General features: G+C 34.1%; 14 protein-coding genes, 1 non-coding gene and 2 pseudogenes across 28 annotated transcripts; 10 read left to right on the forward strand and 7 right to left on the reverse strand.

Annotated features, from left to right (window-relative positions):
• The first annotated feature begins 1668 nt into the window (after nucleotides 1-1668).
• LOC113863277 (phospholipase A1 PLIP1, chloroplastic) lies at nucleotides 1669-4491 on the forward strand. The gene is made up of 5 exons (XM_027496804.1): nucleotides 1669-2359; nucleotides 2477-2995; nucleotides 3251-3310; nucleotides 3423-3839; nucleotides 4069-4491. The coding sequence occupies exons 1-5, from the start codon at nucleotides 1679-1681 to the stop codon at nucleotides 4489-4491; spliced, it is 2100 nt and encodes a 699-aa protein (XP_027352605.1). The 5' UTR covers nucleotides 1669-1678.
• Nucleotides 4492-6224: 1733 nt separating this feature from the next.
• LOC113861357 lies at nucleotides 6225-15047 on the forward strand. 2 transcript variants are annotated; one of them, XM_027494126.1, is made up of 9 exons: nucleotides 6225-7241; nucleotides 7415-7603; nucleotides 8243-8335; nucleotides 8454-8636; nucleotides 8716-8818; nucleotides 8916-9101; nucleotides 10258-12674; nucleotides 12815-13410; nucleotides 13894-15047. In XM_027494126.1, the coding sequence occupies exons 1-9, from the start codon at nucleotides 7008-7010 to the stop codon at nucleotides 13901-13903; spliced, it is 4011 nt and encodes a 1336-aa protein (XP_027349927.1). In that variant the 5' UTR covers nucleotides 6225-7007; the 3' UTR covers nucleotides 13904-15047. The 2 variants fall into 2 exon arrangements, with proteins under 2 accessions (XP_027349927.1, XP_027349926.1); XM_027494125.1 differs by having other exon boundaries at nucleotides 12812-13410; nucleotides 13894-15045.
• A 6623-nt stretch (nucleotides 15048-21670) lies between these two features.
• LOC113861892 lies at nucleotides 21671-27059 on the forward strand. 4 transcript variants are annotated; one of them, XM_027494987.1, is made up of 9 exons: nucleotides 21671-22064; nucleotides 22170-22308; nucleotides 22649-22804; nucleotides 22931-23036; nucleotides 23321-23503; nucleotides 24076-24241; nucleotides 24918-25231; nucleotides 25649-25738; nucleotides 26646-27059. In XM_027494987.1, the coding sequence occupies exons 2-9, from the start codon at nucleotides 22294-22296 to the stop codon at nucleotides 26705-26707; spliced, it is 1092 nt and encodes a 363-aa protein (XP_027350788.1). In that variant the 5' UTR covers nucleotides 21671-22064; nucleotides 22170-22293; the 3' UTR covers nucleotides 26708-27059. The 4 variants fall into 4 exon arrangements, with proteins under 4 accessions (XP_027350788.1, XP_027350790.1, XP_027350787.1 ...); XM_027494989.1 differs by having other exon boundaries at nucleotides 21671-21958; nucleotides 23321-23507; nucleotides 24071-24241; XM_027494986.1 differs by having other exon boundaries at nucleotides 21672-21958.
• Nucleotides 27060-29044: 1985 nt separating this feature from the next.
• On the forward strand, nucleotides 29045-33683 carry LOC113861752 (cyclic nucleotide-gated ion channel 1-like). Its single transcript, XM_027494768.1, has 9 exons — nucleotides 29045-29187; nucleotides 29801-29891; nucleotides 30022-30592; nucleotides 30933-31145; nucleotides 31252-31550; nucleotides 31693-31804; nucleotides 32068-32304; nucleotides 32417-32811; nucleotides 33308-33683. The coding sequence occupies exons 2-9, from the start codon at nucleotides 29863-29865 to the stop codon at nucleotides 33606-33608; spliced, it is 2157 nt and encodes a 718-aa protein (XP_027350569.1). The 5' UTR covers nucleotides 29045-29187; nucleotides 29801-29862; the 3' UTR covers nucleotides 33609-33683.
• A 627-nt stretch (nucleotides 33684-34310) lies between these two features.
• Nucleotides 34311-37417, forward strand: LOC113861918 (replication stress response regulator SDE2). The gene is made up of 3 exons (XM_027495026.1): nucleotides 34311-35112; nucleotides 35357-35927; nucleotides 36300-37417. The coding sequence occupies exons 1-3, from the start codon at nucleotides 34466-34468 to the stop codon at nucleotides 36444-36446; spliced, it is 1365 nt and encodes a 454-aa protein (XP_027350827.1). The 5' UTR covers nucleotides 34311-34465; the 3' UTR covers nucleotides 36447-37417.
• LOC113862082 (putative RING-H2 finger protein ATL21A) lies at nucleotides 36902-38865 on the reverse strand. Its single transcript, XM_027495230.1, has 2 exons — nucleotides 38184-38865; nucleotides 36902-37356 (listed from the first exon to the last, which is right to left on the reverse strand). Exons 1-2 carry the CDS (start codon nucleotides 38863-38865, stop codon nucleotides 36902-36904), a joined length of 1137 nt encoding a protein of 378 aa, XP_027351031.1.
• Nucleotides 38866-40024: 1159 nt separating this feature from the next.
• LOC113862083 lies at nucleotides 40025-47864 on the reverse strand (annotated as a pseudogene).
• Nucleotides 47865-56616: 8752 nt separating this feature from the next.
• On the forward strand, nucleotides 56617-56689 carry TRNAK-CUU. The gene has a single exon. It is a non-coding gene; the product is annotated as a tRNA-Lys (tRNA).
• Nucleotides 56690-58560: 1871 nt separating this feature from the next.
• Nucleotides 58561-72407, forward strand: LOC113863747 (protein TSS-like). Of its 2 annotated transcripts, XR_003504557.1 has the most exons (25): nucleotides 58561-58691; nucleotides 58971-59081; nucleotides 59325-59386; nucleotides 60057-60149; nucleotides 61314-61386; nucleotides 61473-61694; nucleotides 61767-61834; nucleotides 61917-62048; nucleotides 62145-62186; nucleotides 62337-62861; nucleotides 62962-63122; nucleotides 63535-64063; nucleotides 64175-64237; nucleotides 64335-64436; nucleotides 64849-65163; nucleotides 65642-65734; nucleotides 65846-65947; nucleotides 66063-66167; nucleotides 66413-66546; nucleotides 66911-67094; nucleotides 67374-67505; nucleotides 67777-67889; nucleotides 68985-69072; nucleotides 69373-71906; nucleotides 72080-72232. XR_003504557.1 is itself a non-coding variant. In XM_027497433.1 (24 exons), the coding sequence occupies exons 2-24, from the start codon at nucleotides 59021-59023 to the stop codon at nucleotides 71476-71478; spliced, it is 5505 nt and encodes a 1834-aa protein (XP_027353234.1). In that variant the 5' UTR covers nucleotides 58561-58691; nucleotides 58971-59020; the 3' UTR covers nucleotides 71479-72407. The 2 variants fall into 2 exon arrangements, 1 of the variants encoding a protein (XP_027353234.1); XM_027497433.1 differs by having other exon boundaries at nucleotides 69373-72407.
• A 463-nt stretch (nucleotides 72408-72870) lies between these two features.
• Nucleotides 72871-75369, reverse strand: LOC113863051 (cytochrome b561 and DOMON domain-containing protein At3g61750). Of its 2 annotated transcripts, none has more exons than XM_027496437.1 (5): nucleotides 75092-75369; nucleotides 74539-74737; nucleotides 73760-74046; nucleotides 73310-73616; nucleotides 72871-73210 (listed from the first exon to the last, which is right to left on the reverse strand). In XM_027496437.1, exons 1-5 carry the CDS (start codon nucleotides 75326-75328, stop codon nucleotides 73206-73208), a joined length of 1035 nt encoding a protein of 344 aa, XP_027352238.1. In that variant the 5' UTR covers nucleotides 75329-75369; the 3' UTR covers nucleotides 72871-73205. The 2 variants fall into 2 exon arrangements, with proteins under 2 accessions (XP_027352238.1, XP_027352237.1); XM_027496436.1 differs by having other exon boundaries at nucleotides 74344-74737.
• Nucleotides 75370-77053: 1684 nt separating this feature from the next.
• Nucleotides 77054-78457, reverse strand: LOC113862085. Its single transcript, XM_027495231.1, has 2 exons — nucleotides 78404-78457; nucleotides 77054-77713 (listed from the first exon to the last, which is right to left on the reverse strand). Exons 1-2 carry the CDS (start codon nucleotides 78455-78457, stop codon nucleotides 77054-77056), a joined length of 714 nt encoding a protein of 237 aa, XP_027351032.1.
• Nucleotides 78458-80504: 2047 nt separating this feature from the next.
• Nucleotides 80505-82709, forward strand: LOC113863067 (uncharacterized membrane protein YuiD). Its single transcript, XM_027496467.1, has 2 exons — nucleotides 80505-81302; nucleotides 82338-82709. The coding sequence occupies exons 1-2, from the start codon at nucleotides 80706-80708 to the stop codon at nucleotides 82497-82499; spliced, it is 759 nt and encodes a 252-aa protein (XP_027352268.1). The 5' UTR covers nucleotides 80505-80705; the 3' UTR covers nucleotides 82500-82709.
• Nucleotides 82710-85461: 2752 nt separating this feature from the next.
• Nucleotides 85462-88788, forward strand: LOC113861712 (phosphatidylinositol 4-kinase gamma 4-like). Of its 4 annotated transcripts, none has more exons than XM_027494706.1 (3): nucleotides 85653-86838; nucleotides 86920-87588; nucleotides 87912-88637. In XM_027494706.1, exons 1-3 carry the CDS (start codon nucleotides 86176-86178, stop codon nucleotides 88296-88298), a joined length of 1719 nt encoding a protein of 572 aa, XP_027350507.1. In that variant the 5' UTR covers nucleotides 85653-86175; the 3' UTR covers nucleotides 88299-88637. The 4 variants fall into 4 exon arrangements, with proteins under 4 accessions (XP_027350505.1, XP_027350507.1, XP_027350506.1 ...); XM_027494705.1 differs by having other exon boundaries at nucleotides 85653-86783; nucleotides 86850-87588; XM_027494707.1 differs by having other exon boundaries at nucleotides 85653-86780; nucleotides 86916-87588.
• A 377-nt stretch (nucleotides 88789-89165) lies between these two features.
• LOC113861168 (E3 ubiquitin-protein ligase SINAT3) lies at nucleotides 89166-96692 on the reverse strand. Of its 4 annotated transcripts, XM_027493804.1 has the most exons (5): nucleotides 96141-96678; nucleotides 90352-90738; nucleotides 89986-90136; nucleotides 89806-89874; nucleotides 89166-89500 (listed from the first exon to the last, which is right to left on the reverse strand). In XM_027493804.1, exons 1-5 carry the CDS (start codon nucleotides 96327-96329, stop codon nucleotides 89445-89447), a joined length of 852 nt encoding a protein of 283 aa, XP_027349605.1. In that variant the 5' UTR covers nucleotides 96330-96678; the 3' UTR covers nucleotides 89166-89444. The 4 variants fall into 4 exon arrangements, with proteins under 4 accessions (XP_027349605.1, XP_027349603.1, XP_027349604.1 ...); XM_027493802.1 differs by having other exon boundaries at nucleotides 89806-90136; XM_027493803.1 differs by having other exon boundaries at nucleotides 89166-90136; nucleotides 96141-96692.
• A 3187-nt stretch (nucleotides 96693-99879) lies between these two features.
• Nucleotides 99880-102689, reverse strand: LOC113862901 (UV-stimulated scaffold protein A homolog). 2 transcript variants are annotated; one of them, XM_027496187.1, is made up of 3 exons: nucleotides 102391-102689; nucleotides 100273-102032; nucleotides 99996-100090 (listed from the first exon to the last, which is right to left on the reverse strand). In XM_027496187.1, exons 1-3 carry the CDS (start codon nucleotides 102583-102585, stop codon nucleotides 100072-100074), a joined length of 1974 nt encoding a protein of 657 aa, XP_027351988.1. In that variant the 5' UTR covers nucleotides 102586-102689; the 3' UTR covers nucleotides 99996-100071. The 2 variants fall into 2 exon arrangements, with proteins under 2 accessions (XP_027351989.1, XP_027351988.1); XM_027496188.1 differs by having other exon boundaries at nucleotides 99880-102045.
• Nucleotides 102690-106784: 4095 nt separating this feature from the next.
• On the reverse strand, nucleotides 106785-108525 carry LOC113861994 (aspartyl protease family protein 2). Its single transcript, XM_027495139.1, has one exon. It carries the CDS (start codon nucleotides 108453-108455, stop codon nucleotides 107043-107045), a length of 1413 nt encoding a protein of 470 aa, XP_027350940.1. The 5' UTR covers nucleotides 108456-108525; the 3' UTR covers nucleotides 106785-107042.
• A 6023-nt stretch (nucleotides 108526-114548) lies between these two features.
• Nucleotides 114549-116773, forward strand: LOC113862086 (annotated as a pseudogene).
• The last annotated feature ends 933 nt before the right edge of the window (nucleotides 116774-117706 follow it).

Genomic DNA, 117706 nt, shown 5'->3' on the forward strand with positions numbered 1-117706 from the left:
TTTTCATTTTGCAATTTCGCTTTCCTCGTCTGAAAAATAACGTTTTGTAAAATATTTGCTTAAAATTATTTATGATTATTATTTTTTCATATACTATAAATTCTTTATCCATGAATTGATTTTTGAAGTCTTCACAAATAAATAGGTATGAACAAAGACGGGCTCACACGCGCATGCATTTAGATTGGCATACTTAGGCACTTACAATAGTACACAAAATTTCGTTATTTGAACTTGTAAAATTTAGTGTTATATATATATATATATATATATATTTTATATATATACACGTCCTAACAATATATTTTAAATATAAAAAACACCTGAAAATATTTCCTCTCTGGTATAAATTTGTTTTCCTAAACTGACACGCATGTGCCAAGATCGTGAAAAATGGCTATGACAAATATTAATTTATTCTGAAAATAATTTTAAATTTAATTAGCAACATATTCTAGTAATATTACCTTGGCAATTCCGAGGCACTTTACCATGCAAAGGGTGCTCAACCTAGTTATAACTAGCAAAATATGAGAGGAATATTACGTTGGAAATTACGAGGCACTTTACCTTGCATGGTGCATTATTTTATTTTATTTTTTCGGGAGAGGGAATGGTGTTTGGTATATTATACTAACTAATTAATAGTGTCTTTAAAGTTGGAAGGAAGTCTTTTTCTTTTTAACTCTCCTTCCTACCATGTCGGTTGAAAGCTTGATCTCATAAATACGTGACAATTCAAAATTCCTAGAAAATTAATGTCCGATTTTAGATGTGACCTTTCTTTACTAACTAAATTAAGGAATTTAGTTGGGTATTTCGAGTATTTAAAAAAAAAAAAAACAGTATCGTATTGTTTTTTGAAATTACAGAGTAGTTAATAAGATTTGCAGGCTGAGTAACATAGGTATATAATTTGTATTACTCAAATTTATAGCTTTTAACATATAGTCCGAAATTTCAGCAAGAGTAATATAGTAATCAATTTTTTCAAAATAAGTACACTGGTGAACTCCATAAATTAAAAAAGGATCTTTTTGTTTTTATTTTCAAATGATAAATTAAAATTGATTTTGCTTTTCTTTTTATCCTTGTTGCTTATAACGTTTATCTTTCCTGAATCCTGATACTTGATAAACGTATTTTGTCTCCATGTACACATATGACGTTAACTAGCTTGCTTGTAAATGTCTTTGGAAAATGTTTCATGAGATCAAAGTGGGAATATATATAATGTCATAATCATTGTCAATTTTTTAATGTTCAAACAATGAAACTCAAACGTTTTTATTAAGAATTATATAATGTCTTTTCCTAATATTCATCTGGGGCATGTGAATGTCTGATGCGATGGTTTAAATCGTCAATATTTTGCAATAAACAGTGTCGTTCTTAACAATGTCTGGACTTAGGTCTTGACACGCATGAATTGATGATGTTTTCGTCTATACCTTTGATGTAGGAGTTGCGTTCATTGATAGGTAAACTAATTTAACTATGAGAAGTTTTTAAGTTTCAGCATCTTTCGAAAGCTCCTCGTTTATAACAAGAAACATAGTTCTTGTCAGTTTTCTTATAAAACCCATATTCATATGTTGCAGTTGTTTCAATAACCAAAACTTATTGCACAGATCAAGTACAGTGAAGGATCTAGCTGATTAACATAAAAATTATAAGCATGGCTTACACTGCAGTTGCCATGCCTACCTCTCCAGCAGCAACTTCTGCCACCATGGACATTATAAAAGAACATAATAGTCTTCGCCGCTCACACTCTAGCAAAGACCTGTGCACACGTTCGATTATCCGAAGGTCTTATTCAGACAACCACTTATGTTGTTCCATCAATCGTCTACAAGCCACTTCAGTGCCACCAAAAGTTAAGAGCAACCAATCAATTGGAATTCCCCCGTTTCAATTTTCAGGTTCCATTCTTCCAAGTTCCCTGCGTTCCTTATTGTTTGACCCAGAAACAAGCAAGGACATTAATATGGAGGAGAAGAACATAAATATTGAGGAAAGCATGGTGGAAAGTAGTAAAGAAGAGAGAGTAAATAGAGCCAACTGGGTAGAGAGGCTTATGGAAATTAAGAAACATTGGAGAAGTAGACTACCAAAAGAAAGCATGGATCCTGATGTGATATACAATAACAACATGTATGATGATGAATGTGATTGTAATGGAGATGACAATGTTTGTGTTGCGTGTGAACAAGAAGAAAAAGAAGAAGGGCAAGAAGTGACATATGATCGTGACTCATTCTCAAACTTTTTGGTTCAAGTGCCATGGTCAGATACTAAACTATACTCTCAGCTAGCTTTCTTGTGCAACATGGCTTATGTAATACCCCAAATTAAGGTAAACATCAATGATATGATAATTCATCTAGAGTTCACATATGTTTCTCATTTTCTTTTTTCCATGTATGGATTAAAAAAAAATATTAACAAATAACTCTTGCTAATCAACTTGCAGGCTAAGGACTTGAGGAGATACTACAACCTTCAATTTGTGACATCTTCATTAGAGAAGAAAGCTGAAGTGACTAAGTTAAAACTGAAACTTGATCAGGACTCGATCCGCATTCCTATAGATGACTCAGTAAACTCTCAAGATGTCCCAAAGAAAGGCAAAGAAATTGAACAAAAGCATCAAATTCGACTAGCTTATGATATTGCTGCCTCAGCTGCCTCTTATGTCCAATTACGAGCTAAGGATCTATTGTCCCTTGCTGCTGCTAAGTCACAACAAAGTGATAATGATGATTGGAATGAAAGGGGAGAATCACCAGGAGAAGAAGCAGAAGGCACTTCACGGGTTTATAAATCAGAGGTTGCAGCTTATGTGGCAGCATCAACAATGACTGCAGTGGTTGCAGCTGGGGAGAAGGAAAAGCAGGAAGCAGCAAAGGACCTCCAATCACTTCATTCCTCACCTTGTGAATGGTTTGTTTGTGATGATCCCCGCAATTACACACGCTGCTTTGTAATTCAGGTAATTCCTTAATTGAAAAATGATAGGAACACGCTCTTTTGAACACATTCTTAGGTGCACTTCATATAATTAGTTTATCTTTTAAAAACTTTTTAAAAATTGTTCTGGCCCCTTAAAAAACTGACCAATTATATGAAGTGTATTCAAGAGAGTGTGCCTCTTCCTTTATTATTCTTCAGTTTCATCATACTTAGCTGTACAATCAGGCTATACATTGTTGAAGTTTGACACATTCAATTTTGTTCCATGTTGCAGGGATCAGACTCCCTGGCATCTTGGCAAGCAAACCTCTTCTTTGAGCCCACCAAATTTGAGGTAAGAATAATCCTCAATTTTTGGAGAAACATTCATTCCTTGTGTAGTTACTGCTGCTAAATGTTGATTTTGTGAAAAAAACTCCAAAGAACTTATAACCTATCTATTCCAGGACACAGATGTATTAGTTCACAGAGGAATTTATGAAGCTGCAAAAGGAGTATATAAGCAATTCATGCCAGAAATAATGGATCATTTGAAAAGACATGGGGATAAAGCAAAGCTTCAATTCACTGGGCACTCCCTTGGGGGCAGTCTCTCTCTTTTGGTTCATTTAATGTTGTTGACTAACAAGGTTGTTAGCCCCTCCACTCTTAGACCAGTAGTGAGTTTTGGCTCACCATTTGTGTTCTGTGGAGGCCAAAAAATAATCGATGAGCTTGGCCTGGATGAGAGCCACATCCACTGTGTTATGATGCATAGAGATATTGTTCCCAGGGCCTTCTCCTGCAATTACCCCAATCATGTAGCTCTAGTTCTTAAGCGCTTAAATAGCTCCTTTCGCTCACATCCTTGCCTCATAAAAAATGTAAGCATCATTGTTCTCTACTTGTTCTTGTATAATATTCGTACAAATTTTAAATCTATACACATCATTTAAGTAATATTGCACACATGAAAAAATTTGTTCATATTTATTTTGCTTTTGCATGGCCTTTGGATAGTACTTAATTGAAACTTAGGCTTGTGGAATAAAAATCATAAACTCATAGCAAATGTCAAATTTCATGACCATTCTTTTTCTTTGGATTTTTCAGAAGCTGTTGTACTCACCACTGGGTAAAATATTCATTCTCCAACCGGATGAGAAGACATCTCCTCCACACCCTTTACTCCCCGCAGGAAGTGCCTTCTATGCCTTGAACAATACAAAATGTGGATACTCTCCAAGTGTTCTTAAAACCTTCTTGAATCAACCTCACCCTATTGAAACACTAAGTGATCCAACAGCATATGGTTCAGAGGGCACAATCCTAAGAGATCATGATTCCAGCAACTACCTTAAAGCTATCAATGGAGTCTTGAGGCAACATTCAAAGATTCTTGTTCGCAGAGTGAGGAAGCAAAGGATTAATCAATTGTGGCCACTATTGACTTCACCATCTCCACACTCGTGGACCCATGAACAGAACTTGGAGAGATGCACCTTGATCACTAAGGAGATAATCACAGGGGTCTAGCACACTACATCATTATATTTTATGTACATTTCTAAATATCTAACTAGCGCAGTATGGTTCCTTCACTTCATAATTTGACAAACATTGTGCATAAAATGTCAATAAATCCAATTGAAAATAGAATAAAATTTCTCTACTAATTTTTATGCGTGGCACCGACAAGCATTAGAACATTCGATGACATGAAAACCGTTGTACATAACGTGCTCTGTACAGTGAATGCAAACTTTCTACAAAGAGAACGTATTTATATAATATTTGATGCACTAATTTTTCTTTTATCTCCTTTCGTTATATTATTTATTTTTTAATTCATATTTCTCTTTTGTTTATATTAACTAGTACTTTTTGTACGCTGCATAAATATTAGTAAATTGAAATGTTTTTTGAATGAAAATTAAAGATATATTATATAATGATATTTAAATTTATAAATAAAAATATTTGATTATTATAAATTATATTAAATAGAACAAAATTAAAGAGATAACATTTCAAAAAATATTTCTAAAATGAAAACATTATAAAAATTACTGAAAACATTTTTAAAATGATATATTAAAAAAAATATAAGCATTTTTAGAAAATATTATTATTATAAAAAATACAAATAATCTATTTTTTTTCATTTTTTTATCCATCCAAATAAACAAAGTAAAATCTTTCACATTTTTCTTCCTAATTCTATTTATTAAAACAATAAATCTTTTTCATCTTATTTGACATTTATTTCTTTTGCATTGTTTTCTTTTTTACATAGTTACCATTTCATCATAACAAAGCATGAAGGCAAATTACCCTCCTTAAAAGAAAAAGATAATCATTTTTTTATGAAAACGGAAAAATCTATTTAAATTGTGAATGCCTGTCTGTATAGACTTTCCTGTAACGTTGATTCCATGAATCAATCTAGTAATTTCCTGTTACTGCTTTTGAGAATCATAAAATATTTGAATGGAGGAATATATCAGATAATTTATAATAATAACAACAACAATTACTTTTGTCCTCAGCGTATGTCATGAGCAACTTTAAAAACACCAGCCATGCATTAGATTGTTGATTCATTGCGTGATGCTGTAAAATAATGAATAAAAAGGGAAAAAACATAAAGTTAGACCTAATTAAATAGAGAGAAAATAATTAATATTCTTTGTGGTAGAACATCTCTGAACTCATAAAGTAAGTAAATTGAGGACCTGAACATCAAAAGGATGCCAAAACACACACCCACACACAAATAATTAGGGTTCTTATGTTGTGGTAGGAAGGATACAGAGGAATAAACAACAACAAAAAATGTATTGTCATACAAGTTTTGTGCATAAAACTAGCTAAAAACTTAAAATTTAAGGCTTATAAGAAGTATGTATTTAATGTATTTATATATTTTAGATGTAAAAATTTTAAATAAATTTCTAATTTTAATTTTATCCCAAAATAAATTATAAACTTCTAAATAACTTATATTACCAAATATACTCGTAATTTGCCAAGTTAGAGCTCACCATGGATTGGCACCTCTAGTGGGCTGGACTTTCGAGTTTCAAATGTTCGCCCATCTCTTTCAACAAGAAAAGCACTCTACGGACCTATTACTAAAATAGGCCCATTTAAAATGAAATATTATTATTATTTTATTTCTTTTTTTAATATTTTTCAATTTTCCTCTTCCTGTTCCTTGTATCTCTCTCTCTCTCTCTCTCTCTCTCTCTCTCTCTCTCTGCCTGTTTCTTCTTCTTCATCATATTCTTCTCCTTCTTCTCTCCATCTCGGAGATTTTATCATCCTCTCCCTGCCATTTCAAAAACCTTAAAGCAGCAAAACACGCTAAACTTCAACGCTCATTAATCTGCATTTTACTCCCCCCATCAATCCCTAACCACCCTTCTCTTTTCTCTCTCCCAAGCTCTGTTTTTGATCGGCGCCCAACTGTCCTTTGTCATTGGGTTTGATACCCAGCATCTGTTTCCCGCATTTCCATTTTTGCCCTCTACGCTCCTCCCATCGCCGTTGGTACGCCCGCGCTCCAACTCTTCTGGGAATGTGATTCACCACTTTCCATTAGGGTTTTAATCATCACTACTAGTATACTATTGTTAAAAAATAAAACCCTTAACATTTTCAGTTCCTTATTATTAATCGGGTTCCTTCATTTTTGATTCATTAACTCTGTTCTCGTATTTATTGATATACGGCTATTGCACTTGTTTGGATTCAGTTGATATTAGCTGTGCACTGTGAAATTGTTTAAGGTTCTGTGTGTTTGTGTTATTTTAGGAAAATACCCAGAATTGGTTAAATGGTACTTCACTGCTCTTGCCATTTATTTTTAGCTTTAGAGGAATTAAAAATCCTATATTTGTGTTGTTTGTTCAGCACTTGCAAAATTTGCCTCTGACAGGATCAGAAGGCTTTCATGTGTTGCATTTATCGGCTCCATTAGTTGTGGGGATAGTGTGTTGACTTGGGTTGTTAGGTTTTCTAGGAGTTCAAAAGGAAAAGCTTAGGCTTGCATGGGAGAGCATGAGGGGTGGGCACAGCCACAGAGTGGGATATTGCCAAATGGCTTGTTGCCCGATGAAGCCGCATCGGTGATGCGAGTGCTTGATATGGAGCGATGGTTAAAGGCTGAAGAAAGGACTGCAGAGTTAATTGCCTGCATTCAGCCTAATTCACCCTCTGAGGAGCGCCGCCATGCCGTTGCAGACTACGTGCAGCGGCTGATCATGAAGTGCTTCCCTTGCCAGGTCGGTCTTATGTGCAGAAATGAATATGTTCTGTAACTATTCTGAGATTGTAGACGATTCTTTGGTCAAGAACTTTTGATTATTAAATCGGGCACTATTTTTTATGCATCATTATATGATTTTTTTGAAATGTTGAAGATTGCTAGGATCAAGCATAATTTTCATGATTACAGGTGTTCACCTTTGGGTCAGTACCCCTCAAAACTTATTTGCCTGATGGAGATATTGACCTGACTGCATTCAGTAAGAATCAAAATCTGAAGGATGCGTGGGCACATCAGGTTCGCGACATGCTCCAGATTGAGGAAAAGGATGAAAATGCAGAGTTTCATGTCAAAGAGGTTCAGTACATCCAGGCTGAAGTAGGTTCTCTTACAATGCAGCATCTTTAGAAGTGTTTATCTTTGTGCTTGCTGTCTTAATTAATCATAGGTGAAATAGAAGATTTGGGATGTTACTACAAAAGTGATGGCGCTTTAAGCAATTCTGTAGATAGATTGTTGCGGAAGCTTAAGGTCATTGAACCTGATTATGGAAATGAGGTCATTAACATTGGTCGTGCATATTAAGTGGTACAATAATAATCGTGAAATTCAATTTTGTATTATATGTTGTTACTCTGATGAAAAATGCTGGTTTGTTATTAGACAGAGGGGAGTGAATGTTAACCATTTGTTGTGTGACATAGGGGAGCGAATGTTAACCATTATCAAGTTGTATAAATTCAATAGATAAACTACTGTTTGCCTGAAAACCCCATTTTTTTTTATTAATAATTAGTAAATTAGTTTTAACTTTCCAAGTTTTGGTCAAAATGACATCATCATATATTGTTAATTATTAAAACTCAAAATGTTAAGGTATAAGCTATTTGTTTTATAATTCTTGTCATCTTCCTGGCTTAATTTAAGCTAGTATTAGACATTTTGTTTTTATGTTGGTCTTGTCCATCTTCTGGATATAGAATTCATATTCTGCATTGTTTTTCTTCATTTTTGCAGGTGAAGATTATAAAGTGTCTTGTTGAGAATATTGTGGTAGACATTTCATTTAATCAGCTTGGAGGATTGTGTACCCTTTGTTTTCTTGAGGAGGTAATATGATGGATTGTACTGTCCTAGAAGCCAAGCCTCATTGTAACTTCCTCTTTGGGATTTTGACCTTGATACTAAACTTTCTTCCATTTACAAGAATTCTTTTTTTCTGCTGTAGGTTGATAATTTGATTAATCAAAACCACTTATTCAAGCGTAGCATTATACTTATAAAAGCTTGGTGTTATTATGAGAGTCGTATACTTGGTGCCCACCATGGACTTATCTCAACTTATGCATTAGAAACCTTGGTTCTTTACATATTTCATGTTTTCAACAATTCCTTTGCTGGACCACTTGAGGTAGCAATCTTTAAATGGTGTTATTTTGTATGTGTTTTCTGGTGATCAAAATGACTTAGTGTCTTCTTTGCTTTCGTAGGTATTGTATAGATTTCTGGAGTTTTTTAGTAAGTTTGATTGGGATAATTTTTGTGTAAGCCTATGGGGTCCAGTACCCATTAGTTCTCTCCCAGACGTAACAGGTAGTTACAATCTGATTGAACATCTGTGTTTTTAGTAATGCTATAGCTCCATTTTGCTTATTGCTTTCCTCCTTCTCTCCATCAACATTTTCCACAGCTGAATGTCCTCGGAAAGATGGTGGAGATTTACTGCTCAGCAAGTTATTTCTTGATGCCTGCAGCTCTGTTTATGCTGTTTTCCCTGGTGGCCCAGAAAATCAGGGGCAACCATTTGTTTCCAAGCATTTCAATGTTATTGATCCTCTGCGGGTCAACAATAACCTTGGGCGTAGTGTGAGCAAAGGTTCGTTAGACTCAAATTTTGGACATAGTTCATTTTTTTGCATGGGTAACTCTTTTCTCAGTTTATATTTTAGAATTAGTTGGTTTTTGAGCAGACCTAATTCTGTTTCTGGTTTTTTCATGTGAAAAGTTTGGCATATGTATTTGATAAACTTCATAAGGTTGGAAGAAATAATTAAAGATACATCCGAGTGCAGTTGTCAAATTTGTAATTCTAATCACAAATCAAAAGATTATCTTTATTGGCATTTTAAAGTCAAATGACTCATTATATAGCAAATAAAGTGAAATATAAACTTCAAAATAAACCATAAAGAGACACAACAGTAAAAATAAACTTCAAAATCATAATAAGAGATGCACACTGTTACGTGTGCTCTCTGCTGTGTATGCCCTTTCAGCACATGTGCAGCAGTAAAGCTGCAATAATAGTTCATAATAAGAGGTAGGACACCACCACACCAGCAGGATCTTGAATAATGAATGCAAGAAGCAATAAAGTGGTTGGGAACACAGAATATATGAAGCATTTGAAGTGTGGGGGAGAGGCAGAGAGTGGAGAAAATGAGAATAAGGTTTCTTTTTCTAAAGTATTTGTGTTTGGGTGTCATTGGTGGGGGATGATCAGCTGTTCACGCAATTCTTTTAAGAAAGTTTTCTTATTGGGACCAGGTTGTGCATAAGATGACCCAATCTCGGGTGATCCTATTCAACCAAAATTGTGCAATTCAGTAAATTTCTTGGAATTCAATCAATTCATGTGATCTGAATGATTCCCATTGTGATTCAGCACCAAAACCAATTCATATTGCTGCAATGAAGAATATCAAATCAGATTATTTATATCATGGCTCTTGCGATACTGATAACAATGCTTTGGAGCTATTGTTACCATTTTTGAACTAACATGGATGTTTCTCATTTATTTAGGTACCCATTTGAGATTTTTTTTCTAAATTTGAACCTTCAATATATTTATTTATATCGTTAGAATGAATGTTAAAAACTATGGAAAATTTATGCATGCTGTGGATTATTTAGATATATATAGCTGGAATCATTCTTGTATTCATATTAGTAGGCTATTGGTTAAGCTAAACCATGTGTCTAATTTGGTTGTGGCTAATAATAATTGCATTGTGATATGCTTGAACCAGGAAATTTCTTTAGGATACGCAGTGCCTTTGCATTTGGGGCCAAAAGGCTGGCTAGATTACTTGATTGCCCAAAGGAGGAATTGTTTTTGGAAGTCAATCAGTTCTTTAGGAACACTTGGAAAAGACATGGAAGTGGGCAGCGACCTGATGCTCCAAGCAATGACTTATGGTGTTTGAGGTTATCTAATCATAACCAATTACAGGGGTCTGAGAATCTCCAGAATAATAGCCAAAAAACTCATTGTAATGAAGTGAAAGGGGTACATACTTCTCGAAGTGATCTATCTCACCATAGTATTTTGTCCTCCGAAAACTCATCTAAGAATAGTGATGTTTCTACAGTATCACTTTCTTATGGCAACCAAGATATTGCAAAGAATCCCGATCAGGTCAAAAGGGAAGCTAATTGTAATCAAGGTGCTCGTGTTGATAAGGGTCAGAGAAATGTAAAACCGAATAATCCGTTCAGTGATGTTCCGGGAAGGTTATTATTTGCGAGAACATGTTCTAGTCCTGAGTTGACGGACTCATATGGTGAAGTTCCTTCCCAAGGAAGGCATCCAAGAGGCCCAGAAAGTGGGAAAGGCGCAAATTCCTCTGCAAAGTTGGAGAATAGTCATAGGAAGCATCTTGATTCTGACATGCCTGCTAGTTATGGCGTTAGAATTGACAATTCATCTTCTAGTCAAATCTTATCTCGTCAAGTTCTTGATAGTGCTGCTGATTCAAACAATGGTTCAAATAGTTATGATGATGAATCAGGCTCTCGTGTCATGGGTGAAGAGTTTGCATCTGTTGCTGGAGTCAGTGGAACGCATATGATGCATCAGGAAGAGCAGGACCTTTTAAACATGATGACATCTCCCGCAGCTCAAGGTTTCAGTGGTCATGCTCATCCATTGAATTTAGCTACGGGTCACCTACCACTTCCCTTTTCTCCTTCCATTCTCACATCAATGGGATATGCTCAGAGAAACATGGGTAACATCTCCTTGATTGAGGCTCCTTGGGGTACTAATATGCAATTTCCCCAAGGTTTAGTTCATTCACCATTGACTCCATACTTCCCTGGCTTGGGATTGACATCAAATCCGGAAGATTTAATTGAAACTGGTAATGAAAATTTCAATTCTGTTGAAACAAGCTTAGCAGAAGCTGATAATGATTTCTGGCACGAGCAAGAAAGGACTTCTGCTAGGGGGGTTGGAGTTGATAATGGAAATTTTGAAATGCTTCCAGATGATAAGCAGCAGTCAACTTCAGGTGGTTATAATTTTATCCCATCACCTCATGTTGGCAGCTCTAATAATCCTGCTAGACTGCAACAGATGTTTACAAAAGAAAACCAAGTTTCTACAAGAGAAGAGCATGTTGATAATTCACAATATCAAGATGGCAGAGGAAATGATGTTTATTTTGATGATAGAATAGTAAATCCTAGGTTTCCCAGTGTAACACCTTCAAGCTCCTTCAGGAGTAAGACATCTTCCGAAAGCTCTTGGGAAGGGTCATCAGCAAAATCCTCAAAATCCACAAGGGAAAAAAGGGGGAAGAAAAATACTTCCTCAGTGCCATCTGCTGCTTACGGAAAGGGCAAAAATGTCTCAGATATCTCTTCTAATCTAGGCGATGATGAAAACAGACAATGGACATCGTTGTCATCTACAGCATCTGATATGTCAGAAAGAAGCACCGGGCCACTGGCTGTTACTCCCATGCATGTTCCAAGACAGCAAGTATCTGGTTTTGAAGTGGCTCAGACAAGTGGATCAGATTCTTTGTTACCTGTGGCCCCAATGCTTATAGGTCATGGCTCTCGCCAAAGAACAATTGATAATTCTGGGGTTGTTCCATTTGCATTCTATCCCACAGGGCCACCAGTTCCATTTGTTACAATGCTTCCATTATATAATTTTCCTAAAGAATCTTCTGACATATCAGCAAGCAATTTCAATGTAGAAGAAAGTGCAGATAACAGTGACTCTGGTAAAAATTTTGATCCATCTGAGGTATATGACCAGCCTGAGGTGTTAAGCTCTTCTAGTTCTGTGAGAAAAGCTGCTAGTAACTCATCAGAACCCAAACCTGATATTCTTAATAGTGACTTTGTTAGTCACTGGCAAAATTTACAGTACGGGAGATTTTGTCAAAATTCACGCCAACCTCATTCAGTTATGCATCCTTCACCTGTTATGGTACCTCCAGTTTATTTGCAGGGCCATTTTCCTTGGGATGGTCCTGGAAGACCACAGTCAGCTAATGTGAATCTTTTCACTCAGCTTATGAGCTATGGGCCACACCTAGTACCAGTTTCCCCTCTCCATTCAGTTTCTAACAGACCAGCCAATCTTTATCAACCTTTTGTGGATGAGATGCCACGGTATCGAAGTGGGACTGGAACCTACCTGCCAAATCCTGTAAGATAAATTTCTAAGAAACTTGGTACTTTATGCTGTAATTTGTTTTTTCTCAATGCAAAACAAATGCAAGTATAAGTCTGCTTTTGGTACTGTTTGGATTTTTTGTATTTGCCTTATTTCCAAATTTATTTCAGAAGGTTTCTGTTCGGGATCGACATTCTACTAGTACCAGAAGGGGGGGTAATTACAATTATGATAAAAGTGATCACCATGGTGACAAAGAAGGGAATTGGAATACTAACTCAAAGTTGCGAACAAGTGGGCGTGGTCATAACCGTGGCCAAACTGAGAAGTCTAGCTCAAAGCAAGAGAAGTTGGCAACTAGTGAAAGCCGTGCTGAAAGACCGTGGGGTTCACATAGACATCACTCCTTTGTTTCTCACCAGAATCAAAATGGTCCCATACGCTTAAATTCCTCACAGAGCAGTCCTGCAAACATGGCTTACGGAATGTACCCTCTTCCAGGAATGAGCTCTAGTGGAATCTCATCAAATGGACCTGCAATTCCACCTGTTGTAATGCTGTATCCTTATGATCATAATGCTGGCTACAGCTCACCAGCTGAGCTGCTTGAGTTTGGTTCTCTGGGGCCTATGGGTTTCTCAGGTGTCAATGAACTATCACAGCTGAACGAGGGAACCCAATCTAGTGGAGCATTTGAGGAGCAAAGGTTTAACGGTGGCACTGCTCAACAATCCTCACCAGATCAACCCTCTTCACCCAAGGTCCCAAGGTAGTCGACTTTTTCTGTCTCCAAGCTATCACATCTGTTTAGCACAATTAGATGTGTAGCAGCTTGCAACATTGATTTAGTTAGATTATTTTTAAGATGGTTAGTGTCCCAGACTCCTAGTACCTAATCTCTATCCTGTTGTTTTACCTGAAAGATGTTTTCGCTGCTTAGTTTAAATTCTCCGGCTTATGAAGTGTCTTGTTTATTTTAATTCTTTTGCAATTTATGATGGTTGTTATTGTTAGAATTTTTAAACATGAAAGAATTTGAGAGAAATCAGAAGAAACCAAAATGAATTAATGCAGAAAAGATGATTTTACAAAATACAATAACACTAATATTTATATTGGTGAAGTGTGGTAACTAACTAACCCATACAGGCCTACTTGGAGATTAGTTACAACAGAAATGTATTACTACAGTTATTGGCATACTTCAATGGACTGCTTTATGATATCTTAATTCTATGATTTTTTTTATCAGGGGCCTTTGATATTGCCATATCAGTAGTTGGGTGGAATTATTTACTGGAAGAGGAGGATTTTCTCCCTTGCTTATTAAGAAGACCTGGCAGGGAAATTAAGTGGGGAAAACTGTAGTGCAAAACCTGCCTATTTCAAGACATTCTTGTTCTCACGCCACGCTTGAAAGGAAAGAACTTTAGCTATATCACCGGTTCATCTTCTCAGGGAGGTCCCTGGTTTGTGCCCTCCCTCTTGTACATTTAAACTGGTGACTAACCCGCTTTTTACATTTTTCCATCCAATACTGTGTTCAAGGATGGGGAACAGTAGCGGCAAAGGAGATGCAGTACTCGGTGATTAGTTTTTCATTAAAGGTTTTGACTCGTTTGTAAACCAATCAAATCATAAAACTGATTTAGGTTCAGAATTCAGAAATTTCACCGTGTTACAGTTTTGTCAACTTCTCTCTTACACAATGTAGTAGAGTAGGGCTTCTGTTTACAAGATGCAGCAGATATTTGTTGATCTTTTGAAAAATGCTAACTGTGTAACTAACATAATTTGAAAATATTATTAGATATCATTTGTATCTGCCTTCCCCTCTATCCTTCTAAGGAAGCCTGTGACTCAAGTGGGAAGATGGAAAGAAAACAGTTCACAGAAATATGATAGAAATGTCAAAATATGAATAGGCATAATATTTAAGTGACGATCTAGGATGATGAAATAATTTCTGGTAATAATTTACCAGGTTCATTCCTTATTATGGTTTTGATTGGTTATTCTCACCTGCATGTAGGATCCATCCCCCATTTCTGGTGTCACCTTGTGTTGTAGCTCTTATGGTTTATCTTAATCAATATCATGCATGCTATTTCTTCATTAACATTTTTCCATATTAGTCATCCAATTGATTATGGTGATGTTAATTTATTCTAAAACCATTCAATGAGAAACTCATAACGTGGTGGGAAATTATACATAATGTAGTTGAATCTAAGTCCATCTCTCCCATGTGTGGTATTTACGGGTTTAAGAGGTTTAACCTACACACCGTGAAGACACGGTGAAGAAAGGCGATGGAAGTTGATATGATGTGGTCCTCCCCATAATTTGCCTAATAAGTTTAGACAAAGTTCTTCTATTGGTACCACCAAATTATCATTGACGTGCATCCATTCAGCCTTCAGGGTCTATCCGAGAATTGCATCTATTGGTTTCTAAGTTGTCTCAGCCATGTGCACCAAAGATTTTTTTGTGGCGTCTGTGAAATTGTTTGTCCCTTTATATACTATGTATATGTCCTCTCTGTTGCTAGTGGCACTGTAACCCCGCACAACAACACTGTTTGCTATCATGTAACCGCAGCGAATTCTTGTGAATAAGACTTTAGCTTATTCATCTTTCTCACTTTGGCCCTTACTAGCAAATGCCTGCTTTTGTATTGCACGTTGCAGCTATTTTGTGTACAAATTATAAAATTAACATGTCATCAAAGTCGGAAAAAGAAGTTTGTGGATAGTTCGTAAAACTTCATAAAATTTGAAGTAATCAGAGGGAACGCTAAAATAAAGTTGAAAAAGGATGTTTAGTTGATTAACTATTTAGTAAAAGACGTAATATTATAAGTCACATGAAAACTTTAGATATCAGAAGAAAAGAACTGTTTTCATTTTTCAACACAGTATTTTAAATACTCTTCTTAGCACAATTTTTATTATTATTAGATCATGTTTTGTACACATCACAGGTTATCTTCCTTTTTTTTTCTAATTGCTGATAAAAAATGTATAGTAAAGAAAATATTAAAGATAACATTGTGATTTAAGTAGTTGGTTCTCACACGTTTAATGTATCTTATAAAGATAATATCAAGCTATGGTTTAAAATTATGAATGTATATCTTCATTATCATTTTGACGCTCACCGCATCTTATTACATATAGAATTTTCTTATAAATGCTCACCTGACTGCACTCTATATGAGGATGATAATTAATTATTAACTGTCTTATTGTTTACTTATTTCTAGTTGGTCACTTGTCATTTCGGTTTCATGAACATTTTCATTTATCTTAATTTTTATTTTATTTTGGCTTGTATTCATTTATCTATATAAACTTGATTATTGTTTTCAGTGCATGTAGTTCAGTATAATTTTTCATGCACAAAATTTTTACTCCTTCTATGTGCGCTATTAACTATTATCCTAGAATGTAATCATAATTTGGTAAAAAATAATTGAAAAGCATAAAATTAAAATAAAAGATAATGTATACGGTATGTTATAAATTAAGAGAACATCATCTTACATATAAAATAATCATCACTGTTTATTTTATATTAAATATATATAATAGATTATAAAAAAAATATATTTAAAAAGATATAAAAATCTTTTAATTTAAAAAATTATAACTATTAATTTAAAAAATGTATAAAATATTCTTTTAAACTTATAAATACTGTATCAAATTTTAAAATTAAAAGTAATTAATTAAAAATAGATACTCAATTAATAATTAAGTATCATCTACTACAGAAAGCATATCATACAATTCTTTACATGATATAAAGTTAGATCTGGATCCTCTGCAGTTTTGGCTTAAACAAATCTTTTGGTTTAAGACAAAATTACTTTTTATTAAATTCGCTTAAGTAAAATAAAATTTGCTTAAACGAAAACGTACTGTAGCATAATAAACAATATATTTAAAATATTTGATGAGATAAAATATATAAGAGTCTTTAGTAACTAAGCAGTCATTAGTAAAAAATAAAAGTTTCTTGAATTTTTTGCAGTTTAGAAAGGAAGAAGATGAAATTTTAAAATTTTTTGTATTTTTAGCTTAAGTAAAAATTATATTTTTACTAAATTTGTTTAAGTAAATTTTTTTTATTTAAGTTAAAATTACTTTTTGTTAGATTTGTTTAAGTAAAAACGCATTGTAATTTTCGCTAAAACTATGGACAATCTGGATCCGTACAAAATTACTATTTTTGAATACATATTTTCTTCAAAAGATAATGAAATATGCTTTAACGTACGTTTGACATAGGGCATAGCTTTTATTCGAAGATGTAAAGATGCAAAGGACGAGAAAGAAAATCATAAGACAACCTTAGCGGGAATTTTGAATCTGCTTCATTTTAGACGGTCGTATAAACTATACGCTCTTATTTGACGGCAGATTCCAACGCCACGCCTTTAACGGTCATGTGTTCGCCACGGTCCACAGTTCATTTCTTGCCACCTGTAGATATTTCTGACGAATTTCAGTTTTATGGACGTCGTGAGACTTACTGAGACGTTTACGTCAACTATCAAAATTCCTACAAATTAATTTTTTTAATATAATACATAAAAATTATTGATTATCAAAAGCTAAAAAGATAATAATTTAAGTTTATTTCATAAAAGTCTTCAAAATTAATTTAAAAGATAAAATATATTTTAATCAAAATTAAAAATAAGTATCTTATTGTGTTTAATATTAATTGAAGAAATTTAAAAATACAAAACTTTTATTGAATAACAAGAACAAAAAAAAAAACTAATTTAGTTTAATATAATAATTTTTTATTTTAATCTTTATAATTAATTTCAGGTGTTTAATATTTTTTTACATCATTGTTACAGTCAAAGTTTAAAATATAAAAATCTTTTATATGTTAACAAAACATTTTAAAGAATTGTAACATCATCTTAATAGATATGTCCTATGATGTTTGTTGAAAATTATTAAATAGGCGTTTGAAAAATATATGACAAATTTATAAAAATAATTTAAAACTTTGATAAACTAATTTTCTGTTTATTTTGATCAATTTATTAAAAAAAAACTTATTTTCAAGAGATTTTATATTTGAAATTAGGATATAAGTCTCTATGTAATAAGAATTTAATGAATAAGCATTTAATTAAATTGTATCTTCTAAATATATCTTAATGGGACTTTATCAAGTATTTTTAATCACTTTTAAAAAATATACTGAGTGAATTTCTATTTGTATATAGTAAATATTATTTTATTTTTAATTAGAATAATTTCTTAAAAAATAAATGACACATTTAAAAAATAATTGGAACAATCGCGAAATAACAAATCTTATGCCTTATTCCATTTGACTATCACGGATGAACTTTCATGTACTGAAATTATAGTGGCTTCATCAACTCATCTCGTTAAATATAATTCACAATTAACAAACATATTAAGCAATTGTATTTTAAAATACTAAATAAAAATATAAATAAATTCACAAAAAGACGCATCCCACTTCTATTTTGACAACATCTTGTTAAGTATTTAAGCACTAATTATAAGTTCCTCTCTGTAAACTTGCGTTGAATAAAATATTGATTTTTCTTTTTTCCTACAAGAAGGCTTTAAGTAGTGTTTTTTTGCATTGATAATCGTTTAAAGTATTTGAGTTTCTTTTGCCATTTTTATTCGTGGGATGTGGATTTCATATCATTAATTTAAAAAAAAAAATAGTTCACAATTAAAGTACAACTGCTACTATAAACAATGGGTACTTCGCGCGATTAACCGTTTTTAAAATTGAGTTAAGGAATGTGTAATAACTATCGTTATGATTCTCACTGTTAAATCATTAAACAAAGATGCAAAGGCAGTAATAAATTTAGTAATTAGAGCTCTTTTACGAATAGTTAGGACTAATGTTAAAGATATATACGTAAAAAGAAATTATATGTCAGTCTCTCAATAATAAAAAACATTTTTATATATTTATCATCAGAATGATGTTAGCAAAATTGTATTAAGATTTTATTTTTAAGGGAGTTATGTTCCCTTTTTTTTTTACTTGGAGAATTATATTCAGATTTAAAAATAAATATTTACTGATTGTAGATTTCAGTAATTTATACAAACGTTATAAAATCACCATATAAATGTTGCTCAAAATTTTCATATAAATGAGCAACCGCGGGTCTCACTTTAACTATTTAATTAAGACAAATCTTATATTTTAAATTAGAAAATTATGTTATGATAATTTTTTATAAAATAATCATAATCGTTAATATTATATTATTATATATATATATATATATATATATATATAATAGACAGTAATCGTTAATAGTTTATTTTAAAAATATATAATTTTTTAATTTTTAAAATATTCAAATAATCATGATTTAAAAAATATGAAATATTTTTAAAAATTTATTAAAACTATATCAAATACCTTTAATTAATTTATCTGGTGGCCGTGCTTGTTAATTTGAGGCTTTTTTACACAAATAAAATAAAATAAAAATTATTATTTCCTAAATATCCTGAAAAGAAAAAATTACATAAATGTCTTCCATTTTACTTTTGAAATTTTTTATACAAAAGTCGATTTAAATCGACTTCTATTATAGATTTACTTATTTTTATATAAAAGTCAATTTAAATCGACTTTTATTCTGCTTATAAAATTTTTTTACACAGAAGTTGATTTAAATTGATTTCTATTTTATTTTTAAATTTTTTATATAAAATTTAATTTAATTCAACTTTTATTATGGTTTCAAATTTTATTTACACATGATTCAATTTAAATTAACTTTTACTCACACATGAATATCTTTTAGAAAAAATTAATTATAATTAACTTTGTAATGCATAATTAAAGTTGATTAGAAATAAGTCTATTGTAAATAAATAAAAAATTGTCATTTGATGATAAGAAAATTTTGAAATTAAGTGTAAAAATTAGAGTGAGATGATAACATTCATTAGCAATTGCTTTGCACCTCTGTTCTTAAACCTTACAACAAATTTTGATATAATGACATAATGTGCTGCATACAATATGCATGATATGCTGAAAGGATGTCACTTATTCCTTGTAACTTTTAGAGCTAATTTAATTGCATGATAAGGATCGGGCTGAAGCTCAACAAGAGCAAGACAGGAAACCATACAGTCGACGGCTAGCAAGAATAAGGAAAAAAATAGTAAAAGCTCAAGGGATTCATCATGATGGCAAGTACTTCAGCGAAAGCTATTAATTAAAAAAAGACCGGGTAGTAGTAGTTAACCGGAGAGGGAGCAGCTCATCTGTCAGAATTATTTCTAAAAGTTATCATGCAATCAAATTATCTCTAGAAGTTACAAGGAATGAGTGACATCCCTTCAACATATCATGTATATTGTGTGCAGCACATTGTGTCATTATATTAAAATTTGTTGTAAGGTTTAAGAACAAAGGTACAAAGTGATTGCTAATGAATGTTATCAACTCACTCTAATTTTTACACTTAATTTTAAAATTTTCTCATCTTTAAATGATAATTTTTTTTTATTTATAATAGACTTCTTTATAATCAACTTTAATTATGTATTACAAAGTTAATTATAATCGACTTCTTTCTAAAACATATTCTGTGTAAGTGAAAGTTAATTTAAATTAATTCATGTGTAAATAAAATTTGAAACTAAAATGAAAGTTGAATTAAATTAATTTTTATATAAAAAATTTAAAAATAAAATAGAAGTCAATTTAAATCAACTTATGTATAAAAATATTTTAAAAGTAAATCGACTTCTATGTAAAAATAATTAAACCAATAATAAAAGTCGATTTTAAATCGACTTTTATGTAAAAAAAATTCAAAAGCAAAATGAAAGTTGATTTAAATCGATTTTTATTTTAAAAAATTATATTTATAATAGAAGTCAATTTAAATTGATTTATGTGTAAAAATTGTTAAAATGAAAGTCGATTTAAATTCACTTAGGTTATATCGTAATTTTTTTTAGAATATTTAAGAAATAATATTTTTTTATTTTATTTACGTAAAAAAGTCTTAATTTGATTTAAGTAGTTTATTGAAAAAGCTGGTAACAATTAAAGTAAATTATTTCACGCGTCAGCATGCACGCGGCTCGTGAACAACTCATGGGTCTGGAGCAATGATCCAGCCTTTTGTTTTAAATATATTGTTAATATTTACTTTTAGAACTAATTCTAAGTATATATAATATCTACTTATTTAAGTAGAATTGCTTTTAAATTAACGAAGGACACATAATTTAGAAAAAGAAAACAGCATTAAAAATTGTTATTATTGTTTTTTATAATTATAAAAAGCATTTATAGGTTAATAAAATGTGTTATGTTTTGGTTAATTTGATAGTGCAATATGGTTGAGGAAGGAGGCGTTGATGTAGGAAAAATGCAGGTGCGGGTGCAGGAAAAGGTCTGGACCACAGGACAGTGGCACAACTATTTGCCAAAAAGTAGAATAAATGCATAATGTAATAATGAATGGATGACGGTGGCATACTGTGCAAGGGAAACGATCAACAACTTGTGATTGCATTACCATTACCTCAGTTTAGTCTATTTCTATAGATCCTCTAAAATTATGCCAATCAATGTCACGCATGCATCAATATTACCATAAGTTATAATTTTTCTTTTATTTTTTTAGTCTGAATTATAATTTATCTCTTTTAAAGAGTTTGTTAAAAAATATGGTAAAATGAAAAATAAAAGTGCGTCCTGTTTATTTATTTTTTAAATTTTGTTAATTTCAGTTGTTAAAGAATAAATTTAAATATTTATAAATAATTTTTTTTATAAAAAATATACAGTTATTATATTACAGTTATAAAAATATAATAAATATTTTTTTAATAAAATTTTATTATTATTAATTATTTATTCTCGTATTAATAAAATTTTTATTTTTTTACCATAATTTTTTTTTTTGTTATTTGAGTGAGGTAAAATTCATATTAGCAACATAATTTTTTTTCCTTAAAAACATTTTTAAGGCAGTGTTTTGCAGTCGAAGGAGTGTGTTGGATCCGTGACTGTTCGTAAACTCTATTTTTCTTTTGTCCGTTTTGATTTGAAGTCATTCGACAAATGAAATATCTTTCTTGCACTAATCTTTGGTTGGCAGAAAGAACCCCGTGCCTCCATAAAACTTGACTTCACCAATAATTATCTCTAAAATCTCAATGCTTCCTTCTCTGAAAATACCAAACAACACCCTGTTGCTCACTCTCCCCTCTCTCTGTTTTTCATTCAGCAACTTTGTTTGTTGATGTGCTGCAGTGAGTAAACTTCTTTTCTAAGCGATGGAAATCAATTACAGCATTTTATCTCCCTTTTAATTTTAGTTACTAAAAATTTAAAAATACCTTCATTCCTAGAGTACTTGTAAGATGGGTTTTAGATTAGATTATTTGTCGATGAGTTTGTCTACTTCAAGATTTATATAGTTGAGTGATTTACTTCACAATATCTTCACTGTTTTTGTTTCAGATGAAAACTACTTAACCTCGGGGGTGTTATAGACATATGGGGGAAATTTGTTGAATTCAGAGTGTGGCAGTTGACGATTTCCTAAATTTCTCAAAGACATGAGGTCAACTTGCTTTCAGAAGAAATGAAGAACGGGCAGGTTCTCTCCTGTCATATTCCTTTTATGTTGTAACTTACTTTGCAATGTTCGTAATTATTGCCCTATGTCATTTTTTTTATGGCTATACTGCATCTGACCATATGGGTAAGACAAAATTGAGGATGCTAATGCTTGGTGTTGTTCCCTTTAAAATGCTTCTATAACCAGCAAGTTTTGTTCACTCACGGTGATATTTGCTGGTGAAAGGACTGATTTTCCACAAGGAAACTGCTTAATTTAATCAACCAAATGCAGATGATCCATGGATTAATTATGCTCGTAATGTCAAATATGAAGAAAAATATTGGGGTTAATTAATTAACCTTTTATGGATTGGCAGAGCACACAAGAATTACAGTCCCCAGCTCAAGCTTCTCATGATTCCCTGAGTGAACAACCAAACAACCACACCACGGATGCTCCTGTTACAGATTCGGCTTCAGCATCTGCTTCAAGCAATGATAGCAAAAAAGTTTCACGGCAGGATATTGAGCTTGTAAGACAATGACTCAATTCTTGACCTTTTCACTTGCTTTACGTCTTTACAGCATAATTTACAGAAGCCAATTTGGACTAATATATTTTCCCCCCTTTTTGAATAATATTCAAACAATTTTTGTAGGTACAAAATTTAATAGAAAGGTGCCTACAATTATATATGAATAAAGATGAAGTGGTCAAGACGCTCTTGACTCGGGCAAAGATTGATCCAGGATTTACAACTCTGGGTAACCATCTTGAAGTCTCTGTCTTGTCATTTATATGTTTCATTCTAAAAGTAATAAAAATAATATATTGGTTCAATTGTTCAAATTTTTATTCAAATAAAGTGGTTATCTTTTACATGAGTTAATGATGTGGAAATAAACATATTTGATATTTGAGATAGAGACATGTTGCCATTGAAAATAATGGCCTTAGCTGTATTTTTATCTATTTCCCTTTGAAAGTAGATGCCTTCAGATCCTATTGCCTTCTATTTGATGCTTTCTTTTTTATTTTTTCAATTTAGTGTGGCAGAAGTTGGAAGAAGAGAACAGTGACTTCTTCAGGGCCTATTATATCAGGCTAAAATTGAAAAAGCAAATACTTTGGTTTAATCATTTGCTTGAGCATCAGTATCATATGATGAAATATCCCTTGTCTACAAAGGTTCCATTGGCTCCTATACAGAATGGAATCCATCCAATGCCTGGTATGTTCTTGCCTCATATTGTATGACTTATTGTAAACTCTTAAGTTTTCCATGGTGGCAGTTACATTTCCCTTTTTGTGTTATGCAATAATGATTCGGACTATTATTCTTAGTACACTGCTAAATTGCTTGTCAACAACAGTGATCTGACCATGTGTTTCATGGAAAAGGTCTTGATACACACTTCCTCATCCCTATTATGAGGGGAAAAGAAAACAGTGTGAAGATGCACAGGGTTCTTGAAAATTCTTTAAATCCATATGGACTTGATGAATTAATGGTGGGTCTTTGCACAATTGAGCGGCCTTATGTATGTATTGAGCTTAATGTCTAATATAAGTGTAACACTAATGGAACCTCCCTCCCCTTTAAGAACAGTGAATTGCTAAAACAACAGTTCATAACTTGATTGATAGCTGTGTGTTTTTGTATGCCAATTTACTTTTGCTTTTGGCATTAGATCAAGCTTCACCATTTATATTCTTTATTGCTGCATAAGTTCATTTCTTTCAGTTCTTCTCGTCCTTTGCTCTTGTCCTGTAATTCTTCAACACCATTTGTTTGCAGTGCAGTCAACAACCTACCTATGGGATACCCCGTGCTACAGCAGCCTTCTATTTCAGCAGGTGGTCAACCACATCTTGACTCCATTGGTAGTGGTATATCAGGCTGCAATATGGTTAATGGAGTCCCTGCACCAAGCAACTTCCATCCCATTCGGACACATTCTGGGAATGGGTGAGAACCCAACTTCACATGCTTCTTTCATTTCAGTCATTAATTGGCAAGAGTATAATTAAGGTCTTCCTTTTAGGCTCGTTGGGTTTTCCCAATAGCCTTGTGTAGCTGGAATTTATATTTCAGATTTCCTTAAACGTGTAAATGGCTGTTCTGCATTAGTTGTAACTGGTTTTGTCATTGAAATGTTTAGTGACTTGAAATGTGTTAGTTAGTAGTATTTGTAAAATAACGATGGTTTTCTTAGTTTGTATGGGATGCAGTAGTGGTTAGTGGTTACCACACAATATCCAGCATACATTATTTTCCATCTAAATTTGTTTGAGATATAAAAACAACCATGTGTGTTCACTTAACAACTGAAGCAATTCAGCTTTTAACGAGACTTGGCAATTGGCATGCCTACACTTCAAGATCAAGGGGCTCATGCATTCGGGTGAGATAAAAGCTTAAAGTTTTTAGGAGAGTTGGCAATTGATAGAAATAATGGCTTAAACATTCAAATGTGTCACTTTTTGGTGTTTCCATGTTAAACACATTATGCTGGGATTGTTATGGCTGTCATGTACTTAAGTGTTAGTTAAATTGGTGGAATGTGGAACAACTGCTTCCTCTTCCTTGTTCTTAAGTAATTTGGCTGATAGAATAATGGTAGCTGCTTCTTTCCTTGTTGAAGTATGGTGATGGACCACAGTGCTCCGGATATGGCTCCTGTTATTCCACCAACTAGTGCAATGTCATCCTTGTCAGAAATGCCAGTGAGTCCGACATCAGTAGCATCCAGTGGCCATTTTCCCTTCACTCCCTCAGAATTATCAGGAATGGGCACAGATGCATCTGCTCTTGAGACAGCATTTACATCTGATGTGGTAAGCTCTGTAGGACTGCAACTTGCACCAGATAATGGCACGGGGATTTCCAGATCCCTGGATCAAATTCAGTGGAATTTTAGTCTGTCTGATCTAACAGCAGATTTGTCAAACTTGGGAGGTAAATATTTCTTTAAATATTTTTTAGATCCATTTTTTGATATATAATCCAAGTGTAATCAGAGGCCATCTGGAAGTTAAGTTGTTTGAGATTTACAGCTTTTGACGATTTTGGGACCTTTGGCTTCTGTTGTAATTTTTCCCTTCTTTTTAAATATTTACCTATTAGTTACTAGAGGCACCAATGAGAAGGCTGATTGTATAGTTTTAAGCTTTGTGAAAAAGTGTAAAGGTAGATACAAAAGAACTTTGAAGGAAATTATTAATATCATGATAAATATTTCTAAAAATTTAATTTTTGACTAAGTTCAATAATGATGTATGATCTATATAACTGACTTGACTTGCTGGTATTTGTTAAATGTTTACTTATTTTGGACATCTTCATTCTTTGTTTATGAATAATCTTTCTATGCAGATCTAGGAGCTCTAGGAAACTATCCTGGTTCACCATTTATGCAATCCAATTCAGATATTATGCTTGAATCATCGGATCAAAAGGACATAGGTAAAAATGCATATGAATGTGTCTCAGTATCTTTTTCCATTTTTTAATCTTAAATTTTAATACATTTGGTGAATAATACTGGCCGAAATAGATTCAGATGACAATCAGCTGAATCTACTAAATTCTGAACCTCCACAAAGTATATACGTACCCTGGGTAATTCATGGGCAAACAGTAAAGTCAATGTTTGCATTAAAAGAAATGTTAGACTTTTCTTACACGCTTAGTTTACAGTCATGAATGACTGCAGAATATATATCTAGAACCTAGAATGTAGACTTTATACTTTTATAAAATCTGGTTAGAGGCAAACGTTGAAATAAATCGAACGACAAATATATAATGTGAAATAGTTCACAAAGAAATTGAAATCCCAAAAATTAGGTTAATGGGAGAGCATACAAAACCATGAAGAATTGGATAATATAGAGAAGATTTTCATTAACAGGATAGAAATGAAAATATTAAGCCAGAATAAAATTAACAATGATGTAAAAAATTTAGATAGTTATCTTCTTTTGTCCACCTCCGACACATGCTTCCTTGCGGTGAAGCAGGCCAAGTGCCTGGGTTCTGATTGATTGCATGCTTTTGCATCAATAAATGAGCTGTGGCATAAAGTTCAATTTGTAAACCTATATCTTACAGCACACGATTACGAATGATTAAAACCGGCAGGTATATATCATTTTTTTTAATAAATAAAAGTTAACATGTTATGGGCTCCATTTCAACTTGCATTTTGATGGATGTTGATTTACTTAATTTGCTAAATAATAGTGTACATAAATGAATAGAAATGATTGTTGCTTTTTAAGTTTGCGATGTTAGTGGTTTCTGTTTTCAATGGTTAGATTCTGAAGGTTCTAGTTTGATTGTAACAAAGATGGCTTTGGTATTATTTCAGTGGACGACTTCTTTGTCAATACAGATCCCCGAGGCTCTCAGTCAGACGAGGAGAAATCATAAGTGAAGTTGAAGCAAGTTATGTTTCACGTTAAAATTGGTAGGTTAGGTGAAAAACTTAGGATCAATAAATGTGTCGTCTAGGATGCTCAGCACGAAGATGGAAAACGTCGATTGTTAGCTGAAGTAGTAATCTTTTGATTTTATAATTTTTATTTTATTTTTGAGAATGTGCTATTTGGAAATGTTGGGCGGTGTGTTTGGGATATAATGGATGCAATTTGGATTTATATTCGTTGATCCGTGTCAACATAAAGGTTGACGTGATTGTAACAGTGTTCCACTTTACATTACTCATGAGAACGGACAGAATTATTATTCTTCAGTGCAAAATAACATTACTATGTGGAGACGATGTGAAGTTGCAATTCTTGTCTGTCGTAGGATACAAGAGGTTTTGTTTATTATATACACATAATATGAAAGAAATTCGCATGTTTGTTTGGTAGTCCGTGTTGTATACTGAGACATCTAAACTCCAAGATGTTGGTGTCGTTCACTGTGTACAAATTTTTGGTATAGGGGATGATATCCCATTCTAAGATTAGCTGAGATGTTACATTGCTTCACTCAACTAATTTTGTGATGTTTTATAATTATATATTTATAAATTTATAATGTTTTTTTATGATGTTATTATCAAAATTATATCTTATTATTTTAATGTATTCGTAAGTTTATTAATTTTGGATTAATTTAAAATTGTTCTTATATATCACATTTTCCTATATTATATAACTTTTATATTTTATATGAAAAATAAGTTTTAATAAAATATTTAGTCACCACCTTTTAACTAAATAAATAATTTACAAATAAAGATACAAAATCTAAGTCATTCAGTACCAATTAAATACTTTCTATCAAAATAGATTAAATTTAATTTTATATCATATCTAAACCGATATACCTCAAACTATAATGCAGTTTTTTTTTAATAAAAAAAATGAATTCAAATCTTACCACAAACCCTACTAATTCCAAATTAATCTAATCACTCCCTCAAAGTCTTTTTACCATTAATCCAGTTACCTTGCCAGAATAAAATTGTTTTGACATTTCCCATTTCCAAGTACATGATAGATTTGATTTGTCAAATTAACAGGTTTGCCATTTCCACAAAAGTGAAGTTGACCCGGGAGTCCTTGTGTCCATCAACTAACCTTGTGAGAACACGTACCCTTAGCGCTTCAAGTTGAGTGAAAATCACCCCAATAGAAATTTAACACTTACAATCTCAAGTCATTTCCAAGACCTTTCCCTTTTTAATTCTTTTTAAAATCCACAATCTATAGTTGTATTAAAATCATCTAGCCTTCATATACGTGTTAACTTCTGGAGCTATTGGTTTCCCACTCAAAAACTATAATCATAGCATTTTTGGAAATTTATTATAAGGTAATGACATTTTCATGGGATAATTATTTTGTCTTTTGCCTGTCTTTTTTGTATAGAATACTTTCATATAATTTTTTTATACGAAATAATATAGTTAAGATAATTAGTTCTCTTTGAATCTTTAAATAACATATAAATTAAATCGTTTTTTTAAAGCTCGATATATTGTGATAAAAAAAATTAGACAAAAACAATCATCTAAATAATAAGCAAACAAAAGTGTTATTTAATTTGAAAATGAGTGCGAGGAATTTAGTATGTGACACTTGTTCGTATTTTATCAAATCGATATAAAATAAAAAATTTGAAAAAAAAAGGAAATTTGGTGATAATCGAATATGGCAGTGCTTATACAATTTCGTCGGTCAATCCATGCAATTAATTTTCGTACTATCGAGCATTATAAGCAAATGATATTTAAAATCATTATTGGATCTTTTTAATGCAATCTATTATTATAACTAATGTTTCATATAAACTTTTAGTATCTACTTCTCTCTTTTTTAGGAAAATGAAAATTATTATCACTGTGTGTCTTATCATTACCTGTTTTTTTTTTCTGTTAAATTCCCGCTGCTGAAAATTAAATTTATATTTTTTTCGATGAATTGAACTGAATAAATTTATACATTTTTTCAAAATCTATTTGTTGCTTTCAACTAGACCACCTTTATCTTATTTAAAAGACCAGGTTTCTTGCGTTTTATTTTTTTGAAAAAATATTGTTATTTCGTTATCTTTAACACTTGATCAAATATTTAAAACTTTGTGCTTTCCGTGCCTGAATTTTCTAGGAGAGTAGGGTAATAGTTCATATTATATACTATAATTCAACAAGAAATGTGTCGTATTTCATTTTCATATTGCGCTGTTTTTGCATGAGCTGGCGTGACTTGACTCTTCTAACGGCGTCGACTTGGTCTTTGTTCTTCACTCCCACTTCTTCCATGTTTTTTCTCATTCTCTCTCATTAACACAACAACAAAATGCCCCCATCATTTCATTTATCATTCTGTGAACTCTGAAGCCTGCAACGCTCCTTCTGACAATAGCGACACTGCATGTAACTTTCCATATTTATTAAGTTGCTGTTTCCTTTTCCTTTTATGAAAAACACATTTATATTTAACTACCTTTCCACTTTTTGCAACTTTATGTTGATGTTTGGCCTTCTTCACTGAACTGAGTTTGATGTTTCACGTATGAGAAAAACCCAACTCATGACTTTTCTGATTGTTTATTGTATACATAATACATGTCTTCCTGTTTGCTGCCTGCACTGAAGTTCCTTCTGATTGATTCACTTTGTTCCTATTAACCTGCTAGTTACTTGTTTATCCTTTTTGGTTCATCTTATTTTTTATCATTGGTCCTTATGAGATGGATAGTTTCGGATGGTTGTTCTAGTGTCCCCACGTCTTTTTCTCTCTTAAAAATTTGGCGCGTCCTTTGGTTTGTTTATCTATAAAATTCATTTCTGACCCTGGTTGAGGTTGGTTGGTTGGCATGGTGCGTACTTGACCCTTTGGAGAATGACTTGACTTGAATTTAAATATGCTTGGTGGATATATTTTGTAACTTTAATTAACTTATATTATTGTTAAACAATTCATTGACTCTTTCCTATTCTAGTTACATTCCCACTACTTTAACTCCGGGAAGGCGAAAATAAGTTTCTTTTGATGTTATATTTTTCAGGCCTGAATCTTCTCCTTCTGCAAAGCTTACCCCTTCTCATTGAATGCTGAAGTAGTGTAATCATGAATGCAAAGGGACATAAATTTGTGAGGTGAGGTTACTCGGTCCTGCTGTTGCTGAATATTTCTTAATATTTCTACTGATGATATGATTTTTGAAATTGTTGGAAACTAACATGTAACTGATATATACATACTAAGTCTGAATTTCTCTCCATCCAGATTTGAGGACTGGAAATCAGAGTCATCTTTTAGTACAGAACAGGAAGATTCTGTTAACAATGGTCATCACAAAAGAAAAGGTAGACCAAGTGTGAGTGCTGTTTTGAAGAGTATTGGAAGAAGACTCGACAATGGGTCGAAGAAAATGAAAAACTTGAGAAGACCTTCAGCTGTTCATCCTCTAAGTGATGGACAAAAAAATCTGCTTCCTAGGAACAAAATTCTTGATCCACAGGGTCCAATCCTTCAGAAATGGAATAAAATCTTTGTGCTAACATGTGTGTTGGCAGTTTCTGTGGACCCTCTCTTCTTTTACATTCCAGTGATCGATGACAAAAGCAAATGTCTTAATCTGGATGGAACATTGCAGATCACTGCCAGTGTTCTTCGCACCTTCTTTGATCTTTTCTACATTCTTCGCATAATCTTTCAGTTTCGGACAGGGTTCATTGCCCCTTCTTCTCGTGTTTTTGGAAGGGGAGAGCTCATTAATGATCCTGTGGCTATAGTGAAAAGATACTTAACTTCACACTTCATCATTGATATTCTATCAATTATTCCACTTCCACAGGTATCTCCCTCTTAAATTCGTAGTTATATATATTTATTTTCCAAGGATTAGTAGCCAAAACAAAGGCATTTGTATATCAATGTTTTTCAGTTCAATTAGATGTGAAAGACATAATAAGTTACAGTTCCAATATTAGAACATAAAAAAATTAGACAACATACGTGACATTGAATGTAATTATTTTTATCTTTCACCAACTTTCATCTATTCCGTATACTCACTTCTCAAAAAAAAAACGAAAAAACCTCAAAATGAAAAACAACTTTTTGTTGTCCCAATTTTGCCTTGAAACACATTTTCCTGATAGAACTGTACTTCGATTTTGTGTTTGACACTTCAGGTGATTATTTTAGCCATAAATCGAAACCTCAAAACATCATATCCATTTGTAGCAAAGGATCTGTTGAAGTATTCAGTATTGATCCAGTATGTGCCAAGACTTTTGCGGATCTATCCACTATTCCAAGAAGTAACTAGAACCTCTGGCATATTGACTGAGACAGCATGGGCTGGAGCTGCTTATAATCTTTTTCTCTACATGCTAGCAAGTCATGTAAGCATTTGATTTCATTGCTTATTCAAGTCCACTTTATGTGTGTTCCTAGATAGTTATCATTATCATGCTAAGTCACGATCACCAAATACATGTGGCTTACCAGATGGTTGGAGCTACCTGGTATCTGCTTTCGGTGGAGTCAGAGGTGCGGTGCTGGCGCAGATCTTTGAAGAATGCTTCACTCTTTCGAGCAGAATACTTGAGCTGTGTAGACCGTGATAAAAATGTCTTTCCAGTTCTCAATACAACTTGCCCTTTCATTGACCCTGATGAAATTAAAGACAAAAACACCTTCAATTTTGGAATATTTTTTGATGCTCTAGAATCAGGTGTGGTAGAATCAGCAACAGATTTTCCTCAGAAGTTCTTCTACTGCTTTTGGTGGGGTTTGCGCAATTTAAGGTTGGTCAACAATCTTCTATGTTCCTGTCTTCTTATATATGCAAATGCAGTGTTTGTAACATCTTATAGCAAGGAAATATTATTGCAATTTATTAGAAGATGGATTAAAAGCATGACAAGTTAAAAATGTCACCTTTTGCAGTTCTCTTGGACAAAACCTCAAGACAAGTACTTATATGGTGGAGATATTCTTTGCTATCTTCATTGCCATCTTTGGATTGGTTTTATTTTCGCTACTTATTGGAAACATGCAGGTAATTTAGTTGTTGACGGGCCAAGTTCAAGAATTGTTTTTTTCAAAAAATAATGAGCATACCCCGATGAAGCAATGTATATTGCACTGCCCTATCTCTACTGTTGATTTAAATATTTATACCAAGAAGTTATAATAGAAAAATTCTTCCTTTTATAGGTTGCTAAATTACAATTTACTCACTTGTGATTTAGGACATGCCCACCTAACATTTGAAAAGTTAGTTTATTATGCAACATTAGTTAGTGTTGAATATTGTTACAGAAATATCTGCAATCTACAACTGTTAGACTGGAAGAGATGAGAGTGAAGAGAAGGGATGCTGAACAGTGGATGTCCCACCGTATGCTACCTGAGAACTTGAAGGAAAGAATTAGGCGGTATGAACAGTACAAATGGCAAGAAAATAGGGGTGTGGAGGAGGAGGCATTAATTCGTAACCTTCCTAAAGATCTTAGAAGGGACATAAAGCGTCACCTTTGCCTAGCTTTAGTTAAAAAAGTGGGTATCATCCAAAATCCATAATCATGTCACCCCATCTAATTATTATTATTATGATGATGATCTAACTACAGTGTAATGAACATTTTGATGTTCTTATTGCATGGTTTAGGTGCCAATGTTTGAGAAAATGGATGAGCAGTTGTTGGATGCAATGTGTGACAGGCTGAAGCCAGTCCTTTATACTGAGAAGAGCTACATAGTTCGTGAAGGAGATCCAGTTGATGAGATGCTTTTCATTATGCGTGGAAAAGTTTCTACTATGACAACAAATGGTGGAAGAACTGGTTTCTTCAACTCCTTATTTCTCATGGCTGGTGACTTCTGTGGAGAGGAGCTTCTGACATGGGCCTTGGATCCCAACTCCTCCTCAAATCTACCCATTTCAACTAGGACTGTTGAAACCATTTCAGAAGTTGAAGCCTTTGCTCTCATGGCTGATGACTTGAAGTTTGTTGCTTCCCAATTTCGACGTCTTAACAGCAAACAGCTACAACACACTTTTAGGTAAGCCTTCATTCATATCATGTTCATTTCTCTCTTTCCCTCTTTTGATGATGCATAATTACATTTTGTGGAACACTGCGCAACAATAGGACACAAGGTGCGAATATATTTCAAAACTGTTTTTTTGCGTTAAAAAATAAAAACTAAAATAAATTTTTTATTAAAAAATATAATATATAATGCTATTAGTACGTTGAATTTCGCAATGTTTTATTATTTTCAATAAAAACTTAAAATATGAGTTTTTATTGTGTCAGGACATACTAGAAAAATGGAATTCAAAAACCATAAATTATGTTTAGGTTCTGACTGTTGAGATTAATTTGCTTATTTTAACATCAGATTATAAACACATTAGCAATAGCAACATTTATAAAAACTATAGGACACCAATCTTATTATACAATTCTTTGTTTTTCTAATGAAGAAAAAAGAAAAGAAAAGTTCATTACCTCATCAATTAATTGAGCAATGCGGTTGTGTTATTTCCATGCAGGTTCTATTCCTCACAGTGGAAGACATGGGCTGCATGTTTCATACAAGCAGCTTGGCGTAGATATTGGAAAAAGAAGACAGAGAGATCATTGAGTGCAGAAGAAGAGAAGCTACAAGATGCATTGGCAAATGAGGATGGGTCTCCTCTAAGCCTTGGTGCAACCATATATGCATCAAGGTTTGCTGCTAATGCATTACGAAACTTGAGAGAAAATATCAGACACAACACAATGCCGCAAAGACTACTACCCCTTTTGCCTCCAAAGCCAGCTGAGCCAGATTTCACTGATCAAAAACACTAGGGGATAGGGGTGCGGGTGTTCTAATGCATGCAAGTTCAATTTTAAATACAAACCAAACTTGCGTATCCCTACTCCATAGCTATTCTGTGTGCCTATGTAACATGAGATGAGAAGGTTGCTTAAGAATTCCTTCAACAACCCTATGTGGATATATATGTAGTGACCAGAAAAGGCTTAGATGAAGTGTAATTTTGTATTAAAATATTTATGAGGAATAGATTATTAATGTAATTAATACAAATTACAAATTTAAATAATAATTTATTAATTTAAAATATTTAACTTTCATTTTATAATTTTGTGTCAACTTATTTTATTTTAGAGTTTAACTTTAATATAGTTGGTGTAAAGATTTTTATAATATTAATTAATTAGAACATATGATAAATATGATATTTAAATTAATTAATACAAAATTAACAATTTCGATTAATACGAGAGTCTATGATCATATAAAAAATTATACTATTAATATTTTTTAATTGAATTTTTATTTTAAAGGCTGTATAATACGATGGTATACATTTTGAATCGATGATACACAATCAATGACTGCATTATTTATGATCTCTAGTTTAATAATAATTAAAATCAAAACCAAAATTAAGATCCAATTTTAAAATTACAGAATAATGATAAAAACTTAGTTTGTATTTTAAATTAATTAGGTGTAGAGTGTAGATTCTCACTTTATCAATTTCCACAGTCGCCCAAAACATTACCGCATCTGCATCTCTCTCTCTCTCTCTCTCTCTCTCTCTCTCTCCAATTTCCCCAAACCCTAATTTCTGAAATTTCCCCAAATTGACATTCTCGTATCGCTGCGTGTAATTCTTCTCGAAATCTGGAATTGGAGAATGGAGCAGAACAAGGGCAACAAGATGTACAACCTGTTCGTGAAGCACTTGGACGGGAAAACCCTAACCCTAACATTCCCCTCTCCGATCCTACACGCGAATTCCATTAAGGATCGCCTCTTCGAACTCACCGGAATCCCCATCCAACATCAGCGCCTCGTCACCGGTTGCCGCCACCTCAACGACGAGAAATCGGTGATCCAGTGTTCGCCGGAGGACGGCAACATCTTCCCGTCGGTTCGGCTGCTGTTGCGGTTGAAAGGAGGGAAAGGAGGGTTCGGGTCGCTGTTGCGCGGGGCGGCGACGAAGGCGGGGCAGAAGAAGACGAACAATTTCGACGCGTGCAGAGATATGAGTGGACGGAGACTGAGGCACGTGAACGCGGAGAAGAGGTTGGAGGAGTGGAAGGCTGGGGAAGAGGAGAGAAGGCTGGAGAAGGTGGCAGAAGATTTTCTGAAGAAGCAGATGAAGAAGGGTAAGAAGGGCGTTGGTGATGGCGAGGCTCACAAATACGTTGCTAAATACAGGGAAGAATCTGAACGTTGTGTTGCTGAGGTTGCCTTGTCCGTTAAGGAGGCTCTCAGTTGTAAGCGTAAGAGCCCTTCACAATCTTCTTTACCCCATGATGCCAAGAAGTTTAAGATTTGGTAAGTTAAGTCATCTGCTTTGTGTTTTTATTTTTAACATTTTTTTACGTATAGGAATAATATATATAGGTTTTGTGTAAGTTCTCTGATTGTGAGTGACACGTGAAGTGTTTTGGATGGAATATTGTTATGTGGTTCCTTGATTACATTTTGGGTTGTTGATGATTGTTTGTTTACATATGAATCACTGTTGCACAATTGTAAAGGTGTTTTAATTGATATTGGTGTTGATTGGATATTGTAGGATGGGGAAGAGGAAACTGAATGAAAGTGATAGTGATTATTCCGACGATGATGATGACGGGGAAACTGAAAAGTCAGTTCTGTTAAGTGGCCAGAATGAGTCGGAGTCAAATAAGGCTGAAGGCAGTTTGGGCTCGGTGACTGGTGGGAAACGAGATGGAGACTCTTCTGGTGCTGGCTCGTGTGAAAGTGGGTCTGAAGAAGAGAAGGAAACTGTTGGATTGCAGAGCAGTGAAAGTGTTGTGGCCGAACCTGTGATAAATGATGAGATAATGGAGGCTACTGCTCTGCCTTGTTTGGAGTCAGTGCTTTCTGGAATTAATGCTGAAGATAATGGAAATCAGGATTGCGATGGAGGTGTGGCTGACAAGTTTGTTGGTGCTGTCAGTCAAGCCTCAAATGTTACAATCTCTGAAACTGTGGTTGATGCAAGCAAATCTAATGATATGGAAATTGATGGATCTCTTGAGCATAAAGCAGCAGTCCATGAAGAAAGCTCTCCAAGCACTAGCATTCCTGCATTGGAGGAGCCTCTGAATTTTGATGCTTTTAATTCAGCTGCAGAACTTGAGGTATGTTTTCAGTAACTTATCCACTACTTCTGTCTGTCAGTCTGTGTGCTGCTGCCCTTTGCCTTTGCTATTCCGTATCATATGCTCTACGTAGTTTATATCTTGAGTTTGATTTGATAAATCTACTCTTACATAACTGATGCAAGTAGGGACTATTAAGTAACTATTATTCTTATTAGTCCTACTGATGTTTCGATTTTTGGAAGTAATTTTTTTTACATATAACAAAATGTCAAGGGACAAACTGGTAGTTATTGAGATGCTTCAAAAGATGTGACAAATCATCTAATTTATGAACTAGATCCACTAGTCAAGTACCATATAATTAGCATCTGAAGTTTGATTTATCTCTGGTTGCTATGGTCATGGCAGGTTCTAGGCTTGGAAACGTTGAAGTCTGAACTGCAGTCACGTGGGTTAAAATGTGGAGGCACCTTGCAGGAGCGTGCTGCCAGGCTTTTTCTTTTAAAATCGACTCCCCTGAATAAACTTCCAAAGAAGCTGCTTGCAAAGAAATGAAAAGTACTTTGAGATACATCTATCTCTGAAGCAGTTCCTTCTCTGTACAGTACTTAATAACTATTTGTACGTTTTTGTTTAGGAGTCAGTTGTATCCTCTGGCTTGGGAACTGACTAATGCACGTCTTTTTTGTTCGTTTGTGTTCATCGTGGGATGTATTTGATGTAATAATTCCATAACCAGCAGCCAAAGGAAGTTAAACAGTGTATAACCCAAAGCATTATACATTATGAGCAATTCCAATTTTCGTCTTGTTAGATTAGGAAATGAGCAGCAGTTAGTATTGCTGTTCTTATTTTATTTTATTCAATTATTACAACCCACGTTAAAATAAATTCACAATAAACACATTTAAGTCATACAAATAATGATACATATTCCTAAGCCTTGGAGTGTGATTTACAAACGAGAGCAGCTAGAATTCTCGTACAGCGCTTAATGGGTAAATTCATAATCAATCAAGGGTCACACTACTGGACACAACTGGAACAGTAGAAGAAGGAGATGGAGAGTTGCGGCAAAGGGGGCATGTAGTGTTCATCCGAAGCCATTCATCTATGCAATCTGCATGGAAGCAGTGTGCACATTCTGGAATGCATCTGATTGTGTCTTTTGTTTTATACTCTGACAGGCATATCGTGCAACATCCATCGTTGAGTCCTGGCAGTCTTCGGCTCTCCCCTAATACTAACTTCTGGTAAGACTCAATTGTAAACTCATCAAGCCCCATCCGGGTAATGGCAGGTATTTCAGTTGCTGCTGACCTCTGTGCTGCAGCAATTCTGGGGCTAATGCCTCTGTTGTACTTTAAGCACGCGAAGCATGTCATCCCAATAGCACAGATGATAGCTGGTCCAGCAATGGATAATGTGATGATTCCAAAAACTCGAAGACCGTGTTGTGAACGACCTGAAAATTGAAGACTATTAAATAGAGTAAATTCAACAGCAAGTTGACCTACATTTAAATTACACCTGATATTATCTTAGTTTTCAAATAATTTTATTCATCAAATCAGTTCTTTAAAAATTTAAAAACATCATCTTTTTAAAGATTGTTATCAAATTAATTCTATAAAAAACACTAAATTAACGTTCTAACTTTTTTTCTAGTTTTTGTTTGAGTCCTTTGCAAGTAGAGAGTACCACTTGGTCTACCTTTTCTTTTGTGATGTCCAATAAATATCTTAGGTTTAATTGCTACCCAAAATTTTTAAAAATTAATCACGTAATTTTGAAGGATCAACTTGACTTAATGTTAATCCAATTAAACGTAAAGATGATGCACATTACCACTTCACCATCTGCTCTATCAGTAGGCATGATATGACTTTCCATTTTCAATTTGCAGTTTGCACGCAAGGCACTGACTTCACTATTTTTTTTTTATTGATTTTCGCCATTAGTTGTTTATGAGTTCGCCATTAATTTAGTTCCAACAAGTAAACCAACTGTTCAGGTCAACAGACATAAACAAAAAAAATCGTATGATTATGGCTACTGAGATCAAAACATTGACTTTAATTTTTCCTCTTATATTTTAGTCAAAAACTAATTTTTCTAACAATTCCTTGTGTGTCAAGATTATGGCCCACCTAAAAGTAGCAGATCCATTAAGAAAACGAACAAGTCAGTGGCTCCTCGTTTCATTTAAAAGTTTTGATCATCAAGTTTGTAACTAAGCAAATGAGTTAACATACGGAAAAAAGCATATTAAAAATTAAATAACATGTTTACCCGTTTGGTAATCAAAGAAACACTGAACTTGACTACTGTTTATGCTCTCAAATCCACACATGGCCTCTTGTGCTTCGCAATATCTACAATCAGGTGCATACCATGTTAATTGAAGATCTTCAGTAAGGTCATCTTTGAAATTTTCCACATATTGTCTTGGCCTTGCAATTGCAACTGAGAGCTTCTTAATAACAGAGCAAGAACCCCGCAATGAATTGGTCAAGTTCACTGAAGGAATAGCAGACACGAAAGATGTAGAATTGCTAAGACAATCAATGGGAATGAATTGTGAACCTGTGACTGTGTTTTGAGTTGGGCAGCTTAAGAAGGTGTAGTTATGATCAAAAGCGGCAATAAAGGGAGAACCTGAAAGATTGAGACTTAGAAGACGTTTTGGAAGGCAATTATGAGGGTCATACACTTGTATCTGTTGTCTGAAGTAATCAATGTTGCGGACATAGAATTCTCCCGCATATGGAAGCGTTAGAACTGTTTTGCTATCATTAGTACATGTTAATTTGAAACCAGGGTACCCACAATAAGGTCGTTGCTCACCTAATTGAAAAGGGAAACGAATAAGGATGTCATTGTCGCTGCACCATGAAAATTTGCAATCATTTGAGGCATATATGACATGAAAAATGATGAAGAAATGGAAGAAGTGGACCTTCAAGATGTCCATTGCTTTTCAGATGAACAAATTTGCTTTGGGAAGGGACCAAGGACCAGCTTATAAAAGAAGAATCCGGAGTTTGAAAATCATCCGTCCAATTTAAAAATGCAATTCTGAAAGTCAGATGATATAATATATTGGTGTAGTGTAATGAAGATGTTGAAGGAGTGATTTATTTAAGGCAGCTATGTGCAGAATTAGTGTCCCAAATGTCCTTGTTTGTCATGTCAGCATATCCAGCAATTATTTAAAATTATTTTGCTATTTTGCGCCTCATATTGGGCAATTAGAATATCCCAATGATCGTTGAATTATTCTTCTTCAGCTTTTAATAGTTTAACGGTTACATACTACGTAAACCATCCTGTTTCAGGGAAGTGGATGTTACTCCATAAAACGTCCTATTATGATACTAAGTTGGCCCCCATCATCAAATTCATTTCAAATTTTTATTGTAGGGTGAATGGTTTTTAATCATCATAGACTTTGTCGAAGAGATGTTCTTGCGTTTTTAATTTCGCAAAGCATTTCCTCACCCAATAAGTAAAATACTCGATCCCTTTAAATATTATGCATTAAAACAAAAATTTCCCCCAAGTCCAACCACATTTTTTAATACACAGTTTGAAATCAAATTCGAAGTCACATGCTTGAAGGACTCAATCGCCTTCTACTGAATCTAACATGGTTTCTTTTTCTTTTCTTTTTTTCCTTACAAAATTTTTTTATCATTAACTATGAATCTGTGTAATAATTATGAATGCAAAAAAGATATTTCATACCCAAGAATACGTACACCCTTTGAAGAACGAAAGAAAAACAATAATAGATAATGTAATAATAAAAAAAGAAAAATAAATAAGAACAGTAGGATGAATGTAAAAATTACGAATAAAAAATTTAAATTTTTATAAATTGAGTCCGTCTTGTTACTGCGTTATAAATTGCTTCAAACCATCATAAATTGAAGAACAAACTGGAACACCTAGCAAGTTACAAAAAATGATTCCAGCTCATGGCTGGCAAATTTTCCTTTAATTATTTAAATAAAATGATATACAAATTAATTTAACTTCTAAGAAATTACAAAATTACATGATGAATCGACAAATATTTCCTTCAAGGTTTGGTAACTGCAATTGCCCCACGCGCAGAAACGATGTGGAACCTAGTTCATGAATCTCCTACAATTGGGGGCTTTACAGAAGCAGGGAACCTTGAGTTCATCCCGTTCATCAGGATCAAACAAATAATCATAGCTGTTGCAAAATCGAGAGATGAAAAAATGGTTATTCATGTCAGACTAATCAAGATCTTCATTCCTAAACCAAATAAGAATATTCAGTATGCTGTATGACACATTCAATAACCATGATTCCTTACGTGCACTGCATCAAAATATAAACAAACACAACAAACCGTACGTTAGTTCTTCTCCAGCTGGAACATTGGTCTTGGCAATGAGTACAATGCGGCTCTCCTGATCACTCAAACTCATGATCCTTGCATAGCAGTTTGGCATGCACTGCAGCAGATCAGGTTCATTCATAATATTTTTCGTAAGTACACAATATTCATAAGCTAACATCAATTCCCACGGAATAAAACCAAAGCCCAAAGACAAGATTTGACATAAATAACTTACAGAATGGTTTATTAAACGTGCAATATTGCCCTTATCCGTTGCATCGATTACAACTTCCTCGCTAATCTTGAACAGCTGCATAATTTATTTCATTTGGTATTAAGATCAACAGTTCCTAACTTTAACAGTAAACATGAATTCGTCTAAAACAGGCATTTAAACAAACATGACAAAAAAAAAGACATGAACTAAAAGAGTACAAATGAAACATGATACAAAAGGTAGAAGACCAAGGTTCAAATCGCAATCCCCCTTATCCCGCAACAAAAAAATCTAGCGTTGACAGTTTAGCTATTTCTCAGAGGGGAAGAGAGAGAATTAATGTGTCTAGAACATATTAAAAATGGAGTTAATTTCATTTGAATTTATTATTGGCAGTTTTATTACCCTTAAAATATTGAAAGCCAACGTTGTTTTAATGAAAATAAAACAATTTTAAATCAAATCAAATTCTGATAGATCACATAATATTTGATCGGATTTCTAAATATAAACTATTTAATTCTTTGGGATTTTGAAAAACAATTAATTTATTACTTTTTAGCATTCTACCCACAAAATTTGAGTTACCAATCACATGAATGCCATTTTATCCAAACACAATGTGAAGCAGCACGCATCAAGTGACTGGGAGTATAGTACAGGCTACAGACAAATATCAAAAACAATCTTAAACAAGAGACTTACGTAACAATCTTTGCCTTCTGAACGATATTTTGTTTCCCTCAGGTCAGCAACACTACGCCTTACCTGCTCACCACGATATTCAACAACCTGCAGACAGGCATAAGAAGCATGTAGTTATTATTTCTCAGAGAAAACTCAGGTAAATGTTAATCTTACACTTCAGTGATCATCTGAAATTAATAGAGTAAGTTACCATTTCCCCTTCTTGTAAGTCTCTACGAGCAAAGAGGCCCCATCCTTGAATAGCTGATTTTCCTAAGCAAACTCTACGGTTTTCCGTTTTCTGCACCCCCAAAACATTGAAGGTTGACAAAACAAGAGGCAAAAAACGAGAAACAATTTTAATTTAAAAAAAAATTATAAATGAAAATGAAGCTTTAACTAGAGCAAATGGAGGGACCAACTGACCCGTAAGTGGTGAAGACGTTCCTTGAGAGTAGAAAATACTTCAGCATCCTATCACAGAACAATATTACAACTCAAGATATTTTTTTCAACCAGTCAAAAAAAAATCCATGTGGTACAGTCCACCACAGCTCAAAAAGACTAGTTATCCATTTCAAAAGCAATAGATCGAACACCAAAACAAGAAGATTACCTTATTACTGTTCAATTGACTTATTGCACTTAAAGAATGAAGGTTTGGGCCCCCAAGCAAATGAATTATTGGTATATCATTCTTCTGGCAATGTAGGGAAAACATATCGAATGAGACCAAGCTAAACAAATCAGATTATGTAAGTAAATACCCCGTTTACACCAAATCGGGATAATAGTATTTAGTTTTGAATGCAGCAGTAACGCCAAAGGGTCTATGCCCATAAGACAAAAAGCTAGAGAAGTTAATATATTATATTTATGGCTGCAATAGAATATTCTAATAATAATCACCTTATTTGGAGGCCTTTTGTACACACGACACCTGGCAGCAGACAATGGCTCAACCTCACAACTTTCGGAGGTTGAAGGTTCAAGTGGTTCTATATTCTTTGATGAAACCAGCCTTGATCCCCTGAAGCATCCATTATGATTTTGAAGTGAAGTTCTCGGAGAGAATACCCCCATGGGTGTGTGTACAACCAGTACTGAATCTGGATTTGGGACCCTAAAATGATATTTAAATATAGAAACGTTCTTTCAAAAATCACGTGGAAAATAAGCTAGCATAATTTAGTGGCCAGAGCTCAAACCTGTGAACTGCACAATATATTAGCGTCTTTGTTAGTTGAGTCCCATTCTTTTCTGTAGTTCGCAACTGTAAATTTAAACAAACTTAAATTAATTCCTTTACTAAAAATATTTACGTGTTAATCTTAATGCAAATATTTTATTAGACTATGGTTTTCATTGTTTTATTGTTCTTCAAATTAATCATGTCTATATTTGTCTGACATTATTAAAAAAAAAAAAAAGCACAATCAAAAAGAAAACACTAGTATAAATATTATGTTTAAGGTTTTCTAATATAGTGAATAATTCATGTATATAAAAATCAAATATGTATGTTAACGTATAATTAAATACTACTTCCACGGAAACCTTAATGACACCCCTGCCCTAAGAACAAGTTAAGAAAAAACAACAGCTTTAGATCAGTGATTCGTTCACATTCTAAAGGACCATTAAACTTACTTCCATGCTATATCCCATTCTTGACGCGCACATCACATGAAAATATGTAGCACACTTGCAACAACTTGTACAGGACCCGTGCCTTTGTTTACAGATCACGCAAGTCTGCCGTCAATATACACAGGAAACGTTTAAAAATGAATGTAAGAGTAATGCCAACTCTGACCCAACGAGAGAAGGAAGTCAGACAAGAGATTAAATAACAACCTAAGCACTATTATGTAGATCAATATGAACAAAATTATGGGGAGGGTTTTTGTTTCTGTGGGGAATTGAAGGTACAAGATTATATGGTGCATTTTCAGACTATTAATGTACTGTTTACTAGAATTATTTTTTAGTAGAAAATGTCTTGGAAAAGCAATTTTTTAAGAGCAGTTTTTCTAATATGAATGTGTCGAAACATTTATTATTTAAAAATTACAAAAAGCATTCGATGCATACTTTTTATGATAATTTATAAAACCATTTTAAGATATGAAATAATCAAAATATAAAATCGCATTGTATAATTTTTTTCAAACATCCCCCAAATAATGCCCTCTGCACGGTTATCAAAATAACCACACAAGTTCTTACGGTACGGGTAGAAAGCTTATTGTAAACTTCCAGCTGAAACCACCTTACAGTAAATTACAAGAAAACCTTTTAGCCCAATGTTCTACCTTCGAAAAGGAATTAGGAGGAATCTTAAGGATTCCAGAAGCAGGTTCCATTGCCTCGTGATTATGGAAAAGAACTTCAGGCCGAAACCAAGCGCATGTTACATGAACCCACAACATCTCGACATCTGTTCGCTTCAAAGCCCCACCTGAAATGCATTTCCCCCATATTGTAAGTAAAAGCAGATTGACAATGGAATACAGAATTGACGTGGCAGGCAACCATGAGGGGAAAAAAGTCATCTTATAATGGTAAGTGGACAACGCTAGGACTTCCGACATAATCATAAATTAATAAAATTGACGTGAAAAGCTTATAAGATTATTGTCCTTCAACTGTACAATAATCGGCTAAATTAATTGCATGAATATGTTGGTGTAGTGATTGATGATCAAACAAAGTCAATCCAATCTTGATATGCATGAAACTAGCCCATTTTCCAGTAAAAAATTAGAGTACTGGACCCATCACTTGCTACTATCATAAATAACTTAACAGCACAGCATGATACAGAAAAAACGGTCAGACTGCAGAAAATACTAGATGTAAATGACATGCCTTGTACTGGGCAGAGGCAACACTCTCTCTCAACATCAGGAGTTTCACAGACCCTACAAACCCAGGAAGTGAAGTCCTGAACGTTCTTTGCCCCATAGCATTCTTGGTGGACAGCTATTTGGCACCTGCACAATGAACAAGTGCACATAAAGTAACTGGCATTTCATCCTTTGAAGCCCTGTAAGTTCGAAACAAAATTTTAACGTATCCATCATAGTCTAAAGACTACAGCTTGAGCTAAAGATCATGAACGATAATGAAAACACCTGTTACAGATGATAATTTTGTTATCTTCCCAATCATCAACCCATCGGCAAATAGCACACCTTTCTGTTGTCCATTTTGCATAAACTGGCTCATACTTCTCTGAGACAATAAGGTAAAAGTAAAATAAGTTTCACCGTTTCAATGTGCCAAAAAGGATCATCGCATTAAAGAAATGGAGATTTCAATATATGAAAGTTTTATATGAAATACACATTCACCTTCGAAAAAGGAAAGCACGTGTTGCTGATCTAACTGCAGGGGAATTCCAGCTTGGGAGTTATGTTCGGTGATCTGAAGAAATTATTAGTAGTTCAAAATGAGAAAGAACCGCACTATATGCAAAAATAAAGTCACAAAATACACGCATTACGTCACTTTGCGAAAATAAAGGCATAATATACACACATTACAGCACTATATCTTCATACTTGGAAATTGGGAGATGTTTGGAATAAAAGTGATGTAGACATCACTGATGTAATCCAAGTTAATAGAAGTTCTTCATGAAAGTTAATACAAAAACAATTGGCACGCATAATCTACCAGAAAGAAATGACACAAACCCATTTTATTAGCGGTTGCATTGTGCTTTCTACTTTCACACTATATTTCCATTTTTTGGCTTTGCAACCTGCATGCTTTTCCCATTCAGTCAGTGTCTGCTTTCTTGAACCACAGGAACCACACTTGCACATAATCCTGCAAGAAATTTTATAAAAGAAGCTACATGAAATTCCTCTAGAATGACGTAATAGGTTAATCACCTAAAGTTATTTCACTGATTCACATTTAAGACACTGTTTTTCTTGTGAACCTATACAGAGACGTTAACAAATCTAGAATCTAGATTGAGGATAATTTCTTCCCATAATATAAAAGGAGTGTTGAAGGCTTACAAATGAAGCTTTGGAATATAAACCCCTTCCATGTCATTGCATACCACTTCTAGTTTTTCAGGTAAAGATTTTTGGCTATTCTTCGATGAACTGTCTCAAAAAGTATCATAACATAAGATTCAAGGAATAAAGTCAAAATGCAGAATGCCCCCAAAAGAATTGGAAAAGGAAGCAATAGATAATTTCTATACATGATTTTTGACTCGTGTGTTTGTGATGTTGATAATTTAAAATTGAATTTTCCCTTGCAATCTGGGCAATAGTAATCTATATTTTCCAAATCCTGCACCAAGAAACAAGTCAATCATCTTACATTTTTTTTATTTATTGAGGGAAATCAAACAAGCAAGAAAATAATGAAAGGAGACATGTAGCACCACATTAACTACGATATGATACCTTGAAAATTTTGCTGGAAATTTTGTCACACTCAGCATGCACCCAAACATTACAACCATCGCAGCATACCTGACTCAGAGTTCAGCCGCACAATATCTCAAAATTTTGAATTTCTACTGAAATAAAAAAAAAAAAAATCAAGCAGACACCTTGAGGAAGTAGACAATCTCACCCAATTTCCGCCATCTGAATGGTGCCAAATCGTTTTGCAGATGCCACAATATTGCTTTGATTTTAGTAACTGTTATAATGAAACCAGAAGTATTGAAAAGTAAATGTCAGCAACAAATTTATTTATTCAAGAAATTGAAGACGTCTAAAATGAGTCGGGGCAGAACCTTTGCACAGGGTTTACAATAGTGCTGAGGATCACAGCTTGAAGCCTTAATTTTCTTCATGGTTTTGTATGGCAACATCAAACCACAGCCAGCACAAGATATTGTATCCTGCATAATTCATTCACTGGATAAAAATCTAGAATTAACCAGACTCTATAAGAATTAATGGATAAATGCGTTAAAATTAGTCTCATCTCTCGTAGAGATTTATTAAAAGAGACCAAAGACTTCAAAGCTTAACACACACAAAATAAAAATAAAAAGGAATCAAAAAGAGTTTTGCCAGATTGGCCAACCGACGCACAGTTAGGCAGATATACTGAAGGGAACTGCCCGGTTGAGTTTCCAAAATCATGATAATGTATATACTAAACTACTGGAATGAATAAGAATAATGCTCTGACACACCCAACGCGGCATATCGTTATACGTATGCCACTGTATCAAAGACATTTTGAGCGTCACTTAAAAAACACCCACTCATATGATAACATGATAATTCTAACTCTTGAAGTAGGAAGGTAATAGACACGCGTTAATCCTCAGCCCTTCCTGTAAAGGTGAATATCACCGACTTACGCAGTGCAGCCTGTCATATGATTTACAAGTTGACCACACAACTAGACCTCTTTCTTATGTTAAACGAAGCTTACAGACACTCTCATCATCAGCCATGATCATAAGTTGCACAAATTGAAAGATATAATATCACCTGGTCTTGACAATGATATTCCTGGCCAACACAGGAATCCAGATCCTCCACAATTTGCTCAGCTCCTAAGTATGAGTTCAAAATGCCATCTTCTGCCAACATCGCCTCCTCTATTGCCATGTGAAAATCACTTGCTTTACTTTTGTACAATCGTGTCTGGCCCTGGAACCTGAATAGAGACAATTTCAACGAGTGCATGTTAAATATTCTTCAAAAAACAACCCTAGCCAAATTAGTTAACATACGCACCTATCCATGAATTCCAAGAAAGGGAATACCATCCCCTGCTTCGCCCAAGCATAGTCCTGCCCATCATTATTCCTTTAGACTTCAACACTTAAGACCATAATCAACAACTCAAGTCTACAAACACAGACAAGAACAGGTAAAGAGAAGTTTACCCTTTGCTTTCCGTTTTTGGAATAACCAAAAAACATAACGCAAATTGCACCTGGAACACAACAGCTTAAGACGGTTTTTGGAGCTTGCAAGACGGGATCAATCACCACAGCAGGCCAAGCCGGATATCGCTTCCCACATTTTACCCAAACTATATCACCCAAAACAAAATCCTCAAGCCTGTAATCGTCCTTTCTTTTTTTACCATTCCCATGATCTGGCTTTTGATCCACACCCTCAATCTCAACATCAAAACTAAGTCCAGACACATTACTCTCAGTTTTAACCAACATGGATCGACTCCCATTGACCGTCGTTTTAATGGTCTTGACCGTGCTAGCATGCTTGTACTCGAAATTCGTCTCAGCAGAATATGGAAAACAAAGAGAATCACTTGAACCGCATTTTTTTTCCTTTGGAATATCTTGTAAAGTAGTATTATCGTGTTCAAACCGAAACCATTTGTCCTCTGTTTTGACTCGTCCATTGCTCTTCCACGTATCGAGAACGGAGTCGTTGAACCTGGAGGGAAGCGTCTGAACGCGACCTCTGGAAGAGCGCAACAATGGGGGTCGAACCCCTTCTGATTGTGGTGCTTTTCTACTCGTAATATTCAATTCAATTGAATTTGAATTTGAATTGGAGTGGATCTCACCGGCCCAATTGGAGCTGCTCAAGTCTTGGGCATCGCCGAGAGGATGAAGACCGTTTATTTTCCGCTTCTTCTGAATGGCCTCCGAAGGATCATAGTCCTTTGAATCGGTGACTTCCTCTGGCTTACGCCGTTTCCGGTTCTGCATTTCAGTTTTCATGATGCGCTTAATTATCATCTTGTGAACAGTTCACCTATGAAACCCTAACTCAACGAGAAATGAGAAGCAGAGTGTGCGTGTGGGTGTGAATGATGGTGTTGCGCTATTCTTTGGAGAAGGAAGGAGGGAGATGCCCAATTTTGCAAATTTGAGCAAAGCGCCAATTCTCTTTTGTATTTTGGCGGCACCAACACTTTTGCGAGTCCACCCGCCAAGATTTGGGCCTTTAACTTAAATAAATAAATAACTTTTCCTACGAAGCGTATATAATCTATGGTTAAAATTTATAATCTATAATAAAAAATAAAACTTGTTCAAAATAAAAAAAGTCTTCGACTAAATTATTTTAAATTTTTTTCACATGTATAAATAAGAATTCGATAATAAATTTGTTACTTTTATTATGATTAATTATTTACCTTTAATTAAGGGCTTGATTAGTTAGGTAGGATAATTGATTGTGGTAGAATTGAAAAAATATCACTGCAACTAATTTTGTCTTGTAAATTATGTATGTCTTATTTTCATTGTTCATATACATTTTAAAAATTATTTTTGGAGCATCTAACTTTAAAACAAGAAATAAACACTGTGATTGAATAAATATAAATAACTCTATTAAGAAATATTGTATCCAGTTTAATAATTTGTTTACTTTAAAAATAATAATAAACTTTAAGAATAGTATTAATTCTCAATGTCGATAAAAAAAAAACACATATTATATACTATTTTATTTACACTTTGAAGACAATTTTAATCTACACACTTGACATTCTTAAACATTGGTCTTTTATGGACAAAAAAATAACACTAGTATTTTACAATTACTATTTGTCAATTCCTTACCCTTCAAGTATTGAGCTGACCTTTACTCTGATGAGTCTGATCATCCCTATGTTACTTTGTTTTATGTTATCAATGATATTTTGAATTAAGCATCCACCTAAATGCATTGGACATTAGCAATTGACTTGTAGTGTTCACAATGCACATGATTCTTTTCCAAAAATAGTTGATACTTGTTTTACACTGTCTTCTTCTGATACACTATTTAATGCATAGTTAAATCACACGTTAAAAAAATGTGTTGGTGAGCTTGTCATTTTTTATTATTTGTATAGATAGTGGTGATTGTCTTTAATGTGTGGCCATAAGTCATTGGTGACAACCTCAAAGAATAGTGGACATTCGTAAAATGCTACCCTTTCTTTGTCTACATAAGTATTAAGAAATATATCAAATATAATAGTAACACACGGAAGCAAACTGGATTACTCTTTTCCCACTGTACAATTAAAATTGGCTCTACACAGTTTCCAGACAATTGATAATAAACACATAATAGAGAAAGTAAACAAGAAGACCAAAATTATTAACGTGAAAAAACTTTGAATGAAAGATAAAAACCTACGGGACCTAGTCCAGCAAAATTTTCTACTAATAAATTTAATGGGTACACCACAAGTCTTCCTGAAACCACCAGAGATCAACTCAAAATACAAACTTCACCGGTAGAGTGGATAACAACACAATAAACCCTCAATGGGTATTCAGCTATAGCAACAATAGGATCTCAATGCACATATTATGCAAACCAATCAATCAATACCCTAAATTTTCTTTTCTCCTATTTTTGGTTTTTTTCTTAAGACGACTTCTTTTCTCTCTCATACTCTCAAGACAGCTTCTATTTTTCTCTCATGCTCACTCTTCGAACGACTTCTATTTTTTCTGCCCCTGTAACTTCTCATAACACAATTTTTTTTCTTTTCTTTTTTTGTCTTTTTTACCAAATCAGCATGGGTGCACTTGATGGTGACCCACGTTACAAATCTCCCCCTCAACAATCAAATGGGGCACCGGTTAACAGGACCCGCTTTCCTCCGACAAGTGGTAAATTTCTCAGTAGGTAAAGTCTTTGTCATCATGTCTGAACTATTCTCATTAGTATAGATTTTTTCCAATGATAATTGTTTCATCGCTAGCGCATCCCTTATCCAATGATAACGAACCTCAATGTGCTTAAACCTTGAATGAAAGGTCGAGTTCTTGCTGAAATGGATTGCACTTTGACTATCACAGTGCAAGACATACTTCTCTTGAGAAAGACTTAGCTCTTGTAGAAATTTTTGCATCCACAAGAGTTCCTTTGCAGCCTCTGTATAAGATAAAGCAACACACTTTTGTAACATTGACTGCCACAACACTTCTCCACCCGCAAAAATCATCATATAGCTAGAAGTAGACTTTCTAGAGTCTACATCACCAGTCATACTTGCATCTATGTACCCATCTAACACAAGTTCATCACTCTCAAAACATAAACATACTCCAGAAGTACCTTTGAGATATTTGAGAATCCACTTCACAACTTGCCAATGCTCCTTACTAGGATTAGAGAGAAACCTATTAACAACACCAACAACATGAGCAATATCAGGCCTTGTACATACCATGGCATATATTAAACTACCAATGGCAGATGCATAAGGAATATTTAACGTTTCTTCTTTTTCTTTATCACTTGTAGGACACTGAAGGGAGCTCAACTTGAAGTGACTTGCAAGTGGAATACAAACTGGTTTGGAATTGCTCATGTGAAATCTCTCAAACACTTTCTCAATATATTTCTGTTGCGATCCCCACAATTTACCATTCTTTCTATCTCGAATAATTCTCATTCTGAGAATTTGTTTTGTGGGGCCCAAATCCTTCACTTCAAAGGACTTGTTCATATGTCTTTTGAGTTTCTCAATCTCATTCATGTCATGACCAACAATTAATATGTCATCCACATAAAGCAAGAGAATAATAAAACGTCTATCATGAAATTTCTTCATAAATACACAATGATCAGAAGGAGTCTTAACAAATCCGTGATCTACCATAAAGAATTCAAACTTCTTGTACCATTGCCTTAGGGCTTATTTTAACCCATATAAGATTTTCTTCAATCTAAAGACAAGCTTTTCTTTGCCTTTGACTATGAAACCTTCAGGTTGCTCCATGTACATTTCTTCCTCCAAATCTCCATGAAGAAATGTTGTCTTCACATCAAGCTGCTCAATCTCTAAATTCAAGCTGGCTACCAAACCAAGCACCAGTCGGATTGAAGACATTTGGCTACCAAACCAAGCACCAGTCGGATTGAAGACATCTTGACCACAGGTGAAAATATTTCTTCAAAATCAATGCCCTTCTTTTGACTGAAACCTTTCACAACCAACCTTGCCTTGTACCTTCACTGTGAGCAATTATTTTTTTGCTTTCAACTTGAACACCCATTTATTCTTGAGTGTCTTCTTTCTATGAAGCAACTATACTAACTCAAATGTGTGGTTCTCATGTAAGGATTTCATCTCATCTTGCATGGTACTATTCCATTTATCCTTCTGCTAATGTGACATAGCTTATTTATAACTTTCTAGCTCTCCCCCGTCAGTGAGCAACACATATTCATGTGAAGGGTATCTTTGTGAAGGATGACAGTCTCTAGTAAATCTTCTCACTTGAACCTCTACAGGTAGTGTTGGTGGATCTGACTCAACTGGTTGAGGTTCAAGTTCATTTCCTGTATTATCAACGCTAGCATTCTCATCTCCCTGTTATTAGTGGCTTTGATAGGAAGATTTGGTACAACATCCCACGGACAACTTGTTTTTACTTCTCATTCTTATCAATATCTTCAATGGTTTGGTCTTCAAGAAAAACAACATCTCAGCTTCTAATAACTTTTTTGTCAACCGGATCCCATAGTCTGTAACCAAACTCTTCACGACCATAACCCAGAAAGATGCACTGTTTAAACTTTTCATAAAGCTTTGATCTCTCATCTCTTGGAATACGAACACCTTGCAGCCAAATACTCTTAAGTGATTGTAAGAGACATCTTTCCCTTTCCACACTCTATCAGGAACATCACCATTAAGAGGAACTGGAGGATAAAGGTTGATTAAGTATGTGACCTCTTATGTGAAGGGTAAGTGCTGAAAAAAAACTTTATGTTATTTACCAACAAGACAATGAGAACAAGTTTTAAGAGAAGTACCTTTAGGAGGGAGCAAATTCTGTCTCGAGTGTCAAGTCCCTTCTTACTCAAGTAACCCATGCGCTTGTGCCATAATTCTATGGAACCGGTCTCAACTGCATTCACCCCAGCTGTAGACAATTTTGCTGAGGTCCAATAAAGTGTATTTTGTTTCACTCCTCTTCCTGCCACTAAGGTCCCTTGGTGCACTTCCATTTACCATCACCAAAGACACTGTGGTAACTATCTTCATCAAGTACTTGCACTGAGATCAAGCTAAAACGCATATCTGGAATATGCCTGACATTCTTCAAGTGCAACTTGCATCTAGTATTACTCTTAAACCAAATATCTTCCATGCCAACAACCTTGCTTACCTCTTAATTCCCCATCTTCACATGCCCAAAATTTCCATCAATGTAAGATGTGAAATACTCACGATGAGGAGTAACATGAAATGAGGCAGCAAAATCAACAACCCATCCATATTTTTAACATGTAAGGTTAACAGAATTATCATCATAAATAATAACAATATCACCATCAAATACAATTACAGTGTCATCATCATCTCTATTATCAACATATTTCCCTTTTGATCTCATCTCCCCCTTAAGCACTTTACATTCTCTTTGCATGTGTCCCGTCTAATTGCAATGATAGCACTTGATGTCTTTTATAGTCTTTGACTTCCATCTTGACTTGCTACGACCACTAGACTTGTAAAACTTTCTATTATGATTTCTTCCCCATGACTTTATCACTAATGCTTCATTATGAGTAGATGAACTAGCCATGCCTAGAGCTTTCCTCCTTATTTCTTCATTCAGTAGGCTATCTTTCACTACTTTAGATGTCAACTTCCCATTAGGAGCTGAGTTGCTTAAGGACACAACAAGTGTTTCCCAACTGTCAGAGCTAAGTAACAATAAGGCAAGCAACTCATCATCTAATTTAATTTCCATAGTATTCAACTGATTCACAACATCCTGGAAACTACTCATGTGCTCAGCCACTGAGGAGCCATCCCTATATTTCAAGTTTACTAACTTCTTAATCAGGAATGTCTTGTTTTGTGCATTCTTAGACTCAAACATGTCTGCCAACTTCTTCCACAGGCTGTGGGCATTAGTTTCACTAGACACATGATGATAAATACTTTGATCAATCCATTGCCTGATCATACCAACTTTCTTCCGATTTATTTTCTTCCATTCCTCTTCAGTCTTATCCACTGGTTTAGTGCCATCACCCTCAATGGGATCGTACAGTTCTTTACACAATAACAGATCTTCCATTCTGGACTTCTATATAAAGTAATTGGCAGAATCTAATTTGATCATTGTACGGGCAACTTCATTTTCACCCATTTTAAAAGCACAAAACAGAACTCCAACCAAGGAGCTTTGATACCAGTTGTTGGGAAAGATATCAAATATAATATTAACATGCGAAAGCAAACTGAATATCTCTTTTTTTACTGTGCAATTAAAATTGTATGTATTTCAGACAATTGATTATAAACACATAATAGAAAAAGTAAACAGAAAGATCAAAATTATTAACGTGAGAAAACCTTGAATGAAAGGTAAAAACTCACATGACCTAATCTAGCAAAATTCTCTACTAATAAATTTAATGAGTACATCACAAGTCTTCCTGAAATCACTAGAGATCAACACAAAATACAAACTTCACTGGTAAAGTGGATAACAACACAATAAACCATCAATGGATATTCAGCTATAACAATAAAAAAATAAATTACAATAATATCAGAATCTTAATGTACATATTATACAAATCAATTAATTAATACTGTAACTTTTCTTTTTTGCTATCTTTCGTGGGAAAAAAATAATCTGCTATTTTGATTTATATTTCAACTAATCCTATCTGTATTGCCGGACATCGCTGATTAACTAATAATCTTAGTAGTGGGCCTTTTCCATTGGTACTTTCTGGACTCCTATTTTTTCGTTCCATAATTGTAAAGGTTCGGGATGAACCGGAAACAGACAGATAGGGAAAACTTTTGCTGGATATTAATTTGTTTTTTTTTTTTTTTTTTTTTTTTTGTATTAGAGCATATGCACCATTGTTTAATTGTTGCACACTAATTAATGTTTTTAATTCTATATATAGTATGCTTGGCTCTAGCTAGGATATATGCGTCATGTGTGATGGTATGGTACAATGCTCGTAGTGCCCAGCACGGACATAGTGGAGACTAAAAATACAATTCATTTGAAAGATAAGTTTCAAGTCCTTTGCAATAAAAATATTGTTATTATTCTGGTTCTGAGAAGTAGAAAGACATTTTTTTAGTATACTATAAGATTGTTGTAATGATAATTCACATTTGGTGATACATGACTGCCTTCTATAAGACACTGATGGCAAATATAATGGAATGGTGCACTTTACAGCAATGGTACAGCATCCTCAATTACCATAGGGCACGTGTGTTATTACATTACCCGAAAAATAGCCAATGAAGTATTAAATGGTTGGGTAAAATAACATTTTTTTATTATTATACTCAAAAAGCTCTTTTCTTAGTGTGGAGAATGTTATTACATAATCCAATTACCGCCCCACTCGGTTTGCCCGTTGGAGTTTGTAGACATTCCGTAGTGGCCACTGTCCTTAGTTGGCATTTTCTGTTATTTGCCATAGACCACAGTACGATTTTACTTTTATACCCAATTCAAATACAATGAATGGAAGTAAAATTAAACAAGAGAAACAAAAAAAAAAATGTGAACTTAAGTTCTGTCTAAGATGATAAGAGTACGACCAAAGTATAAAATTATAATATTCATTTTATGACTGGATTTAGTACTTTTTTGAAAACTCATACTCGCTAGAAAAGTGACTTTAGTATCTTTTTTTCCCTATATTTTATGAGTATTTATACACTTGTATTAAACATTTTTTGCATTTTAATTGGTCACCGTTTTTTTATTTCTGACAAACAGGAAAAACAGTTGGTTTTCCAACACAATAATTAACTATGAAAATTAGAAAAATAATAACAGTTATTTTACTGAAAAAAACTTTATTCTTAGTGTATAAAATGTCATTACATAATCTAATTACAAAATGGTTGTAGGCAATTGTTATCTTATAAATATCTAAATTAAAAAACAAAGGAAATGATAATAATTTTCTTTCTTAAAATACTCTTCATTTATTATATTATATCTCTCTTTTTCTTCTTCTTTTTTTTTTCTCTTCTCTATTTTTATATTTTTAAAAATATATTAAATTATTTAAATAATTTCTATAAATTAAAAATAAATATTTTATTTTGTCATTTCTTACATACTTATATTATGTCTTTGTTTATATTAAGTTTGCATTAAATATTAGATATAATAACAAATTATCATACTTTTATTCTATTTTACTATTGTCTAACCCTCTTATTCCATACATCTCGGTCATATCTGACCACTTAAAAGGTTCTAAATACACTTGGACAATGTAACTTAAATTTGTTTAGTTTGATTTTATAGGTAAAAAAATAATAAAAAAAAATAGTTGTAATGTCTATCTATATTTGAAGATATTTAAATGAAAAAAATGTTTATAAACACTCTAAAACTATTTTAATTCTATATTTTTAAGTTCTTTAAATTTGAGAGACTTTATATTGATGTCTTTTCATCCTTTATTCTTTTGTTTTCCCTTGCTTTTTAAACCATTTATTCTTTTTCTTTTCAAACTACAAAATAAAACTTTAAGATTTTAATATTAGAAATATTATAGTCGCTAATAATATATTATATTAGAAATATTACAATCGCTAGTTATATATTATATTTTTATTTATTTTTTCAATGCTGTATGTGTTTTCTACAAAAGATAATTATATCAGAAATAAATAAAATTATTATAAATCGAATGTTTTTAAAAAGTGTTTATAAATATCATAATTCATATATATTGTTGTATAAGTATAGTTTTTTTCAATCTTGAATTCAATATAATAAATAATAAAAGAATAGACAAGATAAAGTGAGCCTTGTAAAAATTTGTAACTATACTCGTGCTTGTGTTAATTCTCATGTATTTTGTTATAAGTAAATGCTTCAACTTTTTTTTATAATGGATTCCTTTCTTCTAACATCAAAATTATCCTTATAAATACCCATCAACTACAAATCTAATTATCATTCCTAATTCTCTCTCTCTTTATTGTTAACAACTACATCATTCCTAACATCAAAGTTATTCTTGATAAATACCGATCAACTACATCATGCTTAGCCAAATTGTACCGAGTAATAACTGCCAAATATTCAATAAGAATTTAAAACCAAGAAAACAAATTCATGCTAAATAACATATTTAAAGATTTGTTTTTATCAAGTTTAATTTCACTGTCTGAATTTATTGTTTAATAAAATAACAAATTTGTTGTTTTAAAATAAATTAAAACTGGATCTTTAAAAAAACTTTTGAGTTTAATACAGTTTATGTTTGTACAAGGTAAGAATGAACCAGCTCAAAGTGTGTGTTAAATAAAATTATAAAAGATTTAATCGCCGTAATACATTTAACACACACTTTTATTTTGAAGTGATCCTTTGGAACTAGTTTTGTAAATTGCATCTTATTTGTGAAATGTTCTGTTTTACCCGTAGCATGTTTACTATTTGCTGCGACAAATATATGTCTATAGTTAGTAGAGTAAAATTTATGACCTAATAAGTAGCCCGTCTAGCTCAGTCGGTAGAGCGCAAGGCTCTTAACCTTGTGGTCGTGGGTTCGAGCCCCACGGTGGGCGTGTTTTGTTTTTCACGTTTTAAAACCCAAAATGTTTTTATTTAAAAATACTTAAAATTTTACGGGGATTTTTAGGCTTTATGAAAAAAAAAAAAAAAAGATATAAGAAGGAAAGTTAAACTCTCACCTTAGATGTTTAACAGTAAAAGAGATGGTAATTGATATTATTACTTTTTTTTATATTTTTTATTTATATATATTTTTATTTTTTTCAAAACATATAAAAATTAAATAATTTTGTTATTTCTATAAAATAATTTTATATATTTATATTTATCTAAAAAATACTCTAAAGATATTTTTTTTTTAAATATCTTTTTATTCTACTTTAAGCCATGCTAAATATTGTATTTAATAAATATAAATTTCACTATATTAGTCACTGAAACACTAAAAAGTGAAAAAACTTAAAAAGGTTTTAAAGTTTATAAAAATACATACTTTTCTCTTCATATTTAATTATTTTTCAAATAAAGGGATTACTAACTTTTTTATTCACTCTACTTTTATACATGAAATCTAAACAAAGCATTAAAAAATAGTAGAATATAACATTTTTTTAGCTCTATTTAGGGGTATAGAAAGAAAGAAAAGTAAAAAAATAAATATAAAATATCTCAAATTAAGAAACTTATAAAATATAGAATTAAAAGGACTTATAGATTATCTTTATTTTATTTGAAAATTTAAAAGATGGTTAAATATATAAACCTTTTTATCCTCTTCTCTTTTCAAAAACTGACTATTAGAAAATAAAACTTTTTTTATATTCATTAATTAATAAATATCGATTTGAATAGATATTTTAAAAAAATAAATACTTTCTTATACTAATTTTTCCTGATTAATTTGTTTTCAAAGACTTTAACATTCTTACATAACAATAACAATAATTAAAAAATTTTATTTAAGAATTTATACTCTTATTAATGATTAATATTTCCTAAGTTGGTCCTTGTAATTGTACCTATAAAGTTTATTTTTCAAATGATATAACCATATTAATGATGAGATATATAGAGATTAAATACTTAACTCACAAATTTCACCCAAATACAGTGTAAAGTTGTTTATTGTTCAGCAAACAAAAGTAACAAATTGCAAGATAGAAGTAGAGTTGATAAAATAGTATTTTTTAGTCTAATAAATTTCGGATCAACGCTGGAGACTCACATATATATATATTTTTAAAGTTAACAATATTTATAGTTAACTATTAGTTTAAAGTTATTAATTTAACATTATTTTTATAAAATTTACAAGTTTTATGGATTTTTCAAAACTTGAATACTTTTCAGTTGTTAGAAGTGGTTAGGCGTGCCAATTCCCTGCCCCTTGCCCACCAATATATATATTTTGATGGACAAACTCGTTATCCCACTGACTGGCTCATAAATTTAATTAAAATGTATTGATGCTGTAATTTTTTATTTATTATATCAACGATAATTGTTACATTCTATAATAATTAGTTTAAAAATTATATTAATCGTGTATTTTAATTAATTAACAATATATAGTTTTTACATTAATGGATTAATAAGAATAAGCTTATTTTTCACACAGTATAGTAATCGATAGATAAGATTTGTTTAAATGGATGAAGAAGACAATACTGACAACGTCAAGTGCAGGCTGCAGCATCCATTATCAGGGAATGCGAAAATAAAAAGGAAAATATATAAAACAAAGAAAAGCTGAATTACAACTGAGTTAAAGTAAAAAAATAAAAATCAAAATGAAACAAGTTGGAATTAGGGTGTAGAATCCTTTTGATGGCTTAGATGAAATTTGATTTCTGAGCGTTAAATCTGAGCCCTTCCTTCCTTATCACACTACACTAGACTTCCTTTCCTTCCCTTCCCTCTATATCTTTGCTTGCCTCCTCCATTTTTTTTCCTCCGAAACACCACTTCACAGTTCACACTCATTTATAGCTTCCACCTATCCGTTTCATCATCACTACTTTCACAACAATTTCAATAACTCCTGCACTTCTATTGGTTCGTTTCTCATTACCAGATATTTTCCTCATTCGTCTTCACTTCTCTGCCCAATACAAGCTTAATTTCTCTGCATTTCTTTTCCTCATTCTTCTTTCCCTCTTTCTTGTGCTCAACTGTGTTAATGACAAAAAACAAGCTTAGTTTTCTCTCGCTTTGTAATACTAATTATGCAGATAAGAAACTATTGATGGATTATGTTCGGAAATAGAAAGTATTATAATTCTCGAATCTCACTCAATATAATCTGACTTGTTATAGTACTGCGTATATATACAGTGCAGGAAGCATCGAGTTCACTTTTCTTTTCAATTTCAAAGAGGTCGAAAATGGCACCAAGAAACAGTCGTGGCAAAGGCAAGGGAGAGAAGAAGAAGAAGGAAGAAAAGGGTAACGATATTCTTATCCTATCTTGGGACCTCCGAGTGTTCAGTTTAATTAAGTAATTATTTAATATGTATTGTGATAATGTTTGTTATATTCGTGAGTTTAATCAGACACTTAAGTGTTTATATGATAACATAAGTTATATAAGTTCCGTATTAAATTGCTCTTAATTATTGCATATTACATAAGCGCCAATCTTGAAACCATATTGGGTTAATTTAACAGTTTGTTCTTGAAATTACGCAGTTCTTCCGGTTGTAATGGATATCACTGTGAACCTCTCTGATGGAACTCATGTTATTCTCAAGGTTTGTTTATTTTATTTGTGGACAGATTATAATTAATAGAAGGTTTAGTTTGCTATATTTGTCATGTCTGGTAATTTTTATTTTGGTGTATGGACTATTGGCAACCATTCTGTCTTTTTCTGTCGCGATAGTGATGGGCATCTTTAGCAGAATCGATCCCATTAGTGCTGAACTTTATATCTCACATTATTATTATAAACCCAATTAGGAGTGTCAACTATTAGCTCACTTACTTATTTGAAATTTGTTATTAGTTTTAGTAATTGTGTCAGCTATAACTTGATCAACTCTATCGCGAGGCTAAACAACCATCCAAAGTTATAAACCAATGTTTTCGATCCAAACACCTACCTTTTTTTGGCTTATTATTTGTATCTCACAGTTGCCGTGCACATGTTAGTTTATGCCTCGAGTAGAAGCGTGAGGTAGTAAAATGTTATTTTGAAGATGACCCGTTTAATGTATTGACAAAGTGTGGAAAATTCTGTTTCATGGAAACCAAAATTACATTTTGATTCTTATACTTCCGAGTCTATCGTCTTTAGCGTATAAGTAATTGATATGAATCTAGGATCCCTCACGTAGCTTTCATCACTTTATTATTACTTTTTTTTCTTGTAAAATGGTGCAAAATACGAGTTGTAAACGATTGACAAATTTTGTGAAGCAGGGTATATCAACGGACAGAATAATAGATATTCGTCGGCTTTTATCGGTGAATGTGGAGACCTGTCATATCACCAATTTTTCCCTATCACACGAGGTAATAATGTTAGTACCTTTAATTTTAATCATTTATTGTTGCCATGGAGCTTTGAATTTCTTTCCTTTTTTTTAATATTAAAAAATTAAAAGCATCGTAAATTAGCTGAAATGAGATAGAGATATACCAAGGAGACGGACGGCCGTACTGATCATGGATTTTATAAGGATATTTTTTTTTTTACATTTAAAGTGAAACATATTTTAGTATTTGTTTTTACAATAATAATAATAATACTTAATACTATACACAGTGTCAATTTATAAATATTTATGCACCACAACTAATTCCAATATAAGTATGCATCATCTTTGGAAAATGAAAACTGTACAGCGTCAAGCGACATGTTTCTCAGGAATTCAACGTGGACGGTGGCCTCGCGAAGATCTGAATAATGACATCACATGTCATATGTAGGAGAATGTAATATAGGTGGACCATTATTTATTTATTTTGGGGGAGGGGGGAGGGGATTGACTTGCAAATTTATTATTGATCATAATCAGAGTTTTGCTCGTGTTTTTTTAAAATTGTTTTAAAACTAAAATATCTTTTAAAATTATAACTAAATAAGTATTTTTAAACTAAAAAATATTAATTTATTAGAAAGTTAAAGATATTTTTGATTTATTTTTAAAAAAATCATATCCATATTTTTTAAAGAATTTATTCAACATCACACTTAATAATAAATTGGAAGAAGGACATGTTGCTCTGTCAACTAAATTTAAATGCAGCTATCACCATCATATATAAAAAGAAACGAAGTTACGGACACACACAAAAATAAAAACATAATAATAATAAAGAAACCCGGGTTTCTGAGTCACGTTCATTGCATTGCATATGTAATTTTATACTTAATTTTTTAATGACTTCTAATTATAATGATTTTTTTCTTAAAAAATACAAACTAAAGGATTCCTACATTTATTCAAAATACAGAAATACACATTGATAAAAAAAAAATCCGACTGATTAGTATCGCAAAATTATTAAAACACTTAATATAAAAAATGTCATTTTCTCCAACGAAAAATATGATCTCTTTTAATTTAATTTTCGCGTGAGGAGTTGTGTAAGTTTGCTGCAATCATGTTTTGTTATTATAATCTCCACGTTTCATAACCAAGGCTTTGCTATGTAACTAAAAAAAAAAAAAAGGTTAGAGGGCAACAATTGAAGGACCCGGTGGACGTGTTCGCACTGAAGCCATGCGTCCTCACACTGAACGAAGGTATTTTTTCAATTTTTAAAAATATAATCAATAAATTATTTAAAAAAATTAACTTTACGACGTCGTGCTCATTTGGCACGTGGCAGAGGATTATGACGAAGATAGAGCGGTGGCCCACGTCAGACGGCTACTGGATATCGTGGCCTGCGCCACGAACTTGGGCCACTCGCCGGCGGCGAAGAATGGCAACTCTCAAACGGCGGCGACGGAGGTGGTTGACGGAGACAGCGAGATAAGCCACTCGTGTCCTAGGCTCGGGAGCTTCTACGAGTTCTTCTCTCTTTCGCATCTCACTCCTCCTCTCCAATGTACAATCCTCTTTCTCTTACTCTGAATTTCTTCTCTGCGTTTCTGTGTCTGAAACTGACGAGTTTGCACAGATATCAAGAAGACAGTGAAACGACAGGTTCCGGAGATATCAGAGGCGGATCATCTCTTCTCCTTTGATGTAAATATTTTTACGCTTTGCATTGATAATTGTTGTTTCATTTTGGAGCGAGAAATGACGAGATATCTTCGTTTGTGCTCAGGTGAAGCTATGCAATGGGAAAGTGGTGCACGTTGAAGCTTGCAGAAAGGGATTTTACAGTGTTGGAAAGCAGAGGATTTTTAATCATAACCTTGTTGATTTGTTAAGACGGCTTGGTAGAGCTTTTGATACCGTCAGTGTTCTTACCACTACGTAAATGTTTGCTTGGTCAGTGTTTAGGTTAGTTGTAACTTCGTTTAGTTTTACAATTTTGTTTCTCAATTTTCAGGCTTATGACGATCTTTTGAAAGCATTTTCAGAACGTAACAAGGTGCTGAGCAACTTTTACTTTGTTTTTTTTCTTATTCATAATGTGTAACTTACTATAAATAGTGAAAGAATGACTTCTGTTGGCTCTCTGAGTGATCGACTTTGTGCTTATTTGTGTTCTGTTGTTTCCCTTTTGCTTTCGCCTCTTCAGTTTGGGAATCTCCCTTATGGATTCAGAGCCAACACATGGCTTGTTCCTCCAGTTGCAGCGCACTCAACATCAGTTTTCCCTCCCCTGCCGGTGGAGGATGAAATTTGGGGAGGAAATGGTGGTGGTCGAGGAAGGGATGGACAATTTGATTTGATTCCTTGGGCCAGTGAGTTTTCATTTATTGCATCTATGCCTTGCAAAACAGCAGAAGAAAGACAAGTTCGTGATAGAAAAGCATTCCTTCTTCACACTCTATTTGTTGATGTTGCCATCTTCCAAGCGGTTGGGGCTGTTAAACATGTTATGGGAGAACCTGATTTAAGCTTCTCAGTTGCAGAAAATAGTATCCTTTACTCTGAGAGAGTAGGTGACTTGAATATTAGAGTCTGGAAAGATGCTTCTGTTGCCAACTGTAAAGTTGATACCAAAATTGATGGAGTTGAAGCTACTGGAGTAAATAAAAAGGATCTAATAGAGAGAAATCTGCTGAAAGGAATTACCGCTGATGAGAATACTGCAGCCCATGTACGATAAATATTACACAGAAAAAAGACTGGTTAAAGTTGTGCTTTAGTGCTGTTTCTTTTCCCTCATGTAACTGATAAATGTTTCGCATTGTGTGCAGGATATTAGCACTTTAGGTATTATTAATGTAAGATATTGTGGTTATGTGGTTATTGTGAAAGTTGAGGGTGGAGAAAATGAAAATGTCAACTTTTCATCTTATCAGAGTACTGAATTGTTTGATCAGCCAGAGGGTGGTGCCAATGCACTCAACATTAACAGGTATTCCTGAACCATTCAATGTTACAGTAGTTTTTGTATTACTCATGTACTCATCATGTATTACTACTTTTAATTTTATTAGCTCGAGCCACAGCATGAGTAAGCAATATGTTTGTGCATGAGATCTAACCATGATTTTGGTGTTTTTTCTTAAACAAGATGGTGTAAAATTTGAATCTAATTCATTTTTTTTAAAGTTTTGCCACTGTATGTAGAATGTGCTTTTGAAGTTTGATTTGGGTGTATCTTTTGATGAAATTTTGAACTAATGAACTTGTTCTGGTTGTAGATATTGGTACCTTTTTCTTTATTTTACAACTCCTGTTGTGGCTTTCTATGGTTGATTCCTTGATTTAATTCTCATTCATCACAAGATATTTGAGTCTGTAATTATTTATTGTTTTTTTTGCAGTTTGAGACTACTTCTCAACTCAACACAGTCAGAGAAGAATAGACCAATGACTCAGATGCAAATCCCAGAGAGTGAAGAGCTTGGAGTTTCTCATGCTTTAGTGGAGAGGCTTATTAAAGAAAGCCTTGCTAAGCTTGAGGAAGAGGAACATGGCTTGGACAATTTCATAAGATGGGAACTGGGAGCATGCTGGATACAACATTTACAAGACCAAAACAATACAGAAAAAGATAAGAAACCATCTTTGGATAAGGCTAAAAATGAAATGAAAGTTGAGGGGCTGGGAAAACCCCTTAAAGCTCTCAAGAATAATAAAAATAAATCTGATCTAAGTAATGTGACATTGGCATCTGAAAACACCAAATCTCATCTGGTATTTGTTAGTGGAGAGCCTGAAAGTGCTCCATTTCCCTCAGTAGAATTGAAGCATGAAACAACAGCAGCAGAAGATGAGCTTGTGCTGAAGGGTATGTTATCTGAAGAAGCTTTCACTGGGTTAAAAGAAACAGGAACTGCACTTCACTGCAAGGTAATTTCTTCTTGGTCTAACAAAGTATCTCCCTACTTTCCAGTATTTGAACCAAACTATCCAGACTATTACATCAAGCATCTGACCTAAATTATGTCATGTTATTATCAGTCAATGCAAGATCTGATTGACTTGTCTCAGAAATATTACATGGACGTTGCTCTTCCAAAGCTGGTAATGATAGGATTTTATTTATCTAGTTGTCTTAAATTCATTCCAGTTGATAAGATTATGACCATTCCAATTCTAGTATTAATTTTACGCAATACAGGTAGCAGATTTTGGCTCATTGGAACTCTCTCCCGTTGATGGACGTACCTTAACTGATTTTATGCATACAAGGGGTCTACGTATGCGTTCTCTTGGACATGTTGTCAGTGCTGCCCTAAACTTGTCTTCGTACTTTGTGTAGTTGTAATATCGTAATAAATAATGATATCTGTGAAAAGAAGCTCTTCAGATATCCTTTTTACATTGAATATATTTTGCATTTTGAAAATTCTTCTACAGTCTCAATTCATGACATGACGTTTGTAAGTATATGATAATCTTGCATAATATAATTACTACTCTAGCTCTGAAAATTGACTACAAAATATGTTTCGCAATCAAATTTCTTACTCTTGTATTTGTCATCCTTCTCTTACACTTGTACTGTCTGTCACCTTTCTTTTTGAGCGTTTTAAGTACAATGGCCAAAATAAGAAGGGTTTTGTTTCTTAAGTTTAATATTTACATAGGTTTTTCCATGTTGCATGACTTTTGCCTCTTATATTTCTTTATAGGTCAAGCTTTCGGAAAAGCTATCACATGTACAATCACTTTGTATTAATGAGATGATAGTTCGGGCTTTCAAGCACATCCTGCAGGCAGTGATTGCTATTGTTGACAAGGAGAAAATGGCCACATCCATTGCTGGTGCATTAAATTTGCTGCTCGGTGTTCCTGAAAATAGAGAATTAGATAAATCAAGTAAAATGCACCCCATTGTATGGAAATGGCTTGAGATGTTTCTGAAGAAACGATTTGATTGGGATCTTAGTAGCTTGAATAATAATGATGTGAGGAAGTTTGCAATTTTACGTGGCTTATGTCATAAGGTACTGGAAGTGGCTATAGAATTGGCATAAGAAAGTATTGTTTTTTGATAGCATAACCTAACCATTGTTATGAATTCAGCAAACCAGCTTTCCTCCTTCACTCTTTCCCTTCATCTGCAAGAACTCCCATGCGGAAATTTATGACTTTTAGGTTGTCTAAGATATGTTGTATCTTTTACTACCACTACTATTATTATTTGCTTGTAAAATGGTGAAATAAAAAAATGATGCCCTTCTAAAGAGTGGTTGAGGGAGACTAGAAAGGAGAATAGGACTTGGTTGTTGTGGTGGTGCCGGTGTTGTTATGCTCATAAAAGATGTACACAATGATTTTCCCATATGCACATGTATAGGTACAATATGTACACATGTACCAACTTGAATTAGTCAATATATTGTAGTTATTATGGTTTCATTGACAATGCCATTAAGTTGTTTTTCATTGACAATTGTTTCTTACCATTACCTTCTATGTTAGGTTGGCATTGAGCTTGTTCCAAGGGATTTTGATATGGATTCTCCAATTCCCTTTCACAAATCTGATATTGTTAGCTTGGTCCCGGTTTACAAGGTAATAGACAAGACAAGAAGACCATATGATTGAAAGGTCTCTTGTTTAATCTCTTGAAATTTGTTGATGTACCCAAGCTTTGTATCTAATGCACATTCTAATCCTTTGCAGCAAGCAGCATGCTCATCTGCAGATGGAAGACAGCTCTTAGAGTCATCAAAAACAGCTTTAGACAAAGGAAAGCTTGAAAATGCAGTTACCTATGGGACAAAGGTATCTATCTTCAAAGCCCTTTGTTGGAGATTGTATGAAATTCTGATAATCTGCTTCAATAGCAAGTGCCTTTTGGTACTGCTGGATGATGACTGCAACAATTTGTTGGTGACAGGCTCTTGCCAAGCTTGTAGCAGTTTGTGGCCCCTATCATCGGATGACAGCGGGAGCATACAGTTTACTTGCTGTAGTTTTATATCACACCGGAGACTTCAATCAGGTCTTGTTTGTTGACATTCGGATTTAGTTTTCAGCAGTATGTTGCATTCAAAACCAAAGTAGGTTTTGTCACCTCTATGGCATATACAGTCAAGCACATAACATTCGATCAATTGTGATTTTGTGAGAGATTCACTTATTTATTGGCTACAGTTCAACATATTTCTGTTAAAATATCTAATATACTCTATTTATTTGGTTTTCAAATTCAATTTCACATCATTGAGTTGTTTGCTCCAATCACAGGCTACAATTTATCAACAGAAAGCTCTGGATATTAATGAGAGAGAGCTTGGTCTGGATCATCCAGATACTATGAAGAGTTATGGGGATCTTGCAGTTTTCTACTACCGACTTCAACACACAGAGCTGGCTCTGAAGTAAGTTTTATTCTTGTGTAATACAGTGATGATGTATAAGTGTACATGGATTTTTCATAATTAAAATTCAGTTTGGTTTTTTGACCTGACATGATGACTAACTGTTAATTTTTTTAATTGAAAATAATAATTTATTAGTTGGGTAAAAAGGGATTACAAAGAAAGGAGAGGACTTGATACTTCTTGTGGTTTATCTAGCCAGATTAGCTAGTCTGTTTTTCTTAACAGCACAAAATTAATGATAACCATTGCAGAAATAGTGAATATGGCTCTCAAGTTTTTTGAGTGTCGATGAATTGTTTTAATTTTTGTGCTGATTTATTTCATTTGTTTTCTAATTGGCTCTACAAATGTTATCAATCAGGTATGTAAAGCGTGCTTTATATCTTCTGCATCTAACCTGTGGCCCATCTCATCCCAACACTGCTGCAACATACATTAATGTGGCTATGATGGAGGAAGGTCTAGGAAATGTACATGTTGCTCTCAGATATCTTCACAAAGCTTTAAAGTGCAACCAAAGGTTACTTGGTCCAGATCATATTCAGGTTTTACTTCTTGCTTTTGCCAAGTTTGATTAATTTTGAGCGATCCTTCATTTACAATGTTTTACTTGAATTCTCAATTGAATTTTGCATGAAATGTAAAAATATAACTTGGGCTCTGTTAATGAGATTGAAACCTTTGGAAATTCTTCAAATATTCTGTATATAGGTTAGTTCCTGCGCATACTGTAATTATATAAATTCATCAGAAATGCCAAACTTATAGCACTTCTCATTTTTGCTTTCTAATCTGTATATTTCTTGGATTTTGAATCTGTGCAGACGGCTGCAAGTTATCATGCAATAGCAATAGCACTCTCATTGATGGAAGCATATCCTTTGAGTGTGCAGCATGAGCAAACAACTTTAAGAATTCTGCGGGCAAAACTTGGTCCAGATGACTTGCGAACACAGGTATACTGTCACATCTAAGTATGTTCAATGTGCTGTAAACTCCTAATGATTCAGAAGATGAGGAAATAACAAACATAATTCAACACAATTTTGTTGATGTATTGTTGGTAGATTGAAGTCTTAAATGATGTGGCAAGATTGTGTTTGAATAGTTTGCATCACCATTATAATCTCTTTCATTGTCATTTTCATCAAACATATATTTGTTAATGGTCTCAGAAAGAATTTTTACAGTTTGGTATAATCTAAAGTTTTGTGATAAATGCCACAGGATGCTGCTGCTTGGCTTGAGTATTTTGAGTCCAAGGCTTTTGAACAGCAAGAAGCTGCGCGAAATGGTACTCGAAAGCCTGATACATCAATTGCTAGCAAAGGCCACCTAAGGTATAGTGGAATTGTCCTTGGCCATTTGGATCTGTTTCTTTATTAGCTATTATTACTCATGTATAGGTATCTTTTGATGAACCTCATAGGTAAGGATGGAAATAAGCCTTGTGGTCTAGCCTGCGTTAGGCCTAGGCCAAGCCTGTTTATAAAACAAGTTATGTTAAAGCATTTTTAAAAACCATTTTAATTAAAAGGTTAGGCTTTAGGCCATTCAAAAAGCTTTTTAGGCCTAACAATCTGATCTATTTAAGTAAATATAAATAATATAATAATATTATTATTATTGTATGAAATCTTTATTATAAATTTTTCAAGATTATTATTTGTTGGTCTATTTAAAGGATTGTTACCCTACATAACTTAGGTCCATTAGCTTATTTAGAGGTAGGTTTGCTTGATTGTTTAAAAGGACTTGCTACTAATTAGGCTTTTAAATAGATTTTTAGGCTAGACTCAGCTTTTGAAATGGTCAGGTCAGACCTTAAAGAAAGACCTAGTCATGTGATAGGGTAGGCTTAGGCCTTAGATTTGGGACATAGGTTAAATCTACTTGAGGTAACCCATTTCCTCTCCTCCCCTACTCATAGGAGAAATTTTGTTAAGTTTTTATTTGGAGATTGTAATATTTATTTTTATTGGGAACTATTTGATGTTTCTTGTCAATGATTGCAAATACATTTTATTGTTCTCTTGCTATTCTTATGGCCTGTGGGAACTTACCCAATTTTGTTGATTTATAATGAACTTTCTTCTTTATGATGCTTGAAATCATGGACAACGATCATTTAATGCCAATTCTAAAACAGCATTGACAATTAGACTCTCACATGGACGTAGGTTGTGATATGGGCCTGGACACTAACAGAGCAAAATTTGAAGTGTCCAGGTGTTTTTTGAAGTTTTGTGTTTCAGATTCTGATCTATTTATGTCACAAACTCCTGTCCAAAATATCTAGCATATGTGATCTGTAAAGTGTCATAACTTCCTGTTGACTTGTCCAAATTTAGAATGCCTGTAAATGTTATATATCTATTATACATTCTGGCATAAAATATTATGCTGATTTCTTATATTCCCTTGGAATTCTTCAGTGTGTCGGATTTGCTGGACTACATTAATCCTAATCATGATCCTAAAGGGAGAGATGTTGCTGTAAAGAGAAGAAGCCAAATAACAAAGGTATGATGCAGATTTACTGTTCTTAATAATTTTAACCCTTCTAAATTCTTTACAATGCTCTAAGATATAAAAACCAAAAAACGTGGAATAAGCTTCAGGAAATTCAGTCTATAGTTAGAATGAGAAACTGCAATAGAGAAATCAGATACCTAATGGCACCACTTTTTTTAGCCTTGACCAATGAACCGTTACTTCATGAAGGTTCAACATTTTAAATAATTGCAGTAATACCTACTTTTGCTGCCTCTTGTATGCATCTTCATCCTATATAATATAATAAAAAAATTAATTATTTGACAGGTAAGGATGGAATCTGGCCAGAATGTTGGCTCAGCAACTTCTGACGAGTCTTCAAAAGAAAGTTCAAGAGAGGCTTCAGATGAAGAAGTACTTATACCTGGACCAGGTGATAATGCAGATGCTGAGCTGGAGACCAAATCAGCATCTGATTCAGAACATCCGATTTTAGAAAAAACCTCCAATGAAGAGCAACAAATTTCAGGTGAAATCTCATCTGAAGCACATGCTGATGGAGAGGATGGATGGCAACCAGTTCAGCGGCCAAGATCATCTGGTTCAAATGGCCAGCGACTGAAGCAGCGAAGGGCAACAATTGGCAAAGTTTATTATCAGAAGAAGAACGTTGAGTCTGACATAGACTATCCATGTGTAAGGAGTAGTGATCAGAACAATAGGTATTACTTTGTGAAGAAGAGAACAATATCCCATGGGGTTTATGCAGATAATTATACTGTAAGCAAATCCCAAGGTACTAAATTTGGAAGGAAAGTGGTCAAAGCTGTTACATACAAGGTCAAGTCCATGTCTGCATCTGATAAGATTACTGCAAAGGATCCATCAGAAGTTGGTGACAAACTATACAGTTCTTATTCACAACATGGGTCAGATTTGTCACAGAATGATATCAATCCAGTAAAGACTTCTATAGTTAGTCTTTGGAAATCTCCTTCATACAAGGAAGTAGCAGTGGCTCCTCCTGGGACAATTTCCAAGTTGCAAGTCTATAATACTCAAAACGAGATTCCTGTTAGCCATGAATATGATGTAGGAAAACATGGAGAGGAAGATAATAAAGCATATGCAAATGCTTACCCAACCCTAGAAGAGGTTAGCGATACATTAAATGAAAAGGACAATGATTCTTTTCCAGATTCTGTTGATGATTCACAAGATAGTATAGTTTCTGAGAAGAAAGAGATGCAGTTTACTGATGCTGTGCAAGACAATTTTGAGAGTGATAAGGGGGTTGAATCTGTGGATGTTGAGGTTCATGAAGCAAGTAATAATATTTTAATGATTGATCCAGCGGAGGATCCTGTGGATTCTCACAAACTAGAACTTGACACAAGTAGCTCTGACTGTTTTGAATTCCCCATTCATACAAATGCCATCTCACAAGAAGGTGAAGATTTAAGAGTTAGTGTATCTACGTCAAATCAGGGTGATGCCCAGGGCATCCCATGTAAGAAGTTATCTGCATCTGCAGCTCCATTCAACCCGTCACCAGGCATTGCACGTGCTGCACCAGTTGCTGTGAATACAACTCTTCCTTCTGCTGCTGGTGCTGTTCCACCGATTGGCCCCTGGCCATTAAATATGAATGTTCACCATGGACCTGCTACAGTGTTACCTGCAGTTACCCCAATGTGTTCCTCGCCTCACCATGCATACCCATCACCTCCACCATCACCAAATATGATACAGCCATTGCCATTTATCTATCCTCCTTATACCCAACCTCAATCAATACCATCTAACAACTTTCCAGTAACTACCAGTGCATTTCATGTCAATCAGTTCACATGGCAATGTGGTATGAACCCAACTGTATCTAATTTTGGTCCCAATGCTGTCTGGCCTGGTTGTTGTCCTGTGGAATTCCCTCTTCCAGCACCTGTCATCAAACCAATCCCTGATCCCATTTTGGAGCCACAAAAACAGTGTCATGTTTCTAAAAATTCAAGTTCAGCTTTTGTTCTGCCAGAGGGCATTAGTAATGTCATTGAAATTAAGAAACAGGTGGAAGCCTTAGAATCAGAGACCAGTGAAGATGAAGTGAGTAGAGTTCATTCAGAAAGTGTAAAGGAAAATGGTAACCCTAATTTTCATGAGTCTGAAAATGCTGAGATCAAATCAAATCATAACATTGGTTTGAATAACAACACTAGCAGAAGTGAAAAGAACATGGATGGTGAGAAAACCTTAAGCATTTTGATTAGGGGAAGAAGAAACCGAAAGCAGACGCTAAGAATGCCAATAAGTTTGCTAACTAAACCTAATGGCTCGCAGTCATTTAAAGTTATTTATAACCGCGTAGTCAGAGGAAGTGATGCTCCCAAATCCATCAACTTGTCTTCTAGAAAAGATTGTACAGCTACTGCTTAAACCACTATTCTTTGTTGTTACTGATGAAATGTAGCATAATTAATGCTGATAAAGGAGATACCTCATAATTTCACATGCAAAAGGAGATGCAATATTTTGATTATTTCTGGAACTCGATTACAATTTCCCTGCAGGTAGCCATGTGGTATGGCTTCTTGCCTTTTGGGAAGATTCAGACTGATATTCTATTTCCTAAGCCTTTAATTTTGCAGAAGTTAAACTTTTGGTGAGGGAAGATAACGTTGTATACTTTATTCATTGTGGCTCATACCCCCAAACAAAACATGCTCTCATAAAAAAGAATGTATCATTCCTTGTTTGAAGTAACTTTAGTTGAATCAATAATGCCTTTTCATCACGGAAATCAGATCTGACCTTACAGATTTTTTTTCTTGAAGACGGAGGATGTGATACTTTCTCAATTTGAGGTACTTCACCTGTATTGTTTTATTGATTCCTCTGTTCGAACAAGTCACGGTTTTATATCATCTAGAATGCACTGGGGCACATTATTTGTTGACTAGTTAGGGCGTGGAAATGTTCTTGTGAATTAAAATCATATTGGAGTTGCTGTAGAACAAATGCTAATAATCATGTTCAGGTTGCAGGATTGTTGCTAGTGTTTTGGGGTTTCAGGAGCGCCTTGGAGGTGACAACCTTGGTTCATTATGTAGTTAGATCAATTTTGATATACTGAAGGATCAAAGATCGTTTCTAATTTTTTTCTTTGTTACATCATTGCCAATGGCCTTTTAAATTATTTTGGTTCATTAGTATATACTTTCTTTCTTAATATTTTGCTGTGTTTTAGTGGTTTTCTTTTGGTGTTTGATTTGATATTTGATTGTTACAATTGAAATCATGTGATAGAACATATCCATGAAGATCGTGTTTTTGGATACAAAAACCCAAAAGTTTGAACTCTTATCTGACGTCAGTTAGTGTATGCATGCGCAGATTTCATCTATCTTCGTGCACTTACTGTGTACAATTTAAAAAATTATGAAACATTGCTTCTACAGTTCAAATATAACAAGAAAACTAGGTATCTCAAAATTACATTTTACGGAACAAGCGAACTTAAACAGCAAGAATTATTTTGATTTATATCTGTGAATAAAACTTAAAACTTTTATTTTCCGTATAAAGAGGTTGAGGAATTACGCTTACTTGGCATTGATTTTTGCATGCTGAACAATATATCGACCTACTGATTGCCATGGGTACGCAACAACGTTGTCAATCTCTAGGGACTAGAAGATTGTATGCCTTTAGATTTTGACGTGTACGGCTCTGTGTTTCAGTCAATTTCAAAGGACTATTGCAAGCCCTTCTTGGAAGATCAATGTCATGAAGAAGGGTTACCTATTTCTAACAAGATCAATATTCGGTGCCACAAAAGTGCTCATTTAATCCACACATGATCACCCCCCGATCCAATCCTCAAATTTCATCACATTTTATAAAACAACAAAATATAGATGCAAACGCAGGCATTACATTCCTGATTAAGCAGCTGAGGAAACCCAATGAAGAAAGCAAAAAAGTTCAAGTGAGGAAGCCAAACGTTAGGGTTGTCCATCTTAGCAAACTTCTAGCTGACCACATATCTACATCAAGAAAGCTCCACAATTCAGTTCACATGCAGGAGGACGAGGTTTAGTTTGAACTGGTGAATGAGACAACTGACACTTCTTGTACGAGTGCAAAACTAGGAGCCGACACATTTAACCTGTTTCATCAAAGTGGTATATGATACATTGAATTAATATGTTCCTTCTTCAACAGAAGTTTCAGTAAACAGATGAATATCAAACAAGGGAATATGTACCTTTAGGTAGATTACTAGGAAAGGTAGCTTCCCCAACTGAGTCCATTTGGAAAGTGGAAGGAAGAGAACGCTTCTCTGACCTTTTCAAATATGCCAATACTTCCAGAACGATAACTGCAATAAGTATGATGCTAACGAGGAATCCATAGCCTCCCTTCCAATCATTCCCTGCTCCTGCAGCTTGGATCCCCAACACTATGTTCAAGGCTGCAAAAAAAAGTGCCATTCTTCCAAACCAACCATGGTACAAATTCCAAAGGTTTCGAATCTTGGAATCCTTGTTTGGCCTCAAGAAGAATGCCAATATCTGAACTCACATAGCTTTAAATGTCAGTTCAAAATTGCACTTAAAATTATATAGAACGCATATATCTAAAATTATCTAGCTTTTAAGTCATTTAAAGTTGTACTTAGTATGTGGACAGAGTATTATAAGAGTCAGTGGTAGACCTGAAGAATACTTAGCACAAGGACAAAGATGCCTATGCCTCTATGAGCTGGTATGTGGACATGCATTTTGCTATAAAGTTGTAATCCAAGAAGGACTGTGCCAAGACCAAATGCAAAGCCCACAAATTGAATGATTGAGTGGAGATAGAACCATAGGGGATCCTTATGCCTGAAGTACCTTGCAATAATTGCTCCCACAGGAAGGATTAGACCCCACCCTATTATACCCACTATTCCGTGGCTTTTCCTCATCTTAATTAACCCATTAGATACGGGACCAGTAGAACCTGCAAGAAGTATAATTGTCAAGTTTTTATCATAGTATATGCTACGTAGATTACATCAAGTCCTATGAAAAAAGGCATCTGTATCGATTTTGGGATGAAAAAAATGGACTTGTTTGAATTAACTTCAATTATTTTGTAGTAAAATGTGGTTCACTGAAGTGTTTTATTTTTTGTTGAAAGAAATTACAGTGGAAATTTCGTTTTAAAAAAAACTTAGCCGACAAGGTTGGAAATATCGCTGGCTTTTGTGGAACAATAAATCAAAATTATAATAAAATGGCTCATCTGATTTTGCACCTGAAGAAAAATCAAACACAACAGCTGTTTTGTCATCATGCTTGGACAAATGGTGGTTCTGCGGATGTTTAGTACTAAAAGCCAATAAAATTGGTTGCTTTCGAAATGGAATTGTCGTTTCCAGCTGAAACGCTATATAAATCTCGGCCCCATTTGTTGCCACAGCGGGAGGCACATTATTTAGAGGCAGTTCACCTTTTTCCACAATCACTTCTGATTGCTTCCTACCCCTCAGATAAAATTGCTTGATTTTTGCATGACCATGTTTATTAATCCATCCCACCATTGCACTGGAACCAGTCATCATTCCATCTCTAGAAAATCCAATTCCCACCCACCCAACAGTGTAGGGAGCAGATAATATGACAGTTGTGGTATCACCGCTTTTAGTGTACTGCAACAAAATCTCTCCACAATTTAGATGCAAAGGGACAACCATGACATTCAAATAATAATAAATCACTAATTTATAACTAGATTTTAGAATTGGAGCAGTTGTCTCACTTCTTAGATAAAGATCATAAAACATGATAATTCCAAAATCATGTTAAACAAAAATGATGCCACCCTGAACCAAAAGCAGATCATAATAATAAGTTTCAACAGTATAGTTACTCGAGAGAAAAACAATAAGTAACTGAGTATATATATATATATATATATATATACATATATATATAACCAAGCATGTTAGAATAGAACCTACAAGCAAGCATTAGAACTTTAATTCATTTCAACTTGAACTAACCCTCAATTCGTATGTATGCCAAACAGGTTTGCATATCGTAGAGGAATAGGATATATTCTGATATGGTGGAGGGAGGAAAATTTGATAATTTGTGTTCTTGCACGTACTTTCTGATGCATAATCGCTGCTTCCATTGTCATCCGCTAATGCTATGATCTTGAAGTTCAAGACAAGAATAAGAATACACGCCCTGACAAAAGACGGCCATATCTGAGTCCAAGATCTTGGCTTTGCCATTCATAGACTCGATCCAGTGAGATCCAATGTTTGCAACAATGGTAGTTACAAAGCTCAAGAATAAGAGAGGCAATGTGAATCTAACAAGGCAGTTGAGAGGTGTTAGTCTCTTGCGTTTGAAGGTTAGAATTTGGTGGTTGGTGGTGGGGATAGTGGTTGGTACCGGGAAGTAATCATCATCATCCCCTTCTATTCTTGAGAACTCCACTTCCAACTGCATTTCTTTCCTTTGGATTGGAGCTTTTTACTGATTTTTCTATGAACAGTGTTCATTCATACTCCAGTAAATATATTCAAAAATGTGAAAAAGAATTCAAATTTCAATAACCATAAATGTTTAAGAAAATTATAGGCATCTGGGTGTCCGTAAAAATTAACTTTTGTCTTGTTATCTTATCCGGGGATATCTTCAGTAACAAGATAAAACAGAGAAAGTATACGTTAGTTAACATTGTTTGGTAAAATAAGGGGTAAATAGAACTAAAAGCTGAAGAAAATTACCTCCTCCTAACAGAAAAAGGTCTGCTTGCGTTGGCCAGCAGTGGAACAACTTGGAACAGGCCAACTTTGATGTAGATAGATGAACCTGTTCTTGACTTTAGCTCCGGTTTTATAATAGGGATTGGCTCCATGGCCTTTACTAAGATATGGAGCATGCAATGATTTATTTATTCGGACAAGCCTTATTTATTTATTTGTTTTTTTTTTTTTAATGTGTTTACCAAGTCATGGATCGTTTCTTGGTCTATCTTTTGTGGCGTGCATGTGGATAAAATGTAACGTTTATGCTTATTGATGTTATAGTAGCCTATTGACAATGGCACGGAATACGAAGTGGATTGGTACATAACGGTATCTGTAAGAAAAACAATTATTAGATCGAAAAGAATCTAAAAAATGCACCCACTTCAGACATTATCATTTAGCATTGACGTTTACGTTGGACAATGGTGATTTAGGTATAAAATAATAAGCCACAGTAAAGTCTTCAAAAGCATAAGAAACGTGCACGTGCTAAATGTATTCCTGTTTCATACTGTAGTTGTATTTGGTTAATTAGTTATGACATAGTGACATGTTAAGTGCCCTGTTAACCAGTTCCCTTAGGGTACTAGTAAAGGAATTAACAAATAGAAAATGTTCATTGAAAATTACGTTGGGGGTTGAATTTCGAAATCAGAAGAGTACCCTGTTTCACTTTTTCAATAATTTTTTTACTTTTAATTCTTTAAGGATACTGGTTAGCCTTTGTCATATGTTAAATAGTAGTAACTCAATTTCTCTTATGGTCATCAACTCTGTAGCATTATGAGCAGGAGTATTTAATTAACACTATGTAATAACACTGTAGTTTTAAGGCCGAGTTCATTATAAACTGTTTGATACATTCTGCAGACTGATTCCTAAGTATGGTTGAATTACAAAAGATTGGCTTAGAAGGTAAACAGGAGCTCTGCTCCAGTAGTTAACTTCATATAGTCATATACTATTCAAGCTGATCAGGGCTTAACTGTGTGCTTTTGATCAGCTTATTTTGTATTTAACACAACTTATAATCACAATTTATGCGAGAGCTTTTGAAAAAAATCTAGTTTTTTTTTTCCCCTTAAAAGTTAAATTAAAATCAAACATGCATTGTATTATTCGCAACAGCATGTTTAGCACTTTGACACCAAAGGTGCAACAGTTGCAACTATTTTCTAGTAGCATCTGGAAGATGCAATGTTAATTCCAGAACAAGTCAACCTGGGGAACCCTGTATATATGTTCCTCACCACTCTCCTCATCAAACTTGGCAACCCACTTACTCTTGTTCCTTTTTCTACAACGATGTCCTCTAACACCAAGTCTCTTATCAGTTTCATCATTCTTGCAAATCATAGTAACTTCCATACCTTTCCCTATAGGATGCTTCAGAGATCTTACAGCCACTTTATCATCCTTTCTTCTTACATAGCCCCCCAACCCTTTTGCATGATCAGCCAAATTGTTTGCCACCACTACAGATCTCGTAGGATTGACATCTAGCAAGTTGAGAAGCCTTGCATACTTTTCATCTTTGCAATCAACCAAGGAGAAATCAATATTTTCATAGCAGGGCAATAGCTTGTATGGGTCTTCAGTTCTAAATTCTACTTGGTCTTTAAGACCTGAGTTCCTAATCACTTCTTTGGACTCATCAAGGTCTGGTTCCGGTAGAATACACACCAACCTGCCACCAGTTTGTCTTGCAGCAGCTGCGAGGGCTATTGTTGATGGAGAAGCTCCAGATGTGACTTCTACTATAAGTTTTGCTTTCATTCCTGCTGCTAATGCTGATACAAATTCATTGCTTCCTGGTTCTTGCACTCTCCAAGAGCCATATTGTCTTTCATGATTGTTACACTGTCAAGAGCAAGGAGTTAGATGAGCTAGCATTTTTATTTTTCTTTCAAGTCACCATCCAATTCTTAATATGACATTTCCATTTGAAGCACCCCTAAATTGTGTGTGAATTTGATTTCTACTTAGCTTTCTGCTCGTCTGTACTCATTATAAAATCCAACGAGTTTTTTCGAACTTGTGACCGATAACATGTGTTGAAAATTTAAAAATTATTTTTTATTAGAAATAAAAATATTTATCATCTTAAAATTTTAAAAATTATTTAATACATATTTTTTATATTAATTTAAAATATTTATTAAGATATATTAATACTTCTTAACATGTTTGTTGGGCACGCTAGAAATTGAAAATCCAAATGCAACCTTCATAGAGCTCAGAGTCTTAGAATATATGGTCATCTCTTTCACCTGCATGTTCATGGACCATACTCTCTACATTTGATTCTTGCATTGAAAAGAAGAAGCAAATAACTAATTTGAGAGTAAAAAAAATGATGCAACACGTGTGTAAACTAAAAACTATGGAATCCGCCGGATGATCATTGATTTATGTTCTTGTTCAAGAAAAATAGAAAAGCATGTTCGTACAAGAGGAAAATATGGGAAATACCCACCAAAATTAAGCAAGCATTGAATACCAATATATATATATGTAAGAGAGGGAAATGCTGGACAGGTGAATGAATACCAGATGAAGGGCATCGAGGTAAGCCCTTGTAGCCCATGTTGCAGACCATTCCATTACGTTGTTAAAAGATATGATGAACAATGCCCCAGAAATATGAGAAAACTTTATTCGAAAACTCCAAGCTTTGAAGTAATTAGAAAAATGACGCAAAGAAAGTGCATGTAAATGAGATGCACGTTGGTTACTAGCTGTAGAACTTATTTATGTGTTTTATGTCTCAAAAAATGAAACATATTTGCGTGTTTGCTAAAATGGGGTTACGCATAAACCGTAGTCAAAACCGCGGTGTGGCAGAAAATAGGGGATTTCTGTTCCATTCTAACGCTAAATTTGTGACAATTCCAAATAAGCATCACACTGTTTAAGTCAGCGCGTTTGACTATTGACGTTTGACTTGTGACTGAGCTTCGGCTTCTCTCCCTTCACCCCCTGCCTTGTAAATACCCCCAAACATGTCGTTAATAAATAATCTAATTTATGAAGCTGTAACAGCTAATCTACTGTGAAATAAAGAGATAAAGAAACAGCTATTTGTTAATTTGATAACTTTTCTTTTATACTTACAGGTGCTAATTTGCAACTATAAAGTCAATACTTCTCTATGCTTCTCCACCTATTTTTTACTCCTTCTCTAATCCTAGTTTCTCCCCATAGGTATTTTTAAAATTCATTGAAATTAAAATTAAAATTTTTAATCATACTCAAATTGTAGTAATAACTAGACCAAAAAATTGATTGAGTGAAACAATGGACATGGCCCAAAATCGTACTCAAACGTGCAGTTTTTAGACGAAAAATGAAAGAATGAAAAATAAAAGAAAAAAATGATAATTTATAAACAATAGCAAAATGTCATCGGGGGTGTAGCTCATATGGTAGAGCGCTCGCTTTGCATGCGAGAGGCACGGTCGATTCCCGGCACCTCCATCGGAGTTTTGCTTTTTCTTATATTTTGTGGTCATCCATGGCTTTTCAAGCCCATTGTGTTGTCAATCAATTTTTTTTTTAGTTTGAATTTTGAAAATTAGATGAGGGTCTGTTTGTATTAGGTAGGAAAAAGGGTTTTGGAAAAAAAGAAAGTGAAAACTTCTCATGTAATAGAGCAGTGAAAATTGTGAAATATAGTTTCTTACTTTATAGACATTAAAAAAATGCTGATACAGTTTTTTAAAAATGAATTTAAATTATAATTTGAATTGCTTTTCTTAATTTGATATAATATTTTATGTTTTTTTTAAATATGTATTTTAATATTTATATACTGATAATATGATAAAGTGTATTTTAGTTTTAATTTCATACATTGTTAATTATATAATTTAAACATATACAATGTTAACATTTATATGTTGTATTGACAAATCAAATTGACTTTGATCTCATTTCGTGTATTAGTTGAATTAAGTTAAACTCCGAATAGATAATATCAAAAATGTTGGATTGAATAGAAACTAAACTAAACCTATCTCAACTCATAGTAGGAATATCCCTTGTTTTTACTATATAATTTCTTAATTCACTTTAATTTAATGAAGAAAATAATAATTAAAATTTAGATGCCTTTTTTGCTTATACACGATACTATTTTTTTTCCTTTCCACATGAGAAAATACTTTTGTTTTGATCCTAACCATCAAGAGATATTTTTGGATGAAAAATAGAAGGGGAGTTGACAAAATAATTAATTAAATAGAGTGGACCAAAACCCTATAGCTCACATATAAACTTGAAACATGGGCCAAAACCCATGCCTATTGGGTTAAAGACGGCACCATGATCCATTCAAAAACACAAGAGTCTTGTTTTTTTCGACCAATAACAAAAAATACAAGACTCTTGGTAATGGATGTTTTTAAATATTAAAAAAATATTAATAAACATTTTTATTTTGAAAATAATAATAATAATATTTTAAACAAATTTTGAATTAGGTACTAATTAACATTATTCTCATTAAAATGTATAAAAAAGCTAAACAAATGGTAATCAGAATCACAAAAATCAGAATATTTATGCACTAAGGTACCCAATTAGCAGAAGATAAACGTGGGCCAGTCCTACCTTGAAACGAATATGCGTAATTTGTCCAATAAATTATGCTACCTCTCAGAGGAAGGAACGCACGGTATGGAAACAGGGACAGAGACAAAGGTTCGAGCATGCCCTACACACACATTCTTATCCCCACAACATAACATAACATAAACTTCATTTCAAGTTTGCTTCGACGCTTCTTTTCTTTCCCTCTCTCTGTATCTGCATCTGCAATGCTGACTGAACCAAAACACAGAAACCTCAACTCATGGACTCTCTCCTCTCTCTAACACCCAAACCCAAACCATTCAATTGCACCCCTCTTTTCCCTTCCACTAACTCATCCCTCTTTCACTTCACACCTTCTTCTTCTGCAAAATCCCAGCACTCCAATCCTCAAAGAAACCCCATCTGGCTCTCCTTCCCACTACTCCAAACCATAAAAAAGGTGACTAATTTGCAACCCCAGAAAAGGGTTTCCGATGGAGAAGGGTTTTATTTGCAGAACGGAGGATTGGGTGTGGCTCTTTTGAGCGTAACGGCCAACGCCAAACTTCGGTTTAGTCCATTCGTTGCTACATTGGCTGCGAACCCAACCTTCGTTTCGGGGTTGTTGGCGTGGGTTATAGCCCAGTCCATTAAGGTTTTCTTGAATTTCTTCGTTGAAAGGAAATGGGATTTGAGACTTCTTTTTGCCTCCGGAGGAATGCCCTCTTCTCACTCTGCTCTCTGCACCGCCCTCACCACCTCCGTCGCACTCTGTCACGGCGTCGCCGATTCCCTCTTTCCGGTGTGTTTGGGGTTTAGCCTTATTGTCATGTATGATGCAATTGGTGTTAGACGACATGCTGGCATGCAAGCTCAGGTACTGATTTTCCTCTGGCGTTTGTTTTAAGGCATATGATGATTGTGTTTCTAGGAATAACGTTTTTTCATGAATACTATTACGGATAATGTTTGCATAGAATTTAGTAAATATGGGGATTTTTTTCTTTTCAAAATTCTAATAGTAGAAAAAATCGAATGAGAGTGGGAATGGAAGTTACTAGTATGTTTGGCACGTTCCTCAACGCGTGTTTGGTTCTCAACTGCCTATCCTAACAGGTGTTTAGTGGATGCAAATGTATATTATATTCGCATCGGGAGGCATTATCCTTGAATGTACCTTTTATTTTCTGTGGATGTGGAACCTTTAATTTTAAATTGCTGAAAGAAATCACTCGTTGATTTGCAAATATTTTGTTTTCTGATATGTTGGATGCTTGGTGACTGTTAATTTGAGGTTTTAGAGGCTGTTGTAAAACAAAGCTGAACTTAGATTGCCAGAAGAAACTATCCCCCTTGAACTAGGTAGGGTTTGTTATGTCACCAAAAGTGCTGCTTCTGTGTTAATAGGTTGCTCTTTTATGTTGTACTCTTCTTGTTTTGTCTTTTGAAGTATGCTATTCTAACGGTAGGGTGGTGGGAGGGTATTATTTTTACTTAAATTGGAAACAACCATGCATGTTGATATTTATGTCCAAATGTCTACTAGTGTTCCTAAGCTATCAGTTAGGTGTGAAAATCTTGACCTTTTCTTGCTTTGTAAATCATCATATATTGTATCTTTTATCATTTACATTCCATATTTGTTCTATGACAATAAAATTTTGAATTTAAGCATCCCTTGTTTTGGTTTACCAGAAATGTCAAAGACCTAGAAACTTTCACTTGTACAATTTTGAGCCGGTGTACTGCAATGTCTGTTACTGCTATTGTTCCTTAGGTTAGGAGGATATCTAACTTAAATGGTAGGAGAGATCTGTTGTCATTTGTCCGATTTCTATGTAGTAATTTGATTGTGTTTACCTTCTGCTTCGAAAGAAAATCTTTAATCAGAAAATTGTGTGGCTGGACACAGGTGCTTAATTTGATTGTGGCTGACCTGTTTCAAGGGCATCCAATTAGTGAAAGGAAGCTGAAGGAACTTCTAGGTCACACTCCATCTCAAGTTTTTGCTGGTGCTCTGCTTGGCTTTTTAGTAGCCTGTTTCTGTTGTCAAGGTTGCGTAGTGAGGGCTTAGGTGATTGTGTTGCCAGTTTTGGACAAACTGTATTCATAACAATAACATACTATTTGCTCCGATGCAGCCTTCTGGTATATGGCATGGCCTGCTTAATCTGTACACTGTATTCAAGTACAAATACCTCAGCATGACATGAGTAGAATGTAAATTATATTTTTTTCTCCAGTGTCTTACACTGGAAGGCTCATCATTAAAATCCATTTAGACCTTGCCTCAAATGCTCCCCTTGTTCTCACTTAACTGCATTTAACTGGGTTATATATCTTTGTTGGTGAAGTAGTTTGCGGAACTTAGTTTTTTAAATTTTTACTGTTTGTTATACCGTCTTGCAGTTTAAAGTTCATTTATTCGATAAAATAAGCAAAAGGAACAGAAATGAAAAATGTGTCGTAGCAACAAATCTAAATAGTAAATAACTTGTTGATAATTCAATTTCCAGTGATAGAATTGCGTCTCCACCTGTTCCTTCTTCTTGAGCTTTAGCTGAAGACAGAAAGTTGGAGCTGGCCAAATCAACTTATTCCTCCTCCACTAAGTTAACTTTTTAGCACCACAAGGATAAGACTCTTCGACGTTAGCTCGAAAGTATCGAAATAAATTGAACTTCAAAATATTATTGAAACAGTTTGTATCACAATATTTATACACAGTGAAGCCCAAATATATTCAATAAATGAATTAATATATACTCGTCTCAGTCAGGATTATCACTTACATTGACTATGATCAGAGAGATTTAGAAAACCACTTTTGATCCAAATATATGAAAACATAAAATATCTGTTTTGCTCAATTTCCTTATTATTATTATTATTATTGTGTGTAGAAAGGAAAAGGCAAGCGTTAGGAGATGATGGCTGACCTAGAACGATTGCTTAAAAAGAAACATTTCTGAGTAGTAGTTTGATTCCACTCCTGCGAGATATGACCAAAGTACAGCAGTATCCAAATTGGACACCACCCACCCTCCATCCATTACCACGTAAGTGATGACTGATGAGATGACACCAGCATGTCCAAGTGAAGGCAAATGCTTGCTTTTACCCTAATTTGATTTGAATATTGAAATTAGGTACTAAGTAATTCAATTTAAAATACGTATAATTACATAGTGACATTAGATTTAAGAAAGAACTTGCTATGTTGCCAACCCTGTCAAGCAGTACATTTTTAGAAAATATAATCTTTTATATCTTCTTGATCATCCTTTTAATGTTTTTTATTTTATAAAATAAAAATTAAATAAAGAGCACATAATTTATTATTTTAAAATATAAAAAATATGTAATAGTTTTTATTTAATTTAAATCTCATGTATCTTTTTTAAAAATAATTTTATTTGAACTCCGATAAAATTATTATGAACTGACATTATCTATTAAAATATTACTTTGATTAAAAAAACTTTTTAAAGTTTAATTTATATGCATATTTTTTATGCCTTTCTAAAGTCACCAAGTACCCCTTTGAGTCATTTACAATGGGGGAATGAAAGAAGATGATTTGTTCTTGAAAAAATGTGGGAAGAGGAGGAAGTGAAAGGTTGGATAAGGTGAGAGTGAGATCCGGATCCTTTGCAATTTTGGCTGGAACTGCATCTTGCAGTATATTTTTGTTTAAGAGAATTTAACAAAAATAATTTTAACTTAAGTCAAAAAATTCGCTTAAGCAAATTTAGTAAAAAAATGATTTTCGCTTAAGTCAAAAAATTTGCTTAAACTAAAATTATCAAAAATTTCAAAACTTTATTTTCTTCTCCTTTAAACTATAGAAAAGTTGAGAAATATCTGTGCAAGATCATATGGTCACACTTTATGATCATACAACAAAAACTTAAGTGTTTTAAAACATGTAATATCACATCTATTTTTCAACCAATTTTTTAAAGTTATCATTCCTATAATCCTTATCATCATTCTTAACAATTTAACTTGATTCTAAATAGTTCTACTTCACTAATGTTTAACATAAGTAGCACATTAAACAATACATTTAAAAACATTTGTGCATTTTCGAATTGAGAAAGATCAAGAATTCTCGCTATTTCTTAGATTCATGAACCCAATTCAATTTAGCGGGATCTTTCATTCATATTTTTTTCCATCAAGAGAGTTTTATAAAACTCTTGGACTCACGAATTTGGAGTATCCTACTTTCACGCAATTCACAGAGTTCAACAAGCAATCGATATTTCACGATCAAGGATGTAGTAGAGATCATGTAGTTATATTTTATAATCATAATACAAAAACTTAAGTGTTTTAAAATATATAATAATGTAACTATTTTTCAATCAATTTCTTAAAGTTATCATTCCTATAATTCTTATTATCATTCTTAACAATTTAACTTGATTTCAGATAGTTTTACTTCACTGATGATTGGTACAAGTAGCATATATTAGACAATAAATTTGAAATATTTAGTAGGATAAAATATATAAGAGTTTTTAGTAACTAAGTAGTCCTTAGTAAAAAATAAAAGTTTCTTAAATTTTTTATAATTTTAAAAAATATATATAAAATTTTAAAATTTTTCATAATTTTAATTTAAACAAATTTTTTACCTTAAATAAAAATTACTTTTTTTTATTAAATTCATTTAAATGAAATAAAATTTACTTAAATAAAAATGCACTGCAGGATATAGTCTATCAAAACTGCATAGAGTCTAAATCCGTGAGAGGTTGGTATTAATGATGTGGGAGACATACTCTAGGTCAAGTCCACGTCGCGTTACCCTATCAATTAGATGACACTACTTTGATTGCGTGTCCACTGCTAATTGGTCATCCTAAATCATGTTATTGTAAATGTAAATACTTTAGTCACAGAGGAACCTTCCTTCGTTGTTCCTTCAAAAGTAAAAGGACAAAAATGACCTTAACGGTGGCAAATATGAACATCAACCCTAAATTCTAGCTACGTATACATAGGTGTACGTGCACGGTGCATGTATAGAGAAAAGAGACTTTTCCTTTCGTCAATACCTTTGCATTGGTCTTGCTTCGTATACAACGCCAGACGGATACACGCGTTTATACGAATATTTCTAATTTCTTTCCCATTTTCTCCTTTCTCTCTCTCTCTCTGTCTTTCTCTCTCGCTTTCGCTTTCGCTTTCTGTCAGAGTCAACAGCAACCTTTCTCTTCCGAATAATTCAATCGAATTGATAATCGGCATTTCTTCCTTCCTTCAATTCGAACAACATTTCAATTGATACCAAAAACAACAATTCAATTACCCATTACATCTCTCTTCTTTTTGCTACCATTGTTGCTAAAAAAGCTGTGGACTTGTGATCTCCGGCGTCGTTTTGATCAGCTTCCGCTCTGGGGGTAAGAACCCGCTATCTTTGTTTGTCTATTTTGAGTTTTATTTGATCGGCTTCAGAAACCCTTCTGAATGGGGGAAGAGATGAGGAAATAATGGAAATAGTTCCGTGGGGTTTTAATCTTTTCATCTTTTGCTTCGAGAGATCGTAGCTGCTTGTTCAAATTTGTTGTTAAAGCTTATTTGTTGACCTGGGCATGAATGTGTGATCATCATCACCTAAGGTTGCCAAATTGTGGAAATATGGCAGTCTTGTGAAATTTGTGGGGTCTTTTAGGGGCTTAATTGTTAGTTTTAAGCTTCATTTGTTTTCCATTCATCAGTATCAATCAATAGTGAAAATGTCGTCCGCTGGTGTCACTACTCTTAGTGTGGTTCCTAGTGAGCCATTGCTGTCTCCAAAGCCATTCCATTTCCCATCATCATCACACTTGTCTTTGGAAGATCAATCCATTTTCATATATCTCTCCTTTTCGGGCTCATTGACTCCAATCCGTGTTATGGAATGGGATACCATTGAGTCTGTGAAATTCAAAATCCAAAGGAGCGAGAGCCTTCCATTTTTAACCAACAAACAAAAGTTGGTTTATGCCGGCCGAGAGCTGGCGCGAAGTAATTCGTTGCTCAAGGACTATGGAGTAACGGATGGAAATGTATTGCATTTGATAATCAAACTGTCAGATCTTCAGGTCATCAATGTGAAAACTTCTTGTGGGAAGGAATTCACGTTCCAGGTGGAACGCGATAGGGATGTTGGGTATCTAAAGCAACGTATTGCCAAAAGGGAGAAGCAATTTGATGATCCTGAGGAGCAGGAACTTGTGTGCAATGGGGAAAGGCTTGAGGATCAGAGGCTTATTGATGATATCTGCCGCAAACATAATGATGCTGTGGTACATTTGTTTGTTAGAAAAAAGCATGCCAAAGTTCAGAGAAGACCCCTTGAGTTGTCTGTTGTAGCAACAGATTTGATTGATAAGAGAAAAAATGATGTCAATGGAAATGCTTGTGGGAGTAATTATGAGGTTGGTAAAGAAGATACTATTAGGAAGTCCGATGCAATTCAAAGAGCCGTGCCTAGAAAGCTTCCTGGTAGAGATTTTATTTTGGAGCCAGTTATTGTTAACCGTAAAATCGAATTAGCTCCAGCAATTTGGAATATGGTGAACTCTACATATGATGGACTAGATAGCGGAAACTATCCAATCAGATCTGCAGAGGGTTCCGGGGGAGCTTACTTTATGCTTGATTCATCTGGGCAAAAGTATGTGTCTGTTTTTAAGCCTATTGATGAAGAACCAATGGCTGTGAATAATCCTAGAGGCCTTCCTTTTTCGGTAGATGGTGTAGGGTTAAAAAAAGGTACAAGAGTTGGTCAAGGAGTATTCAGGGAAGTTGCAGCCTATGTTCTAGACCATCCATTGAGTGGGCGCCGCTCATTATTTGGTGAGAAGAAGGGCTTTGCTGGTGTTCCCCCAACATTGATGGTGAAGTGCTTGCATAGAGCATTTAACTATCGTGGAGAGTTGACTGCTAAGATTGGCTCCATGCAGATGTTTGTGGAAAATAGTGGAAGTTGTGAAGATATGGGGCCTGGGGCTTTCCCCGTAAAGGAAGTGCATAAAATTACTGTGTTGGACATAAGACTGGCAAATGCAGATAGGCATGCTGGGAATATTTTGATCAGCACAGAAGAGGACAGTGATCAGTCTGTTCTGATTCCAATTGATCATGGATACTGCTTGCCCACAAATGTAAGCACCTTATTCATGCTCTCTCTTTGTTTTGTTTTGTAAATTTCAACCTTAAAAATTGAGTTTAAACGTATAAAATAGTGAAGTTTTATTACATTGAAGATACCAAAGTATCATAAATGTTTTGTTTTTCAATAAAAACTTACTTCTATTAGTTACTTAAACTTAGTCATAAGAGTGAACTTCGCAAGTCTGTTATTTGAATGCATGTAGTGATGCTTCTCTATTCGATATTTTCCCTTTCTCATCTCTCTCTCTCTCTCTCAATTTTTATTGTTTCCTTGATTTAAAGGGTTAATTTGACATTTTTGCCATTTCAACAGTTTGAAGATTGTACCTTTGAATGGCTTTATTGGCCCCAAGCTCGCCAGCCATACTCCTCAGAAACTATCAACTACATAAAATCGCTGGATGCTGAAGAAGATATTTCCCTTTTGAAGTTTCATGGATGGGATTTGCCAGTTGAATGCGCCCATACACTTAGGATTTCAACCATGCTATTGAAGAAAGGGGTAGAAAGGGGATTGACCCCTTTTGCCATTGGAAGCCTGATGTGCAGGGAATCCTTGAACAAGGAATCTGTGATTGAGGAAATAGTCCAAGCTGCAATGGATTCTGTTCTTCCTGGAACAAGTGAAGCAACATTCATGGATGCTGTTTACCATATCATGGACAAGCGCCTTGATGAGATTGTCAGCTCTCGTTCATAATTAGAATTGAATTCTGCAATAATGACAGGTATATAGGGTGATGTCATTGTGGACATATGTTTACGTACATATGTATAGCTCAAATAATTGGTCTTTTAGTTCATGACAAAGGAAGTAATTCTTTGTTTGGGATTTGGAAGTGAAACCACTCTTAGCTTTAACTTCCTAGGTTTTACATTTTAGCAGTTTCTTGCGGATAACAAATTCTTTCAAGTTTGTTGTTGATTTCTTTATTAAATTTGAATTCAAGAGAAAGTAGAAAGGCTCTTTCCCTCTGTATTGTAGTTTAACACACTTATCTTGCAACGAGTGTTGTCAACTACAAGGTTGTGTTTGTTAGGAGTGTAAATGGATGTGTGGAAAATGAAGTGGATTTTACGGTGTTTGGATTGGATACAGTAAAATTAGATGTGTTGTCATTTTCTATCCATTTTCAGTGTGTACACATGTTGACATTAGGTGAATAAGTAACTTATAAAATGGTAAATACCATCAATCGAATCGATGCATTAAAACTTTCTCGATATGAAGTTTAATAGATTTTAAACAATTTAGAAATTAATTATTTCATTAAACAAAGTTATTTTAATGTATAATATATTTTGTGTGATATCTACATGTATTAGTTAATTTGTATACTTTTAAATGTTAAAAAATTATTAAATTTAATATGCAAAATTACGATGTCACATGTCTAGGCATTCATGCACAGAGGACAGGGCAGGGCAGGAGTCGGACTAGCACAAAAGTTACACAAAAGTTACTCAAATTAAAGAGATTTCTTTTTTTTGGGGTCAACAATTAAGGGGATTAATTGACAATGTCACATTACCAAATGTTTTAACCTGTAATACAATAATGCTTTTTTTTTTTTCAAGGTAAACTATTTGCTGTCATTGGGTATATATATATAGTCCAAACCTTTCATTAAAGTCACAAAGGGTGTACGGTATTAACATGTGGATATGCTCATAAAGATTGTTTCTTTACAATTTTTTTTTATCCTTACACCTAAAGATAATTTTAACCTTCGCAAAAAGGAGCAGCTCTGCCAGTTAAAAACCTTTTTGGCACTACTTTCTAAATTATTTTGACACTATTTCGTTTATTGGTACATAAGGTTCACATTTGCTCTCTCCGAGTTGTTCACCATTGATTTGAAAGAACCATTTGTGACTTGATCCACTTCGGAACTGTTTGGACTGAAAAGGGTAGTATAATTCCAAACCACGTTGAAAAGTAACCCTTCCAGAAATAAAAAAGACAAAACAGTGCCAAATTTAAATCATTCTATGAGAATCTCAAGCATATAACACACGTAGGCGATCAAATATCCGACAAAGTATCTTGGTTAGAACTCTAAAAGTTTTTATTTTGTTTGGAAGTTGAAATCTCCATAACCATTCACCAGTCAAAGATCGAGACTTCTCAAAATTATCTACAGCAAGAAATAGCATTCAAGAGATGCAATCAACCTAGCTACACAGGTTGGGTATGCATACTCCACCTTCAGGGTTTTGCTGTTCTTTCCATATCCTCCCAGTTACCCGTAGCTTCAACTCTTTCCTGTCTCCACCTGAGAAGAAAAGTGCCATATTACGATATATGATGAGACCATCATGACTGTCTCTAACTTTCTTATGGCTATCTCGAATGCTTCGTGGACTCCCTTCAAAAGTTAGTTTACGTCCATTTCCTCCCACCTCCAAGCTATAGCTGTAGTTCCTAGCCTCTCTTTCATCACCCATGAATCGGAGGAACGCCATGTAAACAGGAGCCATGCCAAGTTGAAAGGCTTCAAAATGAAGGCAAAAATACTGGCCAAAACAGTGAAATACCTAACAATAAACCAAAATTAGAGTTAACGATAACAATTTGGACATTTGTGCAAAACGTAGGTGTGCTTGTGCATGAAATAAAGGAAAATCCTGCAAAGTATAGCAATTTATATCATTTTGTGATCATCCAATGTGCAGCACCACATCCTAAAGAAGGACTTGTATCATCTCATTTTCCTGCTTGTAGGCAGAGGGAGGGGTAAAGTTATAGTTACCGTTAGCATCCATGTAGCATTTTCTACTTCCAGGGGATTAGATTTGACATAGCGATGGTTAAAAGTGCATCCGGAATGCATATCAACCCTGTGGTCATCCCTTAAATGAGTAACAAGGTATGAAATATCCCCAACCACAGAGCAGTCTGACCCAGCATAAGGGCAGTTGTGTGGTCTGAAGTTACAAATAGCCTCGTGTTTGAGTTTGCTGTAATAGGGAAATATCTCTGGACACCCAAGAGAGATATATCTGCAAGGCAGTTCCAGTGATTCTGCTATTTTCTCCAAGGCCAGACACCTTATATCACCAAGTTCCTGCCTGCAAGTTGGGCATCGATTGTGTACCCTTGTCTTACAAGTTGAACACAGTGTGTGCCCATTGTGGCACTGCATAAGAAAATTGGTTTTAAGAATCAGTCACGGTTATGTTAGCATCATTACTCAAATATTATAGTTACCTGCATTCCTGTACAAGGAGTCAAGGACAAGGACAGAAGGTTTCAATATACTCTAACAAAACAATATAATTAATGGCAAAATCTGACAAAATGCACCACCACCACTTGCTGAAATAAACTTAGCGCACAACAAAAATTGAGAAAACTCCAGATTTGATTGATCACATTTGCAAATAAGCTACATGTCACGAGACTCATGATGAGTGAAGAGATTTCATTGTGTTAGATGCTGAATTAAGTATCGCCTTATCTCTCAACAAAAAATTTTCCATTCCGGTTACTCTTCATTATAAATTAATAACTGCATATTTGGATATGTGTTGCAATATCTTAAAAGAACATTTGGGTGATAAAAACCTGTGTTTGTGCATACAAAATATGAGTAAATGTTTTTCGCTAACATTAAGATTATTCTAATACCATATTAGAAGTGGACTAAGCTTAAATCAACCCAAAAAAAGCTTGCTCAAAGGGAGCAAATTGCCAAGTCTTGCTTATGACACCCAAATCTAGATATTTGGAGCATGATTGAGTTTTCAAGAGTGGACATTGTTGACTGCCCCAATATTAAGGATGGATAATGTTGAGAGAGAAGAAATTGAGAGAAATAGAGTGAATCCATGTACATTTGATACTCAGCAAAGAACTTTATTTACAATGACAGTAGTAATTACAAACTAATTTGATACATCTTTACCATAAATAACGGTATTTAATGTAATAAATAAATATTCTCTATTTATTTACAGTTATTCTCAACACTTGTCTCCCTCAAGCTGAAATATATAAATCATATGCACTAAGTTTGTAACATATATAACTAATTCATAGTTCCCTTAAATATTTAGTAAAAATATCTACAATTAAATCATTGGAATTAACTAATCTTGTGGTAATATTTACAAATAAAACATTTTCTTTAATAAAATGATAATCTATCTCAATGTGTTTGATTCTTTCATGAAACATCGAATTTGAGGCAATATGTAAGGCAACCTGATTATCATAAATAGATGTCATTTGTGAAATCTCTCCAAATTTCAACTATTAAAGTAATTGTTTGAACCATATAAGTTCACAAATGGTTGAGGCCATGACTCACTCTTCAACTTCTGCACCTGATCTTGCAACTACATTTTGTTTCTTGTTTTTACCAAGAAACCAAGTTACCTCCAATAAAAACAATATATTCTGAAGTAGATCTTCTATCAAAGTGAGAACTTATCCAATATGCATCATAATATCCTTTAATTTGACTATGACCTTTGTTTTCACATAGAAGATCCTTGCCTTGAGCTCATTTAACACATTTCATAGTGCGAACAATTGTATCCCAATGTTTCTTCCATGGAAGGTTGAGAAATTGACTTCCTACCCTTATTGTAAATGAGATATCAAGTCAGGTAACAGTGAGATGATTTAATTTACCAATCAATCATCTGTATTTTTTTGGATCCTTAAACAACTATCCCTTTTTTGGTATAAATTTAGTATGAGGAGATAATATATTGACAAAGAAAGGGAGAATAACTCGTGCCCTTTTCGAGAATGAGGATAACCAAGGAAGACACACTAAAAAGAACAATAAGAGAGTTTGTCTAATCTAGGAGTGAGATTATGAACAAAACATGTAAACCTAAAGACCCAAGGAGGAATGATAAGACATCAAATGGCATCTTGTTGATAAGATAGCAACTAGTAAGAACAACATCACTCTAGAAATGATAAGGAATGCGTGAGTGAAAGGTAAGAGTCTAAGTAGTTTCAATTAGATGACGATTTTTGCATTTGGCAATCTCATTTTGTTAAAGAGAATGAGGAGATGAAGTTTGATGAAGAATGTCATGAGAAGCCATAAAAGTTTGAAACTTGGTGAATAAACATTTGCGTGCATTGTTACTTTATAACTTATGAATTAGAATTCTAAATTAACTATTTATTTCATTAAAAAAGAATTAGAATATAGAAAACAACTCAAATTGTTCTTTTATTGAATATAACCAAGTACAATAATTTGGAATGTATACCTCAAATATTGGAGGAGAAGAAACCTGGTTATTAGAATAGCGAATATGTTTACATAACTGACATAACTTACAAAACAATAATGGCAATTTTGATAAATTTGATACCATCTGACGCAACTTGGAAAGATTTGGATGTCCTAATCAAGCAAGAATCAAGAGACGAGACTCCACTATTGAACCAACATGAGATGGTCTATATAAGTGGTAAAAACCTTGGCACTCACATCCGGTTCCAATCATTTGCCCTAAATTTCGTCCTGCAGAAAAACATAATCTTTAGTCGAGGTACCAGTGCAATCAAGAGACTAGATGAGACAACTAATGGAAAGCAAATTAAAAGGAGATTTAGGAATGTAAAGGACATCGTCAACATAAAAGGTAGAAGAAGGATGAACAGTACGAATGCCTTTGGATTGAGTTTAAGAACCATTAGTCATAGTGACAGATGGTAAATAGTTAGAAGTAAATAAAGTAGAGAAAAGTGATTTATTGCCAGTTATATGATTGGTGGCCCCTATATCAACTACCCATGGACCAAGAGGAGAGGATTGGTAGATGTTAGCAAAAGAATTATCAGAGTGTACAACAAAAAAAAATAAAACTTGAAGTCTAGCGTTCCTCACACCTTAGAAAATTATTGTAGATGGAAGGTTATGCCTGTGATGGTTTAGCCAAGAGAGCATCAGAGGGAACCAACATAGTACTCTAAACAACATAAGCAATATGAGGAGAGCGTCCATGTAATGCATAGCACCTATCAATGGTGTGACGGAGCTTGTGTAGTGATTGGTAAAAATAGCAAGCCTAAGAGTCAACCCACCATGGGTAACAAGAAGGAGAACTAAAAGTGCACACGAATGGTGCAAACAATATCAAAAGACCCTCAATTGTGAAGGAGGAAAACCAAAATGAAGAAAGGAAGAATTAAGATGATTGGAGAGAGGTGAGTCCAACAAGATGATCACCGGCTAGAAAGGCCATTGAATGCGCTACCACATGTGGTAAAAAATGGCAATGCGTGAGATATCGGTGCCAGAATGAGGTGATGTGTGAGAGCATGTGGCAACTTCGATGACAATGGGCTTGTCAGGGTTATGTCAATCAGAGGAAGGACTCTGACAATGTGGCCACCAGTGAGGGCAAAGGCATGATAGCAATGGTATAAAAAAAAAGTTACCAATGGATAGTGGGTCCACTGCATAAGTAATAGACTAGATTTTGTCTTTTATTAGGCTCTAGATACTATGTTGGAAAAGAAGAGATTGAAAGACATAGAGTGAAATCTGTGTGTTTTATACACGACAGACAGCTTTAGTTATAATAAAAAATAATAATCACAAAATATTTTGTTACATATTTACCATAAATAATGCTATCTAATGTAATAAATAAGTATTCTCTATTTATTTATAATTATTCTCAACAAATAGGTTCCAATACCTTGTTAAAACTTAAAAATAAACTAAACCTAACTTAATACCAAAATCTAATGTAAGGGTAAATGCTCAAGTCTTGCCAACGAGGGATCTTAACAAATTTCATACTTGATTTTGTAAAAACTTACTTTTGAAATAAAAGTTTCCAAACATTACATTGCTTCACTTTCAACTCGCTTTGAACCAAAATCAATTTTACAAAAATAAAATAATCTAAAGTCAAGTTTGTAAACGCTCACCCAATAACATACTAAAATTTTTTTCCTATATTGTGGTCAGATATCAACGTTCTCATAGCAATGGAGTTGCTTATCAATTCAAGCTGAAAATTTTGATGCAACAACAAAGAGTAAAAGAAAATTTTAATGTTTTTCACCTTCTAGCCCGAGATGCATCTAATTCTACTTTAGCTTATGAGAGTATCACCCCAAAGGAAAAGCTTAAGTCTACAAGAATTTTCCTACTAGTGACAAATTCTATAATGGATGTATAGATTTTGTCACTTACACTATATGACTAAACATCCTATTTGTCGGTCTCCTTGGCCTATTAGCAGCGTCAACAACTTTATTCATGGACATATCAATCACTCATCATAATATTCTTATTTTAGGATACTGTAGCAAAACCAATTATTTGCTATCATGTGATTGATATTAATGTTAGAGAAATGACAAATAACCAACCTTCCAAATTCCAAAATTTAAGTCACAAATCTAACTCTATTTAGAGGAAGAGAGGGAGGGGAGATACCATGCTAATGATACAATCAAAGTTTAAGTTAATTACTATAATGAGCAATGCTAAGTGCTAACAACACACTCTTTTAACATATATTTAGTTATCTTGAAAATAGGTCACTTTTTATAGCAAATATTAGCTTATTAAAGAATAGACCAATATACAACAACAAAGAATTTGTTAGCATTTTTCTTACTATGAACACACAGAAGGAACTAAATAAAAGATTTTCAAATTAAGACACATTTCCACCAGAAGAGATTCTTTGGTCCCTCAAACATGAAACAGACCTAATAAACAAGCCATGGATGAAAAATTCACATTCATATTATTTTAAAATGATAACTACTTATAGTAATCATCAGTGAGCCACAAAGTTTGTATACCTTGTTTTCTCTACAAGCCATTACAATATCCTTTTCTGCTTCATTAACTAAGTTCTCTTGATTGATATGCAGACATTGATTAATGTCCTCACCAATAGGAATTGATGCATATAAATTTCTTTTCTTATTTTTGAATTACAATCTACAAAGGTTTACTAGTGACAATTTTTGCCCAAACAAAACGATTACGCCCTTTTTGCAGGCAAACATGGTCACCCTATACCTTCTGCAAGTCTAAAACATCACAACAATGAGTTGTCACTAAATTTTGTAGAGCAAAACTCCGCAAACATGGCAACACAAGCAAAAAGGAATTCAGAACCCCAGAAAAAAAATTTCAGAACCAATCTTTGATCAGAGTAACCCAGCATAGAAACCAAATCCTCAACATTCATATGCGAAATCATGCAAACTGGAATTCCAGCAAAGATAAGATCTATACATTAAAAAGGGGGGAAATTTCCCACACGCAATTACACGTTCCCTTTATCCCCGCATCGAAGACTTTCAATGCCATCATAATAAATCCAAACCCTCCATACCAGACATGCCCAAAAAAACACTCTCATTAGATATGAACCAAAAAATAAAAAGGAAAGTAAAAAGGAGTGATGGGCGCAAGCAAATGACATAAACAGAAGGTAAAAAGAAAGAAAGTAGGTAACTCCAAATGAACATAGAACAATAACAAAGTGATTTAAGGAAGCAAAGGCACAAAGCAAAATGGATCGGATAATGGACCTGATGGATTGGAGGATACATGGAGTTGGTGCAGACGGGGCATTCAAGAAGGTCATGGACACTGGTGGTGGTGGGACCATTGTTATGCAGCTTCGAAATTGCAGAAAACTGATGGGAATGGTCATCCTCTTCCATCATACTCAACGATAACACTGTGCTGCTGCTGCTATCAAGGCTACTCGATTCCATCCTTTAAGTTATTTTAACTTTGTCGCCACTCTTCGATTCTAGGTGTGATTCACTCCAATCATATGTTATTCTTCATCTAGCTACAACGGTTTTGCTGTGTGTATTTTTCAAGACAAGGAAGGGGAAGAAGAAGAGAAAGGGCAAAAGCAAGGACTTTTAAGTTTATTGCTTGCAAAAATTGATGCTTTTCTTCCTTCCTCTTCTAAGACAACAGAGGAGGGGGGCAACAACATCGGCGTCCGAATCCTAAGAACCCTTTGATCAAAATCAAACGGTTTTGAGGATTTCACCAACAAAAACCAGACAGAGAGCAATAACGTAGAGGTTAGAGAATGAAGAGAGAGAAGAACGTAGATCAAGTCTGGATGTCGAGTCCAGCAGTTAATTTATTATTTATTTAATAAGGAGCAGGTAAATGAGTTGTTTTTACCGGAAAAATATTTTATGTGGTAAAGTTTTATTTTTATATCTCTTTTAATAGATATTAAATAAATAAATCAATTTAAAATTAATAAAAAATAAATTTTATGCATGATTTTTATTATGAGAAGACTTTATTTTTTTTAATTATAATAATTAATTACAGCCATATTATTGAATTCAGATACCCTCCAGTGACAAGATGTCTGATATCTATAAAATATTTGGAGTATTTTGTTAATATTCATTCACTTTTTCTCTTTTATCACTGTTAACTATTTATAATATAAATTCACTTTTTCTGGAAAAAAAATTTGGCTGGAAAGATCCGAATTCTATGCTATTACTAATGTAATAATAAAGTTTTTTATTATACTTTGTATGTGATTGTTTATTTATTATTTATTTAATATTTAAGAGGAATTACCTGGTCCTCGAGCCCATTTGCATGAGCTAGATGAAGATGCCAATAAGAAATAGCTGTTTTTCTCTTTTTCCTTTTTAAAGTTCTTAACAAATCACAATTATGGCATGTGGAGGAAGATACGGGTCTCATGGTCTGCACCGTTGAAGGGTGCGCAATTTCATTTGAATGATTGCATGGGTCTACACTACACCTTTGGGATACAACGGATATACTATTAGACCCACTATGCCACCATCAATTATTTTTGCGTGGATTCCAGGTTTATCAGCAGTTTGGAAAATGTTTAATTTTTTAGTTGAGTGTTCAATGTGTTGCTTAACCTTTTATATTATTAATTTGTGGACTTAATTATCCTTAGTCATACGATTGCTTAATTTGAGGACACTCTTAAAACACGTACAAGGGATGATGTTCTGTAAACTATTTATAACAAGTTTTGGGCCACTTGCTGGGAAAATGTTTACTACTGTTCTATTTCAAGCTTACACAGTTACACTTGTTGATAAGATCATTGTTTAATTATTGTTAGGTCCTCCTGATTGTGACTTTATTCTTTGTTTTTTTCCCTTTCATTTTTGTCGTCATAATTACTTTACTTATGCTTTTATCTTGCATATTTTGTCTTATTTGTAAATCTTTCTTTTTCTTTTTCTTTTTCTTGACTTTTACTGTTAAGGTGTGCTTCGTTGGATGGCAAACAGTAACACTAACATGGAAGAACAAGGTAAGATAACGTATTTAGAAGGGAAAAATTAACATTAACTCAGATAAATAAATAAATATTGGGATGAGTAACACATCGTAATATTTCCTTTTTATTCGCTCTCATTTTAGCATGCATACAATTAAAATTAATGAGATGAGTAAGTGTGGGTTAGATTTTTTTCTTTTCAATTGTGGTTCTCAAATCTTGATATTAATGGCATGAAAACAACAGTAGAAGTCATAATTACAGTTCGGCTTTAGGCGCGTTATGCACAACAATGAAGTTTGCCGAGTTAAATACGGTGGTAAGAAGTTAAAGTGAATAATGTCATCGAGGGATTAAAAAAATTGTGATGCACTAGCCCTTATTTTGTTATACAGTATTTTAAAATATCACTAATATTTAATAATATCAATAAATTGAATTATGCAATTTTTAATAAAAAATTACTATATATAAATTGTTATTATATACCTTTAAAGCACGTTAAAAAAAATATTTTGTTATAAACCATTAGCTCCACTGTAGAGTACTACAATTTAGAACAAGAATCCTGATGTGTGAATGAGTGCATTATTGTATTAGGATAGCACGAAGACAGTGAGTTAAAGTTGCATGAATGTATCGGTAGTTGTTCCCCCAATTTTACTAGTCTGAGAGCTGATTCTCATGGTGTGCTCATCATCCCAACTTGGGAAGGTTAGCATTAAAATATTGGCATCAGAAAAGACCCTGAATCGACGCGAATAGCAAATCTAGCATGCCTAAAGATCTTTTTGTTTCTGAACAACCATGAAGTTTTAGTCCAAGTGGTAATGTACTGCCAAAAGTTTCCCTCCGAGCCACAAATGATAACCATAGAAGAGATAATTAGCAGCAAGAGTTCAGTTTGGTGCCAAAAGAATGGGGCAAACCGAATATTTCTTTTTCTAGTTCCTCGTGACTCTGCTCCACCTTCTTACTCCCATTCTTTTTTCTCATTTTTTTTAAAATAAGAAAAAATAAAAATGTAAAAACATTTACGGATGAAAACAAGGTCTAAGGTGAAATGTAGTTGACGGAGTAAGCTCAAGATTTGTATTGGGGGGGTTGTGCTTTTCTTAGTAATGTCTTATTGTTGAGGAAAGCAACAGAGGGTGATTAGTAATGAAGGTCCACCACCACCAGCAACGACTTAGACCGATTGACTAACTGGTGATCTGCCCTCCTTAAATGGTAATGGAAACCATTTATGACACCTTTCAGACTGCTAAAGCATCACACAAGCCTTTCCAACTAAGATTCCTTCCTGGGTTCCACACCTCACGGATCTAGTGTGTACCGCTACCACAACTTCATTAACTCAGCTTTAACCCAGAGGAAATCCAATGCCAATGTGCATTTATGTTACTTTGACATTTGGTATTAATAATTGATGGATTGAAGACTTCTTACAAAGCAGATATGGTAAACAAATTATTATAATCCTCTAGCACCTAACACATATACTAGGATTTTAGATCATTTCATTCGAAGATCAATTTTTTAATAGAAAAAATTAACCTCAACTTATAATTCTGAATTTCAACAATTAATAATAATAATTTTTTATTAGAAAAATATTTATCACATTTTTATAACTTTTATAAAATCAATGCATTTTTTTTAACAAAAACTTACTATTTTAATTCCTTAAACTCATCTCTTAAGGTTAAAATTAATAAATTTATTTGTAATACATATTTAAGAACACATAATAAGAAATTAATTAATAATAATTTTTTACTAAAAAAATATAACATTTAATATTTTATCATTACATTAAATGAGCTTCATTATATATGAATTCTTATTATGAGCTTTGCTATATCCTGCTATAACTTATGTCTTTCAATAAAAATTTATATAAATAGGTTTTCGTTTTTTGCTATATTCTCAGTAAATTAAAAAGTATATGCATCTGTTATTTTGATAACATAAAACATATTTAGTAATTAGGAGGAGATATATAGGAATAAAAAGTAGGAAGATTGATAGTTATTCTTTACTTTGGCTCTCCAACATTACTGCATCTTGTAAGTTAATATCATGACAATATCCAAATTCCATATGCTGAATGATCTTACAAAAAGATGTGGCAAATAAATAGTAAAGTAAAAAACACAAACTGGACAGCTACTTCCCATCATACTTTACGGCCCAGCTGCTCCTTATGAGTCTACATAGTGCCTACAAAGAAATAACTATTCGGAAAAATAAATGAATAGATGAGTATTGAATAGTTATTTTCCCCCTCAATTTAACTAATCAGCCTCATGTCTGACAGACAAGGTTTAACCCAAAATTCTGGAATGTTTGGTTCAGACTTTCGAGTAATCAGACGAGCTCAACAAAAAATTATATCAGTTTACCATTGATTTGGGAAGGCTTCTCTGTATTTGGCATCCTGACATGACATATGCTGAATACCTGCAGTAACCCTTGCCTGTGAACTTAAAAGTTTTTGAGCTATTCTATCTTTTGGTGTTACTTTCTTTCGCAGCATGGATGCAAGACCTCGTTTCTTGTCTCTGGCAGACAGTTTATCTTCATTAGTTACCTCCCCATCTTCTCCAAGTGTGGCTGATCTTGAAGTTGAGGCGATAGCAGCATCCCGTAAAACTGCTTCATTGTGTTCCCGAATTTTAGCAAGTTTTGCACGTTTCAATGACTGTTTATCAATTTCTCTCCTCTTTGCCATCTCTTGATCTCTTTCACGAACATTTTTGACCGCTTGTTTTGCTAACTGCTCTACTAAATCAGTCCTTAAATCCATATTCATGTCTTCTGAAGAGCTCTGATTGAGTGGCCTCCCTTCATCATCCCGAGGAATGATAGGTCCATGAAATGGGCAAAGTTTCAGATCTCTTCTCTGGCAAAATCCCCCTTTCCTCAAAGGAGCCATGCATGGTCGGACCTCAATTTTCTTTTCTTCATAAGGCATAGCTGGAACACTCAATTCAGCAATTTTATCTGCAGGAATAACCAAATCATCCTCCACCCTTCCCCAGTGACTTTCAAGCTCCAAGCCCCGCTGGTTAGCCATAAAAATCCTCTTTGAACCCCAATCATCCAAGTGAGAACCCCATCTCACCACAGGAGCTTCAGCTATTAGTTTACCCCTCAGAGAATTTGACTCAACTTCATTTCCTTGATGAAGCATGCTGTCAGTATCAGAGCCATTAGATTCTTTATTACATGAACCAAGATTATCATTATTCATTTTACAGGAAGTTGATGCCACATCAAGATGTTTGTGTTTATTATTGAGTACACTAGATGGAATTTCCATAGATACAGCAGTTCCCTCTTCCCAAAAATCTTCTTCCTCATCAAGTTTTGATTTGTTTAGAAGAGAACAACCAGCCTCTTCACATTTACTTTTAACAGATTTCAGACGATTTTGGATATCAATGAACTCTTTCAAAGCAGAATCTCTGAATCTAGTGTCAGCTAGATCAACTCTTACTAGAACAGAAATCCACTCTTGGATGGAAACGAAATGCTTTGTCACCAGAAGTTTGTACAGCTCCCTCAATGCATCAAAAACTACCTCGTTGTCACTGTTCTCATAAACTTTCTCCCCTTCTTTCAAAGATTCAAGACGAATCTGCTGCAGCTCCAAGGAACGAAACTCATCATGTTCTTCATTATCTAAGATATCATCTGACACAGACTCCTGTTTTGAATGCAAAATGTCCAAACACTCATCAATTTCATCCATCGTAGACAGTATTCCTCCCTTTATTGAAGATGAATTTTCTTTCAAAGATTCATACTTGCTCAATAAAATGTCTTTTGACCTCCTCTCCCTTTCCCTTCTCTCTTGTTGAATCCGCTCCAAATTGGCTTGTATGTTAGGAAATTGAAGCCTGAGGGTATTCTTCAGGTAATCATAACCTAATCTCAGCTGTCTGTAATAAACCCCAAACGACACATTCCACTTTTCCAAGAATTCAATGGCCTTTGAACGCAAAACAGATGCAACAGCTGGAGGAGCAGGAAGTGGCAAATTCCGCCTGAACCCAACACTCAAACTCAGTAACTGATCCAAGTTCTCGACAAGAAGAGTCCTAAAAAGCTTGGAACGCATGAAGAGCTCATCAATTATTAGAAGAGCAAGGTACCTAACCTGCAACTCATATCTGTCAATGTCAATCAGGGAATTTGATACTAGAGATGACAGCAATAATCTAAAAGATAAATTCTTCACAACTATGTTAATAGGGGTTGAGCTACCTTCTACAATCAATTGTTTAGAAGAGTAAGCTTCTCCACGAACATAACAATAAAAAGAACGAGATTTCATCGTGTCATCATGCTTAGAGCAACAATCATAATAACATTCAGTTTTTGCAGAGGAATTGCATTTGAATCAAGCTTTTCATTCAAAAAGAAATTTATTGATGCATAATTTAATTAACCCTGATTGGAAAACACCAGACAAGAAATTGAAACCCTAATCGTGGTAAGTGCCAAGGGAACAGTACCTGAGAGTGGTCACGCTTCATGAGATCCATTAGGGTTTGGGTAGCGAATTGAAGCTCCGAATCGGAATAGCGGACCACCGTCTTGATGGCCTTGAGGAGGCGGGGATTAACCTCCGGTGCGGTGGAGTTGGTTGCCTTCTCTATCAAAGCTCCCACCTTTGTTCCCTTTTCATGCCCTCTTTCTTCCATGCCCATCAAATCCTGATCTCAAACTCAGTTTTGTTTGTCTGATTTTGAAAAACGCCCTCACAATTTTCCCCCTTCTGGCGATTTGCTTGCGCGCTACGTCTACGCCTCGACGGGTTCCATTTGATGAAACGGCTGTCGTTTTGAAAGTGTTCGCTGTTACCTCTAGAAAGATGAGATGACTGATTAATTGGACAGTACATAACTCGATTTATTATTATTTCATACATACAAAATATAAATAAATATATATATAGAGAGAGAGATAAATTAATTGATTAAAATAATTATTTTACTTGATTTAACATCTATTAGTCTCTTAAAAATTTAAAATACTATTATATTTTTTTAATAAAATATTAAAGAAGCGAAAAATTTTGAAACTAATTCAGTGATAACTAAAATATTATACAGATTAATTTGATGATAAAATATTTAAAAAAAATAGAATGATGATAAGATAAATTGCTAAAAGATTAATGTGATTCTAAATTTTTAAAGACTTAATACTGATAAATAAATTTAAAAGACTAAAACGAACATTTTTCTTAAATTTATATATATAAAAGAATTATTCACAGAATATTTGTATGCTCAAAATTGAAGTTACATAAAAATCATTACTCTACTTAAGAAAAAAATATATATGAATTTTGTCTTGTATTCGAATTGCGATAATTGATGAAGAATTGAATAAGGTGGTGGGTTTAGGGAGGGAACGAACTCAAGAACGGAGAGGACAAAACCTATCGGCATGTCATGTCGACTTCTTGATTGTGTATGACATTATAGGAACTTATGAATAAACGTACGGACGTTCAATGTGAGGGTAAATTTCATTTTAAATTTCAAATTCAATGTTTTTGAAAGTTGTTTGTACAAATAATATATTAATAAGCTGACGAATAAGACAGGAATAGGATTTAGATGCTTGGGGCCCATCGTGTTTTTCTTGCTGCAAATCGGAGAAGAATATGTAGTCTATCTATTCACAAGCTGCTTCTCTGAACATGACGGAATATTCTTTAAAACAATTTGTATAAAATAAATTGGTTATAAATGGCCACGGTTTCTGTGCTGTCAATGATACACAAGGTTTTATAAATTCGTCAATTTTCAATTGAAATTTCTATCCCGGGTTCGATGAATTAAAGGTGGACCTATATTAAAGTACGTCAACTTCAACAAATTTGTTGATTCCTTTTGGTCTCACTGTAACGAATGTAAGGCCAAGCATGGCTTTGCTTCAATTTGTTCTTTCAATCTACCGATGACGTTTTAAAAAATTACGCTTGTTGACCTAAAAAGAACGATATTTTGTAAAATGATGTTCACAATTCAAACCTAAACGATTATGTTTTGACCAAATAATGGTTTTAGTATCTAATGTTTTATCATTATATTACATTGATAGTTTAACAATAGCACGAATTTAGTGATATACATACTTGTCCCAAATAATCTCATAAGGGCAAATTTAGAAGTGCATTTGGCACACTTGCATTTTACTACATTACAAGATTCCAACCAATCAATGTGCATCCTCCTTTCTTAAAAACTATGCCCTTTTTCTCATTAACATAATCATATACTAATAAGAGAGAATCTAAATTCATGTTATTCCCATAAGAGTCAAGCACATTTCATATTAGCGTGTCATAAAAATAAAAAAAAATGTAAAAATATTGATAATTTTAGTAAAATTCTTTATTATTTGTATAAAATTTCTAAAAAATATTAATTTCAATCTTTAAAATTAAATTTGCGTAACTAATAATAATAAAATTTTGTTTAAAAAAATATTTATCATATTTTTATAATTTTAACGTAATAAAGGCATTGTTTTTTAATAAAGATAATTAATTTTGATTACATAAACTTAAGGTTAAAATAATAAATTTTTTTTTTTAAATTACACGTGCATATTTTCTATTGATATAACTCTCTCTTTTAAATATTACCTCCGGTATTTTTTATAAAAAGTAAAAGACTAAATATTCAGGTCAATGAAAATAATTAAATTACTTATATTTTTTATAAATATAAACTTTATTCTAAAAATATTATTGTAGTTAATAATTTGTATAATTAATAATACTAATAAATAAAAAGTATAAAAAAATTTAATAATTAATATTTTTTATAATAAAAAATAAAAAAATGTTTGATTTTATTTCTTATAAAAAAAGAATCAGAGGTAGTAACACACATGATTATCCCATTAAGAAAGTTTATACACTCAAACTAGATCTAGCCAGGTAGCCAAGTGCAATTTCTAAGGACAGCATTAGGTTCCTTGTGTCTTGACATCCGTCGTCAACTCGTCATGGTGATTTTCAAAAGCAGGTTGCCGTGGGTTAGTGTGATTGTGCCATCGATCTCCACTTTATAATCTATCTTTAACAGCTAGACTCCAACAACGTGGAAAAGAGCCTAATGCTTTTCTCTTTCCAAAGTTAACTCCTACTAACATTTTTTACAATTTTCTCCATTTGTCTGTTACCTATTAATTTTTAAGCATGAGCTGGTTGGACCTTGCATATTTTGACCTACTGTTTCTGGCATGTGCAATATGGGCATTTCGGAACTAAGGCACAGACCATGTGCCCTGCCTGCATCAACAAAAGTTTTATGTGAATCATAGGCGATGGGAACAAAAGATAAGGTTGCTTACACACATTGCACTCTTCAGGTGTTAGGCTGGTAAAGAAGAGACTTGTAACAAATTTAGGTGTACAACAACATGGAAAGGGAATCCAAATTTCAAATAGTTCCAATTGCGTATCCCATGTTATTAAATCCGGTTTGCTTATTGATTTGGCACATCTTTGTATTATATTTTGGATATTTGACTTTCAAAAGTTTGGTTTTAAAAAATTTAAAGGAATTAAGGTAAAAAGTTTATTGATAAGATATTCTAAGAGTGAATTATTTGTTTTTTTAATTTTAGTAAAGTACAGTTAATGTTAGAGTGTGAATAATATATACAAGTTGAGCCTTACATTGAAATTTAACTTGTTGGGTAATAAAACTTTCACTTTAATGAGTTAACAACAAAATAAAGAACATATAAACAAGAGAGTTATGAATTTAAATAACTTAAGTCTTTTTAGAAAAATAAATGATAGGTCATAGTTAAAATTTAAAATCCAAATCTCAAACAATCAAGCATGCGATAAAATTATAGTAACAACTAAGTTAAAATGAATTAAAATTGTAAGTAATTTGGATGAAAGTACCCCTTTTTAAAATTATTTTTACAAAATTTGATTCGTTTGTCTTCAAACGGATTCGCATTCAGACTTAAATTGTCAAGACGGTTTAAATGCTTCCTAAACTTAAATCTATTCTCTCACACTTATATCGATTTCACCTTTAAACACTTTTTAAAAACAAGTTAAAAGCTCTCATTGTCATCAAAATCAATTCATTTAATGGCTGAATTACTTTTCACATCACTAAGTATGTATTTGATTTCCAATTGAATCATGATACACGTTACATGGCATAAATTTTGACCGAACGTGGTCTTTAGAGGAGAATAAGGGTAAATTATTGTTATTTAAAAGACTACATTTACGCAATTCTTAAATCCAACTTATTTTAATCGTTTTATCTCTGATATATACTTTTGTTACTTTTGATTGTTTGGATCTCTCTTGGCCTTGAACTTAAAAGAAGAAATTACTAATTTGTATATTTTACGTCTAACAAAAGGAGAGATAAAATAATATAAAATTAAAATTGTTATTATTATATCACGAGATAGTCATCTCCGTACAAAACCACGAATCGAGAAAATGACAGTGATTCCGTACGTGGATGGCGATCCCCGAATTCATCCTGTAGTAACATCATCTGTTTCCTTCGCGAGATTCTGTATCAATCAATTTTGTAATGGGAATGATAAGTTTTCAAAAGCAATTATAACCGGTTCAATGAATCAAAATTAGATGCATAACCGTCACTTTGTCTTTGACGGGAATAGTAAGAAGAACGTTTAATCGCAGTAATCGTGATTAGTAGCAGCATAGAAAAGCGGGGGGATATATGATGGAGCAAGACTGCAAATGTGAAATTGCAAGAAATCTTATGATTGTGTTGATAATGTTATTCATAAAAACTTGAAAAATGAGAAGACAAGAAAATGGCGAAGATGTACCAATATGGGACAGGAGTACAAGCAAGCGAAGGATTAAAATGGGTGAATTAATCGAGTTGGATTGGATTGGAGTAGTTGTAGTATTTAATGTGGAAATAAGGAACACAACAAACGACACCTGAAGGGTAGAAACTAGGAACATTCTCATTTTGTTCCTCCTTCAGATCTACAAAGAAAGATACATTAATATTTCATCTTCCACCTCTAATCTAGCCTTTTCTTAAAAAGCTTTTAAATAATAATAAAAAAGATGCCAATAATAATTAATAATTGGAAAACAAGGGAAAGAGTTGTTCCCCGAGATTCAAACGCACCCTCTAGGGGCAAATCCGACCCGAGAACCCGCCAAGTCGTACACCACCCGGAACCCTTGTTGCTGGATGTTCCCAATTATGGACAACCCGCTCATAGTTCCGGCGAAAGCGAAGCAGAAGCTCCCACTGCTATCCACCGGAATCAAGTAGTTCGTCGCCGGCAGCGACACGTCCGCACCCCGGAAATGCAGCACCACCGTCGGCACCTTGACCTCCGTCAGCCCCGACAAATCGAAGCACGTGTCAAACAGCGAGAACTCCGGCGCTTGCTTCAGATGCGAGGCCCCGACGCGAAAAGCGTCTCTCAGTGCAATGTATGCGGGGCGGGTGAGTCGGGTCACAGACGTACCCGAGTCAATGATGACGCCACCGTTCCCGGCGGGGTCGAGGCGAAAGAGAGAGGCAGAGAGGCCGCGAACCGGCGCACCGCCGACACTGATCCCGAGAAGTTCAACGTAGTAGAAGGTGTCGAGCTTAGGGTTTCTGAGGAGCGGAGTGAACCGGGCGGTTCGGGAAACGGCGGATTCGCCGAAAACAACGGAAGAAGGTTTGGCCGAAGCTGATCGGTCGACGAGACAATAAGAGAATTTCTGGTTGAACCGGCGCCCGGTTTGGACCGGAAACGATAATCTCCCGCGGCCCAGGCCCAACAGACCGGCAGCCCCAATGAAGAGGCCTTCGTTGTCGTGGCCACAGCCTAGTGCGACGCGCGCCACTCTGCTCCTTCGAAACGTCAGGGTTTCGGTGGAGAAATCACCAAACGTGAAGGAACCGTCTCCGTAAGAAACCTGGTACTGGCAAACCTTCTTCTTGTTGCAGCCGGGAGAGTCCAATCTACGGCAGAGCGGTGCCCCACAGGGGATTCCGGCGTAGGTTCTGGATTTCGTGGGGTCAAAAACAGGGTCGGTCTGGGAGTAGCATTTTCGGCACGGCGCGCATTGGAGCCAAACGACGTCACTTCCGGTGTCGAGCACCATGTAGACATACTTGGCGGGCGTGCCTACCCCTATGCGCGTGAAGTACTCGCCGCTACCCTGAGCTAGACCTGATATAATGGAGCTGCTGAAACTGGAGCCGGATCTGCGCGCGTGTGTCTGGTTGAGAGCTGCGAGTGTGAGGGCTTCTACTCTTGCTGCGTCTCGTTGGAGTCTCAAGTTGAAGAGCTGCTCTGGGGTTGTGTTGTATGAGAGAGTATCTATGTGGTGCAGGTGAAGCGAGATAGCTTCGGGTTCGGCTTCCGTTGGGTCGGGTTCTGAGAGTGGTTCGGACTGGGGCCATGAGAGGGTTGGTGCGTGAGGGAGAGAGTGAAGGGGCAATGTTTGGGTTTGGAAGGGGAATGTAGCGGTGGAGAGAGAGAAAGAGAGAGCGAAGGAGAAGAAGGTTAGGAAGAGGAGGGTTTCCATTGAAGTGTGTGAGGGAGAGGGAGAAAGTAGAGAGAATAAATAATGAGGTGTGGAAAGGCGGTGGGTGCTCCCATCATTCATCATTTAAACAGTGAGTGAGCGCAGTTAATTATGATGGTTGGGTGGGGTAGGAGAGGAAGAGATCATCCTCCTCCTTTTCTTCCCAATTGCTTCTTCACTGTTTCTGTTTTCTTTCTTTTATTTTTTTTTAAATATATTCTATATCGGTGAAATAAATCAGCACTTATCTTGTTTGATTGAAAAAAAAATAGTGTATGGATTGTCCGTGTGTGTGCAGTATGATTTAATTGAATGTTTTTTATATATAATATATTAATAAAAATATATTTTGAACTTTTTATCATGTATTCATAAATATACAATAAAAAAAGTCATAAATATACAAGACGTTATGTCCACTGGCGTAATAATCACTTTGATCCGCTGTAGTGGTGGATGATTTAACTTTATCAGTAAAGTTTTCTTTTCGATTGAAAAAGCGAGGTTTGCCCTGGGATAGTGGAATTGGGATTACTAGGGTGTCCCTTGGGCTACACAGGGAATTAGAAGCATAATTATTCTCGCATCGCAGCTTTGTCAAAATGCATTGTTTGGTAGTAGTTGGATTTTTTAATAAAGCACTGTTAATGAGCGTGTGAAACTTGTTTTCCATTGCTAATTTCCGTCGTTGGAAAGTGAGTGTCTTACAATCTCTAGTGATTTCCAATAATCAAATTTGGAGGGGCCAAAACGTTAAAACGAACAGGCTTTAAAAATTTAAGGTGGCGGCCAAGAACATCGTATAAATCAGCAGCACGCCGCGGCGATAGCTTCGAATAATGTCCCATCCAACCACAGCATGCTCCAACGTGAATATTCGTTTTACACAATTGATCCATGTTACAAGGCCGGTGATGAAACGCAGAACATGCCGCCAATCATTCAAGTAATGACACGTGGAAAGCAGGTTATAATATCCAAGGATCTTTGAGAATGATATTCGAAAAAAGCATTATAGAAAAGCTTCGTTTCTAAGTACCTCACTATTATTATGCCAAAATGTATGACTTTAATGGTCCTCATGAATGTTACCTTCTTGTTTTATGCAAAAGATAGACAAATAAGCAAAAACCATATGCATTATGCGATCCCCTGTCCCTCCCTCTTGCATATCCCTGTTGATTTCATGTTTTTCCCTCATAATCTAAACGATAAGATGAGCTCATGGTTGATAGAGAATCTTAAACAACCACAAACACAATGCATGCATGTGATGGAGACGGTTGATCGGGTGTTGAGGGATTTGATTTTGTGTGTTATTTTAGGTTGTTTATGATTGGTGATAACTCCATGCATGCGAGATAAAGACCTTTTAATGCTCAATTCCAGCACAAAACGAACCTCAATGAGCCTCATAACTCTTTGTCTGCGATTTAAAGGCTAAATTCATGCTAGCCGTTGCGCATAGCTCTTTAGGATTTAATTAGGAACCTTCTTAATATTCGTCCAAATTATTGAGAAAGAATACATTGAATGCATTTAATATTTTCAGCATATCAAACCCACACACTTTTCATTTAATATTTTCATCCAATTCTTTACCAAAGCTCCCTAGTATTTGATTTCCACAGTTCAGAACATGGACCATCCATGATTCACCCACCTACTGTAATTCACCATCCGTGAAACCAAAGCGTACAACTCCATGAAATTAGCTTTTCCATGCTTGAGGGTTCTCGTGAGCTCTGTTTCTCCCTTTTCACCAAACCCTCTTATACATTTTGTTTACATTCGTTAAGCTCTGATTATTTCTAAATTAAAATTTTACATATCATACTCTTTTTAATGAAACACGTGTTAATCATATATATATATATATACCTAAATAAAATTATTTTAACAATCATCTTAATTATAATTAAAAAAAATTATCTAACTTTAAACTAAACGTGCGCTGACATTATAATTTATTGTATATTATCTTTCTCGTCTAAAGATGTATTATGGCATTTTTCACCAAAATAATACTTCATATGAGCTTCTCACTTTTAACTGGACAGTAACTGTGTCCGTACAGTGAACTTAGGTTAATGGACAGAGAATATTAGAATAAAAACCTCTGAACGTCACATGTTTATCATTTGATCATTTAATTTATACAAATTAAATAACGAAATAGTGGATATTATATTTAAAGTTAAATAATGGATATTATATTTAATATTATACATAATTATATGTATTTCTTTTATTTTTTTATACACATTTGAAATATACTTCTCAAAATTGAAAGAACCAAGCTAGTTTTTTTTTTATTTCATAAGAGTAGTTCTAAAAACATTATAGTGGAAATTTTTGCCATAATAATAAGGTAACGATTGATGAAGTGATGTGTTCACTGGATGCATAACATGCATTGTCGGGATGTTAAAAGATACTGACAACATGTTTATAATTGATTATTTCAGAAAAATTATGAGTTTTGATGTGATGCCGTTATTTTTTTAATTAGTTTTATTTTTAACTACCCGACAACTTTAATTGACTGGCTATGCTTTTAATTTTCTCCCGCCAGAATTGTAAGTGATGCGATTCAAGGTGAAAGGCATCTCATGGTCATAAGTGTTAAGTTAATGGATCTGGATCCTCTACAGTGTTGGCAGAAATTACAGGGAGCGCAGTGCGTTTTCGCTTAAGCAAAATTGGTAGTAAATTCACTTAAACTTGAAAAAAGGCTTAAGCCAATAGAAAAAGGGCTTGACAGCGCGTCCAAGCGAGTCACAAGAAAGCAAAATCATGTCTCACTTAAGCTCCTAATTTTGCTTAAGCGATTTTAATTTAGCTTAACTCCTTTCAAGCGAAAACAATTAAAACTATGCGAAAATAGACCAAAGAGGCATGTATTTCAAGCACTCTTTTCGTTTAAGCGGAACCTAAATCGCTTAAACTATTATAAATTCGCTTAAGCCTTGACAAGCAATTTTAATTAATATTAAGCAAATTTTAGGCAAAGAGCAATGATTTAGATATAGAAAATGGCTTAAACGAATTTGAATTGGCTTAAGTGAATAGTTGTAGGGCTTGAGCCCAGATTGAATTTCTCAGCGAATACAGATCCGCTTAAGCGAATATATCAGAATTTGAAAAAATTATGCAGACACAGACAGCATGCAAGAGGAGTCAAGTACAGTTGACTATATTACATAATACCATTTCAACCCACATCTTACATAGAAAAAGAGTTTATAAATACATATTTAGCCCAGGTACAGAAGAAGTATTGGCAATTGCATAAAGTATTGAAGCATTGGTATCATCCAAAAGAGTTTATAATATAAGCACCATTTTAGATAAATATTAAAATCTAACAATGAAAACTATGGACATTGGAAAACTAAAACTAAAATCCATTACATAACAGAAAATGTTTAATTACTAAAATCCATTAAAATATAATGTAATCCTAATTGTAATCATGGGTCTCCAACTCCTACATTATCCTCATCCTCATCTTCCATGGGTTGTAGCTCATCTCCCTCATTATGTCCCCCTTCTTCCTCTAAGTGTTGACTTTGTTCTACATCTCTCCTTTCAGTGTCATCATTGTTCTGAATGTCATCAAACACTTCTTCGTGTGGTTGTGACACATGATCCTGTAGAGTTTCTTCTTCAGGTGAAAAGGTAGGGTTGTTTCCAGGTCATGATACAGCTGCTGCAAAAAGCTCTGGTGTGGGCCATAGGAAAGTTGATGTCTCACCATGGATGTTGATGTAACGTGAACCTGTGGAATTCAGAAGATCAGGGTAATGTGTTGCATATATGATTAGATATTTTAAAATATTAAATGAGAGAAGAGCTGACCTGTAGAAGGACTTATTTAGCTGAGTGTAAGTGCGATTATTTGCTGCCAATTGTTGCTCTATGTGATTCAGATGGTGTAGAATACTTGAATCCGTTTGTGGCATGTTAGGCATGAATGGTTGTGTTCGTGGTTGTCTTGGCTGTGATGCAGGTGGCACAGATGATGAGGGTTAAGATGAAGGTCCTGTAGATTGTTCTAATGGATTGATGCAGTAATTTTTTATGAACTGGGAATTGATTGGTTTCTTCAAACTAATAGTTTGAGTGGAGCAATCTGGAATGGTGACGCCTTGGGAAGCACATAAGGCAGTGATGAGTGCTGGAAATCCCAAAGGTTTTGTAGCTGATGCAGTACTGGATACGTTGGAGATCACAAATTGGTGCAGCTCATCTGAAATGATTGCTGCTATGTCAATGGATATCCCTTGCATGATGTTGTATATGAGATATGCTCGAGGCATCCAAATATTTGAGGTGTGTGTAGTTGGGGCTATGTTGGCAAAGAGGAAGGATGACCAAATTTGAGCCAAAGTATTCAAAGATTATCTCTTGAATCTTAGTGGCTTCCCAGTTGCATTTGTTTCATAGGACTTTCTAAGGATGCATAAGACTTTAGCTACCCTATTATCCATAAAACCTGAGAATCGCTTCTGGCGTTGCTGGTATTGGCATAGCTCTCCTTGTTCTAAGGTAAGAGGGTTGCCTAACAAAGCTAAAATTGCATCTATATCATACATAACTACATGTCTTCGAACCCAAGACCTTCTTTCTGACTTATCTGGTATCAAAGGCCACGCATTTGCATAAAATTCCTTCACGATTACGTCATGAATGTGGTTGGGGAGATTGGCCAAGAATTCCCACTTTCTTCTCTAATCTCTTGCATAAAATCTCCATACTCTCCTTCTACTAAAGACATTTTTCTTTCAGGTAACAATTTCCTAGCCTGTAAATCAAGAAATCTTTGAGCCTTGGCTCTTGTTTTGAACCTATATCTATCCCATGATATGATTTAAGAAATCTTTGAGCCTTGGCTCTTGTTTTGAACCTATATCTATCCCATGATATGATTTCTGTTTGTGTTTGAGTTTCAACTGGTGATTGTTGCTGTTCATCAATAAGTTCAGCAGGCTGCTGTGAGGATTGGCCAACTTCTGCCCTTTGCCTCTTTCTTTGAGGAATAGATTTTTTTTGTTGCCATCCTGCAACCGAAGCCAGAGAACATTTTTCAGCTAGAATCGCTTAAGCGAATATAGGCGCTTAAGCGAAAATTACAGCGCAAAAAATAAAGGGGCGTAGGTATTTAGTCCAACCAACAATAAAGTTTTCAATCAGTCTAACACAAATCAGGTTTAACAATGTCTTTTTTTACAATATAAAATGAGTGTGAAGGGTCATAATCCATGGAAACAATACATCTCTATCAACAATCTAACACCATATACCGTAATGAATACAATATAAAGCAAACACAGGTACAGAAAATTTACAAGGGTTTAGGGTTTTGTATTGTACCTGAAAGGAGGGATTTCTGAAGCCTTTCAAGCTTTGGAAGAGAAGACACAGATAGACGATGCTGAAGCGAGTAGACAAATAAATGAAGATTGAAAATGAAAATGGAAGGAGAAGATTCAATCTTTTAAAAACCAACAGTCGCAAAATTCGCTTAAATGAATTTTCTGGCTTAACAAAATTCACTTAAGCGAAGATATTCGCTTAAGTGAATTTTGAAGCAAAAAGGGGCTTAAGCAAAAATAGGGGCTTAAGCGAGTTGAGCAGATAAATTGGCGCCAAATGCATTTGTAGTGACATATTTATGAAGAAAGACACTTTCCCTAATCTTCTGAATAAAGAAATACTGAAGAAACAAATGTTCTAAGAAGCTTTGATGAAGGAAGTTCATTGGGGAGGAAAAGTTTTGACAAATTCATAGCGTTTGACAGCATTCTATCCTACTTCTTTAGCAAATATCATCATCAAACAGAGAAAACGTAAAGGTACACATATATTTCAACATTTTTTTAATTTAAGATTACTGGAATCATTATTTATCATGTTTATTGTAATGTTATAGGAGTATACAAATAGTCACAAAGATGGATGTCGTAAGGAAACCAAGTGTCGGGTTAGAGTTTGAGAGTCTTGAACAAGTATGGAAATTTTGGTGTGAATATGGAAAGCTAACAGGATTTGGAGTGAGAAAACAATACTTTAACAAGCGAAAGGGGGATAATGTTATTACGGGTTGTAGATATGTTTATTGAAAGAGGGACATCGAAAAAAAGAATAGCATTATCTTTGGCAAACAATAATAAATATGTTATTCATCAATTTGTTGAAGAGCATAATCACCCATTACAATTGCCAGAAACAACACACATGCTTGCTTCTCATCGTAATATAACTACTGTCCAAGCTCATGAAATTGATTTGGCTGAGGCATCCAGATTGTGACAAAAGGCATCATTTTAACTAATGAGCACACTTGCCGGACACCAAGCTAATGTTGGGTATACTTGCTTAGACGCAAAAAATTACTTGAAGGCAAAGAGACAAAGGGGAATGGTATACAGAGAAGTCGGTGTCTAATGCAATATTTCCAGCAAAAATTAGTAGACAACCCATCTTTTTTTCATGCGTACCAAATGGATGCGGAGGAGCAAATCACAAATGTCGTTTGAGCGGATGCAAAAATGGTAATTGATTATGGATTTTTTGGTGAAGTTGTATCACTAGACACTACATATTGCACAAATAATGCCAATAGACCTCTAGAATTGTTTTCCGATTTTAACCATTATAGAGACGTTGTTATCTTTGGAGCAGCCTTATTGTATGATGAAACACCTGAATCATTTCAATGGTTGTTCGAGACGCTCTTGGAAGCACACAACAACAAAAAATCTCAAACTCTTTTTACAGACCAAGAACAAGCAATGGCAAAGGCACTTGTCCAAGTAATGCCTGAGACACATCATGCTTTATGCACGTGGCACTTAATTCAAAATGGAATAAAGCATTTGGGGAATTTGATGAAATGAGGGAGTTATTTCTTAAGAGATTTGAAACGATGCATATATGACTTTGATACTTCAATTGACTTTGAGAAGGCTTAGATAAGGTTGATTACAGAATATAATGTTCAAGAACATACTTGGATTACTTCACTGTATGCTATAAAGGAGAAATGGGCATCATGTTATCTCAAGGATTATTTAACCCTTAGAATGCATAGCACTCAGTTAAGTGAAAGTTTAAATTCTGACTTCAAGGCATGTATGAAACCTGGTGTTGACATCAAGCAATTCTTTAAACACTTTGAATAGGTAGTTGAAGACAAACGTTACAACAAGCTCAAGTGTGAGTATGACTCTCGTCACAAACTAGCCATGTTGCGATATGAGGTATCACCAATACTAATACAAATTGCCAAGGTTTACACACATGTAGTGTATAATTTATTTCAACAAGAGTTTGCTCAATTCTTAGCTTGTTGCATATCGCAAAGGATTGAAACTCCTCCTTTGATTGAATATGCAATTACTAAATTTAATCAACAAAGATCATGGACAGTTACATTTGATCGTTCCTCAACTACTATCAATTGCTCTTGTAAAAAGTTTGAAACATTTGGTATACTTTGTTGTCATGATTTGAAAGTGTTTGAAGCCAATGATATAAAGGTTGTTCCTGACAAATACATACTAAAGAGATGGACAACACAAGGACGTTGTGGTGTTATTAACAATGTAAAAGGGATACCAATGGAAGGAGATCCTAAACTGAGTACTACACGCAGATACCGACACCTAGCATGTAAAATGATTAGGTTAGCCTCTGAAGTTTCTAGTTCACAAGAATATTGTCAATTAGTGAATGATAGTATTAATACTTTAATTAGTCAAATCACAAAGCTTCACTTACAACCACAAGATAATGACAACAATAACAATGATGGTGTTGATAAAGTCAATATTCATGGTATACAACCTAAGGGATTCAAGCATAGACCTATTACTAAGAGGAAAGGGTGTAAAAGATTCAAAAGTTAGGTTGAGCTATAAGCAAAAAAGAAAAAGAACAAAAGTCCAACTTTGGTCAATCAGCATCTCAGGTACTTTGTTATAATGACTTTTATTGTCCATTAATGCATTTATTTTTACTTCTTTGTTGTAACCATATCATAAATTTCACTGTCCTTAAATGTTTAAGGAATATCAACCAATGCTCTATGATTCATTTCAAGTATATTGTTCAGCACCTCCATATTTTGATCCCATTCAAACATTAGTCAATCAATTAAGTTTCACAGATTTGTTGAAGGTAAGACTATTCAACTTCCATCCATTCTTGTTTTCTTTCATCCATTCTTGTTCATTATGTGTCTTCTTATATCTTTTTTAATTTTGTAGGAACAACTTGATGATACCAATACTTCAATCCTTGATCAAATTTGATGATGCAATTGGCAAAAGTTCTTTTGTTTCTAAGCTAAATTTGTATTTATAAATTATTTTTGGTGGAAGATGTAAATTCAAAAACTGATGTAATTCAATGTATTTGACCCCCTTTGCATGTTATCTGTTTCTGCAAAATGTTTGCATTTTCTTATTTATTCGCTTAAGCTCATGCAATTGCTTAAGATAATCTTGATACGCTAGGGAATTCAATTTTGGGCTCAAGCCTTGCAACCATTCGCTTAAGCCACTTAATCTTCGCTTAAGCCACTTTGTTACATGTTGTCTGTGTCTGCATAATTTTTTCCAATTATGATATATTCGCTTAAGCGCACATATTCGCTTAAACGGATCTGTATTCACTGAGAAATTCAAATCTGGGCTCAAGCCCTGCAACTATTCGCTTAAGCCATTTTCTATGTCTGAATCATTGCTCTCTGCCTAAAATTCGCTTAATATTAATTAAAATCACTTGTCAAGGCTTAAAGAGTGCTTGAAATACATACCTCTCTGGTCCATTTTTGCTTAGGTTTAATTGTTTTCGCTTGGGCGCGCTGTCAAGCCCTTTCTCTATTAGCTTAAGCCTTTTTCCAAGCTTAAGTGAATTTGCTACCAATTTTGCTTAAGCGAATTTTGTCGCTTAAGCGAAAATGCACTACACTCCCTGCAATTCCCGCTAACACTACAGAGGATCCAGATCCTTAAGGTAATGGAAATTTACGTTTGAGTGTTCATTTGTCCAGAAGGATATTAACACTGTTGATATATGATTCTCATATTTATATAATGTTTTCTTTCTTAATAATTTACTAATGTGAAATTTATTTTTTAACACTTTCCTTCAAATTTAGTTAATTTGGCTTAATTGTGACCTGTCTCTAATTCATAATTTGTACTTTTATTTTAAATTTACAAGTATTCCATGCATTTTGC

Source organism: Abrus precatorius, unplaced genomic scaffold, assembly GCF_003935025.1.
Source record: "Abrus precatorius isolate BTA unplaced genomic scaffold, Abrus_2018 Scaffold3, whole genome shotgun sequence".
Classification (NCBI taxonomy): Eukaryota; Viridiplantae; Streptophyta; class Magnoliopsida; order Fabales; family Fabaceae; genus Abrus; species Abrus precatorius.

Coding starts and splice junctions, on each gene's coding strand:
- LOC113863277 (XM_027496804.1), top strand. CDS start 1,679: ATGGCTTACACTGCAGTTGCCATGCCTACCTCTCCAGCAGCAACTTCT. Junction 2,996..3,250: donor CACGCTGCTTTGTAATTCAG/GTAATTCCTTAA, acceptor TCCATGTTGCAG/GGATCAGACTCCCTGGCATC. Junction 3,840..4,068: donor ATCCTTGCCTCATAAAAAAT/GTAAGCATCATT, acceptor TGGATTTTTCAG/AAGCTGTTGTACTCACCACT.
- LOC113861357 (XM_027494125.1), top strand. CDS start 7,008: ATGGGAGAGCATGAGGGGTGGGCACAGCCACAGAGTGGGATATTGCCA. Junction 8,637..8,715: donor CCTTTGCTGGACCACTTGAG/GTAGCAATCTTT, acceptor TTGCTTTCGTAG/GTATTGTATAGATTTCTGGA. Junction 9,102..10,257: donor TGGGCGTAGTGTGAGCAAAG/GTTCGTTAGACT, acceptor TGCTTGAACCAG/GAAATTTCTTTAGGATACGC.
- LOC113861892 (XM_027494989.1), top strand. Junction 24,242..24,917: donor CGGACACATTCTGGGAATGG/GTGAGAACCCAA, acceptor TCCTTGTTGAAG/TATGGTGATGGACCACAGTG. Junction 25,739..26,645: donor ATCGGATCAAAAGGACATAG/GTAAAAATGCAT, acceptor GTATTATTTCAG/TGGACGACTTCTTTGTCAAT.
- LOC113861752 (XM_027494768.1), top strand. CDS start 29,863: ATGAATGCAAAGGGACATAAATTTGTGAG. Junction 31,146..31,251: donor TCTACATGCTAGCAAGTCAT/GTAAGCATTTGA, acceptor GTGGCTTACCAG/ATGGTTGGAGCTACCTGGTA. Junction 31,551..31,692: donor TGGGGTTTGCGCAATTTAAG/GTTGGTCAACAA, acceptor CACCTTTTGCAG/TTCTCTTGGACAAAACCTCA.
- LOC113861918 (XM_027495026.1), top strand. CDS start 34,466: ATGGAGCAGAACAAGGGCAACAAGATGTACAACCTGTTCGTGAAGCAC. Junction 35,113..35,356: donor GCCAAGAAGTTTAAGATTTG/GTAAGTTAAGTC, acceptor TGGATATTGTAG/GATGGGGAAGAGGAAACTGA. Junction 35,928..36,299: donor ATTCAGCTGCAGAACTTGAG/GTATGTTTTCAG, acceptor TGGTCATGGCAG/GTTCTAGGCTTGGAAACGTT.
- LOC113862082 (XM_027495230.1), bottom strand. CDS start 38,865: ATGGACATCTTGAAGGTCCACTTCTTCCATTTCTTCATCATTTTTCAT. Junction 37,357..38,183: donor TTTCTTTGATTACCAAACGG/GTAAACATGTTA, acceptor TTCAATTTTCAG/GTCGTTCACAACACGGTCTT.
- LOC113863747 (XM_027497433.1), top strand. CDS start 59,021: ATGGCACCAAGAAACAGTCGTGGCAAAGGCAAGGGAGAGAAGAAGAAG. Junction 61,695..61,766: donor TCTCACTCCTCCTCTCCAAT/GTACAATCCTCT, acceptor GAGTTTGCACAG/ATATCAAGAAGACAGTGAAA. Junction 67,506..67,776: donor CAGATGACTTGCGAACACAG/GTATACTGTCAC, acceptor TAAATGCCACAG/GATGCTGCTGCTTGGCTTGA.
- LOC113863051 (XM_027496436.1), bottom strand. CDS start 75,328: ATGGCAAAGCCAAGATCTTGGACTCAGATATGGCCGTCTTTTGTCAGG. Junction 74,738..75,091: donor GGCATACATACGAATTGAGG/GTTAGTTCAAGT, acceptor ATTTTGTTGCAG/TACACTAAAAGCGGTGATAC. Junction 74,047..74,343: donor TGTGTTTGATTTTTCTTCAG/GTGCAAAATCAG, acceptor TACTTCTTGCAG/GTTCTACTGGTCCCGTATCT.
- LOC113862085 (XM_027495231.1), bottom strand. CDS start 78,457: ATGGAATGGTCTGCAACATGGGCTACAAGGGCTTACCTCGATGCCCTT. Junction 77,714..78,403: donor ACCTCGATGCCCTTCATCTG/GTATTCATTCAC, acceptor TGCTCTTGACAG/TGTAACAATCATGAAAGACA.
- LOC113863067 (XM_027496467.1), top strand. CDS start 80,706: ATGGACTCTCTCCTCTCTCTAACACCCAAACCCAAACCATTCAATTGC. Junction 81,303..82,337: donor ATGCTGGCATGCAAGCTCAG/GTACTGATTTTC, acceptor GGCTGGACACAG/GTGCTTAATTTGATTGTGGC.
- LOC113861712 (XM_027494704.1), top strand. CDS start 86,176: ATGTCGTCCGCTGGTGTCACTACTCTTAGTGTGGTTCCTAGTGAGCCA. Junction 87,589..87,911: donor GATACTGCTTGCCCACAAAT/GTAAGCACCTTA, acceptor CCATTTCAACAG/TTTGAAGATTGTACCTTTGA.
- LOC113861168 (XM_027493802.1), bottom strand. CDS start 96,329: ATGGAATCGAGTAGCCTTGATAGCAGCAGCAGCACAGTGTTATCGTTG. Junction 90,739..96,140: donor TGTATCCTCCAATCCATCAG/GTCCATTATCCG, acceptor TTTCTTATGCAG/TGCCACAATGGGCACACACT. Junction 89,501..89,805: donor AGAACAGCAAAACCCTGAAG/GTGGAGTATGCA, acceptor TACCCTTTTCAG/TCCAAACAGTTCCGAAGTGG.
- LOC113862901 (XM_027496187.1), bottom strand. CDS start 102,585: ATGGGCATGGAAGAAAGAGGGCATGAAAAGGGAACAAAGGTGGGAGCT. Junction 102,033..102,390: donor TGAAGCGTGACCACTCTCAG/GTACTGTTCCCT, acceptor TATGAGTTGCAG/GTTAGGTACCTTGCTCTTCT.
- LOC113861994 (XM_027495139.1), bottom strand. CDS start 108,455: ATGGAAACCCTCCTCTTCCTAACCTTCTTCTCCTTCGCTCTCTCTTTC.